Below are 102,456 nucleotides of genomic sequence, written 5' to 3' on the forward strand. Positions count from 1 at the left end.
CTCCCTTCCATTTCCTGATCTACAGCTATTTCTGGGATGTTACTTGTATCTTCTATAGTGAACACCGATGCAAAACTTGCCGTACCCCGAGCCAAGCTGTTCCAGTACAGCTACAACACTGCCATCTACCTGGCAATGTGGAAAATTGCCCAGGTATGTCCTGTACACAAAGAGCAGGACAAGTCCAATCTGGCCAATTACTATCACATCAGTCAACTCTCAATCATCAGTAAAGTGATGGAAGGTGTCGTTGACAGTGCTATCAAGTGGCACTTGCTTAGCAATAACCTGCACAGTGACGCTCAGTTTAGGTTCCGCCAGGGCCACTCAGCTCCTGACCTCATTACAGCCTTGGTTCAAACATGAGACAAAAGAGCTGAAAGAGGTGAGGTGAGAGGGACTGCCCTTGGCATCAAGGCAGCATTTGACCAAGTATGGCCTCAGGGAACCCTAGCAAAACTGGAGTCAATGGGAATCTGGCTGGAATCTTACCTAGCACAAAGGAAGATGGTTGTGGTTGTTGAAGGTAAATCACCACAGCTCCAGGAAATCACTGCAGGAGTTCCTCAGGGTAGTGTCCTAGGCCTAACCGTCTTCAGCTGCTTCATCAATGACCTTCCCTCCATCATAAGCTTAGAAGTAGGGATGTTTTCTGATAATTGCACAATGTTCAGCACCATTTGCGACTCCTCTGATACTGAAGCAGTCCGTGTAAAAATGCAGCAAGACCTGGACAGTATCCAGGCTTCGGCTGATAAGTGGCAAGTAACATTCGCGCCACACAAGTGCCAGGCAATGACCACCTCCAACAAGAGAGAATCTAACCATTTCCCCTTGATATTCAATGGCATTACCATTGCTGAATCCCCCACTATCAACATCCTGGGGGTTACCATTAACCAGAAACTGAACTGGAGTAGGCATAGAATACTGTGGCGACAAGAGCAGGTCAGATGCTAGTAATCCTGCAGCGAGTAAGTCACCTCCTGACACCCCAAAGCCGTCCACCATCTACAAGGCACAAGTCAGGAGTATAAGGAATACTCTCCACTTGCCTGGATGGGTGCAGCTCCAACAAGACTCAAGAAACTCCACACCATCCAGGACAAAGCAGCCCGCTTGATTGTAACCCCATCCACAAACATTCACTCCCTCCACCACCGACGCACAGTGGCAGCAATGTGTACCATCTACAAGATGCACTGCAGCAACGCACCAAGGCTCCTTAGACAGCACCTTCCAAACCCACGACCTCTACCAACTAGGACAAGGGCAGAAAATGCATGGGAACACCACCACCTGCAAATTCCCCTCCAAGTCACACACCATCCTGACTTGGAACTATATCGCCGTTCCTTCACTGTTGCTGGGTCAAATTCCGAGAACTCCCTTCCTAACAGCACTGTGGGTGTCCCTACACCACATGGACTGCAGCAATTCAAGAAGGCAGCTCACCACCACCTTCTCAAGGGCAATTAGGGATGGGCAATAAATGTTGGCCTGGCCAGTGACGCCCACATTCCAGAACGAATAAATTTTTTAAAAACCTGTTCATCTGTCATCTCCTTATTTCCCATTATTAATTCCCCAGACTCTCTTCTATAGGACCAACACTCACTTTGTTAACTCTTTTCTTTTTAAAATATCTGCAGAAACTCTTTGGGCTAAATTTTACTTGCCCTCTGACGTCGGGGGTCATGGCGGTGGGGCCTGGAAGATTCTTCCTGGAGAGACCCCTAATGCCGGGAAGGCCCCGCTGCATTTTACCTGCAGGGCTGAAGCCTCGTTGTGGCTCCACCCACCTCCTGCCTTCATCTGAATATGCAAGTGATATTATAATTAAAGAATAATGACTTACCTGGTAGCGATGGCCATCCCATGCCAATATTCCAGTCGCTGACCGGAACTCCCATGCCTTCGGAACTCCTTTTGGAGTTCTGAGGCTTGACACTGGTGGGGAGGGAGGGAGGGAGGAGGAGTGAAATTTTCAGGGTGGTGGGGAGGGGGAAATCTGTTTCCATTGGCTGAGGGGATGGTGGGAAGGGGTTGAAGGGCAAAGATTATAATGTTTGGGGGTGAAAGGTCGGTACCGGCAAAAATGTTTTTTTGGGAGGGGCGAGGGAAATAAACATCTTGTTTGATCATGGTGGAGGGGGTGTGGAAGAGGGGCTTTGACGTTTAATTGATCATTTTTATTTAAATTCTCTTAAAAAATTTAAATTGCCAGTGAGGGCTTGAAGCCCTTTAAAAATGGCGCCGGTGCCTGCGCTGTGGCGCCGGACTCCATTGCCGGGGACGGAGTGGCCAGCCCTTAAGTCATTGGGGCTGATTTAATTCTCAGGGTCTCGCTATCTCTCACTGTTTTCCACAGTGTCACCACACTTTAGGGAGGTTGTGCGGGTCCTTGAGAGGGTGCAGAGATTTAGCAGGTTGTTAAACAAGGTAAGGGCTCATGGAGTTGGGGTAATAACATAAATGGAGGATTGATTAAAGAACAGAAAACAGAGTATGAATGTATGGGTTATTTTCAGATTGGCAGGCTGTTCCAAGTGGGGTGCTACAAAGATCAGTGCTGGGACTTCAGCTACTTCCAATCTATGTTATTAACTTAGATGAAGGGAACTAAGAGTAATGTTTCGAAGGTTACTGATGGTACAAAGCTAGGTGGGAAAGTAAGCTGTGCGGAGGACTCAAAAGGCTGAAGAGTAATCTAGACAGGTTGAGCAATTGGGGAAAAAGGTGGTATACATAGAAACATAGAAAATAGGAGCAGGAGTAGGCCATTCGGCTCTTCGAGCCTGCTCGGCCATTCATTATGATCATGGCTGATCATCCAACTCAGTAGCCTGTCCCGGCTTTCGCCCCATACCCTTTGATCTCTTTAGACCCAAGAGCTATATCTAACTCCTTCTTGAAAACATACAATGTTTTGGCCTCAACTGCTTTCTGTGGTAGCGAATTCCACAGGCTCACCACTCTCTGGGTGAAGAAATTTCTCCTCATCTCAGTCCTGAAAGGTTTACCCCGTATCCTTAGACTATGACCCCTGGTTCTGGACTCCCCCACCATTGGGAACATCCTTCCTGCATCTACCCTGTCAAGTCCTGTTAGAATTTTATAGGTTTCTATGAGATCCCCCCTCACTCTTCTGAACTCCAGCGAATATAATCCTAACAGACTCAATCTCTCCTCATACGTCAGTCCTGCCATCCCAGGAATCAGTCTGGTAAACACTCGCTGCACTCCCTCTATAGCAAGAACATCCTTCCTCAGATAAGGAGGATAATATATGAAGGATAATGTTTGGAAATCTGCAGTTATTCACACTGGTAGGAAGAATACAAAAATGGAGTATTTTTTTAAATGGTGGAAAACTCTTAAATGTTAGTGGTCAGAAGGATTTGGGTGTCCTTGTACAAGAAATACAAAAAGTTAACATGCAGGTGCATCAAACAATTAGGAAGGCAAATAGCTGGTTGGCCTTTACTGCAAGGGAGTGGAGTATAAGTGTAAGGAAGCCTTATTGCAATTTCAGGGCTTTGGTGAGACTGTATACAGTTTTAGTCTCCATATCTAAGCAAGAATATACTTGACTTAGAGGGGGGAATTTACTAAACTGATTCCTGAGATGAGAAAGTTGTCCTATAAGAGATTGAGTAAAATGGAGTTATATTCCCTGGAGTTTAGAAGAATGAGCGGTGATCTCATTGAAACAAGTAAGAGTCAGACAGGGCTTGACAGGCTAAGAAACTATTTTCATTGACTGGAGACTCTAGAACTAGAGGATGGCCATTTTGGATGAGGAGAAATTTCTTCTGTCAGAGGGTTCTGAATCTTTGCAGTTCTCTAGTCCAGAGATGTGGATGCTCGGTTGCTGAGCAATTCAAAGCTGACTTCGATAGATTTTTGAACTCTAAGGGAACCAAGGGATATGGGGTAGTGTGGGAAGATGTAGCTCATGTAGAAGTTCAGTCATCTTATTAAATGACAAAGCAAACTCGAGGGGCCAAATAGCTTACTCTTGCTCCTAGTTCTTATAATCTCAATTCTGGTAACATTCTTGCAAATCTTCTCTGCACTTTCTCCAGTGATTCAATATCCTTCTCTGCATGCAGAGACCTGAATTGCTCACAATATTAATTATGTAGAGAACGTGATTAGGTAACTGTTCAGTCAGTAGAATCCAATGCCATGGTTATTTCTGGGACATTTGTAATAACAATTGGCACTTTAGTCAACATGTTCAGATGAAAAGTCATAGACCTGAAACATAACTCTGTTGCTCTCGTCTGACCTGCTGGCTGCTTCCAGAATTTTCTGGTTTTATTTCAGGTTCTGCGATTGAGCTAAGATGCAGCATTTGGGAAGAAAATAGTGAGTTTTATATCGGCAGCTAACACATGCCACAGAGAGCGATTGATAAAGCCTTTACTGAATACACTGAGTGATAGAGACAGAGGGAGATACAAGTGTGTATTGGTAATTGTGAATACAGAGAAAATGAACAGTTTAATAAAGCAAAATACTGCAGATGCTGGAAATCTGAAATAAAAATAGAAAACACTGGAAATCCTCAGCCTATCAGATAGCATCTGTGGAGAGAGAAAGAGAATTAATGTTTCCAGTCAATGACCTTTCATCAGAACTGGAAATTAGAGGTGTAACAGCATGTCTTCTTCTTCTCTTCTTTGGCCTCCTTATCTCGAGAGACAATGGATACGCGCCTGGAGGTGGTCAGTGGTTTGTGAAGCAGCGCCTGGAGTGGCGATAAAGGCCAATTCCAGAGTGACAGGCTCTTCCACAGGTGCTGCAGAGAAATTTGTTTGTCGGGGCTGTTGCACAGTTGGCTCTCCCCTTGCGCTCTGTCTTTTTTCCTGCCAACTACTAAGTCTCTTCGACTCGCCACATTTTAGCCCCGTCTTTATGGATGCCCGCCAGCTCTGGCGAACGCTGGCAACTGACTCCCACGACTTGTGATCAATGTCACAGGATTTCATGTCGCGTTTGCAGACGTCTTTAAAGCGGAGACGTGGACGGCCGGTGGGTCTGATACCAGTGGCAAGCTCGCTGTACAATGTGTCTTTGGGGATCCTGCCATCTTCCATGCGGCTCACATGGCCAAGCCATCTCAAGCGCCGCTGACTCAGTAGTGTGTACAAGCTGGGGATGTTGGCCGCTTCGAGGACTTCTGTGTTGGAGATACGGTCCTGCCACCTGATGCCAAGTATTCTCCGGAGGCAGCGAAGATGGAATGAATTGAGACGTCGCTCTTGGCTGACATACGTTGTCCAGGCCTCGCTGCCATAGAGCAAGGTACTGAGGACACAGGCCTGATACACTTGGACTTTTGTGTTCCGTGTCAGTGCGCCATTTTCCCACACTCTCTTGGCCAGTCTGGACATAGAAGTGGAAGCCTTTCCCATGCGCTTGTTGATTTCTGCATCGAGAGACAGGTTACTGGTGATAGTTGAGCCTAGGTAGATGAACTCTTGAACCACTTCCAGAGCGTGGTCGCCAATATTGATGGATGGAGCATTTCTGACGTCCTGCCCCATGATGTTCGTTTTCTTGAGGCTGATGGTTAGGCCAAATTCATTGCAGGCAGCCGCAAACCTGTCGATGAGACTCTGCAGGCACTCTTCAGTGTGAGTTGTTAAAGCAGCATCGTCAGCAAAGAGGAGTTCCCTGATGAGGACTTTCCGTACTTTGGACTTCGCTCTTAGACGGGCAAGGTTGAACAACCTGCCCCCTGATCTTGTGTGGAGGAAAATTCCTTCTTCAGAGGACTTGAACGCATGTGAAAGCAGCAGGGAGAAGAAAATCCCAAAAAGTGTGGAGGCGAGAACACAGCCCTGTTTCACGCCACTCAGGATAGGAAAGGGCTCTGATGAGGAACCACCATGTTGAATTGTGCCTTTCATATTGTCACGGAATGAGGTGATGATACTTAGTAGCTTTGGTGGGCATCCAATCTTTTCTAGTAGTCTGAAGAGACCACGCCTGCTGATGAGGTCAAAGGCTTTGGTGAGATCAATGAAAGCAATGTAGAGGGGCATCTGTTGTTCACGGCATTTCTCCTGTATCTGACGAAGGGAGAACAGCATGTCATCGGTCGATCTCTCTGCACGAAAGCCACACTGTGCCTCAGGGTAGACGCGCTCGGCCAGCTTCTGTAGCCTGTTCAGAGCGACTCGAGCAAAGACTTTCCCCACTATGCTGAGCAGGGAGATTCCACGGTAGTTGTTGCAGTTCCCGCGGTCACCTTTGTTTTTATAGAGGGTGATGATATTGTAAGCATGTAAGCAAATTCAAAACCAGGGAAAGGGTGGGGGGTGGGGTGGAGGAGTATAGAACAAAAAGGGAAGGTCTGGGATAGAGTGGAAGGCAGCAGTGATTAAGTGACAAAAGGAATGATAGTGCAAGGCAAAAGGAGATGGTAATGGGGCAAGTAAAGAAACAAAAAATGGATCCAGCAAAGATGTAAATGGCAACAGCAGGATCATTACCAACAGCTGCTGTCCAAACGGAATGGAAGCAGTGATTATGATATGAAATTATTAGAATCAATGTTGAGTCCTGTAGTTTGTAAAGTATGAGGTTGAAAGAGTTTAATAAAGGTTGTACTGACCATTCCAGCTATTTGAATGTTAGGTGATGCACTACAGTGTGGTAAAGGGATCTTCACAGTGCTGCATGATACAAATGGAAAATGAGAACTTGACTAAAGCCAAACTTACACAGAAATATAGGAAAAGGAATTAAATTTTATTTCATCAATTTCAAAATAAAAAGGTCATTCATCCCGTCGTGCCTGTGCTGGCTCTTTGAAAGAGCTATCTAATTAGTCCCACGTCCCTGCCCTTTCCCCATAGCCCTCCAAATTTTTCCCCTTCGAATATTTATCCAATTCCCTTTTGAAAGTTACTATTGAATCTGCTCCCACTGCCCTTTCAGGCAGCACATTCCAGATCACACCTCACTGCACTACCTTAAATCTGTGTTCCTCTGGTTTCCAACCCTCCTACCAGTGGAAACATTTTCTCCATACTTACTCGAATAAAACCCTTCATAATTTCAGACATCTCTATTAAATCATCCCTTAAGCTTCTCTGCTCTCAGGAGAACAATCCCAGATTCTCCAGTCTCTCACATAACTGAAGTCTCTCAACAATGGAACCAGTCTAGTAAGTCTCCTCTGCACCCTCTCCAAGGCTTTGATATCTTTCCTAAAGTGTGATGCCCAGAATTGGATATAATACTCCCACTGAGGTCCAACTCGTGATTCATAAAGGCTTAGCATAACTTCCTTGCTTTTGTACTCTATGCCTCTATTAATAAACCCAAAGATCCATATGCTTTTTTAAAATAACCTTATTGACTTGTCCTGTCATCTTCAAAGATTGCTGTACATACACCCCCAGGTCTCTCTGCTCCTGCACCCCCTTTAAAACTGTATCATTCAGTTTTGGGTCATCTGAACTCTTTGAAATTTTGCTTTGTATAACCAAGTTCAGGTACAGCAAGAAAGATTATGAATTACATAGAATTACACACAGCACAGAAAACAGGCATTCAGCCCAACTGCTCCGTGCTGGTGTTTCTGCTCCACATGAGCCTCCTCACACCCCTCTTCATCTTACCCCATCAGCATATCCTTCTAGTCCTTTCTCCCTCATGTGTTTATCCAGTTTCCTCTTAAATACATCTATACTATTGACCTCAACCACACCCTATGGTAGCGAGTTCCACATTCTCACCACTCTCTGAGTAAAGAAGTTTCTCCTGAATTCCCTATTGGATTTATATCTTATACTTAAGGCCCCTAGTTTTGGAGTCCCCCCAAAGTGCAAACTAGTTCTGTAATCCTGGTATGAAAGAAGTGAATCATTTGTAACATGCTGCCTATTTTGTGACATGATAAAAAAAATCTCTATATAAATGAATTATAAGGCGTTTAATTTACTTTTCCCCACTTGTCTTCTTTGACTGATTTCTTCAGTGAGCTGCTTTCTGAAACTCAGCATGCGCGTTACGTCCTTGCATCGGAGTATTTCTTCAATGGAAAGCAATTCGACATCATCCTCTAACTGAGGGGCCGAGTTTCCCTTCAGGGCTTCAAACATTTCCAGGACTGCCACAACTGAGTCTTCAGGCCTTGTGCGCGGGGTGGGGAAGATCCTGGCATTCCAGAGGCTGGGCCGGGCTTTCCCACTGCAAGAGAAGAGATTCTCAGAGACCTTCAAGCCCAAGCATCTGATGGCCTCTCGGAAATCAATGTCCAGCAGCCGCAGCTTGTGGATCTCAGACAGGGATGGGACTGCACGCTTGAGGTCATCTCCTGTCCCGAACATCACGGTGGCATAGCCCCCTGGGACACTCAGTGTGTGCAGGAAGGTGTTGGGGGGTATAGTGGAGTTTTCTCCAATGCAGCATCCGCTGACTATGCTGTTGGCACCCACATGGCTGTCCGTCCCCAGCCGGGAGTACTCGATCACACTGCCAGGAGATACGTCACACCCCAGCCCTACCAGGCTCTCAATAATGCATGGTACCTGGCTGCAACTCTCAGGGGAGAGCTGATCAATTCCACTGGAATCAGACAGCAGCCCGAGCTGTGCTCTCAAGATTGCGTCTGCAGTCAAGTGGTGCAGATATTCTTGGACGGTGCCCAGGTGATAGAATTTGGAATTGTTCAGCAAAGCGACATTAAGTGGTGTTCCTTGGAGACAGGAGAAGATCTTCTGCCGAGCCGCCACCAGCTGCTCCTCCTCCTGACTAACATTGGCCGTGTTTTTGGTGTATTCTGGTGTGGCTCCGGGCCCTAGTGCCTGGAGGAAGTCACCGTATGCATCAATTTCACAACTGAGGGTCCCGATCTCTCTGAGGATCTCCAGCAGCTGTTTGGCTGTTGGACGATCAAAGTAGTAGACGCTGTCTGTATAGACAAAGTCCTCCTCCTCCGTGTCTCCAATATTTCCGAGTCCCCCGCCTGCCCTGCAGATTGCCCCTGCCTCCTTCATCATCTCCACACTGGGCTTGTGCAGGAAGCGGCGGCAGGGTTTGCATTCCAGTTGATTCCGATCTCCTGCGTCCCAGCCCGACTCCAGCACAAAGACACCGTGCGTGGTGCCAATGGACAAGGAGGAAGGATGAGCGAGGGCCGTAAAACCAGGCTTGTTGAAGCAAATGGCATCAGTATCATCCACGCTGTAGAGCTCAATGTCATCGGCACAGGTCACCAGGACCCCAGGCTTCATGTGGGCAGGGAAATCAATGTACATTGCCAGCTTGAGCTCCAGCATTTGGTAAACAGGGTCACCCAGAGGCAGAGCAGTAAAGATCTTCCCCAGTGCACTGGCACTTGGCAAACGTTGGCTGTAACCTCCTACAACAAAAAGGGAATCATGTCATAGCATGTAAATGCAAACATGTCCTGAATATGGACTGATGTACCCAAGTCCATTCTTTTTTCAAATCCCTCCATGGCCTTGCCCCTCACTATCTCTGTAATCTCTTCCAGCTTCATAACACCCTGAAAACACATTCCCGATTTTTATCACACCATCATTGACCACCATGCCTTCAGCTGCCAGGGTGCTAAGCTTTGGAATTCCCTCCCTAAACGCTTCCATCTTTCTAACTCTCTCTTCACCTTTAATACACTCCTACACTCTTTGACCAAGCTTTTGGTCACCTGATCATCTTATGTGGCTTGGCAACAGATTTACTCTGATTTAACCTCATGTGAAGCACCATGGGATGTTTTACTGCATTAAAAGCACTATATAAATGCAAGTTGTTGTTGAGAAAGTCAGTTGATCACGATATTACATTACCTTGAAATGTCTTTTCATTATTATTTATTGACGAAATAAGTTTAGTTGCGAGTTTCCAAAGGCAGAAGGTTTGGTAACCAGAGTACACAGATTTAAGGTAATTTGTCATGATCCTGTCTTTTTTTTTCTCCGAGAAATATAGAGTCATAGAGTTATACAGCACAGAAACAGGCCCTTCGGCCCATCATGTCCATGCCAGCCATCAAGCACCTATCTATTCTAATCCCATTTTCCAGCACTTGGCCCGTAGCCTTGTATGCTATGGCGTTTCAAATGCTCATTTAGATACTTCTTAAATGTTGTGAGGGTTCCTGCCTCCACCACCCCTCCAGGCAGTGTGTTCCAGATTCCAACCATCCTCTGGGTGAAAAAAAGTGTTCCTCAAATCTCCTCTAAACCTCCTGCCCCTTACCTTAAATCTACGTCCCCTGGTTATTGACACCTCCGCTAGGGGAAAAAAGTTGCTTCCTATCTACCCTATCTATGCCCCTCATAATTTTGTATACCTCAATCAGGTCTCCCTTCAACTTTCTCCGTTCTAAGGATAACAACCCTAGCCTATCCAGTCTCTCTTCATAGCTGAAATGCTCCAGTCCAGGCAACAGCCCGGTGAAACTCCTCTGCACCCTCTCCAGTGCAATGTGGTGTGTCTTTAAGACAGCAAAGGAGCCGTACTGCTCTAAGAACCAGAATGCCTCAGGAGTTAGAGAAAGTGCATTTTGGTTGCCGACAGATACAAGCATACAGAGAGGGAACCAACCAGCTTCAAAGAATGTATCCTGGAAAAGCTGGCAACAGCCATTCAGGGACCAAGGACCAGATATACAATGTTACAATTATCTTTTGAACTGGCTTTTTAGTTGAAAACAGACTGTTCTAGCTAGGGACACAGAGAGACAGCTGTGTGTTAGCATCTGAAAGGAGAAACAGACTATTTAAACTGAAGGAAGTGAACTTAGTTTGTTTATTTATTATCTCTCAAAATTCTAAAAACGTCAAGCCAAAACAGATCTCTGATAACTTAAACTGAAGGAAGGGAAGTTAGACTGTGACAATCTTCTATTCCTCAAAAATTCTAAAGCCAAATTGATTCATTTAAAAAGTGTTTGCACGTCGTTAATTGTGGAAATTCATCGCTGGTGAAGGAAAGCATCACTTACTGCTGGAATTAGACTACAGACTGTTCTACTCTTGAAGAACCATTTTTTCTCCCCATCGGACGGCTGTGAGGACTTCAAGCAACCTTGGACTTTTTCACCTGCGTCAGGAGCATAAATTTGCAAGGACTCTAATTTTTTCTATTTTAAATGTTGTTTCTCTCTTCATAATGTTTAAGAACTTAATGTTTCTAATTAAACAGTTAATTTGTTGATTTAAAGACACCTGGTTTGGTTAGCCTCATTCGGAGGTTAATAGATGGTACAATTTGGCTGGGTCTTTCTTTAATTTGGAGAGTTTAAAAATGATATGTTAGGCGATCTGGGGAGACGGGAATTGAATTAACAGTGCGTTTCTCCCACCACATTCAGGATCGTTTATTTTGACTGGGGGCTTTGACTGGGGCAGTTGCAATTTGTCAGTTGTAACAAATTGACAAAAGAATCAGGGAGGAGATAGTTTTTTTGACACAGTGAGTTGTCGTGATCAGGAAAGGGCAGAGGAAGCAACTTTCAAAAGGGAATTGAACAAATATTCAAAGGGAAAAATTTACAGGGGTGGCGCAGTGGTTAGCACTGCAGCCTCACAGCTCCAGGGACCCGATTCTGGGTACTGCCTTTGGGGAGTTTGCAAGTTCTCCCTGTGACCGCGTGGTTTTTCGCCGGGTGCTCCAGTTTCCTCCCACAGCCAAAGACTTGCAGGTGATAGGTAAATTGGCCATTGTAAATTGCCCCTAGTGTAGGTAGGTGATAGGGAATATGGGATTACTGCAGGGTTAGTATAAATGGGTGGTTGTTGGTCGGCACAGACTCGGTGGGCCGAAGGGCCTGTTTCAGTGCTGTATCTCTAAATAAATATAGGGAACGAGCAGAGGGTGAGTGTGACTAGGCAGTTCTTTCAAAGACCAGCACACGCACAATGGGCCAAATGGCCTTCTACGATGTATGATTCAAAAAGCCTTGCATTTATACAGCACATTTCACAACCTGAAGACATCCCAAAGTGCTTTACAGCCAATTAAGAACTTTTGACGTGAATTCACTGTTCTATATAATGTAAGGAATGCAGCAGTCAATTTGTGCACAGCAAGATCTCACAAACAGAAATGTACTAATGACCAGGTATCTGTTTTCATGATGTTGATTGAGGGACAACAGGAACTCCCCTGCTCTTCCTCCAATAGTGCAGTGGGATTTTTCACATCCACCTGAGAGACCAGACGTGGCCTCAGTTTAACGTCTCATCTGAAAGATGAGATCTCCAACAAAGAAAGATCTCCAACAAAGCAACAGTCCCTCAGTACTGCCCCTCTAACAGTGCAATACTCCCTCAGTACTAACTGTCTAACAGTGCAGCGCTCCCTCAGTACTGACCCTCCAACAGTGCAACGCTCCCTCGTACTGACCCTCTAACAGTGCAATACTCCCTCAGTACTAGCTGTCTAACAGTGCAGCGCTCCCTCAGTACTGACCCTCTAACAGTGCAACGCTCCCTCGTACTGACCCTCTGACAGTGCAGTGCTCCCTCAGTACTGAGCCTCCAGCAGTCGGGTACTTCTTAGGTACTGCTCTGGGAATTTCAGTCTGGATTATATGCTCCTGGAGTGGGACCTGAACACATAACTTTCTGACTCAAGTGGCGAAAGTGCGTCCATGCAAGCCTGGCTGATATCCAACAAAGTCTCTTCAAATTGTTAGATATTTCTTTGATTTTAGAACCGCATGATCACTACCCAAGACACTAAGCCTTTGTCTCTAGGAAGCCACAGATAGTGAGTCTGAATAGAGCTCAACACTTCAGAATATCCCCTGTGCTTAAGTCAAAGAATCACCTTTTTAACCAACAGCAACAAGACTTTCAGTATTTACAGAATCACAGAATTGTTACAGCACAGAAGGAGGCCATTTGGCCCATCGTGTCTGCACCTGCTCTCTGAGTGAGCAATTCACTTCGTACCATTCCCCCACCTTCTCCCCATAACCCTCTACATTCTTCCTTTACCAGCATGAATTAAAAGAATGGTGAAGTTATCCAACGTGTCTTCATAGAGTCCCTCTAAGCGGTGAAGAGCAAGGAGTGTAGACCCTCCATTTCCTGTGTAAAGACACATATTAATTAAAAACATTCCTTCCATCCTTTTATATAGTCTAATGTCTGAGCCATTAACTCTCAAGCATGACTTCCTGTCTTTGCTCACTCAGTAATGTGCCCTACATTGCAGAGGGGAAAGAGTGGGTGGGCTAGACTTAGTAAACTGTTTTGTGGCTGAAATAAAAATCAGAAAATTCTGAAAATATTCAGCAGTTCTGGCAACATCTGTGAAGAGTCAGAGTCATTTACGGCACAGGAGGAGGCCATTCGGCCCACTGAGTCTATGCCAGCTCTCCACGGAACTATGTAGTCAGTCCCAGTCTCTGGCTCGATCCCTGTAGACCTGTAAGTCTATTTCTCTCAGATGGCCACCCAATTTTCTTTTGAAGTCATTGATCATATCTGCTTCCACCACCCTTGTGGGAAGCGAGTTCCAGGTTATTACCACCCACTGTGTAAAAAGGTGCTTCCTCATATTCCCCCTGCATCTTCAGAAATAGAGTTAATATTGGGTCATCGACCTGAAACGTTAACTCTGTTTCTCTCTCCACAGATCCTGCCTGAGTTCCAGCGTTTTTTGTTTATATTTCAGATTTCCAGCATCTGCAGTATTCTGCTTTTGCTCTGTGACTGGCCAGTCTCACTGTCAAACAAATCAAAAACAGTTATTTCATTTCTCTCATTCCATGCAGTGTTGTGTACAGTTTTGGTCTCCATACCCGCAGAATGATATACTTGCCTTAGAGGGGCTGCAACGAAGGTTCACTATATTGATTCCTGGGATGAGAGCATTGTCTTATGAGGAGAGATTGAGAAAATGTTTGGCTAAGACAAATGTGGGTCCATTACTGGCAGAGTCAGGAGAATTTATAATGGGGAATAGAGAAATGGCAGAGCAGCTAAATGATAATTTTGTATCTGTCTTCACCGAGGAAGATACAAGAAATCTCCCAGAATTAGAGATCCAAGGGATTGGGGGAATTAGGGAATTGAAGGAAATTAGTATTAGTAAGAAGGTTGTATTGGAGAAATTAATGGGGCTGAAGGTTGATAGGTCCCCAGGACCTGATATTCTACATCCCAGAGTGTTGAAAGAGGTAGCTATGGAGATAGTGGATGCATCGGTGATCATCTTCCAAAATTCTATAGATTCTGGAGCAGTTCTTGCAGATTGGAAGGTAGCAAATGTCACCCCACTATTTAAGAAGGGAGGGAGAGAGAGAGAAAACAGGGAACTACAGACCTGTTAGCCTTACATCATTAGTAGGGAAAATTAGATTAGATTAGAGATACAGCACTGAAACAGGCCCTTCGGCCCACCGAGTCCGCGCCGACCATCAACCACCCACCCATACTTCTTTTGGGCCTCCTTATCTCGAGAGACAATGGATACGCGCCTGGAGGCGGTCAGTGGTTTGTGAAGCAGCGCCTGGAGTGGCTATAAAGGCCAATTCTGGAGTGACAGGCTCTTCCACAGGTGCTGCAGAGAAATTTGTTTGTTGGGGCTGTTGCACAGTTGGCTCTCCCCTTGCGCCTCTGTCTTTTTTCCTGCCAACTACTAAGTCTCTTCGACTCGCCACAATTTAGCCCTGTCTTTATGGCTGCCCGCCAGCTCTGGCGAATGCTGGCAACTGACTCCCACGACTTGTGATCAATGTCACACGATTTCATGTCGCGTTTGCAGACGTCTTTATAACGGAGACATGGACGGCCGGTGGGTCTGATACCAGTGGCGAGCTCGCTGTACAATGTGTCTTTGGGGATCCTGCCATCTTCCATGCGGCTCACATGGCCAAGCCATCTCAAGCGCCGCTGACTCAGTAGTGTGTATAAGCTGGGGATGTTGGCCGCTTTAAGGACTTCTGTGTTGGAGATATAGTCCTGCCACCTGATGCCAAGTATTCTCCGAAGGCAGCGAAGATGGAATGAATTGAGACGTCGCTCTTGGCTGGCATACGTTGTCCAGGCCTCGCTGCCGTAGAGCAAGGTACTGAGGACACAGGCCTGATACACTCGGACTTTTGTGTTCCGTGTCAGTGCGCCATTTTCCCACACTCTCTTGGCCAGTCTGAACATAGCAGTGGAAGCCTTACCCATGCGCTTGTTGATTTCTGCATCTAGAGACAGGTTACTGGTGATAGTTGAGCCTAGGTAGGTGAACTCTTGAACCACTTCCAGAGCGTGGTCGCCAATATTGATGGATGGAGCATTTCTGACATCCTGCCCCATGATGTTCGTTTTCTTGAGGCTGATGGTTAGGCCAAATTCATTGCAGGCAGACGCAAACCTGTCGATGAGACTCTGCAGGCATTCTTCAGTGTGAGATGTTAAAGCAGCATCGTCAGCAAAGAGGAGTTCTCTGATGAGGACTTTCCGTACTTTGGACTTCGCTCTTAGACGGGCAAGGTTGAACAACCTGCCCCCTGATCTTGTGTGGAGGAAAATTCCTTCTTCAGAGGATTTGAACGCATGTGAAAGCAGCAGGGAGAAGAAAATCCCAAAAAGTGTGGGTGCGAGAACACAGCCCTGTTTCACACCACTCAGGATAGGAAAGGGCTCTGATGAGGAGCCACCATGTTGAATTGTGCCTTTCATATTGTCATGGAATGAGGTGATGATACTTAGTAGCTTTGGTGGACATCCGATCTTTTCTAGTAGTCTGAAGAGACCACGTCTGCTGACGAGGTCAAAGGCTTTGGTGAGATCAATGAAAGCAATGTAGAGGGGCATCTGTTGTTCACGGCATTTCTCCTGTATCTGACGAAGGGAGAACAGCATGTCAATAGTCGATCTCTCTGCACGAAAGCCACACTGTGCCTCAGGGTAGACGCGCTCGGCCAGCTTCTGGAGCCTGTTCAGAGCGACTCGAGCAAAGACTTTCCCCACTATGCTGAGCAGGGAGATTCCACGGTAGTTGTTGCAGTCACCGCGGTCACCTTTGTTTTTATAGAGGGTGATGATGTTGGCATCGCGCATGTCCTGGGGTACTGCTCCCTCGTCCCAGCACAGGCATAGCAGTTCATGTAGTGCTGAGAGTATAGCAGGCTTGGCACTCTTGATTATTTCAGGGGTAATGCTGTCCTTCCCAGGGGCTTTTCCGCTGGCTAGGGAATCAATGGCATCACTGAGTTCCGATTTGGTTGGCTGTATGTCCAGCTCATCCATGACTGGTAGAGGCTGGGCTGCATTGAGGGCAGTCTCAGTGACAGCATTCTCCCTGGAGTACAGTTCTAGGTAGTGCTCAACCCAGCGGTCCATCTGTTTGCGTTGGTCAGTGATTATGTCCCCCGATTTAGATTTGAGGGGGGTGATCTTCTTGATGGTTGGCCCAAGAGCTCTCTTCATGCCATCATACATTCCTCTGATGTTTCCGGTGTCTGAGGCCAGCTGAATATGACTGCATAGGTGTTGCCAGTAGTCGTTTGCGCAACGCCTAGCTGTTCTTTGTGCAGTACTTCTGGCTGCTTTAAGTGCTGCGGATGTTAAATCGCTGGGGGCTTTCTTGTAGTTCAAAAGTGCAATGCGCTTAGCGGCTATGACAGGTTCCAGCTCTTCATTATGAGATTGAAACCAGTCTGCATTTCTCTTCGCACTTTTGCCGTAGGTGGTCTAATCCTACTAATCCTACACTAATCCCATATTCCTACCAAACATCCCCACCTGACCCTATATTTCCCTACCACCTACCTATACTAGTGACAATTTATAATGGCCAATTTACCTACCAACCTGCAAGTCTTTGGCTTGTGGGAGGAAACCGGAGCACCCGGAGAAAACCCACGCAGACACAGGGAGAACTTGCAAACTCCACACAGGCAGTACCCAGAATCGAACCCGGGTCCCTGCAACTGTGAGGCTGCAGTGCTAACCACTGCGCCACTGTGCCGCCCACTCACTAAATGCTAGAATCTATTCTAAAGGATGTGATAAATGGACATTTGGAAAACAATAATCTGATTGGGCATAGTCAACATGAATTTATGAATGAAAAATTATGTTTGACAAACCTATTGGAGTTTTTTGAGGATGTTACTAACAGATTTGATAAAGGGGAGTCGGTGGACGCGGCATACTTGGATTTTCAGAAGACTTTTGATAACGTCCCCCACAGGAGGCTGGATAGAAAAATTAAAGCACATGTGATAGGAAGTAATATACTGGCATGGATTAAGGATTGGTTAACAGGCAGAAAGCGGAGTGTAGGAATAAACGGGTCATTCTCGCATTGGCAGGCTGTGACTAGTGGGTACCGCAGGGATCAGTGCTTGGGTCCCAGCTGTTCACAATATATATCAATGATTTGGATGTGGGGACCAAATGTAATATTTCCAAGTTCACGGATGACACAAAACTAGGTGGGAATGTGTGTTGTGAGGAAGATGCAAAATGGCTTCAAGGGGATTTGGACAGACTTAGTGAGTGGGTAAGAATGTGGCAGATGGAATAAAAAGTGGAAAAACATGAGGTTATCCACTTTGGTAGGAGGATAAGATGTGCAGAGTATTTCTTAAATGGTAAGAGATTAGAAAGTGTAGATGTACAAAGGGTGTCCTTGTCAATAAATAAGTCACTTAATGCTAACATGCAGCTGCAGCAAGCAATTAGGAAGGCGAATGGTATGTTAGCCTTTATCGCAAGAGGATTTGAATACAGGAATAGTGAAGTCTTGCTTCAATTGTACAGAACCTTGGTTAGACTGCACTTGGAGTACTGTGTGCAGTTTTGGTCCTCTTACCTTAGGAAGGATATTATTGCCACAGAGGGAGTGCAACAAAGGTTCACCAGACTTGTTCTCAGGATGGCAGGACTGTCCTATGAAGAGAGATTGGGGAAACGGGGCCTGTATTGTCTAGAGTTTCAAAGAAAGAGAGATGATCTCCTTGAAACCTACGAAATACTTGAAAGGGATAGACATGGTAGATGCAGTTAAGATGTTTCCCCTGGTTGGGGAGTCTAGAACCAGGGAACACAATTTCAAAATAAGGGGGAAGCTGCTTAGGACAGAGATGAAGAGAAATTTCTTTACTCAGAGGGTTGTGAATCTTTGGAATTCTCTACCCCAGAGGACTGTGGAAGCTCAGTCATTAAGTATGTTTAAAGCAGAGATTGACAGATTTCTAAATACAAATGACATAAGGGGATACGAGGATAGTGGGAAAAAGGCACTGAAGTGGATGAACAGCCATGATCATATTGAATGGCTGGGAAGGATCGATGGGCTGAATGGCCTACTCCTATTCCTATGTTCCTAGAATGGGCCTATATTCTTTGGAGTTTAGAAGAATGGGAGGTGATTTCATTGAAAGATATAAGAATCTGAAAGGGCTTGACAGGGTGGACACTGAGAAGTAAAGCGTGGCTACCCGACCTGAACCCGACCAGACCCGATGATGTATCTGTAACCTAAGCAAGGAGAAAAAAAACACACATTCTTCTGACCAATTTAACTGATGCAGTTTAGGAAGTGAGCGATTTGTTTTGTAGAAGTGCTTGCAGGTGGAAAACAGCAACTGTATTCATGGGATGGATAACGATTTGAATCAATGTAACCGTAGTTGTAAATCTTTTAACAAACCCACAGTAGTGGAGTTATACAAGTAGCATTCCAAGGAGCATTTAAAACCCTAGGTCAGCTTTTATGAAGCAGGATTCAGTTGTATTTGAGCCAGACTCTCAGGTATTAACTTTTTTTACACAGATCCTCGTTATCTGGTAGAACCGTTACTCAGAGAGAAAACAAAACTGTCTTCGCTTCCCACTTCTCTTACTGTGGCAAAAGCCATGGCATTTCGCAGTTTCTGCCTGTTTCGGGGTGAAATGCGGGTTATTTAACGGGCGGTGCATCTGCACTGATGTCTCAAACACACAGAGAACAATATTGTAACTGGTTCTAGGTCTCGAGTTGAAACAGCTTTAGGAACGTTCAGAAACAGTGAAAGATGCAACTCCCGCTGAAGCTGCTTTTGATTTTACAAACCGAAGTTCAAGGTAAGCTACTTTGATCAGATTTGTGTAATAACTTGGTCCTGGGATGTGCATTTAGAAGCATCCGCTATTGCTTTAGAATATTTCAGCATTATATAATGTGGAACTGCAGAGAGAGAAAGAGAGAGAGGCAGTCCAAATGACAAACATACATTTGGATCAAGATCTCTGTCGGGTTCAGGCCAGGTCGGGCATTTAAAAAAATTAAAGGACTCGGGCTCGGGTCAGGTTCGGGTTGGCTGTTGTCGGGTCGGGCCCGGGTTGGGTTTTAATTTTATGCCCGAGCCAGGCTTTACTGAGAAAATGCTTTCCCGAGAATCTAGAACTAGCGGTCACAGTCTCAGAAGGCATTGGCCATTTAGTACTGAGATGAGAAACTTCTTCACTCATAATCTTTGCAATTTTTTACTTTAGAGAGCTATGGATGCTCAGTCATTGAATATATTCCAAACCTGAGATCTACAGATTTTTGAAGTCTAACAGAATCAAAGGGATCTGAGGATAGGGCGGGTAAGTGGCTTTGAGGTAGAAGATCAACTTATTGAATGGGGGTGCAGGTGAATGGCCTTCCAATGATCCTTTTTCTTACGTTCTTAGGAACTCCCCGGCGTTTTCTCCATAACGCAACAAATTAGTTCTCTTCAGGAACATGCCCAATTGCCTTTTGAAAGTTCCTATGAAATCTAATTCCACCACCCTTTCAGGTAGAGCTTAAGAACTCTTTGTGTGAAGAAATTTCTCATTTTCCCTCTCGCTCTTTTGGCCATTATTTTTAACCTACACCCTCTGGTTACCGACCCACTTGCCAGAGGAAACAGTTTCTTCTTCCTGCTCCTGCAGGGGAGACCAAAACTAGGGGCGATTAATAAAAGATAGTCACCAATAAATCCAATAGGGAATTCAGGAGAAATTGCTTTACCCAGAGAGTGCTGAGAATGTGAAACTTACTACCACAGGGAGTGGTTGAGGTGAATAGTATCGATACATTTAAGGGAAATAACATGGGGGAGAAAGGAATAGAAGGATATACTGATAGGGTGAGATGAAAAAGGGTGAGAAGAGATTTGTGTGGAGCATAATCACCAGTATAGACCAGTTGGGCCAAATGGCCTGTTTCTGTGCAATTCTATGTCTTTCAAAATTCCTCATAATTTTGAACACCTCTATCAAATCTCCGCTTAACCTTCTATGCTATAAGAACAATCCCAGCTTCTCCAGTCTCTCCATGTAACTGAAATTCCTCATCCCTGGAACCATTCCAGTAAATTTCCTCTGCATTCTCTCCAAGGCCTTGACATCCTTCCTAATGTGTGGTGCCCAGAATTGGACACAATACTCTAGCTGGGGCTGGGGGTGCTCTGTAATGGTTTAGCATAACTTTCTAGTTCTTCATTTTGTACATGGTAGGAACTCTTACCAATTTTAGGTCCTGTAGGATCAGCAAACACGTGATACCGTACACCGAGGGGAAGCTCATTCCTCTCCAGCTTGCTGGTGATCTGCTGCTCGAATGCCAGCTCCTGACTTTCATCAGCAGCTGTAATGACTATAATATCCCAGAACACACCAGGCGTCACCTCCTTTCCTGGGCAGAAAGGCAAAAAAAATCATTAAGGGTAACCTGACACAGAGGCAGCGCCACAATCACACACAGTGCAGCAATTCATCTGTGGCCCGTCGATAGCTAGGAGTTTTCTTTTCATTCGTTCATGGGATGTGGGCGTTGCTGGCAAGGCCAGCCTTTATTCCCCATTCCTAATTGCCCTTAAGGTGGTGGTGAGCTGCCTTCATGAACCACTGCAGTCCTCGGGGTGTAGGTACACCAATGGAAGGGATTCCAGAATTTTGACCCAGTGGCAGTGAAGGAACGGTGTTATAGTTCCAAGTCAGGATGGTGTGTGACTTGGAGAGGAAATTGCGGGTGGTGATGTTCCCATGCATCTGCTGCCCTTGTCCTTCTAGGTGGTAGAGGTCGGGGGTTTGGAAGGTGCTGTCGAAGGAGCATTGGTGAGTTGCTGCAGTGCATCGTGTAGGTGGTACACACTTCTGCCACTGTGTGTCAGTGGTGGAGGGACTGAATGTTGAAGGTGATGGATGGGGTGATCAGCCACTTCTAATTACTTTCAAAAATTGGTTTCTGGCTTCTTTTGAAAGGCTAATCCTAATTTCCCTATTACAAGAGTCATGTTTCAGTGCAATGGTTTTCAGAAAGGGAGTCCACAAGATCACCAGATTTCTATCAGTTTGCAGCAACAGACCCAAGGCCTGATAGAACAGTGTTTTTTGAGGCATACTTTGCTCTGCAAGTGTGTCTAGAATTTGTATTTTCTACACTTGTTGACTTAGACAGAAATAATAAATAGATAGGCTGCAGCTGATGTGTCTCAGAAATTTGAACAAAGGACTCTGGTAATGTCATATTTGCAGTGGATCCTGATATGGAAAACATTGAAACCTGATTTTAAATATTGTAATTTTTAACTATAATTCTAGCATTCGTATTTAATAAATCAGCTGCAGAACTAACCCAAGACCTGATGAGTGTTTTGGAACGTTAAAGCAGAGGGATTTGCTGTTGAGTCAGTATGTTAAAGTCCAAAGCAAAGTACTAAAATTGCCAGTTTTTGTCATTACTGCAATGCACAAGTATTGACATTAGAAGGCATTTACTGGATCATAACACCAGAGATGTTGTCGCTGTTAAATGTACAATCGCCATTTGGATTTAAAATAATGAGCATTAGCACTTCTGAAGCTAGCTTCTTTGGTAGCAATTTTGTCTGGAGCAAGTTTGGTAAGGCGAACTGCGCATTGCTGCTCTGGACACAGAGGTATGACCTCACTTGCTGCTCTGGACACAGAGGCATGACCTCACTTGCTGCTCTGGACACAGAGGTATGACCTCATTTTATTTTGTAGAACAGATAGGGAGTTTACCAGTGCATCAAAGTAAATAACTGGTGTCAGTGACTACATTTGCTTTCCTTACAAGGCAGAAAGAAACCGTTAGCCTGATTTCACATGATGGCACTTTTTCTTCATGTATTCTGCTTAATTCCTTAACTTCAGAGGTCTTGGATATTTTGCTGACTCCGTTGTCTGGGTAGAATTACTGGAAACTGCAAAGCTCTTTCTACATTCTCAAGCCCATCAGACCTAATACTCTAGTTTCTAGGATTTAATTTCTGGACAATGAAATAAATGCAAAAGGCAATTGAAAGAAATAAACTTGCAGGGCTACAGGAATTCAGCGGAGGAGTGAGACTGACTGACCAGCTCCATGGAGAGCCAGCATGGACTCGAAGAGCCAACTGGCCTCCTGTGCCATAAATGACTCTATGGCTCGAAGATTGGCAATGTGCAGACTGATGTAGCTTTCCTTATCACTCTATGGCTCTATGGGTGCCAATCAAGCAGGCTGCTTTGTCCTGGATGGTGTCGAGCTTCTTGAGTGTTGTTGGAGCTGCACCTATCCAGGCAAGTGGAGAGTATTCCATCACACTCCTGACTTGTGTCTTGCAGATGGAGGACAGGCATTGGGGAGTCAACAGGTGAGTTACTCACTGCAGAATTCCCAGCCTCTAACCTGCTCTTGTAGCCACAGTATTTATGAGGCTGGTCCGGTTCAGTTTCTGGTAAATGGTAACCCCCGGAATGTTGATAGTGGGGGATTCAGTGATGGTAATGCCATTCATCATCAAGGGGAGATGGCTAGATTCTCTCTTTTTTGGTCATTGCCTGGTACTTAAGTAGCAAGCAATATTCGTGCCACACATCAGCCCAAGCCTGGATGTTGTCCAGATCTTGCTGCATCTGGACACTGGCTGCTTCAGTATCTGAGGAGTTGCGAATTGTGCTGAACATTATACAATCATCAGCAAATATTGCCAATTCTGACCTTATGATGGAGGGAAGGTCATTCATGAAGCAGCTGAAGATGGTTGGGCCTAGGACACTATCCTGCGGAACTCCTGCAGTGATGTCCTAAGACTCAGATGATTGACCTCCAACAACCGCAACCATCTTCCTTTGCACTAGGCTGGGCTCCCCCATCGTTGAGTTATAGAGTCATACAGCACCGAAACAGGCCCTTCGGCCCACCGAGTCCGTGCCGACCATCAACCACCCATTTATACTAATCCTACACTACTAGAAAAGATCGGATGTCCACCAAAGCTACTAAGTATCATCACCTCATTCCATGACAATATGAAAGGCACAATTCAACATGGTGGCTCCTCATCAGAGCCCTTTCCTATCCTGAGTGGCGTGTAACAGGGCTGTGTTCTCGCACCCACACTTTTTGGGATTTTCTTCTCCCTGCTGCTTTCACATGCGTTCAAGTCCTCTGAAGAAGGAATTTTCCTCCACACAAGATCAGGGGGGGGCAGGTTGTTCAACCTTGCTCGTCTAAGAGCGAAGTCCAAAGTACGGAAAGTCCTCATCAGGGAACTCCTCTTTGCTTACGATGCTGCTTTAACATCTCACACTGAAGAGTGCCTGCAGAGTCTCATCGACAGGTTTGCGGCTGCCTGCAATGAATTTGGCCTAACCATCAGCCTCAAGAAAACGAACATCATGGGACAGGACGTCAGAAATGCTCCATCCATCAATATTGGCGACCACGCTCTGGAAGTGGTTCAAGAGTTCACCTACCTAGGCTCAACTATCACCAGTAACCTGTCTCTCGATGCAGAAATCAACAAGCGCATGGGAAAGGCTACCACTGCTATGTCCAGACTGGCCAAGAGAGTGTGGGAAAATGGCGCACTGACACGGAACACAAAAGCCCGAGTGTATCAGGCCTGTGTCCTCAGTACCTTGCTCTATGGCAGCGAGGCCTGGACAACGTATGCCAGCCAAGAGCGACGTCTCAATTCATTCCATCTTCGCTGCTTCCGGAGAATACTTGGCATCAGGTGGCAGGACCGTATCTCCAACACAGAAGTCCTCGAAGCGGCCAACATCCCCAGCTTGTACACACTACTGAGTCAGCGGTGCTTGAGATGGCTTGGCCATGTGAGCCGCATGGAAGATGGCAGGATCCCCAAAGACACATGGTACAGCGAGCTCGCCACTGGTATCAGACCCACCGGCCATCCACGTCTCCGCTTTAAAGACGTCTGCAAACGCGACATGAAATCCTGTGACATTTATCACAAGTCGTGGGAGTCAGTTGCCAGCGTTTGCCAGAGCTGGCGGGCAGCCGTAAAGACAGGGCTAAAATGTGGCGAGTCGAAGAGACTTAGTAGTTGGCAGGAAAAAAGACAGAGGCGCAAGGGGAGAGCCAACTGTGCAACAGCCCCGACAAACAAATTTCTCTGCAGCACCTGTGGAAGAGCCTGTCACTCTAGAATTGGCCTTTATAGCCACTCCAGGCGCTGCTTCACAAACCACTGACCACCTCCAGGCGCGTATCCATTGTCTCTCGAGATAAGGAGGCCCAAAAGAAAAGAAAAAAGAACATTAATCCCATTTTTCCCTCTCACATCCCCACTTTCCCTCAATTCTCCTACCACCTACCTATACTAGCGGCAATTTTTTACAATGGCCAATTTACCTGTCAACCTGCAAGTCTTTGGCTGTGGGAGCAAACCAGAGCACCCGGAGGAAACCCACACGGTCACAGGGAGAATTTGCAAACTCCACACAAACCAGTACCCAGAACTGAACCCGGGTCGCTGGAGCTGTGAGGCTGCGGTGCTAGCCACTGCGCTAGAGGTTTGGGATATTTGTTACTTGTTGTTATCCTGTTGTTTAATTGTCCACCACCATTCACGACTGGATGTGGCAGGACTGCAAAGATTAGATCTGCTCTGTTGGTTGTGGGATCGCTTAGCTCTGTCTATCACACGATGCTTCTGCAGTTTGGCATGCAAGTAGTCCTTTGTTGTAGCTTCACCAGGTTGACACCTCATGTTTAGTTATGCCTGGTGCTGCTCCTGGCATGCCCTTCTGCACTCTTCATTGTACCAAGTTTGGTCCTTTGTTTGATGGTAATGGTAGAGTGGGGGATATGCCAGGCCATGAGGTTACAGATTGTGGTAGAGTACAATTCTGTTGCTGCTGATGGTCAGTTTTAAGTTTATAGATCTGTTCGAAATCCATCCCATTTAGCACGGCGATAGTGCAACACAACACGATGGTGAGTATGCTCAATATCAAGACATTGAGTCAAACACATTGGCATGCAGGAAAGAGAACCCAAATTCCTTCAGTCGCATTTTCACTCCTGAAGGTGCTGATTGATTATTGGGGTTTCTGGGTGTCACAGACTTCATCAAAATGGCACAAGCCTTCAGAAAGTGAACAGAGGAGAGAGGGGTGGGGAAAGAGAGGGGCGGGGAGAGACAGTGAGGGGTGGCGAGTGAGGAGACAGAGAGAGGGAGAGGGCAGAGAATGAGGGAAGTGGGAAGGGATATGGAGGGGGGAGGGGAAAGAGAGAAAATGAGGGGGCAAAGGGAGGGGAAAGAGGGGGAGGGGGGAGAGTGAGGGGGAGGGGGGAGAGTGAGGGGGGGAAGGGAGAGTGAGGGGGGGAAGGGAGAGTGAGGGGGGGAAGGGAGAGTGAGGGGGGGAAGGGAGAGTGAGGGGGGGAAGGGAGAGTGAGGGGGGGAAGGGAGAGTGAGGGGGGGAAGGGAGAGTGAGGGGGGGAAGGGAGAGTGAGGGGGGGAAGGAGAGTGAGGGGGGGAAGGGAGAGTGAGGGGGGGAAGGGAGAGTGAGGGGGGGAAGGGAGAGTGAGGGGGGGAAGGGAGAGTGAGGGGGGGAAGGGAGAGTGAGGGGGGGAAGGGAGAGTGAGGGGGGGAAGGGAGAGTGAGGGGGGGAAGGGAGAGTGAGGGGGGGAAGGGAGAGTGAGGGGGGGAAGGGGAGAGTGAGGGGGGGAAGGGAGAGTGAGGGGGGGGAGAGAGTGAGGGGGGGGAGAGAGTGAGGGGGGGGAGAGAGTGAGGGGGGGGAGAGAGTGAGGGGGGGAGAGAGTGAGGGGGGGAGAGAGTGAGGGGGGGGAGAGTGAGGGGGGGGAGAGTGAGGGGGGGGAGAGTGAGGGGGGGGAGAGTGAGGGGGGGGAGAGTGAGGGGGGGGGAGAGTGAGGGGGGGGAGAGTGAGGGGGGGGAGAGTGAGGGGGGGGAGAGTGAGGGGGGGGAGAGTGAGGGGGGGGAGAGTGAGGGGGGGGAGAGTGAGGGGGGGGAGAGTGAGGGGGGGGAGAGTGAGGGGGGGGAGAGTGAGGGGGGGGAGAGTGAGGGGGGGGAGAGTGAGGGGGGGGGAGAGTGAGGGGGGGGAGAGTGAGGGGGGGGAGAGTGAGGGGGGGGAGAGTGAGGGGGGGGAGAGTGAGGGGGGGGAGAGTGAGGGGGGGGAGAGTGAGGGGGGGGAGAGTGAGGGGGGGGAGAGTGAGGGGGGGGAGAGTGAGGGGGAGGAGAGTGAGGGGGAGGAGAGTGAGGGGGAGGAGAGTGAGGGGGAGGAGAGTGAGGGGGAGGAGAGTGAGGGGGAGGAGAGTGAGGGGGAGGAGAGTGAGGGGGAGGAGAGTGAGGGGGAGGAGAGTGAGGGGGAGGAGAGTGAGGGGGAGGAGAGTGAGGGGGAGGAGAGTGAGGGGGAGGAGAGTGAGGGGGAGGAGAGTGAGGGGGAGGAGAGTGAGGGGGAGGAGAGTGAGGGGGAGGAGAGTGAGGGGGAGGAGAGTGAGGGGGAGGAGAGTGAGGGGGAGGAGAGTGAGGGGGGAGGAGAGTGAGGGGGAGGAGAGTGAGGGGGAGGAGAGTGAGGGGGAGGAGAGTGAGGGGGAGGAGAGAGAGTGAGGGGGAGGAGAGAGTGTGAGGGGGAGGAGAGAGTGTGAGGGGGAGGAGAGAGAGAGAGGGGGAAGAGTGAGGGGACAGAGAGTGAGGGGGAAGAGAGTGAGGGGGAAGAGAGTGAGGGGGAAGAGAGTGAGGGGGAAGAGAGTGAGGAGGGGGAAGAGAGTGAGGAGGGGGAAGAGAGTGAGGAGGGGAAAGAGAGTGAGGAGGGGGAAGAGAGTGAGGAGGGGGAAGAGAGTGAGGAGGGGGAAGAGAGTGAGGAGGGGGAAGAGAGTGAGGAGGGGGAAGAGAGTGAGGAGGGGGAAGAGAGTGAGGAGGGGGAAGAGAGTGAGGAGGGGGAAGAGAGTGAGGAGGGAAGAGAGTGAGGAGGGGAAGAGAGTGAGGAAGGGCAAGAGAGAGGGGAAGAAAGGGGGCAGAGACATGGAAGGAAAGGGCAGGGGAGAGAGTGAGGACAGAGGGAGGGGATGTGACGCTTTCGACGACGCGATGCCCCCTGGCCCCGCCCCTACCTCGAAGTTTCTGGAATTCCCGCAGCCGCTGCCGGCTCGCGCTCTGTAGCCTCGCCACGTCACCCATTGTCCGCGGTTCAGAGGTCATCGCCGCGGAGGTACCACCAGCCTGCAGGATGAGGGGGTTGTGAACTCGAGGATGCGAATACAATCAAAATTCCAGAGAAACAGAATCACAATGTTAAATCAAATTTTATCTCGTGTTCCAATGAGACAATGCGTGATGTTTCGTTGTGGGACGAGATAGAAAGTGTGGGAGTGGAATTTGGTTTCGGCCCAAGCGGTTGCGCCTGCGCAGGAGCGACAGTGAGTTTCCATAGCAACCGCCAGCTGGATGAAGCGGGCCTAGAGTCATGGCCGCTCCCCGAGACAGCCCGCAACCGGAGCGCACCGAGGCGAGTGTCCCCACGATACCACCCCCGAACTCAATCATCAATCACCGGCCCCCCCGCCCCCAGTTTCCAAACCCATCCCGCTAACCCCACCCCCAGTCAGTAAACCCTGCCCCCATCCCGCTGACCCCACCCCAGTCAGTAAACCCTGCCCCCATCCTACTAACCCAGCCCCCAGTCAGTAAACCCTGCCCCCATCCCGATAACCCCACCCCCAATCAGTAAACCCTGCCCCCATCCTACTAACCCCGCCCCCAGTCAGTAAACCCTGCCCCCATCCCGTTAACCCCACCCCCAGTCAGTAAACCCTGCCCCCATCCTACTAACACCGCCCCCAGTCAGTAAACCCTGCCCCCATCCTACTAACACCGCCCCCAGTCAGTAAACCCTGCCCCCATCCTACTAACCCCGCCCCCAGTCAGTAAACCCTGCTCCCATCCTGATAACCCCACCCCAGTCAGTGAACCCTGCCCCCATCCTACTAACCCCGCTCCAGGCAGTAAACCCTGCCCCAAATAGCAAACTCTGCCCCCATCCCGATAACCCCACCCCCAGTCAGTAAACCCTGCCCCCATCCTACTAACCCCGCCCCCAGTCAGTAAACCCTGCCCCCATCCCGATAACCCCACCCCCAATCAGTAAACCCTGCCCCCATCCTACTAACCCCGCCCCCAGTCAGTAAACCCTGCCCCCATCCCGTTAACCCCACCCCCAGTCAGTAAACCCTGCCCCCATCCTACTAACCCCGCCCCCAGTCAGTAAACCCTGCTCCCATCCTGATAACCCCACCCCAGTCAGTGAACCCTGCCCCCATCCTACTAACCCCGCTCCAGGCAGTAAACCCTGCCCCAAATAGCAAACTCTGCCCCCATCCCGATAACCCCACCCCAGTCAGTAAATCCTGCCCCCATCTCGTTAACCCCGCCCCCAGTCAGTAAACCCTGCCCCCATCCTACTAACCCCGCCCCAGGCAGTAAACCCTGCTCCCATCCTACTAACCCCGCTCCAGGCAGTAAACCCTGCTCCCATCCTACTAACCCCGCTCCAGGCAGTAAACCCTGCCCCCATCTCGTTAACCCTGCCCCCAGTCAGCAAACCCTGCCCCCATTCCGTTAACCCTGCTCCCATCTTGTTAACCCTGCCCCAGTCAGCAAACCCTGCCCCCATCTCGTTAACCCTGCCCCCATCTCGTTAACCCTGCCCCCATCTCGTTAACCCTGCCCCATCAGAAAACCCTGCCCCCATCCCGTTAACCCTGCCCCATCAGAAAACCCTGCCCCCATCTCGTTAACCCTGCCCCCAGTCAACAAACCCTGCCCCCATCTCGTTAACCCTGCCCCCAGTCAGCAAACCCTGCCCCCATCTCGTTAACCCTGCCCCCATCTCGTTAACCCTGCCCCCAGTCAGCAAACCCTGCCCCCATCTCGTTAACCCTGCCCCCATCTCGTTAACCCTGCCCCCATCTCGTAACCCTGCCCCATCAGAAAACCCTGCCCCCATCCCGTAAACCCTGCCCCCAGTCAGCAAACCCTGCCCCCATCTCGTTAACCCCACCCCAGTCAGCAAACCCTGCCCCCAGTCAGAAAACTCTGCCCCATCCCGCTGACCCCGCCCTCAGTCAGCTAATCCTGCCCCCAGTCAGCAAACCCCGCCCCATCCCGCAAACCCCGCCCCATCCCGCGAACCCAGCCCCATCCCCCGAACCACGCCCTCAACTCACTAAGCCTGCCCCATCCTGCTATCCCCACCCCCAGTCAGTAAACCCCGCCCCATCCCACGAACCCTGCCCCGTCCCATTAATCACGCCCCCAACCCACTAAGCCTGCCCCATCCTGCTAACCCCACCCCCAGTCAGCAAACTCTGCCCCACCCCAGTATCTTTACCCAGCCTCCCTAGTCTACAAACTCCGCCCCCTCAAGCCACGAACCCCACCCCTCCCCCCCCCAACCCCCCCCGCCTGCCAGCTCTTTCTCATTGCCCCCTGCCCCCAGTTCCCTCACCTCACCACCAGACAATTGGGAAACGTGTGGAAATCAGCAAAGGATGACTAAAAATAAGAGGGAGAAATCAGAATATGAGTAAAGTAGTAAGAAATATAAAAGCAGACAGTAAGAGCTTCTACAAGTATATAAAAGGGAAGAGAATAGCTAAAGTAAATGAACCTTAGAGGATGAAACATGGGAATTAATAATGGGAGAGACTTTGAACAATTATTTTGTGTCAGTCTTCACGGACCGAGACACAAAAAAATCCCAACAATAGGAGAAGATCGGGGCAAAAGGAAGAGAGGAACTTAAAACAATCATGCTTGGCATTTCTTCGCGGATGAAGTTTTTCGGAAGGATGTAGTCATCGGTTGCAGGCCCACTGGTGGCTAGTCAGGCCTATCCATGACCTGTAGATTTTCCCACAGCAGGTCCAAGTGAAAGTGTAGTCTATCCTTCTCCTCCTTTTCTCTTTCATGTTGGTTCTTCGCTCAGTCTCAAAGATGAATTTAGCTCTCCTGATGTAGCATCTCCAGGCATCATGATCTGACCTGCGGTTCCCACTGGTGATAGTCGATGTGGCACACAGAGGGACTTCTTCAGGGAGTCCTCGAAACGTTTGCATGGGGCCCCTCTGTCCCTTTTACCCATGGTCGGCTCTCCATACAACATGATCTTGGGCAGGTGATTGTCACTATCACTAGAGAAAAAGTATTCAGAAAACTAACAAAGAACAGTACAGCACAGAAACAGGCCATTCGGCCCTCCAAGCCTGTGCCGATCTTGATGCCTGCCTAAACTAACACCTTCTGCACTTCCGGGGCCCATATCCCTCTATTCCCTTCCTATTCATATATTTGTCAAGATGTCTCTTAAACGTCGCTATCGTATCTGCTTCCACCACCTCCCCTGGCAGCAAGTTCCAGGCACTCAGCACCCTCTGTAAAAAAACTTGCCTCGCACATCCCCTCTAAACTTTGCCTCTCGCACCTTCAACCTATGTCCCCTAGTAACTGACTCTTCCACCCTGGGAAAAAGCTTCTTGACTATCCACTCTGTCCATGCCGCTCATAACTTTGTAAACCTCTATCATGTTGCCCCTCCACCTCCGTCGTTCCAGTGAAAACAATCCGTGTTTTTCCAACCTCTCCTCATAGCTAATGCCCTCCAGACCAGGCAACATCCTGGTAAACCTCTTCTGTACCCTCCCCAAAGCCTCCACGTCCTTCTGGTAGTGTGGCGACCACTAAAGACAAGTTCCCTGGACCTGATGTCCTGCATCCTAGGGTCTTAAAAAAAGTGGTAGCAGGGATAGTTGATGCATTGGTTGTAATCTTCCAAAATTCCCTCGATTCTGGAAAGGTCCCAGTGGATTGGAAAACTGCAAATGTAATAGAGTCATAGAGTTATACAGCACAGAAACAGGCCCTTCGGCCCATCGTGTCCGTGCCGGCCATCAAGCACCTAACTATTCTAACCCCATTTTCCAGCACTTGGCCCGTAGCGTTGTATGCTATGACGTTTCAAGTGCTCATCTAAATACTTCTTAAATGTTGTGAGGGTTCCTACCTCTACCACCTCTTCAGACAGTGCGTCCCAGGTTCCAACCATCCTCTGGGTGAAAAAGTTTTTCCTCAGATCCCCTCTAAACCTCCTTCCCCTTACCGTAAATCTATGCCCTCTGGTTATTGACCCCTCCACTAAGGGAAAAGGTTTCTTCCTATCAATGCCCCTCATAACCTTGTACACCTCAATCATGTGCCCCCTCAGTCTAAAGGAAACAATTGTAGCCTTTTCAGTCTCTCTTCATAGCTGAAAAGCTCCAGCCCAGGCAACATCCTGGTGAATCCCCTCTGCACCGTCTCCAGTGCAATCACATCCTTCCAATAGTGTGATGCCCAGAACTGTACACAGTACTCCAGCTGTGGCCTAACTAGCATTTTATACAGCTTACTACTGTTTTATACAGCTATCTTCTATTCAAGGAAGGATGGAAACAGAAAGCCAAAATGTTGGGAAAATGGTGAAATCCAATAGTAAGGAAGTTGTAGCAGGACGTTTAGAAAATCATAATACAATCAAGCAGTCACCATGGTTTTGTAAAAGTAATACTGTGTTTGACAAATTTATGAAGAGTTCTTTGAGGATTTAAAAACATGGTGGATAAAGGGGGACCAGTAGATGTAGTGTATTTGGATTTCCAAAAAGCATTTGTCACCGAAAAGGTTACTGCACAAGACAGGAGCTCATGCTGTTGTGGGTAATATATTCACATGGATAGAGGATTAGCTAACTAACAAAAACGGAGAGTTGGGATATATGGGCCATTTTCAGGTTGGCAAACTAACTAGTGGGGTGCCACAGGGATCAATGCTGTGGCCTCAACTATTTACAATCTATATTAATGTCTTGGATGAAGAGACAGACTGTCTTGTAGCCAAATTTGCTGATGATACAAAGATTAGGTAGGAAAGCAAGTTCTGAGGAAGACTGTCTGCAAAGGGATATAGATGTGAGTAGGCAAAAATTTGGTGGATGAAGTATAATGTGAGAAAATGTGAAGTTGTCTACTTCACATGTGGGAAGAATAGGAAAGCAAAATATTATTTAAATGGAGAGAGACTGCAGCATGCTGTGGTACAGAGGGATCTGGGTGTCGTCATACATGAATCACAAAAAGTGAGCATGCAGATACAGGAAGTAATTAGGAAGGCAATTGGAAGGGGGATCGAGTATAAAAGTAGGGAAGTCTTGCTACAACTCTACAGGGCATTGGTGAGATCACACCTGAGTACTGTGCACAATTCTGGCCTCCTTATTTAAGGATGAATATACTTGTATTGGAGGCAGTTCAGAGAAGGTTCATTAGGCTCATTCCTGGGCTGACGGAGTTGCCTTTTTTTTTATTCATTCATGGGATGTGGGTGTCACTGGCTATGCCAGCATTTATTGCCCATCCTTAATTGCCATTGAGAAGGTAGTGGTGAGCTGCCTTCTTGAACCGCTGCAGTCCATGTGAGGTAGGTACACCCACAGTGCTGTTACGAAGGGAGTTCCAGGATTTTGACCCAGCGACAGTGAAGGAACGGCGATACAGTTCCAAGTCAGGATGGTGTGTGACTTGGATGGGAACTTGCAGATGGTGATGTTCCCATGCATCTGCTGCTCTTGTCCTTCGAGGTGGTGGAGGTCGCGGGTTTGGAAGGTGCTGTCACAGGAGCCTTGGTGCGTTGCTGCAGTGCATCTTGTAGATGGTACACACTGCTGCCACTGTGTCGGTGATGGAGGGAGTGAATGTTTGTTGGAGGTGCCAATCAAGCAGGCTACTTTGTCCTGGATGGTGTTGAGCTTCTTGAGTGTTGTTGGAGCTGCACCCATCCAGACAAGTGGACAGTATTCCATCACACTCCTGACTTGTGCATTTTAGATGGTGGACAGGAGGTGAGTTACTCGCCTCAGGATTCCTCGCCTCTGACCTGCTCTTGTAGCCACGGTATTTTTATGGCTCCTCCTGTTCAGTTACTGGTCAATGGTAACCCCTAGGATGTTGATAGTGGGGTTTCATAGAGTTATACAGCACAGAAACAGGCCATCGTGTCTGTGATGTCCATCAAGCACCTAACTATTCTAACACCCATTTTCCAGCACTTGGCCCTCAGACTTGTATGCTATGGCATTTCAAGTGCTCATCTAAATACTTCTTACATGTTGTGAGGGTTCCTGCCTCTACCACTCCTTCCGGATTCCAACCACCCTCTGGGTAAAAAATGTTTTCCCAAATCCCCTCTAAACTTCCTGCCCCTTACCTTAAATCTGTGCCCCCTGGTTATTCACCCCTCTGCTAAGGGAAAAAGTTTCTTCCTATCTAACCTATTTATGCCTCTCATAATTTTGAATACCTCAATCAGGTCACCCCTCAGCCTTCTCTGCTCTAAGGAAAATAACCCTAGCCTATCCAGTCTCTCTTCATATCTGAAATACTCCAGCCCTGGCAACATCCTGGTGAATCTCCTCTGCACCTTCTCCAGTACAATCACATCCTTCCTATTATGGGGTGACCAGAACTGTACACAGTACTCCAGCTGTGGCCGAACTAGCATTTTATACAGCTCCATAATAACCTCCTTGCTCTTATATTCTGTGCCTCGGCTAATAAAGGCAAGTATCCCATATGCCTTCCGAACCACTTTATCTACCTGTGCTGCTGCTGCATTCAGTGACCTGTGGACATGTACACCAAGGTCCCTCTGACCCTTTGTACTACCTAGGGTCCTACCATCCATTGTATATTCCCTTGTCTTGTTAGTCCTTCCCAAATGCATCATCTCACACTTCTCAGGATTAAATTCCATTTGCCACTGCTCCACCCATTTTACCAGCCCGTCTATATCGTCCTGTAATCGAAGGCTTTCCTCCTCACTATTTACGACACCACTAATTTTCATGTCGTCTGCGAACTTACTGATCATACCTCCTATATTCACATCTAAATCATTAATGTACACTACAAACAGCAAGGGTCCCAGCACCGATCCCTGCGGAACATCACTGGTCACAGGCTTCCACTCGCAAAAACACCCCTCGACCATCATCCTCTGCCTCCTGCCACTAAGTCAATTTTGGATCTAATTTGCCAAATTGCCCTGGATCCCATGGGCTCTTACCTTCTTAACCAATCTCCCATGCGGGGCCTTATCAAAAGCCTTACTAAAGTCCATGTAGACTACATCAACTGCTTTACCCTCATCTACACATCTATTCACCGCCTCGACAAATTCAATCAAGTTTGTTAGACACAATCTTCCCCTGACAAAGCCATGCTAACTATCTCTGATTAATCCCTGCCTCTCCAAGTGGAGATTAATCCTGTCCCTCAGAATATTTTCCAATATTTTCCCTACCACTGATGTCAGACACACTGGCCTGTAATTACCTGTTTTATCCCTGCTACCTTTCTTGAATAATGGTACCACATTCGCTGTCCTCCGGTCCTCTGGTACCTCTCCTGTGGCCAGAGAGAATTTGAAAATTTGTGTCAGAGCTCCTGCTATCTCCTCCCTTGCCTCACATAATGGCCTGGGATACATCTCATCTGGGCCTGGGGATTTATCCACTTGTAAGCCCACTAAAACCGCTAATACTGCCTCCCTTTCAATGCTAATATGTTCAAGTATATCACAATCCCCCTCTCTGATCTCTACACCGACAGTGTCCTTCACCATAGTGAACACAGATAAAAAGTAATCATTTAAAACCTCACCTATTATCTCCTTCTCCACACAGATTGCCACTTTGGTCCCTAATGGGCCCTACTCTTTCCCTGGTTATCCTCTTTTTTTATTATTCATTCATGGCATCTGGGTGTCACTGGCTATGCCAGCATTTATTGCCCATCCCTAATTGCCCTTGAGAAGGTGGTGGTGAGCTGCCTTCTTGAACCGCTGCAGTCCATGTGAGGAAGGTACACCCACAGTGCTGTTACGAAGGGAGTTCCAGGATTTTGACCCAGCGACAGTGAAGGAACAGCGATATAGTTCCAAGTCAGGATGGTGTGTGACTTGGAGGGGAACTTGCAGGTGGTGATGTTCCCATGCATCTGCTGCTCTTGTCCTTCAAGGTGGTAGAGGTTGCGGGTTTGAAAGGTGCTGTCTAAGGAGCCTTGGTGCGTTGCTGCAGTGCATCTTGTAGATGGTACACACTGCTGCCACTGTGCGTCGGTGGTGGAGGGAGTGAATGTTTGTAGATGGTGTGCCAATCAAGCGGGCTGCTTTGTCCTGGATGGTGTTGAGCTTCTTGAGTGTTGTTGGAACTGCACCCAATCAGGCAAGTGGAGAGTATTCCATCACACTCCTGACTTGTGCCTTGTACATGGTGGCCAGGCTTTGGGGAGTCAGGAGGTGAGTTACTCGCCGCAGCATTCCTAGCCTCTGACCTACTCTTGTAGCCATGGTATTTATATGGCTACTCCAGTTCAGTTTCTGGTCAATGGCCCTTAATATACTTATAAAATGCCTTGGGATTTTCTTTTATCTTTCCCGCCAGTGTTTTTTCATGTCCCCTCTTCGCTCTCCTAATTACTTTTTCAAGTACCCCCCTACACTTTCTATACTCCTCTAGTGCCTCCGCTGTTTTCAGCGCTCTGAATCTGCCGTAAGCCTCCTTTTTTTTACTGATCCAATCCTCTATATCCCTTGACATCCAGGGTTCCCTGGACTTGTTGGTCCTTCCCTTTACCTTAACGGGAATATGTTGGTCCTCAACTCTCACTATTTCCTCTTTGAATGACTCCCACTGGTTTGATGTAGACTTTCCTACAAGTAGCTGCTCCCAGTCCACTTTGGCCGGATCCTGTTTTATCATATTGAAATCGGCCTTCCCCCAATTCAGTACCTTTATTCCCGCTCCATCTTTGTCCTTTTCCATAACGACCTTAAATCCTATAGTTATGGTCACTATCCCCGAAATGCTCCCCCACTGACACTGCTACTACTTGTCCGGCTTCATTCCCTAGGATTAGGTCCAGTACCGCCCCTTCTCTTGTGGGATTTTCTACGTGCTGGCTCAAAAAGCTTTCCTGTACGAATTTTAAGAATTCCGCCCCCTTTAAGCCTTTTGTACTAAGACTATCCCAGTTGATATTGGGGAAGTTGAAATCCCCTACCATTATTACCCTATTATTTTTGCACCTCTCTGAGATTTGCCTGTTTATCTGCTCCTCTATCTCTCCCTGACTGTTTGGAGGCCGGTAGTACACACCCAGCCAAGTGATTGCCCCCTTTTTGTTTTTAAGTTCAACAATGGTAATGCCATTGAATGTCAAGGGGAGATAGTTAGAATGTCTCTTGTTGGAGATGGTCATTGCCTGGCACTTGTGTGGTGCGAATGTTACTTGCCACTTATCATCCCAAGCCTGGATATTGTCCAGGTCTTGCTGCATTGCTCCAAGCACTGCTTCAGTATCTGAGGAGTTGCAAATGGTTCTGAACACGGTGCTGAACATTGTGCAATCATCAATGAACATCCCCACTTCTGACCTTATGATTAAAGGAAGGTCATTGATGAAGCAGCTGTAGATGGTTGGGCCTAGGACACGACACTGAGGAACTCCTGCAATTATGTCCTGGAGCTGAGACCATTGACCTCCAACAACCACAACCATCTTCCTTTACGCTGGGTATGTGTCCGACCAGCGGAAAGGTTACTCCCTGATTCCCATTGACTTCAGTTTTGCTCGGGCTCCCTGAGGCCTTGATATCAAGGGCAGTCACTCTCACCTCATTTCCTGATTTCAGCTCTTTTGTCTATGTTTGAGCCAAGGCTGTATGAGGTCAGGGGCTGAGTGGCCCTGGCGGAACCCAAACTGAGTTTCACTGAGCAGGACATTGCTAAACAAGTGCCACTTGTTAGCACTGTCGATGACACCTTCTATCACTTTACTGATGATTGAGAGTAGAATGATGGGGCGGTAATTGGCCGGGTTGGACTTGTCCTCCTTTTTGTGTACAGGACATACCTGGGCAATTTTCCACGTTGCCAGTGTTGTAGCTGCACTGGAACAGCTCGGCTAGGAGTGCGGCAAGTTCTGGAGCACAGGTCTTCAGTACTATTGCCGGAATGTTGTCAGGGCCCATAGCCTTTGCAGTATCCAGTGCAATGTGAAGGCGAGACTTCGTCTCCACAAGGACTGTGCACTGGTCACTCCTACCAATACCATCATGGACAGATGTGGCAGGCTGATTGGTGAGGACGAGGTCAAGTATGATGGCCGGCGCAGACACGATTGGCCTGTTTCTGTGCTGTATGACTCTCTGACTCTAAGTATGTTTTTCCCTCTTGTTGGTTCTCTCACCACCCGCAGCAGACCCAGTCCAGCAGCTATGTCCTTTAGTACTCGGCCAGCTCGGTCAGTTGTGGTGCTACCAAGCCACTCTTGGTGATGGACATTGAAGTCCCCCACCCAGAGTACATTTTGCGCCCTTGCCACCCTCAGTGCTTCCTCCAAGTGGTGTTCAACATGGAGGAGTACTAATTCATCAGCTGAGGAAGGGCGGTAGGTGGTAATCAGCAGGAGGTTTCCTTGCAAATGTTTGACCTGATGCCATGAGACTTCATGGTTCCGGAGACTATGTTGAGGACCCCCAGGGTGACTCCCTCTAGACTGTATACCACTGTGCCGCCACCTCTGCTGGGTCTGTCCAGGGATTGTGATGGTGGTGTCTGGGACATTGTCTGTAAGGTCTGATTACATATGACTATGTCATGCTGTTGTTGGATTAGTCTGTGGGACAGCTCTCCCAACTTTGGCACAAGCGTCCAGATGTTAATAAGGCGGACTTTGCAAGGTGTCATTTCCGGTGCCTCGGTCGATGCCAGGTGGTCCATCTGGTTTCATTCTTTAATGGCTTTGTAACAGTTAAATAAAACTGAGTTGCTTGCTAGGCCATTTAAGAGTCAACCACATTGCTCTGGATCTGGAATCACACGTAGGGCAGACCAGGTAGGACAGCAGATTTCTTTCTCTAAAGGACATTAGTGAACCAGATGGGTTTTTACAGCAATCGACAATGGTTTCATGGCCATCATTAGACTAAGTTTTAATTCCAGATTTATTAATTGAATTCAAATTTCACCTTCTGCTATGGTGGGATTCGAACCCACATCCCTAGTACAATACCCTGGGTTTCTGGGTTACTAGTCCAGTGACAGTACCACTGCACCAACACGTTCCTGTGGATGCTTTTTTACTTCCCTTCTGGACCTTCTATATTCAGCCTGGTTCTGTTTTCTACCTGTCTTCTATCATTATTTATGTCTTCTTTATATTAATCTCTACCTCTTTTGTCACCCAGGGAGCTCTAGATTTGTTTGCCCTTCTTTTCCCCTTCGAGGGAACATACCTTGATTGTGCCCGAACTATCTTTTCTTTGCAGGTAGCCCATTGTTTATCTACCGGTTATCCTGCTAGCTTTTGACTCCAGTTTATTCGGCCCAGTTCCATTCTTACCCCATTGAAATTGGCCTTCCCCCAGTTAATTATTCTTACCCTAGATTGCTTTTTGTCCCTTTTCCATAGTCAGCCTAAACCTTATGATACAATGATCACTATCCGCTAAATGCTCTCCTACAGATACTTGATCCACTTGGCCCACCTCATTCCCAAGAACCAGGTCTAGCAGTGCCCCCTTTCTCGTTGGACTAGCAACATACTGTTGTAGAAAACTTTCCTGAACACACTCTAGAAACTCTTGCCCCACACTGCCCTTTACACTACTATTATCCCAGTCTATGTTTAGATAATTCAAGTCCCCCATTATAACTACCCTATAATTTTTGCACCTCTGTAATTTCCTTGCAAATTTGTTCCTCCACGTCCTTACTAGTTGGTGGCCTACAGACAACACCGAGCAATGTAACTGCACCTTTTTTGTTTCTTGGCTCTAGCCAAATTGATTCTGTCCTCGACCCCTCTGGGACATCCTTTTTCTCCAGCACTGCAATGCTCTCCTTATTACCACCACTCCTCTCCCTTTTTTCCCTTTCCTATCTTTCCTGAACACCTTGTATCCAGGAATATTTAACATCCAGTCCTGCCCTTCTTTGAGTCAGGTCTCTTTTATAGCCACAACATCATATTTCCACATAGCAATCTACACCTGTGCATCACCAGTCTTATTAACCATACTCCGTGCATTCACAGACATGCACATTAACCCTGATTCAGACTTTATTACTTTCTCCCTTACTCTGACCCCACCAAATAAGGTACTATTCCCTACTGTTGTGTTATCTATCTCTCCCAGTATTCTGTGCACCTTTGTATTCCTCTCTAATACTTGCTCCTGGTTCCCACACCCCAGACAAGTTACCAGTTTAGCTTTCCTCCAATCTGGGCTTCCTCTCAGGTTCCCATCCCCCTGACAATTTAATTTAAACCCTCCCCAACAGCATTAGCAAATCTCCCTGCGAGGATATTCGTCCAGTCCTGCTAAGATGCAACCCATCCATCATGTACAGGTCCCACCTGCCCCAGAACCGGTTCCAATGTCTCAGAAATCTGATGCCCTCCCTCCTACACCATTTCTCCAGCCACATGTTCAATCACGCAATTCTCCTATTCCTAGGTTCACTTGCCCCTTTGACTGGGAGTAATCCTGAGATTACTACTTTTGAGGTCCTGCTTTTTATGCCCATTCTCTGTTTCCTGTTAGCTAGCCAATCTTCTATCCATGCCAATATGTTACCCCCTACACCATGAGCTTTTATTTTCCGCAATAACCTTTGAATAGCACCTTATCAAATGCCTTCTGGAAATCTAAGTACAGTCCATCCACTGGTTCCCCTTTATCCACAGCACATGTTACTGAGTTTAGTTTAGTGATACAGCACTGAAACAGGCCCTTCGGCCTACCGAGTCTGTGCCGACCATCAACCACCCATTTATACTAATCCTACACTAATCCCATATTCCTACCACACCTGTCCCTATATTTCCCTACCACCTACCTATACTAGAGGCAATTTATAATGGCCAATTTACCTACCGACCTGCAAGTCTTTTGGCTTGTGGGAGGAAACCGGAGCACCCGGAGAAAACCCACGCAGACACAGGGAGAACTTGCAAACTCCACACAGGCAGTACCCAGAATTGAACCCGGGTCGCTGGAGCTGTGAGGCTGCGGTGCTAACCACTGCGCCACTGTGGTTAAACATGATTTCTCTTTCACAAAACTATGTTGACTCTGCCTGATTACCTTGCATTTTTCTAAGTTTTTTTTAATTCATTCATGGGTTGAGGGCATCGCTGGCTAGGCCAGCATTTATTGCCCATCCCTAATTGCCCTTGAGAAGGTGATGGTGAGCTGCCTTCTTGAACCGCTGCAGTCCATGTGGGGTAGGTACACCCACAGTGTCCTGCTATAACGTTTTTAATAATAGCATCTAACATTTTCCCTATGACCAATGTTAAGCTAACTGGCCTGTAGTTTTCTGCTTTCTGTCTCCCTCCCCTTTTGACTAAATGAGTTACATTCACTATTTTCCAATCTAATGGAACCTTCCCCGAATCTAGGGAATTTTGGAAAATTAAAACCAATGCAGTTTTTATATTTCTCGCCAGCTTTCTCTCGTACTGTAACTTTTCCTTCCTTATTAATCTTTTAGTCGTTCTTTGCTGCTTTTTATATTCTGTCCAATCTTCTGACCTGCCAACCATCTTTGCGCAATTATATGCTTTTTCTTTAAGTTTGATTCTATCTTTAACTTTTTTTAGTTAACCACGGATAGTGGGTCCTCCCCTTGGAATTTTTCTCTCTCGTTGGAATGTATCTATTTTGAGTATTCTGAAATATCCCCTTAAATGTCAGCCACTGCATCTCTATTGACCTATCCCTTAACCTACTTTGCCAGTTCACTTTTGCTCGCTCTGTTTTTATTCCCTTATAATTGGCCTTATTTTAGTTGAAACTACTAGTCTTGGACTCAAAGGAGGATCCACCTGAGTACAACCTGTCCCCATTATTTAACTCTTTTAGCTCTGCTATTATTCTGTTAAATCCACGCAGTACCCACTCCAAGGCCAATATCTTTGTTTATTCATTCACGGAATGTGGGCATCACCAGTAAGGCCAGCATTTATTTCCCATCCCTAATTGCCCTCGAGAAGGGGTTGGAGAAGGCTTTCTTGAACCGCTGCTGACTGTGTGGTGTAACGACATACATGTTTCCAGAGGAGCAGTGCGTGGCACTGAATGCTGTACTCAGGTGGAGTCTGATTAAAACTCTCTATAACCGAAGCATCACTCCTCCTCCTTTGTGTTCTAGACACTTGAGATAAAGGCCAACATTTCTTTAGCCGTGTTGTACCTACGCACTAGCTTTTAGTGATTTGTGCATCTGGACACACAAACCTTTTTGCTGCTCCATGGTTCCTAGTCTCTTGTCATTAAGAAGCTTAAACAAATTGGACTGGATTTTACAGCTCCCCCCACCCCAACAATGTTGGGGTCGTGGTGGGGGAGGGCCAGAAAATGTCTCCAGGAGAAGCCCGCTTCAGACCTCGATGCCGGGAAGGCCCGGCCTGATATTGCCGGCGACGGTGAGGCCTCGTGGCGGCACCCCCCCCCCCCCACTGCTGCTCCGCGAAGGGAGGCCGATCTCAGTATTTAAATTTATTAAAATAAATGAATCAAATACTTGCCTGCTCCCGCTGTCTGTCCTGCTCTGATATTGTAGCCGGTGGCCGGCACTCCCATGCCTGCGGATCTCGGTTCGGAGATCCAATGCGAGACAATGGTCGGGAGGGGAGAGCAGGTAAGTATTTCAGTGTGGGAGGGGGTGACTGGGGTCAAACTAATATGATTGGTGGAGGGGAAGGTGGGAAGAGTTAAAGATAAAAGTTTGTGAACTTGGGGGGTGGGGGGGAAGGTCAGGTGCACAGGTAAGTATTTTTTGGTGGGGTGGGGGGAGAGGGCACGGAAGTGTATGTTTAATTTTTTTAAATGAAGTTTTATTGATTTTTCTTCAAATATTTAAATTTTCATCTAGGGCTCGAAGCCCTTTAAAAACGGCGTAATCGGTGGCGGGGGGAGGTGGTGCGGTTCACCCTGGCCATGTAAATGAGCCCAGGCATGTGGGCCGGCATTTTTTACATCCGCCGCCGATTACAGCGGGAGCAACATAAAATTCAGCCCAAATTGTCTCTCATGAATGAAATCACACTTCCTCACATTAAGCTCCATCTGCCACAGTTTTGCTCATTCACTTAATCTATGTCCATTTGTAACTTCCTCCTCTGATCTACGCTACTTACCGCACCTCCGAATAAATTTTCAAACTAAAAAAAAAAATTGAGAAAGATCTTGCATTTATACCATACCTTTCACATTCCCGGAAAATCCAAAAGCGTTTCACCGTCAATGAAGTACTTTTGAAGTGCAGTCACTGTTGTAATGTAGGAAACACGGCAGCCAACTTGGGCACAGCCAGCTCCCACAAACAGCAATGAGCTAATAACCAGTTGGTTGAGGGTTAAATATTGGCCAGGATACTGAGGAGAACTCATGCTGTTCTTTGAATAGTGTCATGGGATCTTTCACATTCATCTGAGAGATCAGACAGGGCCTCAGTTTAATCATTCCTGACAATGCGCACTGAAGTGTCAGCCTAGATGATGTGCTTTTTATAAAAGAGAAAGGGAGAAGGGAGACATACTTTATACAGAAAATCCACTCAGCAGTCATGCCTGTTGTGCCTAATACGCACTTACACTTAAAGAATTCGCGGAATCCGATTGGTGAAAGGTATATCGATATTTTATTCACACACTAAATCATCAAGTACAAGCTCTCACTACTTGTATAGTATACTACCCGTCAAGACACGAGGTGATCAGTCTCGGACTTGCGACTGCTCTTCTGTTCTCTGAGCCCCTGGCTCAGGGTATCTTCTCGAGTGTTCTTCTGCGGGGTTCTTGTACCTTCCTCAGTTTCAGTCAGGGGTTAAATCTTGTTTCCAAGACCCTCCCCTCTTACTTACTCATAGGGGTCTGGTATACTGACATAATGATAATTCCTTATTTGACTCAGTGGGAACCTGTTCAAAACTTCACAGTTTCCCATTATCTACTATGAATCAAATCTTATCTAGTATCCATGACGACCCCCTTTATCTGCTACATGAAAGACAGGGTCTGGTATCATCAATATGTCTTATCTATACTGTTTACAATTCCTCGGCCATCTGTGCTGTGCCCCGTTCTACTCATACCCCCCTATGTTTTAACACATTATTGTTGTGTGACTAGCCCATTTGTTTTAACTAAGTTTTTATGTGTTTTTACTGGGTCTACATGCCCTCTGTCCTGGTTATAGGTGCTTTATACATGCTTTTATGCTTTCTCTCTCACTGTTTGATGGTGTTGTGTGTTCCACAGATCTCCCCAGATATAAGACGTCTAGTAGACAGCAGTCACCTTGTGTCTCCTTCAAAATCGTTAATCCTGTCGCGTGGAGAGATGGACCATATGTGCAAAGAGAAGAAACTGGAGGAGATTGTGGTAGTAAATTTGACAGGACATTATCTGAAAAACCTGGGCTACTTGACCAATTGCTCTGCTCTGAAGATTTGCATCCTACCCAGGAATTACATCACTAAAATTGATGCTCTCTCAAACTGTCCAAATTTAATCAAGCTGGATCTCCATGGAAACCATGTAAGTGATACAGAATGTGTGCTCAATAAGATGGATGTCACACAATTGGAAGTCTCAGAATCTAACAGATCTTTGTCCCAAAGTTAAATGTTTGTGAAACAACACAGCTACTAACCAGTGCACGGTGAGAGCTACTGAGTGAATCTCATTGCATTCCTTGTGAACATGAGCTGTTGAAAGAACTCAGGTCTCATCGTATCCCAAAGTGCTTGACCGGCAATGCAGTACTTTTTACAGGCAGTTGGTATAAAGAGTTAGCAGGAGGGAGAATATGCCCCAGACAGCCCAGAGCTCCACAGGGTAGAACGGAATGGTGCAGACCCATGCTTTTCAACTTGGGGAACCCGGCTCCCAGCAGTGTCATCTGGGGACATGTTGAGTGGCGGCTGTTACCTTAATGAGAGTGCTAATTGAGATCAATTTTTTTTGGTGTGTGTTTGTGTAAAGAGTTGTAGTGAAACATAAAGTGGGCATCAGTGGTCAATAAATATTACACATGCCAAAGACTTGCAGGTTTGATAGGTAAATTGGCCATTATAAATTGCCCCTAGTATAGGTAGGTGGTGGGGAAATATAGGGACAGGTGGGGATGTGGTAGGAATATGGAATTAGTGTAGGATTAGTATAAATGGGTGGTTGCTGGTCAGCACAGACTCGGTGGGCCGAAGGGCCTGTTTCAGTGCTGTATCTCTAAACTAAAACTAAACATCCCCAACTTCCCTCAATTCTCCTACCACTTATCTACACTAGGGGCAATTTACAATGGCCAATTTACCTATCAACCTGCAAGTCTTTGGCTGTGGGAGGAAACCGGAGCACCCGGCGGAAACCCACGCGGTCACAGGGAGAACTTGCAAACTCCACTCAGGCAGTACCCAGAACCGAACCCGGGTCACTGGAGCTGTGAGGCTGCGGTGCTAACCACTGCGCCACTGTGCCGCCGCTTGAAAAGAAATTTGCAGGGCCATGGAGAAAGAGCGGTAGGGGGGTATGGAACCAATTGCTTGGGGCGGCACAGTGGTTAGCACCGCAGCCTCACAGCTCCAGCGACCCGGGTTCAATTCTGGGTACTGCCTGTGTGGAGATTGCAAGTTCTCCCTGTGTCTGCGTGGGTTTCCGCTGGGTGCTCCGGTTTCCTCCCACATGCCAAAGACTTGCAGGTTGATAGGTAAATTGGCCATTATAAATTGCCTCTAGTATAGGTAGGTGGTAGGGAAATATAGGGACAGGTGGGGATGTGGTAGGGATATGGAATTAGTGTAGGATTAGTATAAATGGGTGGTTGATGGTCGGCACAGACTCGGTGGGCCGAAGGGCCTGTTTCAGTGCTGTATCTCTAAACATAAACAGAATTTACAGAACAGAAACAGGCCATTTAACTAAACTGGTCTATTCTCCGCACAAGCCTCCTACTTGATTTACTGCATCTGATCATAAGAGTATAAGAAATAGGGGCAGGAGTAGACCATATGGCCCATCAATCCTGCTCCAACGTTCAGTACGATCACAGCTGATATTCTGGCTCAACTCCACTTTCCCGCCCATTCCCCATATCCCTTGATTCCTAAAAAGACCAAAAATCTATCGATCTCAATCTTGGAGATACTCAACAATGGAGCATTCACAACCCTCTGGGGTACAGAATTCCAAAGATTCATAACCCTCTGAGTAAAGAAATTTCTCCTAATCTCAATCTTAAATGATTGACCCCCTTATCCTGAGACTGTGCCCCCATGTTCTAGATTGCCCAGCCAGTGGAAACAATCTCTCAGTGTCTACCCTGTCAAGTCCCTTCACAATCTTGTATGTTTCAATGAGATCACCTCCCATTCTCGTAAGACAGGAAGAACTCAGTGGTAGCAAGCTCTGTGTCTTGGCAAAGGGTCCACACAATTTCTGTTGGTCTTTCTAGTCTCTTGCACATCCGATTTTCGTTGCTCCGCAGTTGGCAGCCATGCCTTCTGCTGCCTCACCCCCTCAGAGCTGTGTCTTTCCTGTAAGAGAAAATTAAAGGCACTATATAATGCAAGTTATTGCTGTTGTTGTTAATATAGTAAAACATCCTAAGGCACTTCACAGGAGTGATTATCAAACAAAATTTGACAGTTGGCCACATAAGGAGATTTTAGGGCAGGTGACCAAAACCTGGTCAAAGAAGTGCGTTTTTAAGGAATGTCGTAAAGGAGGAGAGAGTGGCTTAGAGATTTAGTGAGGAAATTCCAGAGCTTAGGGCCCAGGCATTGGGGAGTGCAGAGATCTAAGAGGGTTGTAGAGCTGGAGGAGGTTTCAAAAATAGGGAGGGAGAGAGGCCATGGAGGGATTTGAAAACAAGGCTGAGAATTATCCTTAAAGATGCTACATAAATGCAAACCGTTGTTCATCACAGATAACGGAATAGGAGGTTACACTGTACCTTGACAAATCTTTTGTATTGCCTTAATTCAGAACAGGGGAAAGGGAGAGAGACAGAAGTTGTATCATAAGGTTTAAATTAGTAATGGAGAAGATCAAGTAACAATCTAAAATAGAACTTCAAAATTGCAACAGGACTAACTTCAATGGGATGAGAGGGGATCTAACTAGAGTAAAATGGAACCAAAGACTGACAGGAAAAACTGTAACTGAGCATGGGTGATCTTTAACGAGGCGATGTTTCAGGTCCACGTAATGTACTTTCCAACAAGGGGGAAATAGAGAATATGATGAAACAAAAAAAGTGGGTGTATGATGTATGTCAGTCAGGTGAATTCTTCAAGCGAGTACTGGCCAAATACAGTAAGTTGAGAGGGGAAGTAAAGAGGAAAATAAGACTGGCAAACAGAGATCATGAGAATAGAACGACAGTAAACATAATAGGGAATACAAAAATCTTTGACTGGCATGTAAATAGAAACGAAGTGGTTTGAAGTGGGGTGGGTCCTATTAGAGACAAAGAGGGTGATATATGCTTAGAGGCAGAGGGCAAGGCAAAATACTGAATGAGTACTTTTTAAAAATTCATTCATGGGATGTGGGCATCGCTGGCAAGGCCAGCATTTATTGCACATCCCTAATTACCCTTGAGAAGGTGGTGGTGAGCTGCCTTCTTGAACCGCTGCAGTCCATGTGGGGTAGGTACACCCACAGTGCTGTTAGGAAGGGAGTTCCAGGATTTTGACCCAGAGACAGTGAAGGAACGGCGATATAGTTCCAAGTCAGGATGGTGTGTGGCTTGGAGGGCAACTTGCAGATGGTGGTGTTCCCATGCATTTGCTGCCCTTGTTCGTCTAGGTGGTAGAGGTCGCGGGTTTGGAAGGTGCTGCCTGAGTAGCCTTGGTGCGTTGCTGCAGTGCATCTTGTAGATGGTACACACTGCTGCCACTGTGCGTTAGTGGTGGAGGGAGTGAATGTTTGTGGATGGGGTGCCAATCAAGCAGGCTGCTTTATCCTGGATGGTGTCGAGCTTCTTGAGTGTTGTTGGAGCTGCACCCATTCTGGCAAGTGGAGAGTATTCCATCACACTCTTGACTTGTGCCTTGTAGATGGTGGACAGGCTTTGGGGAGTCAGGAGGTGAGTTATTCACTGCAGGATTCCTAGCCTCTGACCTGCACTTGTAGCCACAGTATTTATATGGCTTCTCCAGTACAGCTTCTGGTAAATGGTAACCCCCAGGATGTTGATATTGGGGTATTCAGTGATCGTAATGCCATTGAATGTCAACAGGAGATGGTTAGATTCTCTCTTGTTGGAGATGGTCATTGCCTGACACTTGTGTGGTGTGAATGTTACTTGCCATTTATCAGCCCAAGCCTGGATATTGTCCAGGTCTTGCTGCATTTCTACACGGTCAGCTTCAGTATCTGCGGAATTGCGAATGGTGCTGAACATAATGCAATCATCAGCAAACATCCCCACTTCTGACCTCTCGATTGAAGGAAGGTCATTGATGAAGCAGCTGAATATGGTTGGGCCTAGGACACTACCCTGAGGAACTCCTGCAGTGATGTTCTGGAGCTGAGATGCTTGACCTCCAACAACCACAGCCATCTTCCTTTGTGGTAGATATGACTCCAACCAGCGGAGAGTTTTCCCCCCGATTTCCATTGACCAGTTTTGCTCGGCCTCCTTGATGCCATACTCGGTCAAATGCTGCCTTGATGTCAAGGGCAGTCACTCTCACCTCACCTCTTGAGATCAGCTCTTTTGTCCATGTTTGGACCGAGGCTGTAATGAAGTCAGGAGCTGAGTGGCCCTGGTGGAACCCAAACTGAGCGTCACTGAGCAGGTTATTGCTAAGCAAGAGCTGCTTGATAGCACAGTCGACGACACCTTCCATCACTTTACTGATGATTGAGAGTAGGCTGATGGGGCAGTAATTGGCTGGGTTGGACTTGTCCTGCTTCTTGTGTACAGGACATACCTGGGCAATTTTCCATATTGCTGGGTAGATGCCATTGTTGTAGCTGTGCTGAAACAGTTTGGCTAGGGGCACGGCAAGCTCTGGAGCACAGATCGTCAGTACTATTGCAAGAATATTGTCAGGGCCTTTGCAGTATCCAGTACCTTCCTTCATTTGTTTCTGGATATCACGCAGGGTGAATTGAATTGGCTGAAGTCTGGCATCTGTGATGCTGGGGACTTCAGGAGGAGGCCGAGATGAATCATCCACTCGGCACTTCTGGCTGAAGATTGTTGCAAATGCTTCAGCCTTAATTTTCGCACTGATGTGCTGGGCTCCCTCATCATTGAGGATGGGGATATTTGTGGAGCCACCTCCTCCAGTTAGTTGTTTAATTGTCCACCACCATTCACGGCTGGATGTGGCAGGACTGCAGAGCTTAGATCCGATCCATTGGTTATGGGATCGCTTAGCTCTGTCTATCGCATGCAGCTTACACAGTTTGGCACGCAAGTAGTCCTGGCTTGTAGCCTCACCAGGTTGACACCTCATTTTGAGGTATGCTTGATGCTGCTCCTGGCATGCCCTCCTGCACTCTTCATTGAACCAGGGTTGGTCTCCCGGCTTGATGGTAAAGGTAGAGTTGGGGATATGCCGGGCCATGAGATTACAGATGGTGGTTGAGTACAATTCTGCTGCTGCTGATGGCCTACAGTGCCTCATGGATGCCCATTTTTGCATTGCTAGATCTGTTTGAAATCCATCCCATTTAGCATGGTAGTAGTGCCACACAACACAATGGAGAGTATCCTCAATGTGAAAGCAGGACTTCATCTCCACAAGGACTGTGCGGTGGTCACTCCTACCAATGAGGACGAGGTCAAGTATGTTTTTCCCTCTTGTTGGTTCCCTCACCACCTGCTGCAGTCCCAGTCTAGCAGCTATGTCCTTTAGGACTCAGCCAGCTTGGTCAGTAGTGGTGCTGCCGAGCCACTCTTGGTGATGGACATTCAAGTCCCTCACCCAGAGTACATTCTGCACCCTTGCCACCCTCAGTGCTTCCTCCAAGTGCTGTTCAACATGGAGGAGTACTAATTCATCAGCTGAGGAAGGACATTAGGTGGTAATCAACAGGAGGTTTCCTTGCCCATTTTTGACCTGATGCCATGAGACTTCATGGGGTCTAGAGTCGATGTTGAGGACTCCCAGGGCAACTCCCTCCCGACTGTATACCACTGTGCTGCCACCTCTGTTGGGGCTGTCCTGCCGGTGGGACAGGACATACCTGGGGATGGTGATGACGGTGTCTGGGATATTGTCTATAAAGTATGCTTCAGTGAGTACGACTATGTCAGGCTGTTGCTTAACTAGTCTGTGGGACAGCTCTCCCAACTTTGGCACAAGCAACCAGATGTTAGTAAGGAGGTCTTTGCAAGGTTGACAGGGTTTGGTTTGCCATTGTCATTTCTGGTGCCGAGGTTGGTGCTGGGAGGGGCCATCCAGATTCATTCCTTCTTGACTTCGTAGTGGTTAGATACAACTGAGTGGCTTGCTAGGCCATTTCAGAGGGCAATTAAGATTGCTGTATCCTTGTACCAGTGTTTGCTAAGGAAGAGGATGCTATGAAATATGAGTTAAAGCGGTGAGGTAGAGGTAAAGGATGGGGTGAAAATTGATAGGATGGATGAACTGGAAAATCTGGCTGTGCTTAGAGTGGATAAGTTGCCAGGTCCACATGACTTGCATTCCAAATTGCTAAGGGAAGTGGGATTGGAGATAGCAGAAGTGCTTGCCATAATCTTCCAATCTTCCCTAGATACAAGGAAGGTGCCAGAGGATTGGTGAGTGGCAAATGTAACACTCTTATTCAAGAAAAGGTGTAAGGACAGTCCTAGCAGCTACAGGCCAGTTAGTTTAACATCAGTGGTGGGCAATGTTTTACAAACAATAAGCAGGGAAAAAGTCAGCAGGCACTTGGATAGGTTTGAGTTAATTAAGGAGAGCCAGCGCAGATTTGTAAAAGGCAGATCATGCTTGACTAATTTAATTGAATCTTCTGATGAAGTAACAAGAAAAGTTTGCTGAAGGAAATGCAATGTTGTCTAAATTGATTTTAAAAATGTATTTGACAAAGTACTACATGAAAGACTGGTTACCAAAATTGAGGCTCATTGAATAGGAGGGTCAGTGTCAACTTGTATAAAAATATTGGCTTTAGGACAGAAAACACTGAGTTGTGGTAATTTGTTTTTTAGACTGGAGGATGGTAGACTGTGATGTTCCTCAAGGTTAAGTGCTAGGACCACTACTTTTTTTGATGTATATAAATGACTTGGATATTAAAATATAGAGTAAAATTTCAAAATTTGTCAATGATACCAAACTTAGAGGTGTGGGAGACAGTGAGGATGAAACCAATCGACTGCAACAGGATAGGCTAACGGAATGGGCAGACAAGTGGCATATGGAATTTAATACAGAGAAGCGTGAGGTGATGCATTTTGGCAAAAGGGATATGGAGAGGCAATATAGACTTAAGAACACTGTTCTAAAGAGTTTGCAGGGACTGAGGGAACTGGGGGTTCATGTGCATTGATCTTTGAAGGTGTCAGGATATATTGAAAGAGTAGTTAGCAAAGCATATGGGATCTTGGGCTTCATAAATAGTGGCAGCGAGTACAAAAGCAGGGAAGTTATGCTGAACCTTTACAAAAGCTCTGATTAGGCCACAACTAGAGTATTGCACCGAGATCTGGCCATCACACTTTAGGAAGGATGTGAGGGTCCTTGAGAGGGTGCACAGGAGATTTACCAGAATGGTTCCAGGAATTAGGGATTTTAGCTACAGGTTTAGGTTGGAGAAGCTGGGGTTTTTCTCCTTTGAACAAAGGAGATTGAGGAACGATTTGCTGGAGGCCTACAAGATTATGACAGGTTTAGATAAGTTAAACAAAGAAAAAAAAATTCCATTAGTTGATGGTACAAGGACTAGGGGGACACAGATTTAAGGTTTTGGGCAAGAGATGCAGGGGGGATGTGAGGAAGAACTTTTTCTGCAGCGAGTGGTAATGACCTGGAACTCGCTGCCTATGAGGGTGGTGGAAGTGGAGATGATGAATGATTTCAAAAAGGAAATTGGATGGGCACTTGAAGGAAATAAACTTGCAGGGCTATGGGGATAGGGCGGGGGAGTGGGACTGATTGGATTGCTCTACAGAGAGCTGGCATGGAATCAATGGGCCAAATGGCCTCCTTCTGTGCCATATGATTATTGTGTATGACTCTGAACAGCTTGAGAACTGGGGTCATGCTTGTTTAATAACACTGTCCACAATCATGATTTTATTTCTAGTTTAGGAAATTGTGGATATGTCATGAGGTAAATCTAATACGGCCGAGAAGAAATCACATCTCATTTCCTTTTCCACTGATTGGCTGTGATCCTGTTTCATTCTACCGACTGAAGGCCAATTTCACTCCTGGTGTATTTAGAAGGGAATGAGGAAAGGGCAGGGGAATAGGACTGCGGGTAAAAGAATTAACTTACCCATACAGCCACTTTCATGTTGCTCTGTCTTGTTTTAAGGTACTTCAAAGCCAATGAATTACTATTGAAATGTAGCCTTGTTTTATTATTAAATGGGACAGCCAGTTTGTACACAGCTAGGTCCCACAAACAGCAGATGAATGAATGACCATTTCATCTGTTGGTTGAAAAAGAAAAAATGAAAGATTTACTTTTATACAGCCCTTTTGCAACCACCAGACGTCTTAAAGTGCTTTCGAGCCAATGAAGTACATTTGAACTGCAGTCGCTGTTGTAATGTGGGAAAGACTGCAGCCAATTTGGGCACAGCAAGCTCCCACAAACAGCAATGTGATAATAACCAGATAATTTGTATTTTGTGATGTTGATTGAGGGATAAATATTGACCAGGACACCAGGAAGAACTCCCCGCTCTTCTTTGAAATAGTGCCATGCAATCTTTCACATCCATCTAAGAGGGTAGACAGCCTTGGTTTAACATCTTATCCTAAATATAGCACCTCTGAAAGTGTAGCACTCTCTCAGCACCGTAGTGGAATATCAGCCTTGATTTTAGTGCTCAAGTCTTTAACTGGGACTTGCACCCAAAACCTTCAGACTTAGAGGAGGGAGTGCTACCAACTGAGCCATGGCTGTTGGTTAAGGGATGAAAGTTGGCCAGGACACCAGGAGAACTCCTTGCTGTTCTCTGAACAGTGCTCTAGAGGGCCCTTTACATCTACCTGAGCAGGCAGTCAGGCTTTAGTTTAACATTTTATTTGAACATCAGCACTCCTTCAGTACCACATCAGAGGATCACTCTGGATTCCACTCATCTCCCAGTGTGGTGCTTGAACCCATAGCCTGACTCAGAGACTAAAGTGCTGCAATATGATTAGCTCTTTCAGAGAGCTAGCATGTACAGAATGGGCCAAATGGCCTATTTCTGCACTCCAAAATCGATGACACTAAATGGACAAAATAAATCTTTATAGCTGGATGATTGTTCATATTATGCAGTATGATACCTTTAGGTGTGGTTCTGTTTATTTTTATTTAGAGATACAGCACTGAAACAGGCCCTTCGGCCCACCGAGTCTGTGCTGACCAACAACCACCCATTTATACTAACCCTACAGTAATCCCATATTCCCTGTCACCTACCTACACTAGGGGCAATTTACAATGGCCAATTTACCTATCACCTGCAAGTCTTTGGCTGTGGGAGGAAACCGGAGCACCCGGTTAAAACCCACGCGGCCACAGGGAGAACTTGCAAACTCCGCACAGGCAGTACCCAGAATCGAACCCGGGTCCCTGGAGCTGTGAGGCTGCGGTGCTAACCACTGCGCCGCCCATTAATGTTATGAGAGTGCTTCTATTTTTGTAGGATATATTTTAAGGACTTATAGTTGAACTATGGACATTGATTCATCGGGAAGCTTGAAGACATGCTGAACTTTGTGTTTTTTTAAGAGGTCACCAGAAAGATTCCTGGACTTGGCTTATAAACAAGCCCTTACTGGACGGCACCTGTTTTCAAATAAAATACCAGCAGGGAGCTTATTGTTTTGACTTGGAGAAGATGTTTACTGAGAAATGACAGGTCAAGATTTATAGAGGTCAGAAGGCTTGACTTCTGGAATATTTTTGGTTTCACTTTGAATTGTTAAAAAAGACAGTTGTTTTTTGCCTGCCAAGAAAACCCAGCTCATCTCTTTCTCTCTTGGGAAGAAAGCCTGCATATCCAGTGTGTCAGTCTCCTCTTTCCTCCTGTATTTGAAGAAATCCTGCATATCGAATGTGTGGGAACTGAAACCCCTGTTGCCGTATTTCTGCTGTAAGGCCTATCTGAAACCTCTGTAGCAGCATTTCTTGGAAAGCCTACCCAAACTGATCTTCAACATCGCCTGGAAAGAACTGTTCTAGGAAGATCCCAGTCTATATGCATATGGAACGCCAAACCAAAACAAATCACTTCTTTCCATATCTTCTCTTTTTTTCTTCAAGAATGAGCAAGTATTTAGCCTAATTTGTTTCTTTGTTTTTTTTTGCAACAGAGCTCTAAAACAAAATCTCTTTTATTTTTCCAGTTAACCAGTGTAGGTGTGTGTGTGAGGGGCTAAGGTAAACAGGGAACTTCTATATTTCAATCTGTGTGTTTCTGCTTTACTTCATTACTGGTTAAGACTTGTTTTATAATAAACTGATAATTTTGTTGTTTATTAAAAAATCCTGCTTGGTGTGTTTTATTCTGGGAAAAATAAGAGTATATGATTGGCCATATTGGTATGTGGGAAAATTTAAATAAATGTTGTAACCTGTGGAAAAGTGGGACTAGAATAAACAGTGCACTCCTCCCAACTCCGTCGTAACAGTTCTGTCCGCAGTGTCATGTATAATTAAAATAGAATGATAGAGAGTAGGAGACCATTCAGCCCATCGTGCCCATGCCGGCCTTTTATGGCTGAAATCGTATGCCCTTTGAAAAATTTCAGTCGTCGGGACCATTTCCAGGTCCCAACCCGGGTCAGAGGTGTGCCGACAGTTGAAATCTTCCGGGAGGCGGTCAATTAAGACAGACGGTAGCCCCACTGGTAGAGGAGGGTGCTGCTGAGGCAGGTAGGGGAGTACAAAGGTGTCTCAAGCCTGAATTATATTTGAAAAAAACAGAAGGCCCACAGGGCCATCAATGTAGAGGGGAAACCTCTCCACAGGAAGCATTACAGCTGAGGCTGCGACCTTTGCAGTTTTATTTTATTCTTTCATGGGATGTGGGCATTAATGGCAAGGCAGCATTTGTTGCCTATCCCTAACTGCCCTTGACAACTGAGTGACTTGCCAGGCCATCTCATAAGGCAGTTAAGAGTCAACCACCTTGCTGGGGTCTGGAGTCATATGTAGGCCAGACCAGGTAAGGACAGCAGATTTACTTCCCTAAAGGACATTAGTGAACCAGATGGGTTTTTACAACAATCAATGATAGTTTCATAGTGCTATTAGTGAAACTAGCTTTCAATTCAATGGGATTTTATTAATTAATTGAATTTAAATTTCACAACTTGCTCTGGGGGGATTTGAACCTGTGTCTATAGGGTGTTAACTGGGACTTCTGGATTGATAGTTTAGTGACATTACCACTATGCCACCAGCTCCCCATTGCACTTTTGTGGTGCATTCATGGGGCTAGTGAGAGGAGACACCAATGGCCCATCTGCCTGCCGCTGGCAGGGCCTCTCCAAGTTGCTGCTGGCCTCTGGACTCAGTGGGAGGGCCGTCAAGACGCCAGGAAGGTCCCGGCATCAGCACCTAGCCCCTCATTGGTCTCTTAACTGGTCTAATTGGCTATCTGCCAATGCCCAGTTGGTAGCCACTGCGATGTTGACCCTGCCTCAGAGGCGGGAATGCATTGTGGAGCTGACCCAACACGCAAGTCTCACGTTTTGTCTCCGGTCCTGCCTCCACGGGGCTGGGAAGATTCCGCTGTATAAGAGCTGTCCAATTTGTGCCACACCCTGTTCTTTCCCCACAGCCCTGTAACTGGCTATGATGTACTAATGTTATTTTTTTGTTTACTTTTGCCCTATTTTCAGATTACCAATCTCCCAGATGAATACTTTTGGTCCGATATGAAGTCTCTCCAGGTTCTCTATCTCCATAACAACATCATTGGAGACATGAACAGTGTTGAATCCCTGTTTCAATGCCCAAGTCTCGTTGTTCTGACCCTGTTTGACACCCCGGTCAGCCTCGTCCCGAAGTATCGGCATCACATTGTCAACAGCATCTGGTCTCTTAAAGCCTTGGACAACTTTGTCATTGCAGATGCCGAAGTCATTGGGCACTGGCCGAAAAGTGAACAATTCAAAGCTTTAAGTCCACATTTCTTTCTTCAGCTCCCTGTACCTCCACAGGTTGGTATTTGTATCTGTTGTTGAGGGCAAGAAAGAGTTTGGTTTCCACATGGGAACATGCTGAAAATCAGAAAATAATTCAGATAAAGGGGCACGTTTTCTTAAAATTAGAGCTAGGCCTTTTGGGAATGAAGTCAGGAAATGCTTTTTACAAGTAAAGGTACTGGAAATCTGGAACCCTAATCCCAAAAGTATGAAAGCTTGGGGCCTTATAGGAGCTTTCAAGACTGAGATTGATAGAGTTTTGCATGATAAGAGTATCGAGGGAGGTGAAGCAAAAGTGTGAAAATTGAGTTGAGGTACAGTTCAGCCATGATCTAATTGAATGGTGCAACTGGTTTGAAGGACTGAATAGCCTCCTCCTGTTCCTATGTTATGATTGAATCTGCTTCCACTGCCCTTTCAGGCAGTGCATTCCAGATCACAACTCACTGTGTAAAAAAAACTCATCTCCGCTCTGGTTCTTCTGCCAATTATCCTTAATCAGGTTACCTACCGTCCTGCAGTAGAAACACTTTCTCCTGATCTACTCTATCAAAATCCTTCCCAAGAATGGGACCTGTAAATGAGAAAAAAACTACGCAATAAATAAAATCATTGGGAGCCAGGGAAGAATCTGAGGAAGTGAAGTACTGGACCGAGAAATTGGGAATTGCTATCATAAAATCATAGAATGGTTACAGCACAAAAGGAGGCCATTTGGCCCTCATGTCTGTGCCAGCTCTCTGCAAGAACAACTCATTTAGTCCCACTCCCTGGCCTTTTCCATGTCCCTGCAAATTTTTTCTCTTCAGATAATTGACCAATGCTCTTTTGAAAGCCTCAATTGAATCTGGCTTCACCACACTCTCAGGCAGTGCATTCCAGATCCTAAACACTTGCAGCAGAAAAAATAATTGTCCTCATGTTGCCTCTGGTTATTTTGCCAATCACCTTAAATCGGTGTCCTGTGCTTCTGGATCCTTCAGCCAATGGGAACAGTTGCTCCCTATCTACTCTGTCCGGACCCCTCATGATTTTGAACACCTCTATCAAATCACCTCTTAATCTTTTCTTCTCCAAGAAGAACAGGCCCAGCTTCTCTAACCTATCTATGTAACTGAAGTTCCTCATCCCTGGAACCATTCTCGTGAATCTTTTCTGCATTCTCTCCAATGCCTGAACATCTCCCCTAAAGCGTGGTTCCCGGAATTGGACACAATACTCCAGGTGAGGCTGAACCACTGTTTTATACAGGTTTATCATAATTTAAAGTCATAGAGTTTTACAGCACAGAAACAGGCCCTTCGGCCTAATGCACCTGCGCCAACCATCAAGCACCCGTCCTAACTAATCCCATTTCCCCGCACTTGGCCCATAGCCTTGTATGCTATGGTGTGTCAAGTGCTCATCCAAATACTTCTTGAATATCGTGTGTTCCTGCCTCTACCACCCCTTCAGGCAGTGTGCTCCAGATTCCAACCACCCTCTGGGTGAAAACATTCTTCCTCAACTCCCCTCTAAACCTCCTGCCCATTACCTTAAATCTATGCCCCCTGGTTATTGACCCGTCAGCTAAGGGAAAAAGTTTCTTCCTATCTACCCTATCAATGCCCCTCATAATTTTGTATACCTCAATCAGGTCCCCCCTCAGCCTTCTCTGCTTCAAAGAAAACAACCCCAGCCTATCCAGTCTGTCTTCATAACTGAAATGCTCCAGCCCAGGCAACATCCTGGTGAATCTCCTCTGCACCCTCTCCAGTGCAATCACATCCTTCCTATAGTGTGGTGACCAGAACTGTATACTCCAGCTGTGATGTAACTAGCATTTTATATAGCTCCATCATAACCTCCCGGCTCTTATACTCTATGCCTCGGCAAATAAAGGCAACTTTCCCATATGCCTTCCTAACCACCTTATCTACCTGTGCTGCTGCCTTCAGTGATCTATGGACAAGCATCCCAAGGTCCCTCTGATCCTCTTGTACTCCCTAGGGTCCTACCATCCATTGTATAGACCCTTGCCTTGTTAATCCTCCCAAAGTGCATCACCTCACACTTCTCAGGATTAAACTCCATTTGCCACTGCTCCGCCCATCTCACCAGCCCATCTATATCGTCCTGTAGTCTAAGGCTTTCCTCCTCACTATTCACGACACCACCAATTTTCGTGTCATCTGCGAACTTACTGATCATACCTCCTAAATTCACATCTAAATCATTAATGTACACTACAAACAGCAAGGGTCCCAGCACCGATCCCTCCGGTACACCGCTGGTCACAGGCTTCCAATCGCGAAACAAACTCTCGACCATCACCCTCCGCCTCCTTCCACTCAGCCAATTTTGAATCCAATTTGCCAAATTACCCTGGATCCCATGGACTTTTACTTTCTTAACCAAACTCCCATGCGGGACCTTATCAAAAGCCTTACTGAAGTCCATATAGACCACATCAACTACACTACTCTCATCCACACCTCGTCACCTCCTCGAAAAATTCAATCAAATTTGTTAGACACGATCTTCCCCTATCCCTGATTAATCTCCGCCTCTCCAAGTGGAGATTAATCCTGTCTCAAAATTTTTTCCAATAATTTCCCTACCACTGATGTTAGACTCACTGGCCTGTAATTACCTGGTTTATCCCTGCTACCCTTCTTGAATAATGGTTCCACATTCGCTGTCCTCCAGTCCTCTGGCACCTCTCCTGTGGCCAGGGAGGATCTGAAAATTTGTGTCAGATCTCCCGCTATCTCCTCCCTTGCCTCACATAGCAGCCTGGGATACATCTCATCTGGGCCTGGGGATTTATCCACCTTTAAGTCCGCTAATACAGCTAATACTTCCTCCTTTTCAATGCTAATTTGTTCAAGTATAAGACAGAGGCGCAAGGGGAGAGCCAACTGTGCAACAGCCCCAACAAACAAATTTCTCTGCAGCACCTGTGGAAGAGCCTGTCACTCCAGAATTGGCCTTTATAGCCACTCCAGGCGCTGCTTCACAAACCACTGACCACCTCCAGGCGCGTATCCATTGTCTCTCGAGATAAGGAGGCCCAAAAGAATATCACAATCCCCTTCTCTGATCACTACACCTACATCGGCCCTCTCCATAGTGAACACAGATGAAAAGTAATTGTTCAAAACTTCACCTATGTCCTCCGGCTCCACACACAGATTGCCTCTTTGATCCCTAATAGGCCCCACTTTTTCCCTGGCTATCCTCTTGCCCCAACATACTTATAAAACGCCTTGGGATTTTCCTTCATCTTGTCTGCCAGTGATTTTGCATGAACCCTCTTCGCTCTCCTAATTACTTTTTTCAGTACTCCCCTACACTTTCTACACTCCTCTAGGGCCTCCGCTGTTTTCAGCACTCTGAATCTGCCATACGCCTCCTTTTTTTTCCTTTTCCAATCCTCTATATCCCTTGACATCCAGGATTCCCTTGACCTGTTGGTCCTCATCTTCACCTTTACAGGAACATGCTGGACCTGAACCCTCACAATTTCCCTTCTAAATGACTCCCACTGGTCTGATGTAGACTTTTCTATAAGAAGCTGCTCCCAGTTCACTTTGGCCAGATCCTGTTATCATATTGAAATCTGCCTTCCCCCAATTCAGTACCTTTATTTCTGGTCCCTCTTTGTCCTTTACCATAACAACCTTAAATCTTACAGAGTTATGGTCACTATCCTCGAAATGCTCCCCCACTGATATTACTACCACTTGTCCGGCTTCATTCCCTAGGATTAAGTCCAGTACCGCCCCTCCTCTTGTAGGACTTTCTACGTGCTGGCTCAAAAAGCTCTCCTGAATGCACTTGAAGAAGTCCGCCCCCTTTAACCTTTTTGCACTGATACTATCCCCTCTAATATAGGGGACGTTGAAATCCCCTACTATTATTATCCTATTATTACTGCACCTCTCTGAAATTTGTCTACATATCTGCTCCTCTACCACTGCTGGCTGTTTGGAGGCCTGTAATAGCCCCCTTTTTGTTTTTAAGTTCTACCCATATGGCCTCATTCGAGGAACCTTCTAAGATATCATCCCTCCTTACTGCAGTAATTGTCTCTTTAATCAACAGTGCAATGCCACATCCTCTTTTATCCCCTCCCCTATCACGTCTGAAGATTCTATACCCTGGGATATTAAGCTGCCAGTCCTGCCCTTCCGTCAACCATGTCTCAGTAATAGCAATAATATCATATTCCCATGTGTTAATCAACGTCCTCAATTCATCTGCCTTACTAGTAAGAGTCCTTGCATTAAAACAGATACAATACAGCCTTGCATTATTTGCCTGAGCTTTAACAGGTATACATTTACTCTGTCCTCTGGACTGACTTAGCTTCACATTTATATTTGATTGTACATCACCCCCTACTGTGCTGCCACTCTATATCCCATCCCCCTGCCAGATTAGTTTAAACCCCACCCCCAACAGCACTAGCAAATTTCCCAGCAAGGATGCTGGTTCTGTTCTGGTTCAGGTGCAACCCGCCCATCTTATACAGATCCCACCTTCACCAGAAACAGGCCCAGTGATCTAAGAATCTAAAGCCCTCCCTCCTGCATCATCTCCCCAACCATGCATTCATCTGCTCTAATCTCCTATTCATATACTCACTAACCCATGGCACTGGAAGAAACCCAGAGATTACAACCTTTGAGGTCCTACTTTTTAATCTGCTGCCTAGCTCCCTAAATTCTTTTTGCAGGACCTCATCTCTCTTTCTACCTATGTCATTGGTACCAACGTGGACCACGACCTCCGACTGTGCACCCTCATCCTCCAGAATACTTTGTAGCCGCTCGGTGATATCCAAGACCCTTGCACCAGGGAGGTAACATACCATCCTGGAATCACGTCTGCGACAACAGAAATGCCTATCTGTTCCTCTAACCATAGAATCCCCTACCACTATTGCCGCCTTGTCCCTTTTTCTCCATCCCAGTACAGCTGAGTCAGCCATGACATTCCGGTCATGACTCTCGGTGCATTCTCCAAAAGAACCCTCTCTCTCATCGGTACTCAGAACTGAATACCGGTTAGAAAGTGGGATGTCCTCTGGGGATTCCTGCACTACCTGCCCTGACTTCTTTGTCCATCCGGCAGCCACCCACCGATTGTGCTCGCCTAGGCACCAGCTTGACTACCTCCTGAAACGTGCCATCCACGTAGTCCTCCACCTCGCGGATGTGCCACAGTGACTCCAGCTGCCGCTCGAGCTCCGAAACCCGAAGCTTAAGCTTTTGCAACTGGAGACACTTTCTGCAGACATGTTCACCTAGGTCACATGGCAGTTCCACGACTTCCCACATTGCACAGGCGGTACATTCCACTTGGCCAAGCAGCCTCGCCATTACTTTTACAATGAGAAAAAAAAAACTTGCTAGTGCAATAACTTACCAGCTATTTACAATCAACTTTTATCCCCTGTACCTTTGAGACTGGGAAAGAAAAAGACCAAAGAGCACCTTCCATCGCCCCCAGCCAATGAAAATACCCACATTTAACTTACGGCCTCACTCCATGCAAACAGCACTAGTACAGCCAGTAAATACTAAAAATTTACCGGTAGCTATCCTAGGGATTTAATTTAAAAGGAACCTTTTTTTTTAACTCCAATCAACCACAGTTATCCCCAGGCAATAACAGGTGCCGCCCACCGACCAATCAGCACACAGAATTTCAGTGATGTCACTATTCTCTTTTTTTTTAAACTAAATCCAAACAGAGCGAGCGCAGTAACAGTCAGAGAGTCCGCCGCTACCCCGGACATCAGCTAGGTGAAGGGCCTCGAGCCCCGTACTTTATTTATAGCTTTTCAGCCCTGTTCCTTTCAGGTCCGCCGCTACCCCGGACATCAGCTAGGTGAAAGGCCTCGAGCCCCGTACTTTATTTATAGCTTTTCAGCCCTGTTCCTTTCAGGTCCGCCGCTACCCCGGACATCAGCTAGGTGAAGGGCCTCGAGCCCCGTACTTTATTTATAGCTTTTCAGCCCTGTTCCTTTCAGGTCCGCCGCTACCCCGGACATCAGCTAGGTGAAGGGCCTCGAGCCCCACTCTTTATTTATAGCTTTTCAGCCCTGTTCCTTTCAGGTCTGCTGCCACCCCGGACTTCTTTGTTCTTATACTCTATGCCCCTATTTATAAAGACCAGGATCCTGTATGCTTTGTTAACTACTTTCTCAATCTGTCCTGTAATTTTGAATGATTTGTGCACATATATCCCTAGGTCCCTCTGCTCCTGCACCTCATTTAGAGTTATATCCTTTATTTTATATTGCCTCTGCTTGTTATTCCTACCAAAATGAATCATTTCACACTTTTCTGCATTAAATTTCATCTTCCACATGTCTGCCCATTCCACGAGCCTGTCTATGTCCTCTTGAAGTTTATCACTATCCTCCTCACAGTTCACAATTCTGGAAACCTAGATTGTCACTGCCCAGTCCAGTTATTTTGCAAAATTGCAGCACTCAGCTAGTAGTACAAAATGTGTAAGTGAAGATTTGAGTAATTTCACTCAGGATGCTATGCTGTGCCAACTCATTTGCCTTAGCTCATCCTCCCACTATCTCTGTAATCTCTTCCAGCCCCTACACCCCAGCCTATTTCTGTAACCTCTTCAAGTCCTTACAACCCTCCCTATCTCTGTAACCTTCTCCAACCCTACACCCCTCCCTATCTCTTAACCTCGTCCAGTCCTTACAACCCTCCCTATCTCTAACCTTCTCCAACCCTACACCCTGCCTACCTCTGTAACCTCCTCCAGGAGGTGCTTTTGCTAACGCTGTTGGGGAGGGTTTAAACTAATGTGGCAGGGGGATGGGAACCAATTGAGGTCAGTTGACAGTAAGGAGGTAGTAACAAAAGCCTGTAAGGAACTAGATAATGAAGTCAGTGTGACTAAGGGGAAGAGCAGGCAAGGAGCAGATGATGAATATAAAGGGACTGGTGGTCTGAGGTGCATTTGTTTTAATGCAAGAAGTGTAGTAGGTAAGGCAGATGAACTTAGGGCTTGGATTAGTACCTGGGAGTATGATGTTATTGCTATTACTGAGACTTGGTTGAGGGAAGGGCATGATTGGCAACTAAATATCCCAGGATATCGATGCTTCAGGCGGGATAGAGAGGGAGGTAAAAGGGGTGGAGGAGTTGCATTACTGGTCAAAGAGGATATCACAGCTGTGCTGAAGGAGGGCACTATGGAGGACTCGAGCAGTGAGGCAATATGGACAGAACTCAGAAATAGGAAGGGTGCGGTAACAATGTTGGGGCTGTACTACAGGCCTCCCAACAGCGAGCGTGAGATAGAGGTACAAATATGTAAACAGATTATGGAAAGATGTAGGAGCAACAGGGTGGTGGTGATAGGAGATTTTAATTTTCCCAACATTGACTGGGATTCGCTTAGTGTTAGAGGTCCAGATGGAGCAGAATTTGTAAGGAGCATCCAGGAGGGTTTTCTAGAGCAGTATGTAAATAGTCCAACTCGGGAAGGGGCCATACTGGACCTGGTGTTGGGGAATGAGCCCGGCCAGGTGGTTGAAGTTTCAGTAGGGGACTACTTTGGGAATAGTGATCACAATTCCGTAAGCTTTAAAATACTCATGGACAAAGACGAGAGTGGTCCAAAAGGGAGAGTGCTAAATTGGGGGAAGGCCAACTACACCAAAATTCGGCAGGAGCTGGGAAATGTAGATTGGGAGCAGCTGTTTGAAGGTAAATCCACATGTGATATGTGGGAGGCTTTTAAAGAGAGGTTGATTAGCGTGCAGGAGAGACATGTTCCTGTGAAAATGAGGGATAGAAATGGCAAGATTAGGGAACCATGGATGACAGGTGAAATTGTGAGACTAGCTAAGAGGAAAAAGGAAGCATACATAAGGTCTAGGCGGCTGATGAAAGACGAAGCTTTGAAAGAATATCGGGAATGTAGGACCAATCTGAAACGAGGAATTAAGAGGGCTAAAAGGGGTCATGAAATATCTTTAGCAAACAGGGTTAAGGAAAATCCCAAAGCCTTTTATTCATATATAAGGAGAAAGAGGGTAACTAGAGAAAGGATTGGCCCACTAAAGGACAAAGGAGGAATGTTATGCTTGGACTCAGAGAAAATGGGTGAGATTCTAAACGAGTACTTTGCATCGGTATTCACCGAGGAGAGGGACATGACGGATGTTGAGGTTAGGAACAGATGTTTGATTACTCTAGGTCAAGTCGGCATAAGGAGGGAGGAAGTGTTGGGTATTCTAAAGGGCATTAAGGTGGACAGGTCCCCAGGTCCGGATGGGATCTATCCCAGGTTACTGAGGGAAGCGAGAGAGGAAATAGCTGGGGCCTTAACAGATATCTTTGCAGCATCCTTAAACACGGGTGAGGTCCCGGAGGACTGGAGAATTGCTAATGTTGTCCCCTTGTTTAAGAAGGGTAGCAGGGATAATCCAGGTAATTATAGACCGGTGAGCCTGACGTCAGTGGTAAGGAAGCTGCTGGAGAAGATACTGAGGGATAGGATCTATTCCCATTTGGAAGAAAATGGGCTCATCAGTGATAGGCAACATGGTTTTGTGCAGGGAAGGTCATGTCTTACCAACTTAATAGAATTCTTTGAGGAAGTGACAAAGTTGATTGATGAGGGAAGGGCTGTCGATGTCATATACATGGACTTCAGTAAGGCGTTTGATAAGGTTCCCCATGGCAGGCTGATGGAGAAAGTGAAGGCGCTTGGGGTCCAAGGTGTACTAGCTAGATGGATAAAGAACTGGCTGGGCAACAGGAGACAGAGAGTAGCAGTAGAAGGGAGTTTCTCAAAATGGAGACGTGTGACCAGTGGTGTTCCACAGGGATCCGTGCTGGGACCACTGTTGTTTGTGATATACATTAATGATTTGGAGGAAAGTATAGGTGGACTGATTAGCAAATTTGCAGACGACACTAAGATTGGTGGAGTAGCAGATAGTGAAGGGGACTGTCAGAGAATACAGCAGAATATAGATAGATTGGAGAGTTGGGCAGAGAAATGGCAGATGGAGTTCAATCAGGGCAAATGCGAGGTGATGCATTTTGGAAGATCCAATTCAAGAGTGAACTATACAGTAAATGGAAAAGTCCTGGGGAAAATTGATGTCCAGAGAGATTTGGGTGTTCAGGTCCACTGTTCCCTGAAGGTGGCAACGCAGGTAAATAGAGTGGTCAAGAAGGCATACGGCATGCTTTCCTTCATCGGACGGGGCATTGAGTACAAGAGTTGGCAGGTCATGTTACAGTTGTATAGGACTTTGGTTCGGCCACATTTGGAATACTGCGTACAGTTCTGGTCGCCACATTATCAAAAGGATGTGGATGCTTTGGAGAGGGTGCAGAGGAGGTTCACCAGGATGTTGCCTGGTATGGAGGGCGCTAGCTATGAAGAGAGGTTGAGCAGATTAGGATTATTTTCATTAGAAAGACGGAGGTTGAGGGGGGACCTGATTGAGGTGTACAAAATCATGAGAGGTATAGACAGGGTGGATAGCAAGAGGCTTTTTCCCAGAGTGGGGGTTTCAATTACTAGAGGACACGAGTTCAAAGTGAAAGGGGAAAAGTTTAGGGGGGATATGCGTGGAAAGTTCTTTACGCAGAGGGTGGTGGGCACCTGGAACGCATTGCCAGCGGAGGTGGTAGATGCGGGCACGATGGAGTCTTTTAAGATGTATCTAGACAGATACATGAATGGGCAGGAAGAAAAGAGATACAGAACCTTAGAAAATAGGCGACATGTTTAGAGAGAGGATCTGGATCGGCGCAGGCTTGGAGGGCCGAAGGGCCTGTTCCTGTGCTGTAATTATCTTTGTTCTTTGTTCTTTGTTCTTTGTAGCCCTACACCCTCCCTATCTCTGTAATCACCTCCAGCCCTATACCCCTCCCTATCTCTGTAACCTTCTCCAACCCTACACCCCTCCCTATCTCTGTAACCTCGTCCTGTCCTTACAACCCTCCCTATCTCTGTAACCTCCTCCAGCCCTACACCTCCCTATCTCTGTAACCTTCTCCAACCCTACACCCCTCCCTATCTCTGTAACCTCGTCCTGTCCTTACAACCCTCCCTATCTCTGTAACCTCCTCCAGCCCTACACCTCCCTATCTCTGTAATCTCCTCTAGCCCTACACCCCTCCCTATCTCTGTAACCTCCTCCAGCCCTACACTCTTCCCTATCTCTGTAACCTCCTTCAGCTCTACAACACTCTGCGATTTCTACTCTTCTATCTGGTCTCTTCCACATTCTGAGTTCCAATGCCCAACATTGTCTTCGGCTGCCTGGGCCATAAGCTATGGAATTCCCTCGCTAAACTTCTCCGCCTCTTCATTTCACTTTCCTCCTTTAAGACAATCCTTAAAAAGTGACCTCTTTGACCAAGCTTTTGATCACCTGTTCTAATGTCTCCTTGCTTTGTCTGATTACACTCCTATGCAGTGCCTTGGGACGTTTTAAGGATGATGTATAAGTGTGAGCTATTGTTACTGTATGAACAAGTACTTTGATATCTCACTGAAATGGAATCATCTGCTCGTGTTTGTACCTCTCACACAGATCTCGACCTGGCAGAGTGAGTTGAAGCATATCAGGAATCTGATCGCTACCATCAACAACATTCTTGCCCATCAGTCTCCAGTGCTGATCCTTCAACGACGGTTCCGTGGATACTTGGCCAGAAAGAAGCTGGGGTATTGATTAATTTACATGTTCACCCATCATCCCTGTGCTCGCTGACCGACATTGATTCCTGGTCCATCAATGTTGTGATTTTTAAATTCTCCTCCTTGTTTGCCAATCCCTCCATGGGCTCCCTCCTCCTTATCTCTGTAATCTCCTTCAGCCCTACACCCTCCTTATCTCTGTAATCTCCTTCAGCCCTACAATCCTATGAGATCTCTGTGCTCTTCCAATTCCGGCCTCTTGCACATCCCCAATTTTAATCGCTCCACCATTGGTGGCCGTGCCTTCACCTGCCTGGGCCCTAAGCTTTAGAATTCCCTTCCTAAACCTCTCCACCTCTCTCTCTCTCCTCCTGTAAGAAGTTCCTTAAAACCTACCTTTTTGAGCAAATTTTTGGTCACCTGTCCTAAATCTCCTTCTGTGGCTCAGTGTCAATCTTTTGTCTGATTTAGGCTCCTGTGAAGCACCTTGAGACATTTTATTTTATTTATTTTATTTTTATTTAGATACAGCACTGAAACAGGCCCTTCGGCCCACCGAGTCTGTGCCGACCATCAACCACCTATTTATACTAATCCTCCACTAATCCCATATTCCTACCACATCCCCACCTTCCCTATATTCCCTACCACCTACCTATACTAGGGGCAATTTATAATGGCCAATTTACCTATCAACCTGCAAGTCTTTGGCTGTGGGAGGAAACCGGAGCGCCTGGCAAAAACCCACGCGGTCACAGGGAGAACTTGCAAACTCCGCACAGGCAGTACCCACACCCTTATTCTATAACAAGAACTTGTAGTTTTTAAGAAACAGGGTATCCAGACTAACTTTCTTCCTTCAACCCACACCACTAATACACATATCACATGCTCATTTGTTACATTTACAGTGTCTGGGAGCTTGCTTGTGTACAATGTGTTGCTCCATTCACTGACATACAAAACAGTGACGGTACTTCGAAGGTGTTGGGTGTGAACTGTTCTGAGCAGTCCTCAGAATGTTGAAGGTGCTCTCTATCTGGGACTGGCAATGTAAATCTTTTCATCTGTTTTTAAAGTTACATATGCTGCAAGTCAGCAGTGCTTATGAAAAATCATAATGATGCTACTAACTCGCATTCACCCATCACCCCCTACATTGGTTCCCAGTCCAGCAACCCCTTGAATTTAAAATCCCTCCCCAATGTTGAGGCTTGGGGTCAATTGAAAATCTCAAAACTGATTCAAAACGAATTGGATAAATACTTCAAAGGAGGAGAGTGAACCTAATAAGATAGCTCTTTCAAAGAGCTGGCACAGGCATGATGGGCTGAATTGCTGCATCTTCCATGCTGCATCATTCGATGGTTCCATCCAATGAGCGTGTTTTGTTAGGTTACAATGATACAGCACAGAAGGAGGCATTCAGCCCATTGTGCCTGTGCCGGCACTTTGAAAGAGCTGTCCAATTAGTCCCACTCCCTCTACTCTTCCCTCATAAGATCTGCTTCCACCACCCTTTCAGGCAGCACATTCCAGATCACAACAACTCAAAATGTAAAAAATGGCTAATTTCTCTGTTAACCTATTTGCTAATTATCTTAAATCTGTGTCCTCTGGTTACTGACCACCCTGCCAGTTTCACCCTATTTATTAAAGCCACTCATGATTCTGAACACGTCTGTTAAATCTCCCCTTAACCTTCTCTGCTCCAAGGTGAACAGCTCTAGAACTTGCATTTATATAGCACCTTTCATGTCCTTAGGACATCCCAAAGCACTTCACAGTCAATGAAGTACTTTTGAAGTGTCTTCTTCTTTGGCCTCCTTGTCTCGGGAGACAATGGGTAAGCGCCTGGAGGTGGTCAGTGGTTTGTGGAGCAGCACCTGGAGTGGCTATATAGGCCAATTCTAGAGTGACAGGCTCTTCCACAGGTGCTGCAGAAAAATTTGATTGTCGGGGCTGTTACACAGTTGGCTCTCTCCTTGTGCTTTTGTCTTTTTTCCTGCCAACTGCTAAGTCTCTTCGACTCGCCACACTTTAGCCCCGCCTTAATGACTGCCCGCCAGCTCTAGCGAGTGCTGGCAACTGACTCCCACGACTTGTGATCAATGTCACAGGACTTCATGTCGCGTTTGCAGACGTCTTTGAAGCGGAGACATGGACGGCCGGTGGATCTGATACCAGTGTCAAGCTCGCTGTACAATGTATCTTTGGGGATCCTGCCATCTTCCATGCGGCTCACATGGCCAAGCCATCTCAAGTGCCGCTGAAGTGTAGTCACTGTTATATTGTAGGGAAACACGACAGTCAATTTGTGCACAGCAAAAACTCACAAACTGCAATGAGATAAATGGCCATATAATTTTTTTTCCATAGTGTTGGTTGAGAGATGCATGTTGAAATATGCAATGTTCAGCGATTGGCTGAATATAGCAGGTCCAGAGGGGAAGTGAAAAAGCGAATAAGAGAAGCAGAAAAGAGACTGGCAGCTAGCATGAAAGGAAATCCCAAATTTTTCTATAGACATATAAATAGTAAAAGGGTGGTAAAAGGAGGAGTGGGGCCTATTAAGGACCATAAAGGAGATTTACACATGGAGGCAGAGGGCATAGCTGAGGTACTAAATGAATACTTTGCATCTGTCTTTACCAAGGAAGAAGATGCAACCCAGGCAATGATGAAAGAGGAGGTAATTCCGACACTAGAAGGGTTTAAAATTGATAAAGAGGAAGTATTAGATAGGCTGTCTGTACTTAAAGTGGATAAAGCAGCAGGGCCGGCTGAGATGCATCCAAGGATACTGAGGGAAGTGAGGGTGGAAATCGTGGAGGCACTGGCCATAATTTTTCAGTCTTTCTTCGACTCAGGGGTGGTGCCAGAGGACTGGAGAATTGCAAACATTACACCCTTGTTCAAAAAAGGGTGTAAAGATCAGCCCAGAAACTACAGGCCAGTCAGTTTAACTTCGGTGATGGGAAAACATCTACAAAAAATAATTCGAAACAAAATTAAGTCACATGGTCAAATGCGGGACATGGTCAAATGCAGGTTAATTAAATAAAGCCAGCATGGATTTCTTAAGGGAAAATCACGTTTAACTAACTTGCTTGAGTTTTTTGAGGAGGTAACAGAGAGCATTGATGAGGGCAATGCTGTTGATGTGGTGTACATGGACTTTCAAAAGGCATTTGATACAGTGCCACACAACAGACTTATGAGCAAATTTATAGCTCATGGAATAAAAGGAACAGTAGCAACTTGGATATGGAATTGGCTGATTGACAGGAAACAAAGAGTAGTGGTTCATGGATGTTTTTCGGGCTGGAGGAAGGTTTGTATTGGAGTTCCCCAGGGATCAGTGTTGGGACACTTGCTTTTCCTGATATATATTAATAACCTAGACCTTGGTGTACTGGGCACAATCTCAAAGTTTGCAGATGATATGAAACTTGTAAGCATTGTGAACTGTGAGGAGGATAGTGTAGAACTCCAGAAGGACATAGACAAGTTGGTGGAATGGGCAGATGAAGTTCAGTGCAGAGAACCATGAAGTGATTCATTTTGGTAGGAAGAACATGGAGAGACAGTATAAAATAAAGGGTACAATTCTAAAGCAGGTGCAGGAGCAGAGGGACCTGGGTGTATATGTGCATAAGTCATAGACAGTGGCAGGACAGGTTGAGAGAGCAGTTAATAAAGCATACAGTATCCTGGGCTTTATTAATAGATCATAGAGTATAAGAGCAAGGAAGTTATGTTGAACTTGTATAAGACACTAGTTCAGCCTCAGCTGGAGTGTAGTGTCCAGTTCTGGGCACCGCACTTTAGGAAAGACGTGAGGACATTGGAGAGAGTACAGAAGAGATTCATGAGAATGGTTCCAGGGATGGGGAACTTCAGTTATGAAGATAGATTGGAGAAGTGGGAACTGTTTTCTTTGGAGAAGAGAAGGCTGAGAGGTGATTTGATATGTTATTCAAAATCATGAGGGATCTGGACGGAGTAGAGAGAAACTGTTCCCATTTGTGAAAGGATCGAGAGTGAGAGGGCGCAGATTTAAAGTATTTGGTAAGAGAGGCAGAAGTCACATAAGGAAAAACCTTTTCACGCATAGAGTGGTTAAGGTCTGGAATGCACTGCCTGAGAGTGTGTTGAAGGCAGATTCAATTGAAGCATTCAAAAGGGAATTAGACAGTTATATAAAAAGGAAGAACGTGCAGGGTTATGGGGAGAAGGCGGGGGAATGGAACTGAGTAAATTGCTCTTTCGGAGAGCAGGCATAATGGGCTGAATGGCCTCCTTCTGCACTGTAACAATTTTGTGATTCTGTGAACTAGTTTGAACTGTAACAGAGCGACAAAGTGAAAAAAACTAGGGGCTAGAATCTCTGACACCAAGTACAAGACCTTTTGGAAGTGCTGCTGCCTGAGGCATTGACTGAAACCCAGTCACTGACCACCTCCTTCAGAGTCGGGCTGAGAGTAAGTAGGGCTCCTTTGAGAGAAGAGTTGGCTCTAAAATCACACAAATAAACAGACTTGCAATAAACAGCCTTTCATGATCTTGGGAGGTGCCAAAGTAATTTATCGTCAATGAAGTACTTTTTATAGTGTAGTAAATGTTGTAATATAGGAAACGTGGCAGCCAATTTGCGCAAAGAAGCTTCCACAAACAGCAATGAGCTAGTGACCTGATTATCTGTTTTAGTGATACTGGTTGAGGGATAAATATTGGTCCAGGACATTGAGGAGAACTCCCCTATTCTTTAAATAGTCTTTTTTATTTATTCTTTCATGGGATGTGGGTGTTACTGGCAAGGACAGCATTTGTTGCCCATCCCTAATTGCCCTTGACAACTGAGTGGTTTGTGAGGCCATTTCAGAGGGCAGTTAAGAGTCAACCACATTGCTGTGGGTCTGGAGTCACATGTAGGGCAAACTGGTAAGGTAGATTTTCTTCCCTAAAGGACATTAGTGACCAGATGGGTTTTTACGACAATCGATGATAGTTTCACAGTACCATTACTGAGACTAGCTTTCAATTCCAGATTTTAATTAATTAGTTGAATTTAAATTCCACCAGCTGCCATGGTGAGATTTGAACCCATGTCCCCATGGCATTAGCCTGGATTACTAGTCCAGTGACATTAACACGACGTCACCATCTTCCCCCATGGGATCTTTTGCATCCAGCTGAAAGGGAAGACAGGGCTTTGGTTCAAAATATCATCTGAAAGACGCTACCTGCAGCAGTACAGCGCTTCCTCAGTACTGCCCGTCAAACACTCTAGCACGGCCTCAGTACAGCCCCTCCGACAGTGTAGCACTCCCTCAGTAGTGACCCTGTAACAGTGCAGCACTCCCTCAGTACTGACCCTCCAACAGTGCGGCACTCTCAGTACAGCCCCTCTGACAGTGTAGCACTCCCTCAGTAGTGACCCTGTAACAGTGCAGTACCCCCTCAGTACTGACCCTCTGACAGTGCAGCATTCCCTTGGTACTGCACCGAAAGTGTCAGCCTGGATTATGTGCACAAATCTCTGGAGTGGGTCTTGAACTCATGGCCTCCTGAGGAACAGCAAGAGTGCTACCCAATGACTGGCACACAATCTCTGGCTGTACGCTGAAGGGGATCCCTCAACCTTGCCTCTTGCCAGTGTGTAGCTCAGCTTCCTGGATTGAGGTCTATGGTGAGAAAGAGCCCTCCATATAGAGCAGGAGGGAACTCTGTGCCTTGACAGTGTGGCTCAGAGACTCGGGGACAGTGACAGATTTCCACATGCAGCGTGGCAACCTGCTTACCCAAATCTACCTGTGGCTGACATTCAAAACCAGTCAGCAATAACGCTGCCAGCTCGATTCCATTAGCATCACCTGCAGCAGTCAATTAGGTTTTCTTTCATATGAACATATGAATTAGGAGCAGGAGTAGGCCACTCAGCCCCTCGAGCCTGCTGTGCCATTCGACCAGATCATAGCTGATCTGATTGTAACCTCAACTCCACATTCCTGCCTACCCCCCAATAACCTTTCACCCCCTTGCTTATCAAGAATCTATCTAGCTCTGCCTTAAAAATATTCAAAGATTCTGCTTTCACCGCCTTTTGAGAAAGAGAATTCCAAAGATTCAATGTTGCCATCATCCTATTAAAAACTGAACATTGTAGTAACTGGTACTGAAATACTAACGTTACGGTATTTTATTTTACTAAACCAGAGCTGCCTCAATTCCACATAAACAACAAAGATTTGCATGTAATAAGGTGAACGGAGATTTATGCAGCAGGGGTATCCATGTACTGGAGGATGGCAGTATGTGGGTGAGTAAGCACGATGCTGGGACATATACATCAGCCACTTTTGACCCGCACAAAATGACAGTACACCTCTGTACCAGCACTGGGTGGGACTGTGTATGAGAGCACTGGACAGGATTGTGTATCAGGGCACTGGATGGGACTCTGTATCAGCACTGAGTGAGACTGTGCACCAGGGCACTGGGTGGGACTGTGTATCAGCAGTGGGTGGGACTGTGTATCAGTACTGGGTGGGACGGTGTATCAGGGCACTGGGTGGACTGTGTATCAGTACTGGGTGGGACTGTGTATCAGTACTGGGTGGGACGGTGTATCAGTACTGGGTTGGGGACGGTGTATCAGTACTGGGTTGGGGACTGTGTATCAGCACTGGGTGAACTGTGTATTGGGGCACTGGGTTGGGGACTGTGTATCAGTACTGGGTGGGACGGTGTATCAGGGCACTGGGTGGACTGTGTATTAGGGCACTGGGTGGGACTGTGTACTTGGGCACTGGGTTGGGGACGGTTTAATTCCAGTTTCAGTTCCGTGGGTTTAATTGTGTTATTTGAATCTGTGAGCCTCTCTCCCTCTTTATATTTTACGCCACAGTGAGCAGCACTGGTGGAGATAGGAAGCAGCCTCTGCTCTTTTCACCTGACAGCAGGTTTCATTCAGAGAGCTGCTGGTGATGTAAAGTTAGTATTTATTTCCAGCTTGTACTGTTTAATTTTACTGGTACAGTTACAATATTGAGATTGAGAAATTTAAACATTGAGTCCAGTCTTAATCTTCAGATTTTTTCAAAATACCTTGAATGATTTCTGATTAATATTTCTTTAATTGTAGATTTGAACAGTACATTTAGTGATGGAAATGTTTTATTGATTATCTAGGTAACAGGGAGCAGCAGCAAACAGGATGATTCGTGCAACGCTGTCCATTTAAAGATAGACAGAAACAAACTGCATATTGAGTTGTTGGAGGTACATCTGATTTCATGAGCTGTTCATCTGTCTGTACTGCTTGATACAAGGGGCAGGATTTTACCGGAACATTGTGGATCTGGACGTCAGGACCAAATGCATGTCCTCAGCCATGGGATCATGAAGGCTATTTTACCAGCCAGCCAATTAAATGGCTGCCATAGGGACCGCTGTCCCTATGATTCTAGGATGGTGACCGGCCTCTCTGAGCTGCCAGCCCAATCAGAGGGCCGGCAGCTCTGCAGCCTTGGCAACACTACAAATAGAGGTGGCGGCTGCTGAGGCTGCAAGAGGAAAGAGAGGGCACCTCCATCCTGAGGCACCATTGCAGTTAAGTAGGAATTTTTATTTCTGTGCCAAGGCCAGGCAGGCAGGCCCAAATGAGCAGAGGGGTTAACTCTTCCAGCGACAGTGTTGCCATCGGCCATGAAGTGGCCAGAAAGGAGGTCCCATCCCCTGAGAAGCCGCTGGGAGGCTGATGTACCTGGTCGTCTCCCCATGCGGGGGTGCCCATCCGGACATTGCTAAAATGATGGCAGGCTCATAAAATGGCTGTCAATTGGCCTGTTAATTGGATTAACTGGCCTCCCGTCTCAAGTCAGCAGACAGCCAAGCAGATGCCATCCCCACCTTTCAAAATAACCAATGGTGTCGCGAAGGCTTCCCTTCTGACGCCTGTGGCCACCATTTTTGGTGCCCAGCCCACCTCCAGACGACTGGTAAAATCTCAGCCAAGCTGTTTGTTCATTTAAATTAGAATTAGAACATTATAGCGCAGTACAGGCCCTTCGGCCCTCGATGTTGCGCCGACCTGTGAAACCATCTGACCTACACTATTCCATTTTCATCCATATGTCTATCCAATGACCACTTAAATGCAGCTGATAAATCACATTATTAACTACACTGCAAGTAACAGTCCTCATTTTTAATGAAAATTTGAAGATAGTTCATGGACTCATTTTCTCCATGGAAACAATTATTTCAGACCTTGCAATTTTATACTTACTGAATTCAAAGAATTAATTGAAGTAAGAAATGTTCTGTGGTTCAATTTTTTGGCATAATTCTACCTTGCAATCAATGCTAAAAGCTATTGCTGAGGTGTCTGGAGAAGGTATTTGAGGGTGCCCCAATCATTCATGGGATGTGGGTGTCGCTGGCTAGGCCAGCATTTGTTGCCCATCCCTAATTGCCCTTGAGAAAGTGGTGGTGAGTGGCCTTCTTGAACTGCTGCAGTTCATGTGGGGAAGGGACACCCACAATGCTGTTAGGAAGGGAGTTCCAGGATTTTGACCCAGTAACAGTGAAGGAACGGTGATATAGTTACAAGTCAGGATGTTGTGTGACCTGGAGGGGAACTTGCAGGTGGTGGTGTTCCCATGCATTTGCTGCTCTTGTCCTTCTAGGTGGTAGAGGTTGCAGGTTTGGAAGGTGCTGTCGAAGGAGCTATGATGAGTTGCTGCAGTGCATCTTGTATATGGTATACACTGCTGTCATTGTGTGTCGGTGGTGGAGGGAGTGAATGTTGAAGGTGGTGGATGAGGTGCCGGTCAAGCGGGCTGCTTTGTCCTGGATGGTGTTGAGTTTCTTGAGTGTTGTTGGAGCTGCACTCTTCCAGGCAAGTGGAGAATATTCCATCACACTCCTGACTTGTGCCTTGTAGATGATGGACAGGCATCGGGGAGTCAGGAGGTGAGTTACTCACTCACATGACCTGCATTGTAGCCACAGTATTTATGTGGCTGGTCCAGTTCAGTTTCTGGTCAATGGTAACTCCCAGGATGTTGATAGTGGGGGATTCAGAGATGGTAATGCCATTGAATGTCAAGGAGAGATGGTTAGATTGTCACTTGTTGGAGATGGTCATTGCCTGGCACTTGTGCAGCACAAATGTTACTTATCACTTCTCAGCCCAAGCCTGGATATTGTCCAGGTCTTGCTGCATCTGGACATGGGTTGCTTCAGAATCTGAGGAGTTCCGAATGGAACTGAACACTCTGCAGCCATCAGTGAACATCCGCACTTCTGACCTTATGCTGGAGGGAAGGTCATTGATGAAACAGCTGAAGATGGTTGGGCCTTGGACACTACCCTGAGGAACTCCTGCAGTGGTGTCCTGGAGCTGATATGATTGATCTCCAAGAATCACAACCATCTTCCTTTGTGCTAGGTATGACTCCAACCAGCAGAGAGTTTTCCCCTGATTCACATTGACTTCAGTTTTGCTCAGGCTCCTTGCTGACACACTCAATCAAATGTAGAGACCAGGAGGAGTGGGAGCTGAGTGAGACCAGAGTGGGATATATAGAGCTCTGTTGGACTGCATTTGAATCAAAAGAGTGAAAAAAAAATCAAAATGCGACATCAGAGGAAAGCAGGAAATTGATTGGTTGTTGAGTATTTTTTTTCTCTCTTTTTTTCCTTTCTAAACTAGGGCATTGGTTTAAACACAAAGTCAGGAAATTAAAAATTCCAATCAGGGTAAGTAAAACAGTAAGTGAATTAATAATGAGTATTAACATAGAGCTACTTCACCTGAGTGCAAGGGAATTTGGTTAGTGTAGCAATTTGGTGAGGTGAGGATAAGACGTGCTGCTTGATATATAAGCAAATAGGATTAAATTAGTATGTGGGCTAAGTTATAGTAAAGACCTGTGGCATGTAACTAAATTTAATAAATTAATCAAGATTATTACCTAGAGTAAAAACTATAAATAGAAAATTGAGTGATTTTCAAAACTTGAAAACCTAATTAGTTAAATAAAATACAATCGAGCTGGCAGGGCAGGTGATATGTTGCAGCTGTAGCATGTTTGAGCTGGTGGACACCAGTATGATCCACAACAACCACATCTGCAGTAAGTGTCTGCAGCTCAGGGAACTTCAGCTCAGAGTTGATGAGCTGGAGTCTGAGATTCAGACACTGCGATGCATCAGGCAGGGGCAAAGTTACCTGGACACTGTTCCAGGAGGCAGTCACACCCCTTAGGAAGGGTACTTCAGATTTGGTCCGTTCTCAGGGACAGGAGGGTGTGACTACAAATGAGGCAGGTTTGGGGATCCAGAAGGTAGAAATGGAGGAGCCTCAGCCCTTGCACTTGTCCAACAGGTTCGAGGTTCTTGCAGCTTGTGTGGACGAGAGCAGGGACTGCAGTGAGGATGAGCAAACTGACCACAACACCGCACAGCACAGTGGTGCAGGGGGCCATTCAAATTGGGGGAGTAAAAAGGAATGTAGTCGTAGTAGGGGACAGTATAGTTAGGGGGATAGATACTGTTCTCTGCAGCCAAGAGCATGAGACCCAAAGGCTGTGTTGCTTGCCTGGTGCCAGGGTTAAGGACATCTGCTCAGGACTAGAGAGGAACTTGGAATGGGAGGGGAGGGATCCAATTGTCCTGGTCCATGTGGGTACCAACAACAAAGGCAGGACTGAGGGAGTATGAGCAGTTAGCATCTAAATTAAAAAGCAGAACCACAAAGATAGTAATTCCTGGATTACTACCTGAGCCATGAGCAAATTGGCATAGGGTCAATAAGATCAGAGAGTTGAATGCGTGGTTCATAGATTGGTGTGGGAGAAATGGGTTTTAATTCATGGGGCACTGGCGTCAGCACTGGGGAAAGAGGGAGCTATTCCGTTGGGACAAGTTTCACTTGAACCGCGCGGGGACCACTGTACTCGTGAATTGAATAACTAGGGCTGTAGAGAGGACTTCAAACAAAATAGCCAGGGGAGGGTTAAAGTTATAGGAAATTTAAAAAGTTAAAGAGAAAGGACAAGGCAATAGTGCAGGGTAGCAGTATGCATAATGAGAGCCAGAGTGTGACAGGAAGGGACAGAGTGTACAAACATGAGTGTACCAGCAAATAGGGTTATAGTAGAGAAAAATGGTAAAAAGACAAAATTAAAGGTTCATTACCTGAATGCACTCAGCATTTGTAACAAGAGAGATGAATTGATGACACAAATAGAAATACATAGGTATGATATGATAGCCATTACAGAGACTTGGTTGCAAGGTGACCAAGGCTGGAAAGTGAATATTCAGGGATAGCTGACATTTCAGAAGGATGGGAAGAAAGGAGGGTGGGATAGCTCTGTTAATAAAGGATAGATCAGAACAGTAGTGAGAAATTATCTTGGTTCAGAAGATTAAGGAATAGAATCAGTTTGGGTGGAGATAAGAAATAGCAAGGGAAAGGTGGTGGATAAACAGTGACATATACTTAAGGAGATATTTCATAATTCTCAACAAAGATATATACCACAGAGAATGAAAGACTCTATGAGAAGGATGAACCACCAGTGGCTAATTCAGGAAGTTAAAGATGGTATCAAATTGAAAGAAAAGGCATACAATGTTACATAGATTAGTAGTAGGCCAGAAGATTGGGAAAATTTTAGAAACCAGCAAAAAATTACTAAAAAAAAAAGAGGGAGAGCATAGATTATGAGAGTAAACTAGCAAGAAATATAAGCACGTTTACAAGCATATGAAAAGGAAGAGAGTAGCTAAAGTAATTGTTGATCCCTCAGAGGATGAGACTGGGGAATTAATGGGAAACAAGGAAATGGCAGATACTTTGAGAAAATATTGTGTATCTGCCTTCATGGTAGAAGACACTAAAAGCAATCCAATAATAGTAGAAAATCAGGGGCCAAAAGGGAGGGAGGAACTTAAAACAACATATAATAAAAGCAAAATACTGCGGATGCTGGAAATCTGAAACAAAAACAAGAAATGCTGGAATCACTCAGCAGGTCTGGCAGCATCTGTGGAAAGAGAAGCAGAGTTAACGTTTCGGGTCAGTCACCCTTCTTCGGAACTGACAAATATTAGAAAAGTCACAGATTATAAACAAGTGAGGTGGGGGTGGGGCAAGAGATAACAAAGGAGAAGGTGCAGATTGGACCAGGCCACATAGCTGACCAAAAGGTCACGGAGCAAAGGCAAACAATATGTTAATGGTGTGTTGAAAGACAAAGCATTAGTACAGATTAGGTGTGAATACACTGAATATTGAACAGCAGCAAGTGCAAACCTGAAGAAAAACAACCTGAAAAAAACAGTGGGTAAGCAAACTGAACAAACTAAGATGAAATGAAATAAATGCAAAAAAAATTGTAAAAAATGTAAAAAGGAATGTAAAAAAAGGAAGAAAAAGTAACTAAAAATGAAAGTAAACAACATTATCACTAGAGGAAAAGTACTAGGCAAACATATGGGACTAAAGGCTGACAAGTTCCCTGAACCTAATGGCTTGCATCCTAGGGTTTTAAAATATGAAGCTGCAGAGATAGTGGCTGCATTAGTTGTAATCATCCAAAATTTCCCAGATTCCGGTAAAGTCCCAGCAGATTGGAAAACTGCAAATGTAATACCTCTATTCAAGAAAGGAGAGAGACAGAAAGCAGGCAGCTATAGGCCAGTTAGCCTAACATTTGTTATTGGAAAAATGCTAGAATCCATCACTAAGGAAGTAGTATCAGGACATTTAGAAAATTATAATACAATCAAGCAGAGTCGACATGGTTTTACGAAAGGGAAATTGTATTTGACAAATTTCTTCGAGTTCTTTGAGGATGTAACGAGCAGGGTGGATAAAGGGGAACCAGTAGATTCAGCATATTTGGATTTCCTAAAGGCATTTGTGAAGGTGCCACATAAAAGGCTACAGTACAAGATAAAAGCCCATTGATATTGGGGCTATTAGCATGGATAGCGGATTGGCTAACAGAGAGTCGGGATAAATGGGTCATTTTCAGGTTGGCAACCTAACTAGTGGGGTGCTACAGGGATCAGTGCTGGGGCCTCAACTCTTTACAATCTATATTAATGACTTGGATGAAGGGATTGAGTGGGCTGAATTTTATCAGTGCGACACGGAAGCGCTGCCGCAGAGTCCCCTCAATATTATGCGACGGGGTTCATTTAAATGGAGGGGGTGCAGTGGCTGCCCCCGATGACATAGAGTGGGCGGCCGACACATCCCCAGCAACGGCGTCCGGCACCACTGCGCAGGCACCATTTTTAAAGGGGTCAAGACCTTAGGAATAAATTGAAGTCTTAAAGCGATATAACCTTTCATTTACATTTTGAAAATAAACAAAAGCTGGGGGCCCATTCCCAACAACCCCCCCCCGCCCCCATGTGTTCTATATTCCAAAAATTAAACTTTATTAGCAACCCGAACTTCCCACCCCAACCTCTTCACATTTGCCCTTCAACCCCTTCCCACCATCCCCACAGCCAATAAGATTTTCCCTGTTTTCCCCCACCCCGCCCTGATAATGTCACTCCTCCCCATTCCCCACCAGTGTCTCGCCTCAAAACCCTGTACGGAGTTTCAAAGGCATGTGAGTTGCAGGCAACAGCCGTAAAATCGGCAGGGGACTGCCGCTGGCAGCAGGTTAGTTTAGTTGCATGCTTATTGCCCTCATTTGAATATTTTAGTGAAGGCCCCGCTGCCTGATGGCAGGGGTGCCTCACCGAGGCCTCATCGCCATCGCTAATATCCGGCGGGGCCTTCTCGGCATCGTGGGTCGTGGCAGGCCGCTCCTGCTAGCATTTTACGGGCCACCTGCCACGACTCACGCTTCGAGGGGCTGGTAAAATCCAGCCCAGTGCATTTTATCCGAATTGACCAGAAACTGGAGTAGCCATATAAATATCGTGGCTACAAGAGCAGGTCAGAGGCTAGGAATCCTGCAGCGAGTAACTCATATCCCGACTCCCCAAAGCATGTCCACCATCTACAAGGCACAAGTCAGGAGTGTGATGGAATACTCTCCACTTGCCTGGATGGGTGCAGCTCCAACAACACTCAAGAAGCTCGACACCATCCAGGACAAAGCAGCCCGCTTGATTGGCACCCCATGCACAAACATTCACTCCCTCCACCACCGACGCACAGTGGCAGCTGTGTGTACCATCTTTAAGATACACTGCAGCAACACACCAAGGCTCCTTAGACAGCACCTTCCAAACCCACAACCTCTACCAACTAGAAGGACAAGGGCATGGGAACATCACCATCTGCAATTTCCCCTCCAAGTCACACACCATTCTGACTTGGAACTATATCACTGTTCCTTCACTGTCGCTGGGTCAAAATCCTGGAGCTCCCTTCCTAACAGCACTGTGGGTGCACCTACCTCACATGGACTGCAGCGGTTCAAGAGGGCAGCTCACCACCACCTCAAGAGCAATTAGGGATGGACAATAAATGCTGGCCTAGCCAGTGACGTCCACATCCCGGGAACAAATTTTTAAAAATTTGCTGACCTACAAAAACAGGTAGAAAAGCAGGTTGTGAGGAGGACACAAAGTGATATAGTATTATGAAACTGCTTCCATTATTTTTAATATTTTTATTTTTTGAGGACTTGTGTAAAAACTGAAAAGATTCCATGGATGTGTTTTTTTCTTTACCAAGTTCATAGGCTAGGGCAGAGAAGGCTGAGGGTGACCTGATTGAGGTATACAAAATTATGAGGGGCATAGATAGGGTAAATAAGAAACTTTTGCCCTTAGCGGAGGTGTCAATAACCAGGGGGCATAGATTTAAGGTAAGGGGCAGGAGGTTTAGAGGGGAATTGAGGAAAACAAATTTCACCCAGAGGGTGGTTGGAATCTGGAACACACTGCCTGAAGGGGCGGAAGAGGCAGGAACCCTCACAACATTTAATAAGTATTTAGATGAGCACTTGAAATGCCATAGCGTGCAAGGCTATGGGCCAAGTGCTGGAAAATGGAATTAGGATAAGTGCAGACATGATGGGCCAAAGGGCCTGTTTCTGTGCTGTATAACTCTATGACAGGATGTTGTTTGAAAGCCGCCTGTGCTGGAGGCCACCTGTGATTCGGGCTCAGAAAACAGCAGAACCCTCGGTGACTTGGAGAGAAATAATTACAGAGAAGCCACATGTCGAGGTTTATGGAGGGCAGGAGGTTGACTCTCTGTTTGGGGTTTGGACTGTTTTCAGTTAGTTATGGTGTGAACTGCTTGAAGACAGGTGGTGTTTTCCTGCCAAGGAAAAATAAATCACCGAGCTCACCTCCTTCTCTACCTTTTTGAAGAAATATTGCCAAGATTCAGTGTGGAAGAGCAAAAAAATCCCTGGTACCATATAGCGCCTGAGGAGCTGAGAAAAAATCCTGCGATTCAAGTGTGTGCTGGCCAAAAAAAGTTGATGCTACATTTCTCCAAGAAAGCCTACGAGAATAATTTTTAACATCTCCAGAACGGACTGCTTCTGAAACGATCCTAGTGACCCATCTCCCGTATACCTGGATGCCAAAGTAGTTTTTTTTTTGTCTCTTTTTGTGACACCCGACAGAGTGAATTTCTGTATTTTTTTCCAGTGTGTGTGAGGATAATTGGGGAATTTTTAAAAAGGGAACTTTCATATTTTAATTAGTGGGTTAATGCATTGCTTTGTTACTGGTTAAGTTTTGTTTGATAATAAACTGATTATTTTGCTGTTTATTAAAGAAACTTGGTTGGTGTATTTTATTCTGGGATAAAAATATCGAGTATATGATTTGCAGTATTGGTAACCAGGTAAACATTTAAGTAGATGTTGTGACCTGTGGAGAAATGGAACCTTGGTCGTAACAATAGATAGGTTAAGTGAATGGGCAAAAATTTGGCAGCTCAAGTATAATGTGGGAAAATGTGAGGTTGTCCACTTTGGTAGGAGGAATAGCAAAGCAAAATATTGTTTTAATGGAGAGACACAATAGAATGCTGTGGTACAGAGGGATCTGGGTGTCCTCATACATGAAACTAAATTGAGACCTTCAAAAGAGAACTGGATAATTACCTGAAGAGAAAAAATGTGCTGGGCTATGGGGAAAAAGCGGGGGAGTAGGACTAGGTGAGTTGCTCTTGCAGAGAGCCGGCACGGACAGGACAGGCCGAATAGTCTCCCTCTGTGCTGTAGACATTCTGTGCTTCCATGAAACACAAAAAGTTAGCATGCAGGTGCAAGGAAGGCAAATGCAATGTTGGCCTTTATTGCAAGCCAGATGGAATATAAAACTAGCGAAGTTTTGCTGCAACAGTACAGGACACTGGTGAGACCACACCTTGGGCTGAATTTAATGGGTGAGAGGGGTTTGGAGGCAGGAAGGGACCCCTAAAATTGTGATGGGAAGCGGGTGGGGGGGGGCGGGAGTGGGAGAGGGGGCGGGGGTGGTGGTGCAGAGGGCCTATTGCCTCCCTGTCGCAACACAATCTTGTTGGGGGGCGGAATAGGCTGAAGACAGCTTTCCTGTCCAGAGTCCAGTTGAGGCCCTTAAGTGGCCTATTAACAACCTGTGTTCTTCCTGCCACCACTGGGATTTAACTGGTGGTGGTGGGGGGGAGGGGGGAACCTCCGACATGCGGGGAGAGGTCCTCTTCCATGGACAATCTGTGGCCCATGGAGGGCACATGCCAGGAAAACCTGCAACTCCCTGAACTCCCCTTCTCCTGCATTAAAAGCCCCCCTCCAACCCCCTCCCCGGCTCACTCAGCTCGTATCCGGGCTCCAGCGCCGGGCCTGGGTCCAAAGCCTTTGGAGTACCGGGGTGGCCACTGCTGCCAGTGGCGCTGCCAATCCTGCTGAGCTGCCAGCCCTGTGATTGGCCGGCAGATCTTGGAGGCAGGATCCCAGTCTTTAATGGGATGGGAATCTGGTGCTGGGCTGTTAATTGGCCCCGCACCATTGAATTGCTCCGGGGGGGCTCCAGCTGGCCGAGGCAAAACTCTCCCATCGCCCCGTCTTTTCGGCCCAGCGCCAGGAGCCCTGCCATGAGCACAAAATCCAGCCCTGAGAGTACTGCGTACAGTTTTGGCTTCCTTATTTAAAATGGGATATAATTGTATTAAAGGCAGTTCAGAGAAAGCTCACTAGTTTGATTCCTGGAATAAAGGGATTTCTTCTCTCAGAAGGTCATTAATCTTTGGAGTTCTCTATCGCAGAGAGCTGTTGAGGCTGAGTCATTGAATATGTTCAAGGCTGAGCTAGACAGATTTTTGAACTATAGGGGAGTCAAGGGTTATGGGGAACAGGCATGAAAGTGATGTTGAGGGCAAGATCAGATCCACCATGATCCTATTGAATGGTAGAGCAGGCTCGAGTGGCCATATGTCCTACTCCTGGTCCTATTTCTTATGACCTCACTTCTTGAATTCAGCTCTTTTGTCCATGCTTGGACCAAGGCTGTCATGAGGTCTGGAGCCAACTGGCCCTGGTAAAACCCAAACTCAGCCTCGGTAAGCAGGTTATTGCTGTGCAAGTGCCGCTTGATAAAGCCACTTATGGCACAGAAGGAGGCCATTCGGCTCATCAAGTCCATGCCAGCTCTCCACAGTGCTATGCAGTCAGTCCCACTCCCTGTAGCCCTGCAAGTCTTTTACTCTTAGGTGGCCATTCAACTTCCTCTTGATGTCATTGATCATCTCTGCTTCCACAACCCTTGAGGGCAGCGAGTTCCAGGTCATTACCCCCACTGTTGATGTCGCCTTCCATCACTTTGCTGATGATTGAAAGTGGACCAATGGGACGGTAATTGGCCGGATTGTATTTGTCCTGCTTTTTGTATACAGGACATAGCTGGGAAACTTTCCACATTGTCAGGTAAATCCCAGTGTTGTGGCTGTACTGGAACAGCTTGGATAGGGGAGTGGCTAGTTCTGGAGCACATCTTCAGTGGCAAAGCCGATATTTTCAGGACCCAGAGCTTTTGCTGTATCCAGTGCCTTCAACTGTTTTTTGATGTCACGTGGTGTGAATTGAATTGACTGAAGACTGGCACCTGTGAGGCTGGGGATGTCAAGAGGAGGCCGAGATGGATCATCCACTCGACACTTCTGGCTGAAGATGGATGCAAATGCTTCAGCCTTGTCTTTTGCACTGACGTGTTGGATGCTCCATGATTGAGGATGGGATATTTGTGAATCCTCCTCCGCCCATTCGTTCAAAGAATCATAGAAATTTACAGCACAGAAGGAGGCTATTCAGCCATCGTGTCCGCGCCAACTGATAAGTAGCCATCCAGCGTAATCCCACTTTCCAGCTCTTGGTCCGTAGCCCTGTAGGTTATAGCACTTCACATGCATATCCAAGTACTTTTTAAATGCTATGAGAGTTTCCGTCTCTACCACCCTTTCAGGCAGCGAGTTCCAGATCCCCTCGAATCCCCTCTAAACCTCCTACCCCTTACTCTAAATCTATGGCCCCAAGCCACTCTTGGTGATGGGCACTGAATTCCCACATCTAGAGTACATTCTGTGCCCTTGCTACCCTCAGTGCTTCTTCCAATTGGTGTTCAACATGGAGGAATACTGATTCATCAATTGAACAGGGGCAGTAGCTGGTAATCAGCAGGAGGTTTCCTTGCCTATGTTTGACCTGATGTCATGAGACTTCATGGGGCCCAGAGTCAATGTTGAGGATGCCCAGGGCAACTCCCTCTCGACTTTATACCACTGTGCCACCACCTCTGGTGAGTGCGTCCTGCTGGTGGGATAGGACAGAACCTGGGATGGTGATGGTAGTGTCTGGGACATTGTCTGTCAGGTATAATTCTGAGTATGACTATGTCAGGCTGTTGCTTGCCTTGTCTGTGGGACAGCTGTCCAAATTTTGCACTAGCCCCCAGATGTTAGTGAGGAGGACTTTGCAGGGTCAACTGGGCAGGGTGTGCCATTGTTGTTTCTGGTGCCAAGGTTGGTTTTATTCTTATTTGACTTTTCTATAGCAGTTTGATACAATTGAGTGTCTTGCTTGGCCATTTCAGAGGGCAGTTAAGAATCAAGCACTTTGCTGTAGGTCTGGAGTCACATGCGGACCATACCGGGCAAAAACGGCAGATTTCCTTCCCTGAAGGACATTCGTGAACCAGATGCGTGTTTACAACATTCGGATGCTGACTGGGAAGGCCCCGTGTGTTTTCCCTGGAGAGAGCTGTTAGCTAGGGCAATACTGGGAGCTGCATTCAGTTTGAACAGTGGAACACTGACCAGAATTCCAGCTCCTGATTGTGTGTGCATGAGTGAGTGAGTGTTTATGTGAGAGTGAGAGTATGACTGTGTGTGTCAAACTCCAAGGCACTGGCAGGGCCAAGCTTAGCTACAATGTCCTTTAGTGTTATCTTAGTTCATTTTAGTCACACTCTCACTCTGAGTGAGAGGGGTGTTTTTAAACTCTCACATTGGGACTTCAGCATGCAATCTGGTCTGACACTCCAGTGCAGTGATGACACTTCTGATGAGGGACTGTCACCTGAAACATTCAGCTGACCTCTGTTTCAAGAGGCTGTTGGACTTGTCACAGGGTTAGAGCATTTTTGTTCCTATTTTAGATTGCCAGTATTTGCATTTTTTCTTTTATGTCTTCACTTGGCTGTTTATATAATTTGATAAGCTGTTCACAGTGGACAATTCTATATTTTAAACAGTTTATTCTCATTGCATTTTGTTTGTTTAGGATCGGTATGAAGCCAATGAAATAACTTCTGGCCTTTACCCACAAATTTCACAGTGGAGAATGGAGAACACTCCAAACTTTAAGCCTACGAAAAGCAATATTTTTCAGGCCAGGACATTCAGACAACCGAGGTTTGACCCTAATGCAGGTAGCATAGACTTACAAGAACAAACAGCCTCTGGTCCATCAACACCTATAGCTGTGACACTTCATGCATCACAATACAGGATACAAAACACCCCTTTTTAAAGAAACATCATTCTCTTGATGTGGACATCACGAGTAAAGCCCACATTTGTTGCCCATCCCTAATTGCTCTTTGTGGTGGTGAGCTGCCTTCTCGAACCTGTGCTTTGCACGTCGCGTAGGTACACCCACAGTGCTGTTAGGGAACGAGTTCCAGGATTTTGACCCACTGACAATGAAGGAATGGCAATATATTTTCAAGTCACGATGGGCGCGGCTTGAAGGGGAACTTACAGGTGGTGGTGTTCCGATGCATCTGCTGCCCTTGTCCTTCTAGATGGTAGAGGTTGTGGGTTTGAAAGATGCTAAGGAGCCTTGGTGAGTTGCTGCAGTGCATCTTGCAGATGGTACACACTGCTGCCACTGTGTGCCAGTGGTGGAGGGAGTGAATATTGAAGGTGATGGATGTGATGCCAATCAACTGGGCTGCTTTGTCCTGGATGGTGTTGAGCTTCTTGAGTATTGTTGAGCTGCACCCATCCAGGCAAGTGGAGAGTATTCCATCACATTCATGACTTGTGCCTTGTAGATGGTGGACAGGCTTTAGAGAGTCAGGATGTGAGTTACTAGCTGCAGAATTCCCAGCCTCTGACCTGCTCTTGTGCTACAACATTTATGTGAATATCATAGAATGATTACAGCATAGAAGGAGGCCATTGGGCCCATCAAGTCTTCACAAAGCTATGCTGTCAGTCCCACTCCCCAGCTCAATTTCCCGTTGTCCTGCAAATCTAGTTCTCTCCAGTGACCATCCAACTTCCTCTTGAACTCAGTGATTGTCTCCGCTTCCACCACCCTCGTGGACAGCGCGTTCCAGGTCATTACCACCCATTGCATAAAAAAGTGTTTCCTTATATTCCCCTGCCTCTTTTGTCCAAAACCTTCAATCTGTGTTCCCTAGTCCTTGTACCATTAGTAAATGGAACAGCATTTCCTTGTCTAACTTACCTAAGTCTGTCATAATTTTGTACACTTCTATTAAATCTCCCCTCAATCTCCTTAGTTCTTAGAACAACCCCAATTTTTGGAATCTAACCTTGTAACTATAATCCTCCATTCCCGGAACCATTCTGGTAAATCTCCTCTGCACCTCTCAAGGACCCTCACATCTTTCTTGGTGTGGTGACCAGAACTGGATGCGATATTCCAGTTGGGTCCTAACCAGAGCTTTATAAAGGTTTAGCATAACTTCCCTACTTATGTATTCAATGTGTCTATTTATAAATCCCAAGATCCCATATAATTTACTAACCCCACTCTCAATATGTCCTGCCACCTTCAAAGATCGCTGCACATGCACCCCCACCTCACCCCCCCCCCCCCCACCCCGTCTCTCTGTTCCTGCACTGTGCCATTAAGTACATATTGCCCCTCCTGATTTCTTCTGTCAAAATGCATGACCTCACATTTGTCAGTATTAAATTCCATCTGCCACCTCTCTGCCCATTCTGCTAGCCGATCTATGTCCTGTTGCAGGCAGTTCATATCTTCCTCACTGTTTTGCTGCACCTCCAAGTTTGGTGTCGTCAGAAAATTTTGAGATTCTAATCTGTATTCCAAGATGAAAGTCATTTGTATATACCAAAAAAGCAGTGGTCCCAGCACTGACCCTTGGGGAACACTACTGTCTACCATCCTCCAGTCTGAAAAGCAACCATTTAAAATGACTCAAATAAAAACAAGAAATGCTGGAACCACTCAGCAGGTCTGGCAGCATCTGTGGAAAGAGAAGCAGAGTTAATGTTTCGGGTCAGTGACCCTTCTTCGGAACTGACAAATATTAGAAAAGTCACAGGTTATAAGCAAGTGAGGTGGGGGTGGGGCAAGAGATAACAAAGGAGGTCTAGATTGGACCAGGCCACATAGCTGACCAAAAGGTCACGGAGCAAAGGCAAACAATATGTTAATGGTGTGTTGAAAGACAAAGCATTAGTACAGATTAGCTGTTAATACACTGAATATTGAACAGCAGCAAGTGCAAACCTGAAAAAAAACAGTGGGTAAGCAAACTGAACAAACTAAGATGAAATGAACTAAATGCAAAAAAAAAAGATTGTAAAAAATGTAAAAAAGAATGTAAAAAAAAAGGAAGAAAAAAATAAATAAAAATGAAAGTAAAATGGGGGGCTGTCATGCTCTGAAATTATTGAACTCAATGTTCAGTCCGGCAGGCTGTAGTGTGCCTAATCGGTAGATGAGATTCTGTTCCTCGAGCTTGCGTTGATGTTCACTGGAACACTGCAGCAATCCCAGGACAGAGATGTGAGCATGAGAGCAGGGGGGAGTGTTGAAATGGCAAGCAACCGGAAGCTCAGGGTCCTGCTTGCGGACTGAGTGGAGATGTTCCGCAAAGCGGTCACCCAGTCTGCGCTTGGTCTCCCCAATGTAGAGGAGACCACGCTGTGAGCAGCGAATACAGTATACTACATTGAAAGAAGTACAAGTAAATCGCTGCTTCACCTGAAAGGAGTGTTTGGGGCCTGGGATAGTGAGGAGAGAGGAGGTAAATGGGCAGGTATTACACCTCCTGCGATTGCAGGGGAAGGTGCCATGGTAATGGAGGAGTGGACCAGGGTGTCGCGGAGGGAACGATCCCTTCGGAATGCTGACAGGGGAAGGGAGGGGAAGATGCGACTGGTAGTGGCATCACTCTGGAGCTGGCGAAAATGGCGGAGGATGATCCTTTGGATATGGAGGCTGGTGGGAGGACAAGGGGAACCCTGTCACGGTTCTGGGAGGGAGGGGAAGGGGTGAGGGTAGAGGTGCGGGGAATGGGTCGGACACGGTTGAGGGCCCTGTCAACCACAGTGGGGGGAAATCCTCGGTTGAGGAAAAAGGAGGTCATATCAGAAGCACCGTCATGGAAGGTAGCATCATCAGAGCAGATGCGTCGGAGATGGAGAAACTGGGAGAATGGAATGGAGTCCTTACAGGAGGTAGGGTGTGAAGAAGTGTAGTCGAGGTAGCTGTGGGAGTCGGTGGGCTTATAATGGATATTAGTAGACAACCTATCCCCAGAGATGGAGACAGAGAAGTCGAGGAAGGGAAGGGAAGTGTCAGAGATGGACCATGTAAAGGTGAGAGAAGGGTGGAAATTGGAAGCAAAGTTGATAAAGTTTTCCAGTTCGGGGCGGGAGCAGGAAACGGCACCGATACAGTCATCGATGTACCGGAAAAAGAGTTGGGGGAGGGGGCCTGAGTAGGACTGGAACAAGGAATGTTCGACATATCCCACAAAAAGACAGGCATAACTAGGACCCATGCGGGTACCCATAGCAACACCTTTTACTTGAAGGAAGTGAGTGGAGTTGAAGGAGAAGTTGTTCAATGTGAGAACAAGTTCAGCCAGGCGGAGAAGGGTGGTGGTGGATGGGGACTGGTTGGGCCTCTGTTCCAGGAAGAAGCGGAGAGCCCTCAAACCATCCTGGTGGGGGACGGAGGTGTAGAGCGATTGGACGTCCATAGTGAAGAGGAGGCGGTTGGGACCAGGAAACTGGAAATTGTCAAAATGACGTAGGGCGTCAGAAGAGTCACGGATGTAGGTGGGAAGAGATTGGACCAGCGGAGAAAAGATAGAGTCTAGATAGGAAGAAGTAAGTTCAGTGGGGCAGGAGCAGGCTGACACAATGGGTCTGCCGGGACAGTCCCGTTTGTGGATTTTGGGAAGGAGGTAGAAGTGGGCTGTCCGGGGTTGTGGGACTATGAGGTTGGAAGCTGTAGAGGGAAGATCTTCAGAGGAGATGAGGTCAGTGACAGTCCTTAGGACGGTGGCTTGATGTTCGGTGGTGGGGTCATGGTCCAGAGGGAGGTAGGAAGAAGTGTCTGTGAGTTGGCGTTGAGCTTCTGCAAGGTAGAGGTCGGTACGCTATACGACAACAGCACCACCCTTGTCTGCAGGTTTGATGACCATGTCGGGGTTAGACCTGAGAGAACGGAGTGCCTCAAGTTCAGAGGGGGACAGGTTAGAGTGAGTGAGGTGAGGTGAGACCTCCTTTGTTATCTCTTGCCCCACCCCTACCTCACTTGCTTATAACCTGTGACTTTTCTAATATTTGTCAGTTCCGATGAAGGGTCACTGACCCGAAACGTTAACTCTGCTTCTCTTTCCACAGATGCTGCCAGACCTGCTGAGTGGTTCCAGCATTTCTTGTTTTTATTTCAGATTTTCAGCATCCGCAGTATTTTGCTTTCATTTAAAATGACTCATTGTTTTCTGTCCTTAAGCCAACTTTTTTTTATCCAATTGGACACTGATCCTCTTATTCCATGAGCTTCAATTTTAGTAACCAGCCTTTTATGGGGTACCTTATCAAATGCTTTCTTAAAATCCATAAAAACAACATCCACTGCAATCCCTTCATCAACCTTCTCTATTACTTCATCAAAAAATGTAATTAGATTTGTCAAACATGATTTGCCTTTTACAAATCCACGCTGGCTATTCTTAATTAGCTTGAACCTCTCTAAGTGTCCATTAATATTTTCCCTGATTATAGTTTCTAAAACCTTATCCACCACTGATGTTAAACTAACTGGTCTGTAGTTGCTAGGACTGTCCTTACACCCTTTCTTGAATAAGGGTGTCACATTTGCCACTCTCCAATCCTCTGTCACCTCCCCCATATTCAGGGAATATTGGGAGATTATGGCAAGCCCTTCTGCTATCTCCATCCCCACTTCCTTTAGCAACCTGGGATGCAAACCATCCAGACCAGTTGACTTATTTACCCTAAGCATAAACAGCCTTTTTAGTACCTCCCCCCTCTCAATTTTTATCCTATCCATTGCCTGTACTCTCTCTGCTTCTACTGATATTTTGTCAGACTCAATTTCCTTAGTGAACACTGACAAAAAATACTTATTAAGTATATTAACCTTGTCCTGCACCTCTAATATATATATTACCCTCTCTATCCCTGATAGGCCCCACTCCAACTCTTACTACTCAGTTACTATTGACATGCTGGTAGATCTATAGGTTCCCTTTTATGTTGACTGTCATTCTATTTTCATATTCTCTCTTTGCCAGTCTTATTTTCTTCTTCACCTCCCCTCGCAACTTATTGTATATGGCCTGGTTCTTGATGAGTTCACCTGACATGCAGCATACACCCTGTCTTTTTGTTTCCTCACTATCTCTGTCTCCCTCGTCAACTAAGGAGCCCTGTTCTTGGTTCCCCTATCTTTCATCCTTGTTGGAATGTTCCTAGCCTGTACCTGAAGCAATTCTTCCTTAAAGATAACCCATTATTCCAATTCAGCTCTTCCTGACAGTCTTTGGTTCCATTCTACCCTGGCTAGATCCCTTCTCATTGTGTTGAAATTAGTCCTCTTCCAATCTAGATATTCTATTTTGTTCCCTGCTTTTCTGCATTACGAGCCTAAACCCTATGATATGATGATCACTGTTAACCAAGTGCTCCGGACAGACACATGGTCCACTTGGCCCACCTCATTTCCCAGCACCAGATCCAGCCCTCAGGATGTTGATGGCAAGGGATTCAGTGATGGTAATGCCATTGAATGTCAAGTGGAGGTGGTTAGACTCTGTCTTGTTGAAGATGGTCATCACCTGGCACTTGTGTAGCATGAACATTACTTGCACCTTGCCAGCCTAAGCTTGGATGTTGTCCATTTCTTGCTGTCTTTAATATCCTACGGAGGTGGAAACATCAGATTTTAAAAACCCAGACCAATTAAAGAACTTGTATTCCTATAATGCCTTTTACAACCTCAGGATGTCCCAAAGCACTTTACAGCCAATGAAGTACTTTTGAAGTGTAGTCATCATTATAATATAGGAAACACAGCAGCCAATTTGCACCCAGAAAGCTCCTACAAACAGCAATGTGATAAATGACCAGATAATCTGTTTTAGTTATGTTGTGGTTGAGTGATAAATATTGCTTAGGACAACAGGGAGAACTGTCCTGCTCTTCTTTGAATTAGTGCATTGGGATCTTTCACGTTCACGTAAAAGAGCAGATTGGCCTCGGTTTAACATTTCATCCGAAAGACAGCAGCTCCAAACTTGTAGCGTTTCCTCAGTACAGCACTGGGAGGGTCATCCTGGATTATGTGCTCAGGTCTCTGGAGTGGGACTTGAACCCACAACCTTCTGACCCTGAGGTGAGAGGGGCACCCACTGAGCCACAGCTGGTATATTAGAATAAACTGGTACATGCCTTTCGGCGATCAAAACTAGTCCCCACTGACCCTGACTTATATTACAGACCGTGCACGTCTTTTATGAGTGGCCCTCCAGCCCAGCCTGAAACAACGCTCACTTGAAGGAATAATGCCTCACTGTGCTGTGAAGATATACTTCAACAACTTTGAGCTCCCTGCTTTGCAATTCACAAATATATCAAACAGTACAATAAATAAATCATCTCTTGATTTGAAGTTTCAGTTTTTCGAATCCATTCCCAACATACGAAAGTTTGACTGCACTTCACCTTTCTTGCATGTTAGTTTATATCTGTACCCACTCTGGAATGCGGAATCATAGACTTGACAGCACAGAAACCGACCATTCAGCAGGTCTATGCCAGTGTTTATATTCACACAGGCCTCCTACCACCCCTCTTCATCGCACCCTATCAGCATATCCTATTCCTTTCTCCATCATGTGCTTATCCAGCTTCCCCTAAAATACATCTGTGCTATTCACCTCCACTACTCCTTGTGGTAGTGAGTTCCACACTCTGAGTAAAGCAGTTTCTCCTGAATTCTCCAATGGATTTATTTGTGGCTATCTGTAGTCCCTAGTTTTGGTCTCCCCAGAAGTGGAGATATTTTCTCTGTATCTACTCTATCAAACTCTTCCATAATTTTGAAGACCTATATCAGGTCACCTCCACAGCCTTCTCTTTTCTAGAGAAGGGTCCCAACTTGTTCTGTCTTTCCTGTAAATTTGGAACCAAAAGTAACAGAACAGTAGTTTCTCAATAAGTCAGTCACTATACTTCACGTGGTTACATCCATCCACATGCAATAAAACTAGCCAGCTTCAGAAATGCCGCCCTTAAAAATAACAAAGAATTGTACAATCAATTCAAAATCAGGTACATACTTGTTAAATGTGGTGCTCCTTGTTTTAAAAAATAGTTTCAGGAGCTTCTCAGATCCTGTCTTTGGGTTCTCGAATTTTGAAATTGATTTTCGAGGTAAAGAACATGATAAATTTCATAATAATAATGCAGCAGGATGCAGGGATCCAGACATGCTTTCTGTCTCAGGAGTCGGCGGATTAGTCACCAAGGTTTGAAGGAGCTCTGCTCCTTTCCACACCGAGATCTGCAGCCACGATCTGCAATGCTGATGACTCTCGCTGCGGTACAGAAATAGGGAACTGTTCTGTAGAAATGGGAGCTTTGTTTTGGGTAAAGTACCCAGTCCCACTAGAGAAGACACCCTGTTGACAGGATAAAACTACTTGGATTTCGTGTAGAAAATGGTCCCATGGTGCTGTGCAGAGGTGTAAGGAAAACAATGGGCCAAAGAAGGAGAGATTAAAACAGACTCTTTCTTAACATCCCAGAACAATTCACAGTGACAAAATCGATTGTGAGGTACAGTCACTTGCCTGAGGGCAAACAAAGCAACCAATTGGTGCACAGCAACATTCCCCCAAACAGCAGAGATATGCGACCTGTTCACTTTATATCTGGCGGTATTGAAGGGATGAATGTTGGCCTGGACATCGGCAGAGCTCCCTACTCTTCTTTCAAATATCATCAATCGGATCTTCAACATCCACCCGAACCAGCTAATGGGGCTCGAGTTTAGCATTGAGAAAAGAAACATCTGACATCAGGACGTCCCAAAGTGCTTCACAGCCAAAGAGGTACTTTTGAAGTGTAGTCACTTTGTAATGTAGGAAACGCAGTAGCCAATTTGCGCACAGTAAGCTTCTACAGATTGCATGAGGTAAAAGCCAGATAATCTGCTTTGAATGATGTTGGTTGAGGGATAAATATTGGACAAAACACCAAAGGGAAAACTCCTGCTCTTCTTTGAAATGCCATGGGATCTGAGAGGGCAAGTTAACAAGTTATCCACAAAATGACACCTCCGACAGTGCAGCACTCCCTCAGACAATGACCTTCAACAGTGCAGCACTTCCTCAGTACTGACCTTCAGGCAGTGCAGCACTCCCTCAGACAATGACCTTCAGACAGTGCAGCACTCCCTCAGTACTGTCCCTCAATGTGTGGCATTCCCTCAGTACTGCCCCTCAATGTGTAGCACTCCCTCAGTACTGCCCCTCAATGTGTAGCACTCCCTCAGTCCTGCCCCTCAATGTGTGGCACTCCCTCAGTCCTGCCCCTCAATGAGTGGCACTCCCTCAGTCCTGCCCCTCAGACAATGCAGCGCTCCCTCAGAATCTATGGCATTCCCTCAGTACTGTCCCTCAATGTGTGGCATTCCCTCAGTACTGCCCCTCAATGTGTAGCACTCCCTCAGTCCTGCCCCTCAATGTGTGGCACTCCCTCAGTCCTGCCCCTCAATGTGTGGCACTCCCTCAGTCCTGCCCCTCAGACAATGCAGCGCTCCCTCAGAATCTATGGCATTCTCTCAGTACTGCTCCTTCCAACAGTGCAGTGTTCCCACAGTACTGCCCTCCAACAATGCAGCATTCTCTCAGAACTGTCCCCCCAACCGTACAGTCCTACCTCAGTACTAACACTCCAACAGTGCAGCACTCCTTCAGTACTGACGCTCCAACAGTGCAGCGCTCCCTCATACAATGCCCCTCAGACAATGCAGCATTCCCTCACTACTGATCTCTGACGGTGCAGTGCTCCCTCAGTACTGCCCCTCCGACAGTGTAGCACTCCCTCAGTACTGATGCTCTGACACTGCGGCAGTCTCTCAGTCTTACACTGGGACTGTCAGCCTGATTTTTGTTCTCAAGTCTCTGGAGTAGGTCCTGAACCCACAACCTTCTGATTTGAGGCAATAGTGCTACCCACTGAGCCAGGGCTTAATCAAGAGTACTAGGAAAGATCTATTCTCTCAACAATCCAGTTGTTCCACCTCACAGCAAGCCATCACATCCTAATCCTGAGCCTCAACATCAGCACAGGAGCTAATTCCGTAATGTCACACTACAGATCCAAACAGTCCTTAGGTCAATCATTTTTGACGACAATTTACAAATACATTACTTCATTATATCACCAAGCACGCACTCCCTTGGGAGTAGATAAGCCTTTTTTGCCCTGTGCTAACAATTCAGCTTTGACGTGCAAGGTAGTTCCTGTAAAATGTGGTCCTCGGGGGTTCCTTTGTCTTGAACTGCATATGGGACAAGCTCTTTGTCATGGGCTCAGGCGCGTGGGGTGAGGAGGAGGAGCTTGGGAGAGGGGACGTTCTTTAAACGTAACTTTGGGGCAGTGTGGGGTGTGCCTGCTGACCCTGGGGTGCTTGGGGAAGGGAGAGGAGAGGGGGAACAGGCTGCGAGGAGCCCCTGGGTTATGTTATGGGACCAGTAACACTGAGACACACACACACACACACATTGACCAGTCAGTGATGTATGCACTGAGTGTCTGCTGACTGATTTGTGCCACTTTTTAAAAGTTTCAGGATTTAAAAAAAATTACATCAGCCATCTTTTTTTCTGTTATGCTCCCTCCATCTCCATATCTCCCTTTCTCTTACACCCCCTCCATCTCTATCTCTCCCTTTCTTCTATTACTCTCCTTCCAAATCTATCTCCCTTTCTGTTACTACTCTCCCTTCACCTGTTTCTCCCTTTCCCCTCCTCTTGGAATAATGGCCATTCCATGTCTTGAAAACCAAGCAGAAGCGACAGCTGCCATTTGCCTCATCGCTCCCAGCAAATCCAATAGATGAAAATGGCCCAGGCACAACAGTCCCAAAAAAACACTCAAACAGTATAAATGACACCAAAATAACCCAACATCGACAAACTAATCACTTCCAGCAGACCAAACCACAACTACACTTCCCCCTCCCTCCCTAAAACATAAGATAGGTGTACTGACCCAGTAACCCTAATTAAAACCCTCCCCCACACATTGGCCAAGTCACCTACAGAAAATAAGTAACCTTAATGAAACCTTCCCACAAATCCCAGTGATCCAGTTCTTCTCATTCTTTGGCCTCCTTGTCTCGAGAGACAATGGGTAAGCGCCTAGAGATGATCAGTGGTTTGTGAAAGAGCGCCTGGAGTGTCTATAAAGGCCAATTCAAGAGTGACAGACTCTTCCACAGGTGCTGCAGATAAAATTGGTTGTCGGGGCTGTTACACAGTTGGCTCTCCCCTTGCGCTTTTGTCTTTTTCCTGCCAACTGCTAAGTCTCTTCGACTCACCACTCTTTAGCCCCGCCTTTATGGCTGCCCGCCAGCTCTGGCGATCACTGGCAACTGACTCGCACGACTTGTGGTCAATATCACAGGACTTCATGTCGCGTTTACAGACGTCTTTAAAGTGGAGACATGGACGGCCGGTGGGTCTGATACCAGTGACGAGCTCGCTGTACAATGTGTCCTTGGGGATCCTGCCATCTTCCATGCAGCTCACATGGCCAAGCCATCTCAAGCGCCGCTGGCTCAGTAGGGTGCATATGCTGGGGACGTTGGCCGCCTCGAGGACTTCTGCATTGGAGATACAGTCCTGCCACCTGGTGCCAAGGATTCTTCGGAGGCAGCGAAGATGGAATGAGTTGAGACGTCGCTCTTGGCTGACATACGTTGTCCAGGCCTCGCTGCCGTAGAGCAAGGTACTGAGGACACAGGCTTGATGCACTCGGACTTTTGTGTTCCGTGTCAGTGCACCATTTTCCCACACTCTCTTGGCCAGTCTGGACATAGCAGTGGACGCCTTGCCCATGCGCTTGTTGATTTCTGCATCGAGAGACAGGTTACTGGTGATAGTTGAGCCTAGGTAGGTGAACTCTTGAACCACTTCCAGAGCGTGGTCGCCAATATTGATGGATGTGGATTTCTGACGTCCTGTCCCATGGCGTTCGTTTTCTTGAGGCTGATGGTTCGTTGCAGGCAGCCACAATCCTGTCAATGAGTCTCTGCAGACATTCTTCTGTGTGGGATATTAATGCAGCATCGTAAGCAAAGAGGAGTTCCCTGATGAGGACCTTCCGTACTTTGGTCTTCGCTCTAAGACGGGCAAGGTTGAACAACCTGCCATCTGATCTAGTGTGGAGGAAAATTCCTTCTTCTGAAGACGTGAACGCATGTGAGAGCAGCAGGGAGAAGATGATCCCAAACAGTGTAGGTGCGAGAACACAGCCCTGTTTCACGCCACTCAGGATAGGGTACAGAAGAGGCTTACCAGGATGTTGCCTGGTCTGAAGGGCATTAGCTATGAGGAGAGGTTGGATAAACTTGGATTGTTTTCACTGGAACGACGGAGGTGGAGGGGTGACATGATAGAGGTTTACAAAGTTATGAGTGGCATGGACAGAGTGGATAGTCAGAAGCTTTTTCCCAGGGTGGAAGAGTCAGTTATTAGGGGACATAGGTTTAAGGTGAGAGGGGCAAAGTTTAGAGGGGATGTGCGAGGCAAGTTCTTTACACAGAGGGTGGTGAGTGCCTGGAACTTGTTGCCGGGGGAGGTGGTGGAAGCAGGTACGATAATGACGTTTAAGAGGTATCTTGACAAATACATGAATAGGATGGGAATAGAGGGATACGGTCCCCGGAAGTGCAGAAGGTTTTAGTTTAGGCAGGCATCAAGATCGGCGCAGGCTTGGAGGGCCGAATGGCCTGTTCCTGTGCTGTTCTTTGTTCTTTGCCAAGGCTGCTATACTCTCAGCACTCCATGAACTGCTTTGCCTGTGCTGAGATGAGGGAGCAGTACCACAAGACATGCGCGATGCCAATGGGCGGCACAGTGGCGCAGTGGTTAGCACTGCAGCCTCACAGCTCCAGTGACCTGGGTTCCATTCTGGGTACTGCCTGTGCGGAGTTTGCAAGTTCCCTGTGACCGCGTGGGTTTTCGCCGGGTGCTCCAGTTTCCTCCCACAGCCAAAGACCTGCAGGTTGATAGGTAAATTGGCCATTTTCAATTGCCCCTAGTATAGGTAGGTCGTAGGGGAATTGAAGGAAGGTGGGGATGTGGTAGGAATATGGGATTAATGTAGGATTAGTATAAATGGTGGTTGATGGTCGGCACAGACTCGGTGGGCCGAAGGGCCTGTTTCAGTGCTGTATCTCTAAATAATTAAATAAATAAATATCATCACCCTCTATAAGAAGAAGGGTGACCGCGGTGACTGCAACAACTACCGTGGAATCTCCCTGCTCAGCATAGTGGGGAAAGTCTTCGCTCGAGTCGTTTTGAACAGACTCTAGAAGCTGGCTGAGTGTGTTTCCCCTGAGGCACAGTGTGGCTTTCGAGCAGAGAGATCCACCATTGACATGCTGTTCTCCCTTCGCGAGCTACAAGAGAAATGCCGTGAACAACAGATGCCCCTCTACGTTGCTTTCATAGATCTCACCAAAGCCTTTGACCTCATCAGCAGACATCGTCTCTTCAAACTTCTCGCAAAGATCGGATGTCCACCCAAGCTACTAAGTATCATCACCTCATTCCATGACAATATGAAAGGCACAATTCAGCATTGCGGTGCCTCATCAGATCCCTTTCAAAGAACAAAGAACAGTACAGCACAGGAACAGGCCATTCGGCCCTCCAAGACTGCGCCGATCTTGATGCCTGCCGAGGGACACAGGGACAGACATGGAGGGAGAGAGAGGGACACGGACAGACATGGAGGGAGAGAGAGGGACACAGGGACAGACATGGAGGGAGAGAAAGGGACACAGGAACAGACATAGAGGGAGAGAGAGGGACACAGGGACAGACATGGAGGGAGAGAGAGGGACACAGGGACAGACATGGAGGGAGAGAGAGGGACACAGGGACAGACATGGAGGGAGAGAGAGGGACACAGGGACAGACATGGAGGGAGAGAGAGGGACACAGGGACAGACATGGAGGGAGAGAAAGGGACACGGGCAGACATGGAGGGAGAGAGAGTACACAGGGACAGACATGGAGGGAGAGAAAGGGACAGGGACAGATATGGAGGGAGAGAGAAGGACACGGGCTGACATGGAGGGAGAGAGAGGGACACGGGCAGACATGGAGGGAGAGAGGGAGACACAGGGACAGACATGGAGGGAGAGAGAGGGACACAGGGACAGACATGGAGGGAGAGAGAGTACACAGGGACAGACATGGAGGGAGGGAGTGAGAGGGACACGGGCTGACATGGAGGGAGAGAGGGGGACGGGCAGACATGGAGGAAGAGAGAGGGACACAGGGACGGACATGGAGGGAGAGAGAGGGACACAGGGACGGACATGGAGGGAGAGAGAGGGACACAGGCTGACATGGAGGGAGAGAGAGGGACACAGGGACGGACATTGAGGGAGAGGGACACAGGGACGGACATGGAGGGAGAGAGGGGGACACAGAGATGGACATGGAGGGAGAGAGAGGAACACAGGGACGGACATGGAAGGAGAGGGACACAGGGACGGACATGGAGGAAGAGAGAGGGACACAGGGATGGACATGGAAGGAGAGAGAGGGACACAGAGACAGACATGGAGGGAGAGAAAGGGACAGGGACAGATATGGAGGGAGAGAAAGGGACACGGGCAGACACGGAAGGAGAGAGCGAGCGACACGGGCAGACATGGAGGGAGGGAGAGAGACACGGGCAGACATGGAGGGAGAGAGGGGGACACAGGGACAGACATGGAGGGAGAGAGAGGGACACAGGGACAGACACGGAGGGAGAGAGAGGGACACAGGGACAGACATGGAGGGAGAGAGAGGGACACAGGGACAGATATGGAGGGAGAGAGGGGGACACGGGGACAGACATGGAGGGAGAGAGAGGGACACAGGGACAGACATGGAGGGAGAGAGAGGGACACAGGGACAGACACGGAGGGAGAGAGAGGGACACAGGGACAGATATGGAGGGAGAGAGAGGGACACGACTGACATGGAGGGAGAGAGGGGGACACGACTGACATGGAGGGAGAGAGAGGGACACAGGGAGAGATATGGAGGGAGAGGGACACAGGGACGGACATGGAGGGAGAGAAAGGGACACAGGGACAGACGTGGAGAGAGACATGGGCTTAGGATTTAACCTACCCCCACGCGACGTTGGGTTTCGTGGCGGGGGTCGGGCTGGAAAATGCCTCCAGTAAAGGGCCGCCACGCACCCCGCGCCGGGAGCAGCCGGCTGAATATTACTGGCGGCGGCAAGGTCTTGTGGCAGCCCCCCTGCTGCTAGGCGACGAGACCCCAATTTGAACATTTAAATTAATTAAAATAATTGAATTAATGAAGCTCATGATGCCGTGTCATTTCCTGCTGCAATCTTCGGCCTGGTGGTCGGCACTCCTGTGCCTTCAGATCTCTGGCCAGGGAAACACTGGCTGAGGGACAGGGAGGTAAGTTTATCAGTGAGGGTGATGGGGGGGGGAAACGGGGTCAAATTACCATCATAGGTGTAGGGGATGGTGGGAAGGGATGTAGTTGAAAGTTGGTGCAGTTTGAGGGGGTGGGGAAGGTCAGATGGGAAAGGGAAGTGTTTTGGGAGAAAGGGCAAATAATTCATTTGTTATTGGGGGATGGTAGAGGGGCAAAACAGATGCATTTCACCTTTAAATATTTAAATTAGCCCTTTAAAAATGGTGTCAGCGCCTGCGCATAGGCAGCGAGCGCCATTGCCAGGGACGGACAGCCCGCCCTCTCCACGTGATTGGGGTGGGGAGGGGCGGCTCACCCTGGCTATTTAAATGAGCCGTCACATGGAAGATTGCGGCAGGGCTGCCGCTTTTTCAATTCATCACCGCAGGCCACAGAGACATGGAGGAGGGAGACTCGGACAGACATGCCGGGAGGGAGAGAGAGAGACGCATACAAGGACAGACATGGAGAGAGGGAGGGTGAGAGAGACACAAGGACAAAAGGGAGGGAGAGAGAGACACAAGGGGCAGACATACAGACAGAGGCACCAGGACAGACATTGAGGGACAGAGAGTAAGGGGCACAAATGGATACACACACTGATAGAGTCACGCACATGAGAGCAGTCAGAGAGCCAAAAAGGACAAAAGCGGGGAGAGAGGGGTGTTTGGGACAGTGTAAAGGGACCTTAATCTAGCATGCAGAGGTGATTAGGTCAGTGCATGGGAAATAGTTTAGTTAGGCTTACTGGGTCACTGTGGGATGACCAGGTGAGTTTAGTTAGGGAAAACGCATTGCACTGTTGAACTACAAGAAAGCCCCCAGCGAGTTAACATCCATAGAACGTAAAGTAGCCAGAAGCGCTGCGCAAAGAACAGCCAGGCGCTGTGCAAATGACTACTGGCAACACCTATGCAGTCGTATTCAGCTGGCCTCCGACACCGGAAACATCAGAGGAATGTATGATGGCATTAAGAGAGCTTTTAGGCCAACCATCAAGAAGATCGCCCCCCTCAAGTCTAAATCAGGGGACATGATCACTGACCAACGCAAGCAAATGGACCTCTGGGTGGAGCACTACCCAGAACTGTACTCCAGTGAAAATGTTGTCACTTATACCGCCCTCAATGCAGCCCAGTCTCTGCCAGTCATGGATGAGCTGGACGAACAGCCAACTAAATCGTAACTCAATGATGCCATTGATTCTCTAGCCAGTGGAAAAGTCCCTGGAAAGGACGGCATTACCCCTGAAATAATCAATAATCGGAGCACAGCAGGACTGGTGGTCTGAAGTGCATTTGTTTCAATGCGAGAAGTATAACAGGTAAGGCAGATGAACTTAGAGCTTGGATTAGTACTTGGAACTATGATGTTGTTGCTATTACAGAGACTTGGTTGAGGGAAGTACAGGATTGGCAGCTAAATGTTCCAGGATTTAGAAGCTTCAGGCGGGATAGAGTGGGATGTAAAAGGGGTGGGCGAGTTGCATTTCTGGTTAAGGAGAATATCACAGCTGCACTGCGGG

At 46.8% G+C, this 102,456-nt stretch overlaps 2 protein-coding genes across 3 annotated transcripts; one reads left to right on the forward strand and one right to left on the reverse strand.

Moving 5' to 3' along the window:
* Positions 1-6,650: 6,650 nt before the first annotated feature.
* Positions 6,651-27,711, reverse strand: fpgt (fucose-1-phosphate guanylyltransferase). Its single transcript, XM_068036567.1, has 4 exons — positions 27,352-27,711; positions 20,488-20,655; positions 12,996-13,088; positions 6,651-9,385 (listed from the first exon to the last, which is right to left on the reverse strand). The coding sequence occupies exons 1-4, from the start codon at positions 27,437-27,439 to the stop codon at positions 7,944-7,946; spliced, it is 1,791 nt and encodes a 596-aa protein (XP_067892668.1). The 5' UTR covers positions 27,440-27,711; the 3' UTR covers positions 6,651-7,943.
* lrriq3 (leucine rich repeats and IQ motif containing 3) lies at positions 18,847-73,772 on the forward strand. 2 transcript variants are annotated; one of them, XM_068036569.1, is made up of 6 exons: positions 18,847-19,073; positions 43,660-43,938; positions 55,437-55,757; positions 66,325-66,458; positions 72,651-72,753; positions 73,626-73,772. In XM_068036569.1, exons 2-6 carry the CDS (start codon positions 43,741-43,743, stop codon positions 73,731-73,733), a joined length of 864 nt encoding a protein of 287 aa, XP_067892670.1. In that variant the 5' UTR covers positions 18,847-19,073; positions 43,660-43,740; the 3' UTR covers positions 73,734-73,772. The 2 variants fall into 2 exon arrangements, with proteins under 2 accessions (XP_067892670.1, XP_067892669.1); XM_068036568.1 differs by lacking the exon at positions 18,847-19,073 and adding an exon at positions 27,682-27,746.
* The last annotated feature ends 28,684 nt before the right edge of the window (positions 73,773-102,456 follow it).

Source organism: Heterodontus francisci, chromosome 8 (genome assembly GCF_036365525.1).
Source record: "Heterodontus francisci isolate sHetFra1 chromosome 8, sHetFra1.hap1, whole genome shotgun sequence".
Classification (NCBI taxonomy): domain Eukaryota; kingdom Metazoa; phylum Chordata; class Chondrichthyes; order Heterodontiformes; family Heterodontidae; genus Heterodontus; species Heterodontus francisci.

Bases quoted from the DNA above. Each gene is read 5' to 3' on its own strand.
- fpgt (XM_068036567.1), bottom strand. From the start codon at position 27,439: ATGACCTCTGAACCGCGGACAATGGGTGACGTGGCGAGGCTACAGAGC. The intron at 20,656-27,351 runs GTAGGGGCGGGG...CTTTCTGCCCAG, and splicing joins GGAATTCCAGAAACTTCGAG to GAAAGGAGGTGACGCCTGGT. The intron at 13,089-20,487 runs GTAAGAGTTCCT...GTCTTTACACAG, and splicing joins TCCTACAGGACCTAAAATTG to GAAATGGAGGGTCTACACTC.
- lrriq3 (XM_068036568.1), top strand. From the start codon at position 27,705: ATGGCCGCTCCCCGAGACAGCCCGCAACCGGAGCGCACCGAG. The intron at 43,939-55,436 runs GTAAGTGATACA...CCCTATTTTCAG, and splicing joins TGGATCTCCATGGAAACCAT to ATTACCAATCTCCCAGATGA. The intron at 72,754-73,625 runs GTGAGTAAGCAC...TTGATTATCTAG, and splicing joins TGGAGGATGGCAGTATGTGG to GTAACAGGGAGCAGCAGCAA.